Source organism: Diprion similis, chromosome 2 (genome assembly GCF_021155765.1).
Source record: "Diprion similis isolate iyDipSimi1 chromosome 2, iyDipSimi1.1, whole genome shotgun sequence".
Taxonomy (NCBI): Eukaryota; Metazoa; Arthropoda; class Insecta; order Hymenoptera; family Diprionidae; genus Diprion; species Diprion similis.
The window spans coordinates 2,205,695-2,349,873 of NC_060106.1; the positions used below are offsets into that span (position 1 = coordinate 2,205,695).

At 40.7% G+C, this 144,179-nt stretch overlaps 7 protein-coding genes across 7 annotated transcripts; 5 read left to right on the plus strand and 2 right to left on the minus strand.

The window, feature by feature from the left end:
* Positions 1-899: 899 nt before the first annotated feature.
* Positions 900-64,316, minus strand: LOC124415984 (sialin). The gene is made up of 9 exons (XM_046896776.1): positions 64,305-64,316; positions 55,713-55,792; positions 43,314-43,585; positions 42,673-42,933; positions 39,851-39,935; positions 6,467-6,572; positions 5,089-5,374; positions 2,985-3,359; positions 900-1,587 (listed from the first exon to the last, which is right to left on the minus strand). Exons 2-9 carry the CDS (start codon positions 55,741-55,743, stop codon positions 1,381-1,383), a joined length of 1,623 nt encoding a protein of 540 aa, XP_046752732.1. The 5' UTR covers positions 55,744-55,792; positions 64,305-64,316; the 3' UTR covers positions 900-1,380.
* Positions 64,317-106,110: 41,794 nt separating this feature from the next.
* LOC124416192 lies at positions 106,111-107,383 on the plus strand. Its single transcript, XM_046897117.1, has 2 exons — positions 106,111-106,989; positions 107,084-107,383. The coding sequence occupies exons 1-2, from the start codon at positions 106,111-106,113 to the stop codon at positions 107,381-107,383; spliced, it is 1,179 nt and encodes a 392-aa protein (XP_046753073.1).
* A 9,014-nt stretch (positions 107,384-116,397) lies between these two features.
* On the minus strand, positions 116,398-117,091 carry LOC124416193 (putative nuclease HARBI1). Its single transcript, XM_046897118.1, has 2 exons — positions 117,038-117,091; positions 116,398-116,937 (listed from the first exon to the last, which is right to left on the minus strand). The coding sequence occupies exons 1-2, from the start codon at positions 117,089-117,091 to the stop codon at positions 116,398-116,400; spliced, it is 594 nt and encodes a 197-aa protein (XP_046753074.1).
* Positions 117,092-126,213: 9,122 nt separating this feature from the next.
* On the plus strand, positions 126,214-127,730 carry LOC124416194. The gene is made up of 3 exons (XM_046897119.1): positions 126,214-126,364; positions 126,502-127,199; positions 127,320-127,730. Exons 1-3 carry the CDS (start codon positions 126,214-126,216, stop codon positions 127,728-127,730), a joined length of 1,260 nt encoding a protein of 419 aa, XP_046753075.1.
* A 650-nt stretch (positions 127,731-128,380) lies between these two features.
* Positions 128,381-129,202, plus strand: LOC124416195. Its single transcript, XM_046897120.1, has one exon. It carries the CDS (start codon positions 128,381-128,383, stop codon positions 129,200-129,202), a length of 822 nt encoding a protein of 273 aa, XP_046753076.1.
* Positions 129,203-130,314: 1,112 nt separating this feature from the next.
* On the plus strand, positions 130,315-130,791 carry LOC124416196. The gene has a single exon (XM_046897121.1). The coding sequence runs from the start codon at positions 130,315-130,317 to the stop codon at positions 130,789-130,791; it is 477 nt and encodes a 158-aa protein (XP_046753077.1).
* Positions 130,792-130,823: 32 nt separating this feature from the next.
* On the plus strand, positions 130,824-131,381 carry LOC124416197. The gene is made up of 2 exons (XM_046897122.1): positions 130,824-130,905; positions 130,957-131,381. The coding sequence occupies exons 1-2, from the start codon at positions 130,824-130,826 to the stop codon at positions 131,379-131,381; spliced, it is 507 nt and encodes a 168-aa protein (XP_046753078.1).
* The last annotated feature ends 12,798 nt before the right edge of the window (positions 131,382-144,179 follow it).

Genomic DNA, 144,179 nt, shown 5'->3' on the forward strand with positions numbered 1-144,179 from the left:
AAAAAATCGATACTAATTACATTCGTAATTCGTAATTGAAATTTTTCTGATTACAAATTAAAAATTTAATGAGTATTGTTTACTCTTCTAATTACAAATCAAAATTGTAATCAGTCATTTTCTTTCTTTTAATTACAAATTACATTTGTAATTAGTAATGAGGACATAATTTATTAAAAAAAATGCCCAACACTGCTCTGGTATAAGTGTTATGTTCTGGGAAGAACGTCCTGAGACATCTTTGATTCAATGCATGATTTTCGACTTAATCTCGATTTACAGACTTTGTGGTGTCCAGGTTCACGAACTTTGATGATCTGCTCGTATTAAATTCTTGTTCAGCGTGTCTCAATCAGGAATTATGTCATTCTGGGTCATCCTAACTATGAGTGATTGAAATAATTCTATTTACACAACATTTTAATTGAAATACACATTTATTAATAACAAGAAGTTCTTCATATCGATTTGTAAGGTTCAGTTTCACAATGTTTTTATACCCTTATATGAATCACTAATGGAATCACGTTAATTATATCTAAGTTTGAAGTTTCTGAATAAGAGCGCTTTATAATTTAGAGTGATCTGCACTGCTCGTAATTTCGATGTGTTCTTGGTCCTGAATTTAATTAAGTTTTGTTTCGTCTGGTGTCTGAATTGATTCTGTTCGTTGAATCAGTCTGATTTAAAAAGAAACTTCAATAGTGGGAGTTTCGGAAAGACTCCTAATTGGTCTTTGGCTATATCAGTGCAAGATAATTGGCCTTAAAGAGGCCACCAGCGTAGTTCTGACAAAATGCTTGATTATAAAAATGGTTATACAAGATATGAGAACGAAACTTTGCGAATTGATCATCCTTTATTTTCCCACGGTCCTTGCGTTTAATCAGCGAGGGGCTCGTTTTTACGAGCAACCTGAGCTTTACGAATTTCAGTTGCAGACCGTGCGATCTGTGTATGGGTTGAGACCAAAGATGTAAAGTTAAGTGTGAAAATGATGTATACTGCAGAGCATTACATACTGTAAAATCGCTTACATTATATCATAACGAATGGTATATTGTATGCAGATTGTTGGTGCAAGACCATTGCACACTGACACGGAGTCATGTTAACTCTACATAGATCGATATGGATCGGATGTTAGAACTACGGTATGAGCATGCGGAACTCTCTTATGGTAATTGCAGGTCTGTAAGTTACGATAGAGAGAGGGTACTACCATAATTATCGACTGGGACGTAACGTGAGAACCATCGAAAGTGAATTGAAAAAAGCAGGATGAACTGTTCATTTTGCTGAGTTCAGTTATCTCAATGTGTTCACTTCAACACGTAAATTTCATCCATTATCTATGAGTTATAAAGTGTTATTTTTCTTCTATGAAATCGCATTGGTGGTTTTTCCACATTCGACTTTATCTACGTCTGATCCGCGGAGTTTCTGCAGTTCCTCGCCCACTTCTTCATTACGTGTGTTGTTCCAAGGCTGTAATTCAGCAACCCCAAACAATATGTACAACGCACCAGTGGAAAACATTATTGCAACCGTGATGAGGAATACCAAGCGCCATTGATCAATCGTTTGCTGAAATAAATTCAAAACTATTAGGCTACAACTTGCGAGATAAGTGACTCAGAATAGTACTTTATGTGGCATTCCCGTAAAGTAAGAGGTTTTAGTACAAGAATAATGATTTCATCTGAATCTGAAATCATTATTCAAGCCAAAAACACTTTACGAGCGCTCCGCAGCAATATCTTTTCTGGCACAGTTTCTGAAATATCACTTTGTCGCTAGTTGAGATCCCCACCTTTAATCGCGCAACAGAAATCAGAACTGCCGTAAAAAGATTTTTCAAGGCAGTTCTGAGGTTAACGGTATCACGTGATCACTTTACGTATCAGGAACAGGTGGCAAAAGTGATTTTTTCATGCCTATGCCGAAGAAAGATTATTTTCACGGTTCGTTTCTATAAGGGTTCTTCCACGCCAACTAGACCAGTGTTAAGCCTCGACCATTTCAAAATCATTTCATATTTTTTTCTAACATTCTACTCGGTAAAAAACGCGCCCTGAATTTTTTTCAAATTTTCATATTAAAGTGTTTATTTTTTATAAATATTTGAAGTCGATTGCGAAAGCCCACTTTTCTTCTCAAAAATCCAGTGACTGACACAAAACACCCCTCGTTAAGGAAAACGTATGCCAATTTTTTTTTCTATTTTATTATCACCTATTTCATAATTTTCAAATTTATAAACCCAAAATTAACATAGGATCAAATCGTAAGCGTCAAATAAGGGTCAGTTTACTTCTAATGTTCGGTTTCACCAATTTGATGATGCGCTACTCTAGTTATTAAAAGATATCTACTTACATCGAGAGAGTGTAGCAAATTTATTAATCTCATGATAATGTTCGTTATTTGTTGGGTGCATGGACATACAGCTAGGCTGCGCTTATGTTCCTAATTTCCAAGAATATTAATCACGGTGCCATATTTAAACTGTCCCACTCCGATTCAACTAGACCAGAAATTCGCTGCACTCCTCGGTAGAATAGTAGATGTCTTTTACTAACTAGAATGGCGCATCATCGAATTGGTGAAACCAAACATTTACAAGTAAATTGACCCTTATTCGACGCTTACAATTTGGTCCTGTAGTAATTTTGAGTTTGAAAATTAAAAAATTCCTAATTAGGTGATAATAAAATGGAAAAAAATTCAGTCCACGTTTTCCTTAACGGGGGGTGTTTTGTGTCAGTCACTGGATTTCTGAAAGTTTTTTCTGATTTTTAAAAGTAAGCATTCTCAATCGACTTCAAACATTTATGTAAAATGAACGGTTAAATGAAAAAAATTGAAAAAAATTCAGGTCGCGTTTTTTACCGAGTAGAATGTTAGAAAAAAACATGAAAAGATTTTGAGATGGTCAGTGCTTAACACTGGTCGAGTTGGTGTGGAATACCCCATAAGCTTACATTATTATTAGTCAGAATTCCGACTATCATAGGAGAGATGAATCCAGAGCTTGTGGCAACGGTGTTTGTAATACCGAGAAGCACGCTTGCGTGATTTGGACTCAAGTCGACAGTGCATGCGAGTGTTCCAGCAGAATTAGCACCGGCGGCAGTCATCCCAGCAATCATAAATGCTGCTGCTAAGATCGGATGACAGCCACTAAAGGCCAGACCCAAGAGCATTATACTTTGAACGCCGTTACATACTAGAATTGCAAACTTCCTCAGTCTTGTTGTCGACATTCGTCTCGTTCGGAGCAGCCAGTCCGCAAAACTGGAAAACACGAAGGCGAACAACATGCGCATCATGTGGGGGGCAGCTGAAAGCAAGCCAGCCTGCAGAAAAATCCAAATTACAAACCAACGAGTTTTCGATAGAAGGAAGTGAAAAAACATGATGTGATTCCTTTTCACATTGAAGTATTTCGAGCCAAGTAAATTAATAGTCCGGTCAATTTAGACCAAAAAACAAGAGTAAGGTTACATAAATTCCCAACAAGCTGAAAGTTGGTATAATTGTTTAAAACATAATTATAAATAAAATTTGAAAGTTCCCCATCATTCCCGTACTTGCAAAAAATTTTATTCAAGGTCAAAGGTAAAAAAAATGAGTTTCGCGATTTTCAGCAAAACGGTAAGTTTTATCATAAAATTACCTCAGACAAAAATTCAATACTTTTTTTCCTAAGAGCCACCGTTTTTGAGATGAGACTCAAAAAGTTATAAAAGTTGTAAGCGTCATAATATGCATGAGTATGCCACGTATATACATCTCTGGAGCTGTAATATATGTAAAAATATTTTTCTATCGGTGATTGTAACTTACACTTAAAATATAAAATACACATAATAAGTATAACTATAAGAATATCAGGTAAAATGAAACCTAGTCCCTTATTTCACAATTTTTTTTAAATTTACATCGCTGTTATCATTTTCAAACTTTGTTAATATCGGTTATTTTGCAATAGTTTCAAATTAAACAGAATCACAACAGGACCGTGGAATAGGCCTACTGGGGAAACCACGTTAAAAAAACGTGCCAAGTACACTACCTCATAGGTGGCGTGGAAACGTGTGCATATTATGACGATTACAACTTTTACAACTTTTTGAATTGTTATATCTCGAAAACGGCGGTTCTTAGGAAAAAAAGTGCTGTTACATATTTTATAGATAATTTTATGATCTACAATTTTTGTCTAGGGTAATTTTATGACAAAACTCACCGTTTTGCTAAAAATCGCGAATAACTCATTTTTTTGACCTTTGACCTTGAATAAAAATTTTTTCAAATACGGGAATGATGGGGAACTTTCAAATTTTATTTATAATTATGTTTTAAACAATTATACCAACTTTCAGCTTGTTGGGAATTTATGTAACCTTGGGTGTCTAAATTGACCGGACTATAAGTTGAGTTGCTATGTTCATAAATTGAAGCATGTCGCTGAATACTGTGTATCGAATGACTCAGGAAATTTTCCTGATATATCTTCGATATGGGTGGCGACCCCATGACGCAGCGAATGTTGATGCCTAATGACTAAGTATTTTTGGATCAGTTTGAACTGTCGTTATAATGATTGCAATTATTTGCCTCCAGCAATTTTGTAAATAACATTCAATGTAAAAATATCAGGGCTACAGTTCTGAGACAAGACATAATAATATTTATTGTTAAATTTCAATATACGCCTCTGTTATTGAAATTTTCAAATATTCTAACTCAGGAAATAGGCATTGAGAAACTAGCACAGAAAACAATCGAAGGTTTAACAAGACCGTCATAAAGCAAGTGTAAATATTCATTTTCGGTGGCTTTGTATACTGGAGCTGCATTAAACTAAACTGAGGAATGACAAAATTTTAAAACACTTCCAGAAACCATATCAGTCATTTGTTTGTCAGATTTTAAGCCTAGTGATTTATCATAACCTCTTTAGTATCTGAACCTCATAGTTCTTTAGGTACTATGTTAAACATAACCATTCATATTTTCCACAGATCTACGTAATGTGCTATGCCTGCTGAGAAATATTACAGTAGATTTGTTGCATCTCACCGCGCTAATATTCCATCCATGGATATAGTTCAAGTAAGATGGTGCTTCTGAATTGAGTGTGAAAACACCCCAAGCATTGCCGCATTCGGCTATGGTTATTAGCCAGAGAGGCCGTGAGGTCAGAATGGCCTTCCATGGTACAGTTTGAGAATCGTCGTGGCTCACAGTCTCTCCTAGGCTCTCTAAGATGTAAGCTTTTTCGGCCTCTGATATCCGGGGATGGTCTTGTGGTCTATCATAGGCAAGATAATACCAGGCAACATACCTAGAAAAAGTGAAAACTTCGCTTTACATGAATGAAATAGCTATCGAACAGAATTCAATTGCTCCTTACGGTCACGTAGTACTCCTACCGTTATCGACGGTGTAATTGGATCCTTACTTTTCGGTTATTCAGTAAACCAATGAACAGAATCAGCTCAAATGTCGACAGTGTATAGCTTTGTCCGGCGCAATTCGGGTAAGTTATTTATAGCCACTGAACTCCACAATATACTGGAATGAGCGCTACGGCAATGGGGGCGGTTGAACGCGTCAAACAGAGATAGTGGTGGAAGCTGGTAGGCACTTGTCGCACATGATATTTACTGATTGAGCACAAACATCGGTCCGCTAAGATTTTGACAGTTGGTCCTAAGGGTAAGTTTATGCGTAGATACGCATAAATATTCTTCATGTTTTGTTTCTGTTTATTTGTTTTATTCAAACATAAATTGACCGATGTATAAAACAAAAATCCTGATTACGGTCAAAGTGTTTAAAATAGTGTGTAAAATATGTAAATATGAAACTGTAAATCATAAAATGAATTCTAATAAACATAAATGTACTATAATATGTAGAATAAATGGCGTAGGTAAAAATTCATTACATTTTTGTATAGATATAGATTGATCCTGTTTGATAAGAACTGATTCAGAAGCAGATTACATTCTTGTATAAATAGATTCTTTCCGCTTGATTTTGCTGTTGATTTTGGTGTTTTCATTCATCGATATATCAATATATCAGTTGGAGAGCACCACCACAAAATGATAGATGATTCCACAGTCAGGAGTATACTGCACAATTTGACTATTGTTGAATTGTACCATGAATTTTGCACACAAAAAACCGCGTTGTTCGCAGATCTGGCTTGGTGGTCAACGTTTGTATGCGAGATAGTCGCTGGAAGTCGTTATGAGTGTGACAAAAGCGTACCAGCTTCGAGCGCACCTATCTCTTACACCGCTTCTAGCTTAAGCATAGGCTGCGCTTGTTCCAGGATTATATATATAGAGTTCAGTCTTCACAGCCCGAGAATGACTTTCTGCGGTGAATTGATTAAGATCACGTTTTTTCGTGTGGTTTTAAGTAAGACAATAAAATACATGCACACCATATAACTCCGAGAGCAGATGTCACGTAGAAAACTGATTCCCACCGAAGCCAGTTGATAAGCATCGCACTGATTGGATACGTAATCGCTGCTCCGACAGAACTACCTACCATGGACAAAATATAATCAAAATTAATGGTTGAAAGAAAAATTCGTCTTAGATTTACTTATAGAAGATTCTTACTAGATGATTAGCAATTAGATCAGGTGAATTTTTGGTCACTGTTTCTGTCCGAACCTTGTAAAGTGATGTTGTGAGTAGGATGAAAGAAATGTAAATTTTATTTCACCAAGATGAAATCAATGATATTGATCAACTAACAAAACTGACCAAAGCTTCGACCGCCGTGTTGACACTGAGCAGTAGAAAAATTCAGTAATAAAATCGTGTATCGCAGATATAACTACAGAGAATTCAAAAAAAAGCCATGGCGAAAAAAATCGAAAATTCACGCCACGCGAGCTTCAAGTCTTGACGCTATGAAATCTCTGCTAGATATAATATTGTGTAGAAATACGGATTACCCAAGGAAGTTGATGATTCATATTCATTTATTTGATTGTGTATTCAATCGGGGCCAACTGTGAATTCACTCACTAGTGTCAATAATAGGACCACTCAAGTCTATAAGGTGATACATACAAACAGTAGAGAATCAATAAAAATCTCAAGCTACCCATCACGTCGACCACAGGGAAAAAATTAACGCAGCAGATCATAAATCAACACATGAAAAACTATGCAAACCACGTGCATATAATTCAATCTTATTTTGTTTGAAATGCCGGAAAAGAAGGGTGATAATGCAATGAAAAATTAGATGGATAAGATAAAATAAGGTACAATACTTTATTGCTTGTTGCAAATACATGCAGTGTCTTACAGAAAGAGGAGTTGAGTTGCTTCAGAAATATACAAATAAAACGTTCTAAATTTGTTAATAACAATTCATTCGTCAACAGAAAATGCTTTGAACTATTTCATGAACGATTTTTCAGTCATGGAATCCGGGAGTCACAAACTAAATCCGTCGATTAGAATCAAACAGCTTGTAAGCAACTCAAAGCAGCTATCGATCAGATGGTGAGAAATCAAGCCAAAAGCCTTCACTTTTATTACCGTTCTTCATCGATTGAAAGAAAATATTTGTCAAACAGCGCGTCTCATTGCCAAATTGTTCTTGACTTCCTGAATAAGTTTCGATTCGATTCTGAAAATCGTGACAACTCAGTGGTGTCATTATTTGGTTCAATTATTCCATTAAATCGAATGTCTGTATCAGTCTCAAAATGCGTCACTCAAGACTGTGGGCGTCGTCAAATGGACGAAATCGGTTTCTGTTCTTGAAGTAACCTCGAGCGGCTCCGATAGTACGAGCGTCTACTCCATTTTTTCTTCTGCCCGAACATCAAGAGAATTCGTATCTAAGAACGGAAGAACGCCATCGACTTGACTTGTTGCAATTAGCATTATCAATCGAGACAATTGGCAGGGTTTCCACAAGTTTTACAAAAGAATGATCAAACTGATACTTGTTTTTTTCTGAGAAACATGTCCGAGTTATATTCCCACACAGAATAGTCAATTTGGACAAATTTAACCAATTTTGATCATTCTGCGATTATACATTTTTTTACGTATCCTCTAGTTTTGCTTTGTTTGGATAGTCTTCTAAGAAATCCAATATTTTGCCAAGTTCTATCGCATCTCGGCTCTGTCTTTCGGTTAATTATTTTTTAGCCTCACAATCAGTACTGTGAGATTCAAATATTAACGCGCTAAACCTGACTTGGATTAAGGCAATGGCAAGGAGGGATAGTGATACAAGGAGCAATCCGTTCAACGGTGAATGGATGCTCTACTAGAAGGTGCCTACATAATCGGTCACAATCCCAGAGATTCCTCGTAGAATTGTGCTCAAATATTTCACCTTTTAATTTATCAATGTCGTACTGAACGTAGTATCACTGGCAACGTGGCAGATTGCGACATGAATTTCTAATATAATCAAACCGATCCAGTTATCAATCAATCGAATACTTATTTTCTATCAACGTAGACTGTCGCAGCTTCATTTTAATCTTTGAGAAAAATTATCAACGCTAGCTATTACCACCGATTTTTCAGAGACATTTTTTGTTTGCAGAACCTTGCAAAAAATCTTAGAAACATCAAAAACCTGCACTCTAAATATTACTCAAACGTCGACTCAAACGAATGCAATTAAAATTTTTTTTAAATCTCGAAAGGCTAAACTTCGAAGAGTTTAAATGTACTATTTAGTTCAGTTAATAGCCAGTCGACTGAATTGCTCAATTTGCTGTAATCACTTCGAGAATTTTAGAATTGTAGCGAGGCTCTTGTGTACTCATTGTCAGCCGCTGCAGCAGGCTCAATTGGCCTCGCCCACGGAGTTGTGGACGGAGCATTTCCTGGTGGGGCGTGCCAAAGAGAATGGGATAGAAACGCACCTAAGCATACAGTTATTTACGCAACGCCATCTGGAGAGTCAGCACAGAACTGTTCGACAGTGTTCCCAACCGTAACATAATGATGTACTATGTAACATAGTGCTTGTACTATGTAATGTGAATCTACTATAATTTCCTCAAGAACCGTTATGCGCTTGGAAAAAATTTGAAATTCGAAAAACAGCGCAAAACGCATGCTGCACGTCCGTCCCCTGTCACTTTGCGATTTGAGCGCTTTTACTCGCTCTAGTGAGCAACGATGTAAATATTTTGCCCAGTTGGTCGTTCACCGCACTCAGTCCCCACTCTATGTTTTTCTCGATACCCAGTCCGTCGTCCGTCGTGTTTCAAATGTTTTAGTTTGAGGACTTTTCTTCTACGTGTCTCCGTTTTTCCTCAGAGTTTATTTTAATTTACCTTCGATTGATACGCAGTTTCTTTCCGTATAGAACTGTAGAGGTATGTATATAGGGCAATTACAATTTGAAAACAGCAGGATTTTCATCATCAAACACAACCTGAACGATAAACTCCCAAGCGAAACATTGTTGTACTGGCGTGTTTTTTCTCTTAGGGCTTCTTTAACACAACAAAACAAACGTCAGTCGTTTCTCGTTTGAACTGTCATACAAACAGTCACGAACGAACTATTTCTCGATCGGGTATAGTCGGTATGGAGTCCAGCGATTCGGATGAAGAAAATGATCAGCAGAATACACCGCCGGAAAAAAAAATTCGTTTAAACACACGCCGACCGCAAAAGTTTCGGGCTGCGTGGTTGAACGAAGGCGATTTTAAAAACTGGTTATGTCGCGATAATGAAAACAATTGCAAAGCAAAATGACGCCTGTGTGAGATTTCAATTACCGCCGAAATAGCGGTAATTCGAAATCATTCGAAGTCCCGGGCTCATGTAACGAAAATTCGATCTATATCGCATCAACAGTCCCTAGAAAAATTCACCAAATCGAGCTCAACGAATAACGAAAATTCTGCTAACACGGTAGTGAAAAGAGCGGAAATAAAATTGACTGCATTCATGGTTGAGCACAATATTTCGTTTCGGTCGATGAACCATTTATCTACGTTGATGAAGGACTGTTTTCCGGATTCAAAAATTCTCGAAAACATACAGCTGAAATCCACGAAAACCTCTGCCATCGTGAAAAACGTCCTTGGCGAATCCCAAAAAGCTTATCTCAGTCGAAAGCTAAAAACGGTTAAATTCAGCATTTTCATGGACGAATCCACCGACGTTTCTGCAGTGAAATCGATGTGTATTGTAGTCTGGTGAATATATATATTGTAAATAAATTTTAACGTTACTCCTCGAAAATTTAGATGATAAATTTGAATGTTTTTTTGAGTATACGAGGGGCTCCGCCCCTGCGCGCTTCGCGCACCAACCCCGCTTGGCGCGTTACGCGCGCCTCTGATGCTCGGCGCTTCGCGGCTCGCGCTTTTGTGCGTTTCATTCGTTTATTGTTCAGGGAGTAAGAGATGTACTTTCTGGAGTTTCCCACACTAACCTTGTCACCCGATTGAATAGAGTGAATATAAAAGATGTCCTTATTCAATGTTTTATTATATTACTTTCATCTTTGGGCTGCAAAAGTCCCCTTCTGTGTTTCTAAAACATCGCACCTTATATCTTGATTACTGAATTCGTATTACCTTCGACCTGGACCACGAATGCTACAGAGCGGTGGTTCTGGGTGACGCAAAACATTGTCCCTGCGACATGTACCGATAAGTACCTAATCAAACAGTTCGTAGCGCTGCCCCTGGACGATGAGAAACATCGTCCTTCTGAATACGCTTGTTCCGTCAACCTCGACCACGAATACTACGAAGCGCTGCTCCTGGACGATGAAAAACATCGTCCTCATGCAACACCGTTCGGTTCGTCTACGGCTCACCTCCAATTCGTCTCACTGCTCGTGCAGGGCCTCGAATACGCTTGTTCCGACGACCTGGACGACGAAAAATATCGTCCCTCTGACCTGGACCACGAATACGCTGGTTCCTTCGACTTGGACAACGAATACTACGGAGCGCTGCTCCTGGACGGAGGAAAATGCATTCCCGGCGACCTGGACCACGAAAACTACGAAGCTCTGGTCATGGACGACTTTACCCATGTACCGCTTATAATCTATGGTAGATTCAACCGCTAATCTATGTGATTCGTCACCCATGATATAACCTTCGTAATCGCACCAGTTTTGAGTAACGCACGAATCGATATCTTCCCTTACCTTTAGGTGATTCTCTTGAGTATTATATATACACTGTGATATCGCGCTGAATAAACAATTCCCATCTGGCACCATATTTATAACTTTTACACTCATTTCACTGATTTAATCAATTTATTTCTCTTTTTTAAAATTGTTATTTTTGTTGCTACCATGACTACTTAAAACTAAACGCGATTATCTGACGTCACAGTCGTCAATACTGCAAGTATATTTCGGAATGTACCTTTCCTGGACGACCTCTCGTAACCTTGACTACGAAACTACTGAGCTCTGTCCCCGGACGACGGAAAACACCTCCCTGTCAACCCACCTTCATGCGTATTACAATTTCAATCTTGAAAACGTTAACTTCATTATTCTTAAAATCGTCAATCTTAAAAACGTTAACTTCAAGCGATTAAAACCTTTTTTTATATATAGATAGATAGATTTAAAAGAAGTGTGAATGCGATTTTCAGATTCTACGACGACGAGGAAGGACGAATCGTAAGTCGTTTTTGGAAATTGTGTCAGATTTTTGGAAAAGAAAACGATGTCGAGTCAGCCACTGCTGAACACTTGTTTCGACGTATTATGGATTCTTTTAAAAAATACGGGCTGTCATTCGATAATGTAATTGGATTCGGATCCGATGGATGCTCAACGATGATGGGTGCCAATAATTCGGTAGCGAGCCGATTTCGGAGTATCTGTCCAGGAATTTCAATTTTGAAATGCATATGTCATTCATTGCACTTGTGTGCAAGTGAGGCATGCAAGGCTTTACCTCGGAGCTGTGAAGACTTAGCAAGGAATGTATACAACTTCTTCAAAGCAAGTGCCAAGCGACAATTCGCTTTAGAAAAGTTTCAAACTTTTCTCGATTTAAAAGTACATAAAATGCTTCACCCATCGCAAACGCGCTGGCTTTCGTTGGAAGCAGTCGTTTTGCGATTACTTGAGCAATGGGACGCTTTAAAGTTGTATTTCATCGACAAAAGATATTCCGAAAGATTGCTCGCAGTTGAACACATTCTGAATTCGTTGAGTGATCCACTGATCAAACTTTTTTATTTGTTCCTCGAGTACATACTGCCGAAGTTTACTAGATTAAATGCCCATTTTCAATCGGACAAAACCGTTATTGCGACCATGTACGAGAACATCAGTTCCTCGTACGTAGAAATATTGAAAATCTACATGGATCGAGATTATGTTAATCACACTCCATTGCACCAAATCGAACCAGATAACGCTCAGAAAATATTACTTCCGCAACAAATGTGCTTGGGCGTGAAGGTGTCGAATTTTCTACAAAGATCCGAAATTTTGCGATAACGTGAACCTTCAAACGGATTTTTCAAAAGGATGCACCCAGTTTTTAATAATTGGTTGTAAGAAACTGAAAAAACGTTTTGATTTCGCTGACACGACTTTGAAAAAAATGGCGGTTTTCAAACCTTCGATTGCTATGTTGGAAAAAACGAGAAAAACGACGCCTTCTTTACTATCCCTGATGCAGCTGCTGCCTCGAATAATAGAGGAAAACGATTATCAAGCAGTTGACGACGAATGGCGTCAACTTTTCAGTTTCGAGTTGCCTGGACATGTCGAAATTTCTGACGAAACAGATTTGTTTTGGCACAAATTGTACTCGTTTGAAGAATAGGATCAAGTCGGGTACACGTTCAAAAATTTGTCCAAATTTGCGCTTAATGTCATTTCACTTCCGCTTTCTAATGCGGAGTGTGAGAGAATTTTTAGCGCAATAAATTTAGCTAAAACGAAAACGAGAAACAAGCTAGTCACTCCGACGTTGAACGGGATTCTTTTGGCGCGACAAGGTATTCGGAATGACTGCACGTCGTTTGAACCTCTGCCCGAGGAATACAGCATGATGACGAAAAGCTCATTGTACAAAACGGAAAGTGCAAAACTTAGTGAGGTTGAGGCAAATGATAAAAATTTGAATGTCCAACAAAAAGTACACTCCGAATCAGACGACGATGACATTGTCAAAATGCCAAACGTCTGATAGTGATAGAGCGTTAAGCAAAAAAATGTTCTTATTCTATTACAAATTTTATTACTGCGTTATATTTTATTAAACCTTCGGAAATTTGTAGTATTCATAAATGGAATAAAATTGGATTTCAACTATGAACTAGTATGAACATGAGCTGTTAAAATGATCTTTTTACCCTTTAAAACTGCAAAACGTAGGACACTATAATTTTTGTGCGTGCACTATAATTTTACGGCCCTGGTGCGATGATTCGATCAGGCTAGGTTGGGAACACTGCTGTTCGATGACAATTGATACTTAGGCATAATAATATTAGACTTTGCATTATCTGGGTAGACGCGGTGAGTGACGGTAACATCGATTCTTGTCGCCTCTACGTACCGACTGCTTTCCAACTTGAGTTGCGCGTGCAGGGTAGGACGCCGACGGTACCGCGTGATGATGAATTCATTTCGTCCATTTTCGATTACGAAAAACCCCATAGGGCTAGCAGTCTTTACATATCCTCAGTCAACGCAGCTTCAGTGGTTCTTCTGCCCAAGTCCGTGTCAACCTGGCGATGATAGCTCAACCTGCTCCAGTCCGTGAACCACAAATCAGCTAATAAAACAGAATATTTTGTATAGGCATAACCTATGACTTTTCTTTCCTATCAAAAGAGCAGTTTCTTTCATGGAACTTCTATTCTATTAATTTAATTTCATTAATTTGAATCGGTCTTATTAAGGACGAAGACAGCTTATATTAACGAGGTTCTACGATCCGGTGACTCTAGCAAAACCGCGAACAGTACAGCATACCTATACTAAACAACATTGTTTCATTGTCTCGTCAATCGTTGAATTGTATAACACATTCTGAAGCTTTGCGTACCAGTTGATATAATGCGACAGTTCCGAATCAACATGGTGCCGAATTGGCCGAGCCGTTTACGGTTCCTACCTCACTGCCTGTCGGTATGTTACCTCTGAGGTGTAAGAAATTACCTGTATTGGCGGTCGATTTTTACCGACAGTGAGTGTTACTATAGGTGGTGCCACCTTCATCGATCAATCATTGTTTATTTTCTCAGCGTCGATCGATCAGGTCTGCATTGCTTCCAATGTTCGCCGCAAAATAGCTACTTGTTTATTAGTTGATTGTGGTGGTGGTGGAGGAATATATCGTTTGAAAATAACGGTTGGATGCTTACATATTATTAATTGATTCTCTCATCCTAATATTGTCTATATGCTGTAACATGAATCGTCAAAATTTACTATAGCTATAAGCGAATTCGCAGCCCGGGCAAGTGGGTGCCGTATACCTCACTGAATTTTTATCGAATTATAACTACGTATAATCGTGTGGAGGTAGTGGTTAGGTGTGCTGAATGGGTCTGGTTGTACCGAAGGGTTGTTTGTTATTCGTTTAAAATGCAAATTTATTTATCGTCGTTACAGCACTCAACTCGGGCTTCGCGTCGCTCCAAGGAGTTGTTGTGCTTTTTGTAATTTGACCACTCTCGTTGCAGTAGGTGGAGAGTTTTCCTAAATCACGATTTCTTATTGGTTAAACTTACAACTAAAACTCTTCCTGACAAGGGGAACGCAACTCGAAACGATCGGTGGGTACGCGTGAACAAACCCGACCGAGGATGACCATTAGGTCCGCGTAGTCGTGCATGTCCAATTTGCATTCGATGACCAGATGTTTTATGGCCGAGTTGAGGGAAAATCTGAAGGGTTTTCGAACCTCAAAAAGCCTGGCGCGCAAATGCCAGGAGTCGCGCCGTAGCTTACCGGGTCGCTACATCACCCCCGTACCGGTGATAACACTAATTAAACCTATCGCTTATCCTAAAGTTATTTACAAACTTATGCTATGATATATTAGAAGCTCGATATGTACAGTATTTGCCTTATGGACTAGGATATCAGTGGATACTTAGAGTACATTGTCTGAATAGTTTGAATCACTGACACTACACTAGAGCACTATACCAGTCACACACACTACACAAAACCAGTTTTTAATCGATCGGGGAATCGTACGCGTCTTCCAGATCGTGTTCTGGAGCGTTGCTGTGGTTCCTCTGTCAGGTTGTCTCGTGTTGTTGGTGCTACTGCATTGTTGGTGCTGTCCAACTCGTTTATCATCCGAATTGTCGTTATTCATTCCTTCTGTATCGGAACACATCAATGTACATGCGCCGGTTTTAGACGGTCGATCAAGACACGAACGGTCTGTCCGCTTTTGCGCATGACGAAGTTCTTGTCAGATCTTTTGACAACTTGGAATTGTCCATCGTGAAGTGGCTGCAACGGTTCCCGAACGGGGTCATGTCGCAGAAACACGTACAGCAAGGTGGCGAGTTCCTTGAATACGAAGGTTCTCTTAGCACGGTGCCTCGTCGCTGGACGGAATTGATTGCGCCGATCCGCTGCCGTCGCTGCGTCATGAGGGTTGTTGTGTCGTTACTCCATCTCAGCTGACGTTGCTCTGAGATCGGCTTTGATTGCCGTGCCAATTCCGAGCAGGACTAAGGGTAGAACATCGAACATCGAATCAAGCTTCTGTCTCGTAACCTTTTATCGCAGCCTTCAGTTGATGATGGAATCTTTCGACCATTCCAGTGGACACTGAATGATACGGCGTTGTTCGTAGGTGCGTTGTACTACCTGTCAGATACACGAGTTCTTGGAAGAGATTTGACTTGAAGTGTCGTCCTTGGTTTGTCGTGATCTTTCTAGGTTCTCCGAATCTTGCAATCCAGTCTTCGAAGAGGGTCCTCGGGATGGTCTCGGCCGCGATGTCCGGACATCGATGTCCGGAATGAGTATTGATTCTGACCGCCTCGTGAAACTATACATGCAGGTGAGACAATACAGGAATCCCCGGGAGCTCGGCATGGTTTCAACGATGTCGATGTGCATATGCTCGAATCTCCCTCCGGTACCTTCGACACTGCCGATGGGAGCAGAGACGTGTCGTTTTCATTCTTTGACAAGGAATGCACGCGCGTGTTCATTTGTTGTAGTCTCTGTTTATTTACGGCCAGATAAATCTTGTCGAAATCAAGTTCCGCGTTGCTCGAACTCGACAGTTGAATAACTGACGTCTTTGAGCTGCCGGTATGTTGAACTTAGCTGCGCTATTCTTGAATTTTCTACAAATTCGAATTGTACTTAGTTGTGCTAAGCTTGTGCTGCGTTGTGCCGAAACGCGTGGGTAGATAACTCTAAAAACTTCGGAAAAATTGGAAAAACACATTTTTGGCGAGCTCCACCATTTTCAAATTCTATAAATTTGATTCTTGTGCCAAGTGGATCAAAGCGTACTGACTATTGTACCGCAAGGGTATTTCCTGTACATGCAAGGGTTTGTGATACAATCAAATTCGAAAAAAATTTCATCAGTTCCACCTTTTTAAATTTCTTCAAAATTTATTATTGTGCTTTCTTCGACTACGCTTATACGTTCTTGTGTCGCGAAACATAACTCGATAGCTCGAAATACCTCTACGAAATTCATGGACAAACGGTTTCGTGTAAGTCGGAAATCCAAAAATTTCGAAAATATCTAAAAGTCTAGTTTTTATGCATGTGCTGAGGTGTGCTAGCCGAAAGGAGGAACTTCCCGTTTTAACATTCTTTCTTACTACTATGTTGTCCTAGATCAAGTCAATCCGAAATCAAAAAATTTCGGACACATCGAAAAGTCTAGTCATCACGAATGTACTGAGTTGTGTTAGCCGTAAGGATCAACTTTCCCCCTTGAAAATTTCTCTCTCAGAACTATGCTGTCAAAGATTGTGTCGATTCAAAATCGATCGAAGTTGCCTAGGCTCAGATATTAGTCGGAATAAGTCATTTGGATATGCTGGTGCCATTGTGACCACTGCAGAGCCTTAATAATATATGATTATCTGAAAGCTAGACAAAAAAATATTGATTAAAAATATGTGGGTATTTTTCGTACACATTCTTAATGGATCTGGATTCATAACAAAATTTTACGCCAACAAAATGTAGGTTTTAAATTGAAACTTGTACTTTAAACTTGACTTGATGACCTCATTTCAAAATATCTCACCATATCTTATTGCGGGAATATTGAGATTTGAATATTAGGTGCGTGTTTTGGTAATTTTTGGATCGTTGGTGCGCGGCGTTGTGAGTCCTGTGGTTGAACATCGCATGTGGTGGGGATGCGGTTGTGTGGTGGGAACTCATTTATGTGACGAACCTAAGTCGTATGCGACCCGGGTCAAGCATTTAAGCAGGGAGTATCGTACAGCATAATGAATTATTATTACTATTGATAGAAATAATTCCTTCGTGAACACCGCCAAATGTGAGACGAGAAAGTGGAGAATTTGGATGCGTCTGAGATGCAAGTATGAGTATGTGTATGTGAAAGTCAGCTTGCATTTTGTTTTAACACCCCCTCTCAACGACGGCCTCGTAGTCCGCAGCTCTGACTAACTTTCATCATCTTTTCAGATCCTAACGGCGTTGTCATCGTATCAGCCATTATATCTTCTGTTGGACAAGGGAGAGCACCGTTTCGCCAAGTGCCGATGTGTAGAAGTTCCTTTTTACATATGGCGATCTCACAAATTCGTTTCTTTCGATTCGCTCCAAAGGGTACGTTTCTATAAGTTGTGATCCTGCAAGTTAATTTCCACAAGTGGCGCTCAAATAATTTAAATAAAATTGAATTAGATCAAATTCAATTAAGTCAAAATTAAATTAAATGTATGAGAAATGAATCTTTCAGAGCGCATCGGGAGAAACGAACTTGTAGGATCGCCACTTGTAGAAACGAACTTGTAGGCTTCGAGTGGTAAAAACGATACCCTCTCTCGGACAGTATTCTAATTGTACTTCTTTCGTGACCGTGTCTCAAGTGAAATGATACTTCGTCTCAATGTTCTTGAATTAGTTACTGACACGCCCCTTCTGTGCCAATTCTAAGCAGCTTTGATTGTTTTGTAGAAGGTTCATTGTGTTCTGTTCCCATATCTTACTGTGGTCCTTCCAACAATATGCATTCTTACTTCTGCCAGCGTTACGTATTCTGCCTCTGTTGATGATAAAGAAACGCATGTTTGCTTTTTGCAATCCCAACTGATTAAGGCGTTATTGAATTTAAAGAAGTACCCGGAATATGATTTTCTGTCTGAAGTATCTTGAACCCATTCCGCATAAGAATATCCAATGAGCATTGATTACACTTCTGATTCAGCTCCTGATATTCATTCCCTTTCATTTCTCGACATCGGGTAACTTGGAATTCTCGTCACTTCCGCTCAATCCATTTCGGTAGGATTCAAAATTTGTTGGCTCAAAATTGATCCTGCTGCAGATGTGTCTGGTCGAATATTCACTGAAACCTTGAGTAGTAGTGATCAATGAGTTCTCTGTAATTTATGTTATTTTCAAGTAGGCTTAATCCAGTTTGTTTTTATAATAACCTGGATCCATATGTGTTTTTAAATTTTTCGAATCTTATTTTCGTGCTGCGAGTAGTAATTTTTCCATGTAATTTTTTTGCTTCATACTGTAGAATCTGCTTGTCTTTGTGGACGTTGATTTCCAGGTAGTGTTTGATTACTCCGAGTTCGATTAGTTAAAAATATTCCTAAAGTCGTTTTGCCATAGCTTAAATGTGGCTGGGTGTTTTATTAGCAACAAGTGTGTTATCCGCATATAAGATAACATACATCCAAACCTTTCTCGTGAGCATGTTATATACGCACGGACCTCCAATGCTTCGTGTGAAACACAACGTTCAAACAATCCTCTAGGGTCGCAGACCGTGAATAGTTTTGTTCAATTTACAGACGATATTCTTCCTTGGGTTGATCTCATTGCCTAGTGGTTACCACACGTAGATGTCTTCCTGTAATATTCCGTTCCAAAATGCCGTTTTAGCATCAGGTTGATATATTACGAGTCTGTGTTTTCCTGCGAGTAGTATTCTTACAAGGATAAGTCCCAAGGTGTCCCTCCCCGATTTCATTCATTTCAGGGTATGTTGTTCTTCATCAAAATCTGAGTGACCTGTATTTTTTTTGCATGCTGAAAAACGGTTTACAGGGGTGAAATCAACCCCCAAAGTTGAGCATCCCCGTTGATAATTTCACAGTTCCGCATATTTCCGGTTGAGATCTTTCAATGAAATCAATAGTAAGATGATTCTCATGGCGAATATTGAAAAATGCATTTTGTTCGATTACGATAGGGTTAAATAGTAAAAAATTATAGGGGCTAAAAGTAATAAATTAGTTATTACTAACAAACTATTGCTCATATTTGAATGGAATCAACTGCCTTTGAAAGAACAGAAAAAAGTAAGCTATACATGTTTTTGCCTTTTTCAAAACAATCATAGGGGGGTCACATAGGGGGTGAAACCCCTATACACTTGCAACCAAGATCCCATTAAATCGGTACTATTTTGTTTCAGTTCGTCTCATTTAATATTACAAAACGCTTTCGAATCAACAATTGAGGAGCGCATTCATTTAGATAACATTCGGAAGCATTAATGGCAAAAAACAGCCTCCGATTGAGTATCCCTGGTAGACCGGGAGATAGTGACACAAAATATTAGGTCATTTGTACCAGTATGGCGGTTCGTCAGGGGTCTAATTACGTAAAGGCAAAAAGGAAAATGATGGTCATAGCGCTCGCACTGGCGGCCCAATCGCGTGGGCGTTAATCGAACGCGTCGGATAAATATCGAGTGTCGAACGATTTGTTCCACAAAAATGTTTTTATTTTCAGATAGTCGAAAAAAAAGAAGTAGGCGGTAGCGTAATGCCATACTTCTCGGATGTGACTTACAGCCCGCCATACCGACGCGAATACATTAATTTAAATAAAACAATTCAACCATTTGTACCAGGCTAATTTTTGCAAAGCTAATCATCGTCGAGTAGCCATTCACGAAAATCACCTTGCCATACTTTTCCGACAGTTCCCAATGGCCGCCATACCACTGCAAAGGAGTAATTTTTTTTTTTTTCGCCAAACGATTTGTACCAGTATTGCATTTGAATTTTTGGAAAGTATTTGACAAAATGTGACCGTTATTATTTATCCCATACTTCTAGTAGGGGGAAAAAGTGCTGCCATACTTGAAATACTTATTTATTTGACACGTTTTTAAAATACGACTGTAAAATACGTAAAATTATTTTTTACATCATGGCATCATTATATTCTCGTCATTTGGATGCAATTGTACCTAAAAAAAATTATTACAGATTGTAACCATCGGGCGGATGACTGTCGGACTTGAGCTAAAAGGTGAAAAAAAAAAAAAAATTGACGATTTGTACCAGTATGGCATTTCGATTTTTGGAAATTATACGATACAATGTGACCATTATTATATTTGCCATACTTGTAGTAGAGGGAAAAAGTGGCGCCATACTTGAAAAACCTGATTTTTCGACACGTTTTCAAGGTACAAGACATAAAATGATTTGTTACAGTATGGCATCATTGTATTTGGTTCATTTGGATAAAATTCAACCTAAAAAAAATTATCCCATACTATAACTATGGGGCGGAAGACTGTCACACTCAAGCAAGCCAAGACCTCTACAGTTGGAGAAATCTTTCGAGCGGTGGGAGCCGTAGAATATTATCCAACATAACATCTGCTTATAAGACAAGATTGCCGCCACCTAGGTGTTTGAAACTTTGTATTTATATTCGTTAAACCTCACACTTACAGGAAAAATGAGTGCCATACTGGTACAAATCGTTCGAATTACGAATAAAATCTTGGGATTTTGAAATAATATTGTTCACATTCGCCACCTCCCACAGGTATGGCATTATCAGACTTCTATTTATGATCATACAGGGAACTGTTAAAAAAAGTTTCAGGGTGGTACAAATCGTTTGGCGAAAAAAAAAAAAAATTACTCCTTTGCAGTGGTATGGCGGCCATTGGGAACTGTCGGAAAAGTATGGCAAGGTGATTTTCGTGAATGGCTACTCGACGATGATTAGCTTTGCAAAAATTAGCCTGGTACAAATGGTTGAATTGTTTTATTTAAATTAATGTATTCGCGTCGGTATGGCGGGCTGTAAGTCACATCCGAGAAGTATGGCATTACGCTACCGCCTACTTCTTTTTTTTTCGACTATCTGAAAATAAAAACATTTTTGTAGAACAAATCGTTCGACACTCGATATTTATCCGACGCGTTCGATTAACGCCCACGCGATTGGGCCGCCGGTGCGAGCGCTATGACCATCATTTTCCTTTTTGCCTTTACGTAATTAGACCCCTGACGAACCGCCATACTGGTACAAATGACCTAATATTTTGTGTCACTATCTCCCGGTCTATGGCTAGAAGGGGCCAGATGCCTCTGTCTCGGGAATTTCAAACCATTCATTGGAAATGTTTCTTCAATCAGAAATACATGTCCCCAGCGATTTATAACTTAGTAGCCCCTTCCACCCTCTCCGAGAGGTAAGAAATGACATTTTGTGCATTCGAGTTTTTATCTTGAGACTCGATTGACCGACCCTTATGCAAACAATTATGGGTATCTATTACCAAAATAGCTGTTATGTGAAATAATTTGGGAACGTGGGGCTACTCCCACGGTTTCGAAAATAATTCATAAAGGTGGAAAATCGGTATATTTCGAAAGCCAATCAACGTAATAAAAACTTTCTTTTCGTTATTCCATTTACTGAGGTGTGAATTAGCTCCATGAATTGATCTAGATTCTTGTGAGTGAGTCGCCAGGTCGAAAATGACAATTTTCGCGCTTTTACACCGTTCTTGCACTATTTTCGACAATGTCTTGAGACAAAGTTAATTGAATAGCTTTAGAATATCAAGATTTGCCTTTTAAAGATGACTATACCTAATATCTAGCCTTAACACCCTGTATATGAGATCTTTGAGTTGAGAAAATGTCTCATTACAGAGCTAAGAATAATAAATCACAACAACTTTTTATTTTTATTCTGTGAGTTCATCAACAAGTCAAAGTCAGATTATCTGAAACAATATAATACTGATGATTGAGTTATGAACCGCTCGGCAAATGTTTTTCTGACCTAAGAAACATTTCTGGACGGATAGTTTGACAATCCCGAGACCATTTAGCCTCTTTTAACCAAGAATACCCTTCGGGGTGGTGGTTTTTATCGTTGATTCAATCGAATGTTATCTAAACGAATTAGGTCCTCAATTGTTGCTTGAAAAGCACTTTCTAATATTAAATAAGACGAACCGAAACCAAAAATTACTAATTTAACGGAAACTTGGTGCATGTGTATAGGGGTAGTTCATTCCCTATGTGAAATCATTTCAAAAAACGCAGAAATACGTATCCCCTACTTTTTTTGCTCTTTCAAATTCAATTTATTCCATTGAAATATGAGCAATAGTTTTTCAGTTATAAATAATTATTAATTTCCAACCCCCATAATTTCTGACTATTCAACCCTATCAAAGTCGGACAAAGTGTATTTTTTATTATTTGCCACGAGAATAAAACATCCAATTGGTTTCTTTCAGTTATCTGAACTGGAAGTATGCAAAACTGTGAAACTAACACTGGAGATGCCCCAATTCGGGGGTTGATTTCACCCCTTTAGTCCCTTTTTTGCAAATAAAATTAAAATTACGTGTCGCTAAAATTTCAATGAAGAATAATACATCCTAAACGAACAAAATTCGGGCGGATGCCTGGCGATCTTTCCTTGTTGGTGTAGTTTGTTTAGCCACTGGTGTGAGAACTTGGTCGTAATCTACTTAAAATCTTCGCAAAAATCCTTGAACGACTCATCGAGCGTTATATTTTTGGATTTTATTGTCTTCGTTTAATTTGATTTTGTCAATCCATTTGCAATCCAAGATGTGTGCGTTTTTCGGGGCTTTTACCAATTTCCATGTTTTATTTTTGTTTAGATATTTTATTTCGTCATTCGTGGCTTGCTGCCACTCTTTCTTTTCTTTGTCTTCTAATGCCTCTTGATAAGTTGGTGGCTCTTCTGTTTCGTATTGAGCGAATTTGATTGTTTCACATCTCTCAGATAAAAATCCGCTTGTTTGCCGTGTCTTTCTTCAAATTCTTCAATAGTTTCGATGAACGATGGCTTCGATTCCGAGAATTTGTTTTCCTCAAAAGTGCATTAGGTGTCTTCTGGAGTTTCGTTCGTGGAATTGTATGACGATCGTTCATGAGTTGTGTCTAATAATTCGTTTTCTAACACATGCGTGGAAACGTCGATTTCGCTACCATTTTCGAAGTAGCAAAGTACTGTTTTGCCGACCGAAGAGCTGTTCTTCATGCTCTACTCCCAGTTTCCCCTTCTTTTTTCCTACCGAGTCACGGCCACAGACAACTTATAGGGTCACGGCTGGCCCTCTGGCAGTTTAGTCTATTCCCTACTTACCGACATGGTAGCGAAATCGGCGTTCCCATGCACGGGTGAAAATAAATATCGTGTGCGCCACGGGAGCAGCCTATTGAGAATTATGTTTTCGTACTCGCATTTTCATGTTTGTATTGCGCGCGCTCTAGCTCGCCTAGAGATTGGGCGGTGTGTCGCCCAATGACATTGTGGCGCTGTAGCGTCCATTTTCTTTTGGTGCGTCGACCGGATGTCGCGTCAGTCTTTTTGTACACGCTCAACAGTTAACACACGTGCTAATCTGTTTTTGAATAAATACGTTTTGCAAACCAAACGAAGACGTTAGCATTCTTACCCAATAAAATAAAACATCCCGTTCCACATCTAATTAATAGCTAACCATTAATTAACATTTATTCTGTGTAACAACACAACCCTTTTGCTCCCTCGGTGTAGTCTGCTGCCCTCGGGCAATAGCTACACGCTCGGGAGCGAAAACGGTCTTTGCTCTCTTGGTGCACAATATACTGTTTCTTCTATATCCTCTGTATTTGTTAATTCTTCTTTTTCTATTTCAATTTCGGTAATCGTTTTATCCTCTGTATTTGTTAATTCTTCTTTTTCTATTTCAATTTCGGTAATCGTTCCACATCTAATTAATAGCTAACCATTAATTAACATTTATTCTGTGTAACAACACAACCCTTTTGCTCCCTCGGTGTAGTCTGCTGCCCTCGGGCAATAGCTACACGCTCGGGAGCGAAAACGGTCTTTGCTCTCTTGGTGCACAATATACTGTTTCTTCTATATCCTCTGTATTTGTTAATTCTTCTTTTTCTATTTCAATTTCGGTAATCGTTTTCGCATTCTTTGGTGCATTTTTTTTAGCCGTTTCATTTTCATCTTTGAGGATTGACACAAACCAACCATCAAATATTCTTGCAGTCTTCCAATCGAGGAACTGCACATCCTGCCTTATGATTATTATATTTGCATATTTATCTAGCAGTCTGTATGCCTTGTGATCTTCGGAATATCCTACAAAGAACAGTTTTCTCGTTTTTTCGACCAACTTTTTTCTTAACTCTTTACGTATATGCGCGTAGGCTACGCCTCCGAATACCTTTAAATCTTGTACGTTTGGCCTTCGGGCATGCCGCAACTCAAATAGTGTTTTTTTCAATCGGCTCTGTCGATAACCTATTTTACAGGTAATTGACTGTAACAACCACCCCGCCCTCGGCCCTAGTGTTTATTGTTCATTTTTCCGTCGATTAGCATGCCGTGCAAAATTTTTTCGAGACTTCTATTCTTCCTTTCAGCAGCGCCATTCGAATGTGGAGGGCAAAGAGGATTAGGTAGAGTGGAAAGTTCGCGTAGCCGCCGCCGTGAGCGTCATCTAGCGAGTCGGGGGACACAACACCCGTAGTTGTTGGGTGAAGCGTGTCTATTCGACTAACGTGTGATGTGAACTTTGGTGATTACAGTGTGCTGCATAAAAACCGGTAAAAACGTGTTAACTCTACCAAAAATGGTACACGAATGTGGGATACAGGGCTGCAAGAAAAGCTCCCATATGCACCCACGTCACACATATTTTCGTATTCCGCGAGATCCGAAAATTTAAGTATTCAACGACGAATAACATAACCTAGTCCAGTTCACTTGAGCGCGCTTTGTTTTGCAATACAGCAGTATGTACTGTCTCAGTAATCTCTTTTGTGTTCATTACAGACGTGCAAAATGGCTATCATTTGCTGGTGTTGAAAAAGCTGGATCAGAGTTTCGTATTTGCATAGATCACTTTGATCCTAAGTGTATATGCAAACGGTATCTACGCTGTTTACTGACTCGAAGTAGCGTTCCCACTATTAAGCCCACCTTGATACCAATGGGCTCATTCACGCTGCAGAAAATATATTTAAAACCATACTTGCTTGGGAACACCATGACAAGGCAATTATACGAAGCATAATACACGCAAGTAACATCACCATGGTGGTGGAACGAATACTCATAGAGACGTGCACTCCTTTACATTTATGTAGCGCAGAAAGCAGTAGGGCTTTTATGCTACTTTTCATATGAGTCAGATGTCATTGGGAAGCTAGGTTCTTGCGGCGAGAATTGAAAGAAGAAAGTAAAATACAAACCGCAGCTCAGGCTCAGCAAAGAGATGAAAAAATTAGAAAATTTGGAACGAAAAAAAATAGGAATAAATAGAGGTTAATAAAAAGAAAAGATTAATACTGTAAATATTGTAAATACCAAAACTGTAAATAGTATAAATAGTGTAAATATTGAAACGGATTCACGTTTCGAAATAAAATGTGATTATTAATACACGCTTGACTATGATTTTACATTTGCATTTGTATTTTTTCACTCGTATAAATATCAAAGAATGCAATATTCGAATTTAAATCTACCGCTACGGCTAAATTGGAGAGTGGGGGGCCACTAACTCGTCCCCTGACTCACCAGAGCCGCTGCGAAACTGGCTACGAACTTATACATGGGCGCCTTATAGGACCTTCCGCTCTACCTAATCCTCTTTGGCTCTATTCAAATATATGTTCTCCGAAATTGATAAAGTTCAAAAATTATAACTGAGTAAATCTAAAATCCGTATGTAATTACCCATGGTCTGGCACCTTAATGCAAGAGCAACTTCTATGATATACCAAGTCATGTGATGATTACGTATTTGGATTCAACGAAAGCCTTAGCAAGATTGCACGGAAACAACAAATGGATCTTCTTGTGAAATATTGGCACGAAGAAAAAAACGAAGTGAACAAGAGGTACCTGACGTCTGTTTCCCTGAAACATACGACTGTTGATAAATAGATATGGTCTTGAAAAAATCCTACAGGTATCGATAAATGGTCCACATGTCAATTTCAAATTTTTGCGGCTTCTCAAAAAAGACATAAAATCTGTGAATATTGACCAAAACTTCTTGAGATCCGTTCATGTGCTATTCATACGTTGCATTGTGCATTCGAAGCTGGAATTTACCATACCGGTTAGGAGATCATCAATTTTTTGGAAGCCTTGTATAAACTTTTGAAAGATGTTTTTTCTCGATAAGGTGATTTTATAGAAATTACCAGTAGCGCTCAATTTCCAATGAAATTAGGCTCAGTTAGATGGCTGGAAAATGCAAAAGTCGCTGCACGTGCTCAAGCGATCTTGCTTGACATGAAAATATACTTGGAAGGTATCAAGAGCAAGAAGAAAGCGCAAAGTGTAGAAGCTTTGAAATCATCGACAGAATTGCAAACGATAAACTTCTACCAGTAAAATTAGCCTTCTTCCGTTCTATCGCTGAAGAAATTGAACTGTTCTTTCGTGAGTATCAAACCAATTCTCTGTTTAATTCCACAACATGAGAGTTGTGACGAACGAAAATTCGTCCACTACAAACAACCACAAACGATTTCGCGTCGATATACACCCTCAGGTCAAACGCACCTCAAAAAACGAAAGAGTTGGCATTTTGAAAAATCAATAAATCGCTGTAACTTTTTTTTGGTTCAACTACAAACGAAAATTTTTCCACTACAAACAACTAAAAACGATTTAGAATCCATAGAAATTTTGAAAATTGATGTTTGAAAATGTCGGGTGCCAGGTTCACATAGGTATTTCGCTCGGTAAAGTAAGGTATAACTCCGAAGATATTGGTATTAGAAGAAAAAGTTATAGGAAAAAGTTGTTCATAATTGAAGGATCTACAATTTTGATAATTAGTAAAATTTCATAAAATTGAACGGTTGGGGAGAAAATGGCGAAAAATGAAAAATAGGGAGAAAAAAAAGTCAAATTTTTACCTTTCGGAAGTAATAAATGGAAAAGTATTGATGATAAAAAAAAAAGTCTTAAATAAAAAAGTTAGTAAATTTAATTTAGAAGAGAAAAGGTCTATACAATTTTTTGCCTAACACTAACCGTTCTCGAGATATCGAATTAAATGCGTTTTCATCGAAATGACCTTGAGCTGACCTTCGGACAACCCCTCAAATTGGAATTTATGCTCAGAATATATCCCCTATCGATCCTTCATAATCCCCAAACTAGGGTATTTTATGTTTATTTATTTCGTAATTTGACTGGACTAACGAAAGAGCCATGAACTGACGAAATTTTGACCCTTTCCGTCGATTTGTTTATTTAATATAGCAAGAAGGGTGAGTTTGCTCGGTCAGTAAAAGTAGGAGTGCTAAATCCTCATAATAATGTTACTTTTGCTGACAGAGTATACTTTACATGGTAATTTAGTGAGGAATCCTATGCTTCCTTTGCACTTTTCGCTGGACGTACTATGCTTGACCAATGGTCTTCAATAAGTAACCCTTACTTCAACCAGTCTTCACTCCGAGTACTCGAGGTGTCTTTATTTATAACATCTCGGGTGCCTTCTTTTAGTAGTAGTAATTCAAATTTAAATTTCCAAACCTGGTAATTCTTATTATTCAATCTGCTGATCTGATAACGCGTTGCGTCGGACATCTTAACCTCACTTTCATTTTCCTAGTGTAGAATACAGTTTCCTTGAATCCGAGAAACTGGACCCATAACTTGTCAGTTATTTCAATGAAATTAAAATTTCTTGGAGGTCGTGTTTATGTGAACTTCTGTATTTATTCAAGATTAATGCATATAACAATACAGTACTAATGTCTGCACGTGCATGCCTTTCTTATGTTTTACAGGTTACGTAATGTAACGAAGAGTGTGCTAGTGAGGTACGTGTGTGATTCTGAAAATCAGCGTTGTATCTTTTTTTAACATGTACGCTGAAAACAAAATTTAATGAATAGTGGATATTGTAACGTGGCATTTTTAATGCGCGTTACAAACGGCCCGCGGAATCCAAAAGCGTGGATTACGCGATAATAATCGCCCATAATTTCAAAAACAACGCCAGGACAAGGGTTACGCATCCGAAACTCGAGGAGGGGACACGTTACAGGCTAACGAATACCGTAATTCAGTATTTTTGTTTATTTCTGTTTCGGGTATGTGCGTCACCAGGCAGGAAGTCGGCGGCGAATTTGACAGTGTCTTGTGATGACCGTATAAACGCGGACGTAGAGCTCTGCCGCGAGGGTAACCGAGGCGGACGAGATTCCAATTGTTAGCCAGCGAGCCGTAGCCTCCCCGAAGTACACCAGCATCGTAAGCCTTGCGGAGCCGTCACCACGTCACTGCCGAACGATGGAACACTGGTGAACCCGGTAGTCAATCAGCGTTCGCGACAGCGTAAAATCTACGTAGTGATAAGCTGGAATTGAAGAATTTCGTAATCTGAGAGCCAATCAGATCTGGAGAGTTTTCGCGACTGATAGCGCCTATGTTCGTATTTTGGCGTCAGAACAATAACGACACGATATTTCGTACGAAGAATATTGAGGGAAATATAAGTTTGCAGTCGCGAGTTTCGCTTGAGATTTTGTTTTCTTATTTTTTTGTGATTGTTGAGTTCTTTTCTACCTCGGTGTCGAGCTACGGAGTGTGTGATTTCTTAACCTGGCTGAGATTCGGTAAGCGCTATTAATTCAGTGCCGGATTAAACCAGCGTGGGGCCCGTAGTAAATTCTATCTAGAAGCCCTTAGTTTGCTTTAGGTTCGTAAGATTGGAGTGTTAAATAAAACAGAACTGTTACAAATGAACTTTTCTGGATTCAATGTACGCAAATTTAGAGATAACACTATTCATATCGAATTCTCTAAGCAAATCATATTCTATATTCATCGAGGTGAGATGATTTATATGTTCTTGACCCATCATGTTCCTCAAATCATTTTTACCATACGCTTTAATGTTGAAAAAGAATGTTCGTTTTTTAAAGTGTATGCCTATGGGGTAATCAGTAGTAAGAAAAGAATTAGAAAGGTAGTTAGCTTCTTGAGAAAAACACTACAGGTTTACGAAGGAAACGAAGGTTATTGTTGATTATTTACACTGACTGAAATTGTACAAAGCGTCGCAGTATGACATAAGCCTCCCTCTATGATCACTCACAACTTTGCAGGCATTTTAAACAAAAACTATGGGTGCTTTCCTGTTACGTCAATTTTTTGACAGAACACTACACTGCATGATGTCATTAGCCTATTCCATTGGATCAGATCAATGTAAGCAATTAAGTGTCGATTTGTGTCATAAAATTGATATAAAAGGAACGCACCCGATATGTTACGTTATTGAAATTATGTTATGTCAAGTTTTTCAATATGTTATTTGAATCTTTTCAAATAAATTTTATTGTTCTAAGATTGGTAGAAGAAACGAGATGGTTTCGAAAGGTCCGTTTTATAGAATATAATAGAGAGATATAGAAATAAGGTCAACCGATTCATCCTACATTCACTCAGCATCTACAGCGATACCGTCGCACTATGCTCCTTGAAAGAATGTGAACAACAGAACAGACACTCGGCGCCGCGTCGCTGGGGGACGCCAAAGAGTATAGGATAGAGTGGAAGGTACCCGTATCGCCCTATTACAGCGCCCCTAGCAGCTCTGAGGAAAAGTATAACGTGTATGTGTAGCGTCAGTGAACATGCGATGTAGTATTGTTTGTTGGTGTGATGACGCGGTCGCCATATTCTTTGAGTAAGAATCAATGGTAAGAATACATGGTAAGAATTGAGTAACAAACGAACTTTTTCCAAAGATGCCAATTTCTTGTGACATCAAATTATGTGACAATAACAAATATGTAAAAAATCAAAGCATAAATAACGGGAAACAAGTGACGTTTTTCTCGTTACCAAATAAACAGCAACTGTAAGTAAATATGAATATATAACCTCACTTTCGCGGGAATGTTGTGGCTCCTCACGTATCTTCATATATTGTGAAAATAAATGTAATGATTTTCGTGTATGGTTGTTTTGGTAGAAACTAATAAAAAATACAAGAGGTTTTTGAGTTAATTTAATATTTTATGTAACCATTCTTTATGATACAGTATTATGTACGGATATATATTTTTATTAAGATTTGACATTACTGTTTATGTTTTTTAAATATAAGTACTTTTTTGATGTTATATATTGAAGATTACCTATTTAAATATATAATTTCGATACAATGTGTTTGATATTTGTTGCCATTTATTTCATTAATTTTGTCTTATACTAAATTCACATCACATTCATAGAAGAAATGTGTATGTACGATGCTTACTTTATGTTCTGTATCCATGCAAACATATTTATAGGCTGCCAGATATGGAGAAAAATATGAGATCGTTCTGTAATAACAGCATTGACTGAAGAATTCATTGCAAAAAATTTATTATCAGAACCGTTGACTGAGGATATATATATACATCACTGTATTCCCCAGTTTAAAGAGAGCGCCAAAATCGTAGTGGGGGTACTTTATTTTTCCTCAGAGCCACCAGAGCGTGCTGAAAATCGAGGTACGCTTTTATACATTGGCTCTTATGGGACCTTCCACTCTATCCTATACTCTTTGGGGGACGCCACTCAAGCTGGCGGCCGACGTCGCTGCCGCTGGCGCACGGTCTTACATGCAGGTCTTGCAACGAAGGTAGTGGGGGTGGTTCATTTCACGGGCGCTTATTTATTTCATTTTGTGGCCGCCAGGTCGGCGTTGTGATCGTGGGATGGATAATCAACGCGTGCGCAATGTAGCGCCAACCTAATAATAATATTATTGTTGTTATTACAAGCAATGAATTGTTATGAATGAAAGTAGTTAATATAAATATTAGTATGATATAATTATTATGAATGATATATGCATGGAGACTAGAGGCAAAGAGTATCATCTCCGTTTCCTATTTCCCTATCCCACTACATACTGTATATGCTCTAAGCTACATCCCTAGATAGCAGCGCCGCGACATGGCTATTTAAACACTTAAAACACGGCCAACAAGAGAACCACGCCGCTCTGTAGAAAATTGGCTTCGTTGCAAGACCTGTATGTAAGACCGTGCGCTGGCGTGAGAAGTCACAGGGCTTATGGCGCTACTGCGACATTTGACGTAACACTTATAATGTACTGCGTCACAATTTTTTTTGTATGGATTGTGTTGTTATGTGGAAACCTACCTAGTGTTACCATGCGGTCGGTATAAGTTAACCGCCTCATTTCTGGGTCTAGGATCACCAGGTAAGCCTGAAGAATTTCGAGGGTTACCACGAAATAAGGTATTCAACTAGCCAGCTAGATTAATGGTTAGATAGTGTTTTGTTTGTTGCAAATAAAGTAATTATTAAAGAGTAAGCGTAAACGTAAGCGGTGGCATAACCGTTCGTTTAGGCTAGAGGATAAGGACTGCTTGATGAAGAATCACCCGTATGATGTGTAAGACAAAAGCAATTTATACGGACGACTCGCAGTCCGCTTTATTAGCGGTGGAGCGTCTCAGGTAACGATCCTGAGGAGCCTGGCCCGCTTTGAATGTTCGTCTGAAATTTTATATGACAGTGTGATATCCGAAGGAAATAATCGATTATCATCATTATACTGTAGAAGCAATAGCATTGAAGAATTTTGCACTTGCTAGAGATATTGAATAAATAACCTATTTTCATTACTTCATAATATGTGTGAACCACATAGTCGTTAACGGAACGCACTTCATCAACGAACACAAGTTGTCAGTATGCGTTTTATCTCACCCATTGCAATATATTGTACAGTGCACTATATTCGTGTCGAGCTCATTTTATTTGAACAATCTCACAACATACGGAAGGTTTTTGAATATCAACGAAGTATTTTATGGATAATAAAGAGGTTTGCACTTACAGTTCACATCCGAATAATATTTAAAAAAAAATTAATTGTTGTGATTAATTTACAATCGTCAATTATCACTGCTTGCAAACTTTCATGTTTCACCGTTATTGTAGCATGAAACGAAGACCGCTGTCAAACGTTTTAAGTAGTTCATGGCCAGTAAGCTGTAAGGGGCTGTCCATGAGCGACGTAGTTAATTTGCGGGAGGTGGGGGGGGGGGGGGGGGATGTTTGATGAAAGGCTGCACTAGACTATAAGAAGGGGAGGGGGGACTTAGTCCGCGAGACGTAATTTTATAATTGATGTACAGTGCAACCTCCGAATAAGACCAGGCTCGGGCGGTTAGGAGAATATAATTCCGAGAAATAAGTTACTCCCACCCGCAGTCTGAATTCGCCACAAAAAATTCTCGGCTCAACCTCCAAATAAGTCCGCTCGCCCACTCGACGAATTGACGACATTGACTTGACTTTATTATATTATTCTTATCAAATTCTGTTTGAACAGTAAGTCTGCATTATGCACAATGTATGCGCTATGGACTGCATTATGTATTATAAATTGGATTTCTCATTAATAATAAAATAACTACTCTCTATAAAAAAAAGAATTGCTCTCTACTTTAAAATTTCAAATGCTCAAGTACATACGAAGAATGACATTATTTGATATTAAAGAATGATATTATTTTTTGACAAGAATTGCTGAATATTTTTGTGTTACCTTTTTTAAGATAATTACATTTTTTTATTAATAAATTTAAATTTAAAAAAAAGTATAAATACTAATAGGTGTTAACAATAGATTAATTCATTACTATACTATTATTCAAAGCATAAATTGAGACCAAAACACAGTTTCCACGGGCGGACTTATTTAGAAGTTCGCCCCCGATTTTGAGATGTGCGACGATGCGTGACGATGCGTGATGTAGTGGGGGCAACTCTCGAGCAAAGATTAGGGGAAGCGGACTTATTTGGAGAGGGCTTATTCGGAGGTTGCACTGTATTCCAATTCGTTATTCCGCGCGTAATATTATGTCTTATGCAAACACAGGTTTCAATGACGTACTTTCATAATAGTTACACTTGAAACTCAGTTTGATTATCGCGAAAAAGTCAAGAATAATTCTATTCCTGATAATAATGATTTGCATGTATGGCTCCTCTCGTCATTTGTGCCTTCGGATATCGTAGAATAACAAAAATTAAAACTCAAACTACTTCTTTGTCAATTTTCTAATGCATACACTTTTTATTGTAAACCACATGCCTTCCTGGGGTAAGGGGGTCTTGGAAATTTCTACGACAGACGATATGGGGGGGGGGGGGAGGTTAAGAGTGTTGAACATAGAGCTGCGTAGTTTTTGAACAGCCCCTACAAGAGTCACGGTCAACACGAATTTTGAGTCTGGGTCATAGATATCAAATTTTTATTTTTTTCACATAAGTGATGAGAAAAAATAGTTTTATTCATTGTGAGCCGCGCTTATGGAGCCCTGGTTTGGGCGTAATGTCTACGTTAAATCTTATGGAGAAAATTTAGTTAAAGCGGTTGACACCGATAATAGTGGGCGTACATCCATAAGATTACAGTAGGACCCCAATTAATCGGGCTGCTCGGGACCGAAGAATCCACGGATAAGTGATATCACGGTTAACACAAATTGTAAATCATTTTTTTATGTCTAACAGTGTACATAATTCCTGAATATTACGTGACAATTATTATTCAATGACTAGGTATTATGTGCATATATTAGCATATAAACAAGCTAACTCCATACTTTGATATACAGTGTGTCAATTAAGTCCCGGAACAGCTGAATATCTTCTCGGAGACAGTGTTTCTGAAAAATGGACAATTCTATAGCAAAATTCGACTAAGAATTCAATGGTGACCTTAAAATTGATTTTGAACTTAACCTTCCAGGTCATTTCAAGGTCGCCTTTTTTTTAAATTTCAACTCTCTTTTTTGCCACTAGCAATCGATAGAACGTAAAATTTTACGTTCAGATATATATTCAAAACATAGAAAACGTGTGACCTCGCAGGTCATTTAAGGAGACATGTCAGTGAAACTCTAAATTTTTTCGATTTGCTTGAAGCTGGAACTCATAATAAAGCTCTATAAAACAATTGGTTTTCACTCGATTCCAATCAGTTACGTCCCACATCTGTCCAGAATAACGTCAAAAAGCGATGTTTTTCGTAAAGCTCCTTACGTTACAATTCTCATTGGAAAAAACTAAAAAAATGTGTAGAGTGTAAAGAACAAAAGTTACCATGCAAATTGCAATTTTCACTAAAATTCACAAAAATTGTCAATTGCCAATTATTGGAACAATTAGGTGGTAACTTGTCGCATTGCAATTTCCATGGTAACTTTTGTTCTCTACGCTCCTCTAATGGCTGCGGAATTTTGTCAAAGTTTTTCGATGCGAATCGTAACGCAATTTCCTTTTCGAAAAACATCACTTTTATGTGTATAATTTTTATGACGTTATTTTAAATAATAACTGGACACATGTAGAACGTAACTGATTGGAACCGAGTGAAAATCACTTAATTGCTTTATGGAGCTTTGTTATGAGTTCAAGTTTTGAGCAAACCGAAAAAGTTTGAAGTTTGTCTCGACGTGTACCCTCAAATGGCCTGCAAGGTCAAGCGGTTTCTATGTTTTGAATATATATCTGAACGTAAAATTTTTCGCTCTGTCGATTACCAGTGTCAAAAAAGAAAAATGCCATTTGAAAAAAAGTTGACCTTGAAATGACCTTGAATGTCAAGTTCAAGGTCAAATTTAAGGTCACCATCGCATTCTTCGTTGAATTTCACTGAAGAATTGTCCATAACCTTTTCCAGAAGTACTGTCCCCGAGAAGATATTCAGCCGTTCTGGGACTTAATTGACACCCTGTATATATGTAAATAATCAGTTAATTTTTTTTTTTTTTTGGCTTTTCCTTTGGTTTTCTTCTACCACATGTTTCATTTGTCAAAGATGCAAATAGTCGAGTAAATGGCTGGGAACTTGATGTACGAAATAGTTCAGTACGACTGTATCTGGTTGGTCACGCGAAGTGCGGAGGCGCTTAAGAGGACCACGGTTCAGGAGGGTGGCTACACACCTTGCGGGGCAGGCAGTAAGGGAGGGTAAAGCTATGCTTATACACAGGCTCCTCCGGTGGTTGCCAACCGCGAAAAATTAAAAATTTCTGTCATTCAAGTAAATAAAAATGGCGTATTGTGTACACAGCACTCAAGATCGACACGCAAAGGTGATACTGAGTATCGTTTCAAATATAGTTGATAATTGGTCTACATTTGCGGGTTTTATTACAGGTAATGAGTCAAACGGTGCCGTGATTAGGTCACCTGGTGATTACAAATCACACATGAATAAAAATGGAATTTACAGGGTAGAAGCAGAATTAGCTACAGCTGCGGAAATTTTGGATATATGTTTAATCGTGTATTGCGGAGAACAAATTCGTCCACACCAAATCGGATCCCAAGATGAAAGACAATTCTCGCTACACCTCACCGGCGACGGAGACAGTGGACACTTTGATGTCTTGCAGAACCAAAATAAAATTCAGATAGTGAGTAATAAGTATCAAAAGTAACAAGCAAATGATAGTAAATATATATATATATTAGGGTGATTCAAATGAATTTTTTTTTTTCGAAAAAAAGTGGTAGTGAAAAAACGATTTGAAATGACGAAAAAATAATGCCTGCACGCGGAAAAAATTCTTACTCAAGATTTAGAGGTCGCGCAAGTCGATTTTATGTATTTATTTAAGGTTTTTTTTCGTAAAATTTAGACAATATCATAATTGCCAGTGTAAATATATATTTTACGAAAAAACCACTTATCTTGTTCTTTGTTCTTGTTCTTGTTAAATTTGACATAATCCAGTATTTTATGAGATATTTCTCGGAAACGCATTTTTTTAAAAGAAATAAATTAAACTTACCGAATATATTTGTACCCTTCAAAAAAATCGAAAAATCGAAAAAAAAAGAAAATTGAATCTTAAAGTTTGTACTTTCTTCACAGTGTTTTTTAGACAACTTTAGACAAAATTAGGCAAATTTAGACAAAATTAGATCTCTTTACTTTTAAAAGTAGATCGAGACTTTCTTCACAGTGTTTTTTAGACAACTTTAGACAAAATTAGACAAATTTAGACAAAATTAGATCTCTTTACTTTTAAAAGTAGATCGAGATCTAATTTTGTCTAAATTTGTCTAATTTTGTCTAAAGTTGTCTAAAAAACACTGTGAAGAAAGTACAAACTTTAAGATTCAATTTTCTTTTGTTTTCGATTTTTCGATTTTTTTGAAGGGTACAAATATATTCGGTAAGTTTAATTTATTTCTTTTAAAAAAATGCGTTTCCGAGAAATATCTCATAAAATACTGGATTATGTCAAATTTAACAAGAACAAGAACAAAGAACAAGATAAGTGGTTTTTCCGTAAAATATATATTTACACTGGCAATTATGATATTATCTAAATTTTACGAAAAAAAACCTTAAATAAATACATAAAATCGACTTGCGCGACCTCTAAATCTTGAGTAAGAATTTTTTCCGCGTGCAGGCATTATTTTTTCGTCATTTCAAATCGTTTTTTCACTACCACTTTTTTTCGAAAAAAAAAAAATTCATTTGAATCACCCTAATATATATATATATCACCAAACAGTCAAAAGGACAACCAGGATTTACGTTGACAATGGAGAAAGGAGGAGTTTCAATCAGCAGACAAGGCGATGGAGACGATGGATGGTCAGACGTATCACAAAAGAAAAAGGAAAATAAAATTATAAGTGCGAATAACCAAATAAGTCATAGAATAATATTAACAAACATCGTATAACCAAGCAAGAGGACGACCAGTATCTATGTTGACCACAAGAGAAAGAGGTGTTTTGCGGAGTGAATAGCAACGCAAATATAGAGAAGAAATAATATAAAGAAGGTGATTTTGGAGAATAACAGGCAGAGTGGTAGCAAAAATAATTCAGCAATGGTGAGTGGTAGCCACAATAATTCAGCGAAGGGTGTAGAAGAATTAGAAGAATCGATTGTGATTATTGATTTGGAAAATAAATCAAGAGGACGACCAACCAATCATACTGGCAAGTATGTCAGCAAAGTAATGAAACAGAACTCGAGGAGAGTGAAGAAATATCAAGTCAAGGAGATAGATCGATATCAATGGAGAAGGAACACCAATTTTCAACCGACGAACAGAAGCTTAGATTCATGAAGAAAAGAAAAGTAATTGAATGTCATCAAATCAGCATAAATGAATTCACCTGTCTAATAGACAATGTATAAGGAAATAGTGAGGCGCGAAGCACGCAGGGGCTGAGCCCCTAGTTATTTATAATATTAACATCGAAATATATGATTATCGATGTCAAAATGTGGTAAGCGGGCAATTCAGTTTTCAATAGCTGCTATCCCTGACGCGTTCATACGAGACTCGAGACGTAAACAAACGTTGCGGTGTGTTAGTGCTGATGAGCATCTGCAGCGACATTGCCGGGTCGGTGGCGTGACACATAGCTATCAGTTGAAATAATCACAAAATGCTATTTTATTTTTTAAATATCTCAATAACTATACAGACGAAATGTTTCGGTGTGCAAAAAATTTCTTCCCGAACATGTATAGAATCTTTCCGTACTATTTTCATTAAATTCTTATGATTTTTATGGAAGTTATGGAGCATAGTTATGATACATTGCATGGTTTTTCTATAGTTGCCGTGTATAAGGGTCCAAATTCAACATTCAATTACAGGACACCTATGCATCCGATCGACTTAAAATTTTGCACAAAAATAGGTTTACTATTGACACATATACACAAAAAATTTCAATTAATTCTTATCAATTTGGCGAGTGGAGCCAACCTCCTCAATCCCCTTCCGCCTGAGTCAACCCCGCTGCATCGAAGTTCTACTGTACATGTAAAATTGCCAGAGCGCTTCGATCGTTTCGGCTATCCCCTCCAATCGGCGGCTCACAGCGAATAAGATAAAGTTTGCTTTTGTAGAAACCCGAACGATATTTCGGATTTTAAGAAAAATTATCTACTTTCTCAAACATTTTTTTAAATAACAATTAGATAAACTTCAGTTTCGTATTTGAATCTCTTTTATTCAAAAATTTAAATACGAAACTAAAGTTTGCTTAATTAAATTAAATCACTTTCATAGAAAAATTCAAATGCGAAACTGAAGTTTGTTCAATTGTTACTTACAATACCTGATTGAGAAAGTAGGTGATTTTTTTTAACATCCGAAACTTCGGTCGGATTTCTAAGAAAGAAAACTATTTCTAATAAAACTGTTTTTTGTTTTATTAGTTACGTGAAAGAAATCAAATTTTGACATGTAGGACCTAGACTCAAAATTTGTGTTGACTAGTGTTATTTATCAACGTAAAAAAGAGAAAAGAAAACTTTGCAAGTAATAAATTACGATTTTGGTTATTATTCAAGTATAGAATTAAAATTTACTCATTAAATAATATAAATATAAACTCAAAAAAAAAATAAAAAAAATAGATTTTGGTTGACCAGGATAATGAGTGAGATAGCTGAAGATCACAGTGCATAAAGCGTATTATTACTATCAATTTCAGTGAATTTCATGTACTCTAATCTTTTCATTATGAATCCTAGAATGCAAAAAAATAATCGGTTTGGTAAGACCATTTTGAATAAATTAATTATTTTCTTTTTAGTCTACATTTTGTAAAAAATTAATAGTATCGATGTAGTAGATTGACAAAAAAAAAAAAAAAATACTTAGAATGTTTGTACTAGGGTGTTTCAAAAGTGTGTACTCTACGCTTTAGTAATTGGAATATACGCACATATAGATACGGGTGAGAAAGTTAGAATACGAATCAGCATTCAGCACAGCAACCAGTAAGTAGAGTGCAAAGAATAGGTGATAGATGAGTTTACTCTAATTGGATTTGATTATTTATAAAATAAACTATATGTAACCTTTTGAAAAAGTAATTTTAAGAATGTAATATTGCAGTAAAAAACTTCATAAACCACCATTAAGCTCTTCACTGCTTTTGTTCGTATTTTTTAAGTGTACTTATAACACCCACGAATAATTTCCATGGCCTGGTGATAGGTAAGTCGTTACGTACCTACGTTTATATTTTGCTCACGTCCGTGACTTCAAACTCCAAATTGCCCCTTACTTACTGAAAATATTTTGGCCTTGTTTAGATTTTGATTAAAAAGGATTTCTCGAAATTTGGAGGCCCCCTAGGACCAGAGGCCCAGGGTAAGTCGCCCCCTTAGCCCCCCTTCAGTCGGCCACTTCATAAGGTCAAAATTGCGGTACGCTGGTGTGGGAGTGGGTATGTGATGATAAATTCCATGAGATGAAATGCGAGATATTCAAAAATTGAGTTCTCAACTTACCAAGGTAAGAGCTGACGAACTTGCTTCTCTCACCAAAGGGAATCCATTTAGCTGTCATATTGTGCATGGCGGGCCAAGCTGCACCCTGCGCGAAAAAATGGAGGATACAAAACTAATTCTTCCGAGTTATACTATTTCTATCGAATTGATTTCTGTTCTCCTTTGGTAGGTTATCAAGTACAAATACTGTATTTCCTTCGAATGGAGCCCCTCTGAATAGGGCCGCTTCTCGTAATCCTTACTCCAGCGCTTCCCCACTACTTTTTGTTTACAAGTGTTTGGACAATTACCTCTGTAGAAGAACGCTATTGGAAAACACTTCGCACCACTTATTGATGATATATCATATAATTTTTAACATATTTTGTAAAAGATTTTCCTATTCATACACTTGTATTCAGAATCGCATTGAATAACTTAAATTAATTCATTGATAAATAATTCTGAAGACTCTGACGTTGGAACTTGCACGCCAACGAATGCAAATAATTTTATATGTTTTTCATTTAAGACGAGTCATTTTTATTCTATGAATACACGAAAATGCAACTAACATAGAATTGTATTGATACTTTCGTGAGATCAATACAAAATAGATCGTCTTTCAATCGTATTCACTGGAGCTCTGACAATATATGGAAAGCGTCAAATAAATCTGTAGAATTCTTAGTTTCGTCCGATATACGCATTTCGTTCCTCTCAGCGCAGCGATATGCCTCTCAAAATCATTCAACTTTCATGTCGCTCTCGCTTGCGCGATGATTTTTTAATCGATATAAACTTTTCATTCAATATTTTTTATCTACCATCAATCAAGTGAAAAAGAACTGTCACCTCAAAAATAATATGCAATTTCGAGAAGACACGCGGCCCTACTCAGAGGTGAGGCCGGCGGCCGAATCGAGTTGTGCACGAGCTAAAGTTTATTCTCACTATACAGCACCGGCCATCACCTAACGACAACGGAACGTACCGGCATCGGTACGATAATTTCAAGGTTGATCCACACTGTACGGCACGGACCGTCACATAACGGCAACGGAACGTACCGGTACCGGTACGATAAAACTTTTTACCATGGGTTTCAATAGGACTGTTCACTAGGGTGGCCCAAAGAAAAAAAAAAATTTTCCGTTTGTTTAGTTATCGTGAAAATATCGTTCAAGATGATGAAAAACAAATTCTGTGAAAATTTGAGCTCTTAATATTAATATTATGAGGTGCTCCACCGCGATTTTCGATTTCCCAAATTTTTAAATAAGACGGGAAATTTTTTTTTTTTTATTTGGAATTTTATTGCGTTCTAACGAATAAGCGAGTCGTAGAAATCAATACATATTCTTGTAGGAATTTGAACGATCTACAAAAAAGGTCTGATGTGATTTTTCGCCAAGTCGACTGGTTTGAAAGTTATTCAAGGTTAAAGTTTAACCTCAAACGGTATACGAAATAATGGCTCAGAAACATAAAAAATCATATTTTTCGTGAAGTTCATCAAGTGTTCTTTGCCAAAACATCAAAGTTTTCACGAAATACTAATAATTTCGATGTCTTACCGAAGAACATTCGATGAACTTCACGAAAAATATGTTTTATGTTTTTGAGCCATTATTTCGTATACTCAAACTTTCACAGAATTTGTCTTTCATCATCATGAACGATATTTTCACGGTAACAAGTGAAAAAGAATTTTTTTTTGGTCTACTCTGCTGTACACACTAACCTCGAACGACCTGCACGTTCCGTCAACGGCACGGAACGGCTCCGGCCGACATTGCCGTAGAGAATGTTTTGACGGTCCGCTACCGTACGTCCTTGTACTTGTCCGCCAGTCTGAACACGAAAACAGAACAAGACGGACGACACAGAGCCAAAATGGATCAAGAAAAATGTATTGCAAAAGTAAAACCGTGCAAGGCATTGTACGTAACGAACCACTCGAGGTATCGCGATACTATATAACAGAAATAATTGTTATTTTTAACAAAAATTATTAAGAAATTGTGTCTTGCAATTCCATACGTTTTTTCGACTTCTTGTTTTCGTCTTTGTCTAGAATTAAGGCTATCAGAGCTGGTTCATCGGCACTCCACTATTGCTTCGTTACGACTGCTGAATGTTAACCGAAGGATAATTGCTGGTGAAATTTGAACATATGCGTAACATTATCGTTCTGATGTCGGTACGTTCCGTTGCCGATACGTGACGGTCCACGCCGTACAGTGTTGATCAACCTTTACATGTGTGTTCAGATTGCACCGGCAATTATCCGTCAGTTAACATTCAGTAGTCGTAATGAACCAATTATGGGGCGACAATGAACTGGCACTCACAGCCTTACTTCTAGACGACAACTAGTCACACAGTCGAAAAAACGTGTCGAATCGCAAGACGTAAGTTTGTAACAATTCTTGTTAGAAATATAATTCATCATACCTGGCTGGTTTATTTCTTTTGCAATTGCTCTCTAATCATTTTCCTCAACTTCAGTATCGCTATACCTCGAGTGGCTCATTACGTATAATGCCACGCACGATTTTAAGATTTCAATTCTTATTCTCTGATCCAATTTGGCTCCGTTCTGACTGTCTTGTGCCGTTTTCGTGTTCAGACTGGCGGACAAGCTCTGAAACGTACCGTAGCAAGCCGTCAAAACATTCTTTGTGGTAATTTTGGCGGAAGCCGTTCCGTTCCGTTGCCGTTACGTGAAGGTCCGTGCCATTTAGTGTGAATTAACTTTAATTGGCGAAAGTAATTTCCAATAATTATGTCCCCCTCACCGCCCTTCGAGCAGCCCTATTCAGAAAGAATACTGTACATACTGCAAGCGCTCCCTGTAGAACTCTTATAAACACGAAGGCGTACAGATGATATCGCGCGAAAAGTGGTATAAAGAAGCCCAATAATGCAGGAATGAAATTAGCTAAGCCAAAGACTAGCTTCGTTCCGTAACGACGCGCTAAGACGCCACCAGGAAGTTGCATAGCCCAGTGCATCCAATAATATCCTCCAAGAGCTAGGCCTTGTTCGTACTCGTTCCAGGAAAATCGATCAGGGTACTCAGTGTGATTTATTGATGAACCCTGAAACATTTTATCAACAATTTTCGTCGGAAGTGGCTACTACGAAGTTATTTTACTTTGTCTGCGTAAGATAGATAAAATAGGAATAGTTAAATAGCAATCGAATTTTCTTCGACATATGACACGGTGTTCAAAGCATATTCTTAGTTGTATTGGAAGAACAAAATAGAAATTGACATATGCAGACATGTCTTTCACGGACTAACGAAAAATCGAATTCAAATTGGTCTCAAATTTGTCATAAAGATAGAAAATAAGTCCAACGGGTGGATAGACTTTGAAAAATTTGATTAAAATGACCCACTTTCATATCATGAATATTTTCCGATTTTTTCTTTAACTGAGAATATATCACAAAATAAAAATGATAAATCACCTACGGTTTTCTGGCTCTCTGCAAGTCCCAACGATGGTATAACGGTATTCTCTTCAACATCCGTTGGGGATGATGTGTTGACCGACAGGTCAGAAAGATTTGGCCTTATTGTTGGCGGTATGTCTTGTGTGCATTGTGCAGTCACTACAAATTCGGGCCGGGGTGCGACCATGGCTACAATGGTCAGACTCAAGTTGATTCTCAATATGTAGTCAATGGCAAATCCACAGAAGCTAAGGTACCATAGTACATCTCGACAAGATAACCATTCGTTTCCTTGAAAAAGCAAAATCAGCGAAAATCAGTCAGTAATATATTCCCGGTAAACATTCTTGACGCATTCATATCACTGTGATAATGTGACACTGATCCAGAGTTGTGATTGTTCTGTAACATTGTGACAACACGCAACAAACACAAATCTACATGAATCTCATGTCACATGATGCTCTTTTTGTGCGTTTCACTAATTTGTTGTAGTTCCTACTTAACACAGACATCGCGGTGGAATTTACTCAGGAAAGCAAAAATTATATTGTATGAAATTGACATTATACATTACTATTTTTGTGATTTACACAAGTTTTATCTAACTATTGCATAACATAGAGATCGTAGTGTTATACAGGCAGAAAGGCACAATTTTCATATCATATTCACGTCACACATTATAGTCCAGTCAATAGAGACGAAAATCATTTCAAATAAAGCTGTAACCGTCGAACTACCGACGTACATTGACGCGGTCTTTCTTCGACATCGAGTTGCGCAGTTTGCGGATGCTCAAAAGTAAACCAGGATTCGTTATTGCAACTCGGGTTGGTGCGTTTGGTGGGATGTTTGTTTAAAATACAATCTCTGTTTCCTTTTATGAGAAATGCAGTACGCATCGTCAGTAATAGATTTACAAACCGGTGCCTTATATTCGGCAAATACCGAGATTATAGAAACAATGCGATCAGTATTACTTTTATAAATCGAACGGTGCTTTTCACTTAGGGTAAATAATGTAATAGGTTGGCATCACCTCACTCAACACGGACACTCCATAAGTATCACTCAGTGCATGTGCCTCACCATGGTCAGTGATGTGTATTTAATTCAAGACACCCAGGATGCATGGCTCAGTAGGCCTGCCCTAGGATGGTGAGTGGGGTGTGCACCTTAGCTTGGTCGCGCCTAGCATTACGGGTGGCGGTCGGCCGGCTGGCATATATAATGTGTGAGGTTTTCTTGAAGCGTTTGGCTTATGAGAAGATCCTTTTAGTATGAGTGTATTTGCCTTTTAACGGAAAACATGTCAAGAATAAAATAATTCAGGGACTTCCTCTTACAAGGGGAGGCTAGAACTCGCCCTCACAGATTTGATCGATATTCAAGATACGTGTAGTATATCAATCGCACTTCAACAGGTGCAAGCGATAGGACCCACTTTTCAACCGTTCTTAAGAATATCGATTCTGAATGTTGCGGACGGAGCACGTGGCGCAGCGAGCTTGCGCTCGGGTTTGTTCTTTTTATCACCTCTCATGCACGATAACGAGATTCTCATTGCAAACATTCTGTACTGTATTGTTGTTTATTCGGCTCATCTACAATCAAATATGTATATTTACAAACGCTATCATGCTGGATCTAACGAAGAGAAATGTTGGAACGGGAAAGACATTTTTTACGGAAGATTGTGAGAAAATTATACACGACAAATTTATTTAATGTATGTACTAATTCACCGCTTGTATTTTAGTTGGAATTAATTCAAACTCATCATCGTGAAGTACTGCATATATATATGCAGGAGAAAGTGAAGTCAAGTTAAGTAATTAACTTCACTTTCTCCTACGCTAAATACCACCCTGATTCATTCATGATATATATATATATATATATATATATATATATATATATATATATATATATATATATATATATATATATATACTGTAACGTGGCATTTTAGAATTGCTCGTTACAAGGCTAAAAATCTAAAGGAAACTACCGAAAACGCGTCCCTGGCGGGGTACTCTAAGCAAGCTCGATACGATATACGCGAAAAATACTAGTTACTAATATTTTCTGTATAAATTTTGTAATCCCGCGTTTCGGCGCAAGCTAAACAGGTACCGCAACCATGATCATCGAGGGATCAACACGTTTCTTTGATTCACCGAGGGATCGACAACTACCGATAACTGCAGTTCCAGCTACCGACGAATTCAACTACCGTTTCGTAATCATGAATCTCCAGTACAACTTTGAATGCCTACTTTTTCGGATGCCGTAAGTTCGACATCAAGGGCAGACCGCAGCCTGTCGTCCACCGACTTACCGGCCAGGAGCCGGACCGAACCCAAAACACTACGTCCCAAGTTGATAAAGCCCTCGTTCTGAGGATCGACGCAGCCTTCCTGTCAGTAAGGGCTACAATCAGTGTGAGTCATGGTCCACGGACGATGAGGTGCTGTAAGCCGCCGTGTGACTGCATGGTCTTCGTGATATATCGTGGGCAGTTGGCCACTGCCTAAACGACGGAGCCGGTGGAGGCAAACAATGTGGAGTTGCACTCCATCCGGTAACCTTCCGGAGGTAGCCTACGTACCTGCCTACGAGGAGGGAACCCCCAATGACAGGCAACCTGTACAGTACGACGCAGCAGCCGAAGAAAAATACGTGTGATGCCAACTACGCTCATCTAGCGGTAATCGTCGGCAACGCGTAGCCGATATTCGCCAAAGGGATGACCCAATTATGGTGGGGATTGAGTGACCACCGAAGGGGAAGAAGGACCACCTGACGATACCGGCGAGATCGCTAATCCGGACTCCGAACTCTGCCTATTCTACGCTCAACCCGCCAGGAGACAGCTTCGCTACCACCTCGCTCTCGTTCAGTTAGAAATCCTTCAACTTTCCTTATTCTTCCTCTATCTTCTATTCCTTTTATCGCTATCGCTATCGTCACCTTTTTCTCACCCACTATCGTTTTGATCTTTTAGCTTCACTCCTTCCTCTAGAGTCAATCCTTTCCTTCTCTCGCTTTAGTTTTCTTTGAGTTTACTTTAAAATAAAATCAGTGTTACCTATTATCGCCGCCGACTAAGGTAAGGCTTTCGCCTATGTATCGTACCGTTACGAAGTTGCTCTCTTTCCTATTTCTCGTATCGTATCTTAATTATCGTTTTGGTTGCATCGAATGATGCCAGTATCTTTGTGAATCATGGTCCACGGACATTGAGGTGCTGTAAGCCGCGTGCGACTGCATGATTTCGTTTTGTAATTAATTTCCGAAAACTTATCATGAGCGACCTCGTAACTACCGAATAACTATCTTTTGTATTTCTGAATTTCATTGCTTATCTTTTGTATCTCTGATTTTCTTTGCTTCTCGTAACTTTATGCTAGAATTGCTTGTGTAATTTCTACTGTCTATTGCTATCGTTATCTTTACTTTTATTACTAGTATTGCCTATCGCTTTGTATCGTATCGCTTGTTTTATATTATTTACTTTGTGCATGAAATTTCGTATCGTATATCGAGCTACTTGGAGTACAGCTGAGCGTAGATTAAGCCGCTAAATACTACCGCACCTTTGTTTTCTATCGCTTATTATTTGATTTACATTTCTTGTTGCCTTGTAATATTTTCTTGTTTCCCGAATATCGTATTTCTGTGTTATCTCAAGTTGCTTATTGTAAACAGGTGTATTTAGTGTATTACTTTTACTTTTCAATCCCTTCTCTAAATCTCTCAATCTCGTATAATTTTTGTATTCTCTCTCGTTACTATAATTTCGAATTTCCTTACTAAAATAATATCGTAAATTTGACTGTTGTAAATTATCGATTCACTTGCCGTGAATAATTCTCTCGTATCAGCTACCGATATATATGAATTGTATATGACTGTCGATCTTTCTTGCTAATTGCCGTTTATCGTAATTTCAATATTATTTTTTTGTCACTATCGTTCTAAGCTATCGTCAATTCCGTCAACTACCGATTTTCGCTGAAGTTTCACTCTTGCTTTAATTTAACAAATTAACAATTCTCGTAGTGCCGCTTTTGAAATTTGGGTAAAATCACGTCGCCCAGTGACGTCTAGTTTAAGTAGACTTTTTGTATTATATCGCTTCTCTCGACCTACGATTAATTTCTTTGGTTAACTATCATTTTTGTGCGAATTATCGGTTAGCTTCTTTAATCGAAAATCTTGTAAACTACTCTCGTTGACTAATTATCTTTGCTAACTTTCTGTAACCAATTTGACTAATCTACCGCTTGTGAACTGATCAATAATATATGACTGATTGACTGGTTAATTTACTTAATTCGAGCTTATTTCTTGATTTCTTTATTTCCTTATTTCCGTGACTGTTGTAACTGCCTTTGGATACCGCCACTCTACCAGTTCGTGTAAGTACCTGAGCCTAGCCAGCCATACAACGGGTTCTCTAGTTATTATTAACGTATCGTATCTTTTCCTTTTCTCTAAAAATTGACGCTGAAGCGTCTGGCGCCCAACGAGTAACTTTTCGTATCTTTAAATATCGTATCGAATAATTGGAGAATCGCGCCAAAGTCCTAACGGTAAGTCCTCGTCAGAGGGTAACAGAATTTAGCGTTACAATATATATATATATATATATATATATATATATATATATATATATATATATATATATATATATTGTAACGCTAAATTATATATATATATATAGAAATATATATATATATAGAAGTAGGGAATTTTTCTTGTCTAATATGTATGTATTTATATATTGTGACGTGGTATTTTATACCCCGTCACATGATTTGAATATCGCTCTCCTTATTTTTAGAATGTCGTAAAAAGTAACGAAAACACGTCTGGGGCCAATACTCCAAAAAGAACAACTAATTAATTTCTAAGTGAGACTTAATTATTAAGCTCATTCCTGTCTTTTTTTTATCTTTGTATCGCACTACGAGAACTATCTTCAACGACACCGCTTCGAGGGAACTGAATATCGCGAAGCCGAGGTCACGTACCGGGTCAACAGCCAACTATCGTCAATTGCAACAGATCGGATACCGCAAAGTCAACTTCAGATGGATGCCTACCTAGGTTGCGTACAGGGTCGTGCGTGAAGCACAACGAAGACCTCCGATCATTTAGACGTATCGGCCAGGAGCCGAACCATCGTTACAACGCCACTGCCGCCTGGATGCATCGTAGACGGCGTACAGGGCTGTGCGTCAAAAACACAATCAAGCCTCCCGTCGCGGTACTTATCAGCCTGGAGCTGAACCAGCATAATATCTACTGTCTCGCCTACTATACCGCAGAATCGTAGCTGTCTACAAACCTACGATTATCGAAGGACTGCATCGTGAGGACAAGCCCGAGAAACAGTGGTGGACCACGCCGGACTGATGGTCTTAAGGATGGGAACCCTGCGTGTAAATCATCACCATCAGGAAGGCTCGGAGTACTAGCACTGCATAAGTTGACGACGTACCAATCCCGAATTCTGCAAAGTATCGATACCGCAATAATGTGAGTAGGATCATTCTTCTCGTCGTCGTTCCTAGATCTTCTCGCACACATCGATACCGCAATACCGTGAGGGGTAGACCTTCCCCTCTCGCGAGTACCGCAAGCAGCTGACCATAGCCCTCCCACGTATTACTCGACGGATCGATAATTCTCTACATGACAACGTGGGAGGAGAAGACACCCAGGAATGGACTATCGCCCATCTACACCTGTTGACCCGTACCACGTGACCCTCTGGCCCAATTATCGATCACCGAACACCGGAAAAGGATCACGTGACGAAATCTCGCCGAAAATCGACAGGGATCGTCAGGATCGCCGCTCGTCTCTTCACACTCTACGTCCAGCTAGCGCTAATTACAGACGTGCTTTCGCTACACTCAGTGACACTTTACTATCGCTATTTTCTGCTTACGTATTCTAACGACTCAGTGCTTGCTACTTTCCGCTTTTCGACTACCTGCTTCTCCGCCTATCTCTGTTCTATCTTCGTAAGTGAGGTTTTTTTTCTATCTATTTTGTGAAGCTACGAATTTACTTGCTTTATATCTTTTTCTCTCTTTTCTTACCTATTATCGATTTTCTCTCTTTTATCTCGCAGTTTGCTCTGCGTGAGCCACGTGGGCTCGTATCGTATTCTCTTCTTATCTCTTATCTTATTCTCTCCCTTATTATCGAATATTGCAAGTAATTTCGCGACTGGTTAGTTTTCTATTATTTGTAGTGACTATTATCTATTTCCTTGATTTATCTTGTTTGAATGATTTTCCTGATATCGCTGAATAGCAGCGCCTTACTTATGCTTTCGTAGAATATCTCTGAATACCGTATCTTATTTGAATCTCTGATTTATTGTTCTCAGTAGTGATTGTTAAATCAATTAGCTTATAAAGTCTCTAATTTTGTCTCTTATTTCGTTTCTCGCTATCTAATATCTATTTTCTCTCTGTATCTCTTTTATAATTTCTCAAATATCGTTTCTTTGATTTCTTAATATTTTGCTGATTGGAATATGATCAAATATCTTTTGGATTTAATTATTATCGAATATCTTGGATAAATTATATCGTAAGCGTACCGCGTGCGCGATCTTATATCGCTGCGCGGTATAGCCGTTGTTCTCTTTTGACATTGGAGTATTGTGCCGTACCGAATAACACCTTTTTCACCGCTTTCTTTGCTAATACCGCTGTTACGTAGTTTGTCCGTAGATCTCTAGTTTGTAATATATCGCATTATACTACTCTTCTCTCTATAATACCTGTTCTTGACACGTCAAGATATCTATTTCTTGTTTATCGTAATTATAATATTTCGTCGTATCGCATATATCGCAAGCTAGAACCTACGTATTTCTCTCATTTCTCTTCTAATTTCTACCGTAATTTCTCTTGTAATTTCTATCATACCTGTTTTATATTATTTCGCTATACCTGATTATTTCTGACTTCGCTTCAAGTATCGAATTATCTAACTGACTTGTAATCCTTGCCTTTCTATTAATTGTTATATCTCTTGTTGTCGATTAATTGTAATTATTGGAAAATAAGTAACTTTGCCCGTCTTGAACAATTAGTAAGAATGCGCGTACATAATGTGCGGATATAACGCGAGTATAGACGAGCATGCACGAAGCATGTATGTGTGTGTATGCATGCGTGAGCGCCGAGAGCGCCAATATTCAAGTCGATCAGCAGAGTCATGCCGAGATGGTCATGTATCCAATAAACGTTCTTCAAGCACGATGTATATAGTTTATAACATTAGTCAATATACTTATCAATTAAAGATATACAACCCTCATTTATTTACCAACCCGTTCCTTTAATTCAACAGTAATATCTCTTGCTTCTCGATTAACTATAATATCTTTTGCTTTTCGACTAACTATAATACCTCTTGCCTTCTTTTGCTAATTGTATTTTCGTAGCTCCTATCTATTATCGTGCCTCATTATTGTTACACATTGCTGCGATTATTCTGTATTTCTATGTGATCATATTTTTCTCGCCATACTTTGCTATTTGATTTGAATTGTGACAATTAGTTTAAGAACCTTAGATTGTGCATTGCATGCTAGCCTATTTCTTATCTGCTTTGTAAACTTGCTGATTGTTACACCGAGTAATAGTATCGCGATCACCCGCTTCATACCGCTAAATTACTTGAATAATTGTATCGCTACCGTGCTATCTCTGGATTAACTTTATCTCTGGCTGTACCTGAATTTCTTTACTTGCCTTTTCAATACAATTGATACTATTACCATTTTCTTTAATATTGTGTTTTATCGAATTGGATACGACCCATTCCCTCTACCATTATCTTTACCTGCTGAGTGAGCTGTGCAAAACCGTCGTAGAATCTGATCTATTTCGTCATATCGTATTCTCTAATTATCGTATCACTGACGCTACTGCGTCTGGCGCCCAACAATTATCTCTTTTTCTAATTATCGTTTTATTCCGTGATCAGATCAGTACCTGCGCCGTAGGGTAGCGTGATTATCCCTCCCTCAAGAATTATCTCTATTTTCCTTTTTAAATAATAATCACGTTGCAATATATAGAAAAATGTATTTCGAATATTTTTTTTGGTTGACTTGAAAAATTAACGACAGAGCCAGGAATCGAACCTGGTATCCAGAGATGCTTTACCGGAGACTTACTCCACTAGACCACCTAGCCGCCCTGACCCCAGTGTCATTAATTTCTCGCATCAACCTGTGTATAGAGAATATACTCTCTTTAAATTCAGCGCGCTTAGCATGCTCCGCGCACTTCTATAACATCTGCTAGATGTCTCGTCGAATATGAAACGAGTCGCGATTGAGGAGAGCGATCGATAGTAAAATAGACAAGGATAGAGACAGACATAAAGATCATTAGAGAGAGCAAAATATCAAAGTCCCATAAAGAATTATTTTATAAATATATCGTATATTAAGTCGTATAAAAGACGACTTGCCTCGTCGCTTATAATCGGAGCTGATCTGACTAACGTCTAAAAGGTGCCTGTCCACATGAGAGTAAAACTCTCAAGAGTCGCTCTCGAGAGTAGTACTGGCCAGTGGACATGCTCCTGATTCGAGAGTTACTCGCAGGTAGTAAAGTCAAACTCGCCGATAGTAAACTCGCGAGAGCTTGCTCTCAAGTGGCCAAGTTCAAAAGCGCTATCTGACAGTTACTCGCAAAGGTTCGAACCTGGTTCGAATTGTGACAGTGCTCTCCAAAGTCTGATCATGGCACGTCGCACGTAGACCCAAAAATAGTCGGACCGACTAATTCTATCAATTCTTCTAATCGAGCTGCGGTCATTCGGATGGAATTTCGAAATTGACACGCGTCTTCTATTTTCAATTCACGCACGAGATTATTAGTGACACCAAGTCGCAGTCTTCGTGATATCAACGGTTTAATCCAACAACTCCTTTCATTTTTTTCAGTTTTTTTTCGACTTTCAAACGCAACTGTCATGGCTGCTGCAATTCGTTGCAGTTTATGAGAAGCCATCTCGAAAAGTAGTAACATCACATATCTCACGAGTTGCAGACGCTCTCTAGTGGACATAGTTCAGAGAGTAATTTGTGACACTAACTCTCAGGCTACTGTCTAAACTACTCGCGGAAGAATACTCTCACGTGGAAACAGTCACGAGAGTACTCTCGAGACCAACTCTCAGATTTTACTCTCACGTGGACAGGCACCTTAACCGCACGCCTCCGGCGCACCGCAACTTTCTCCCGCTGCCGCGCCGTTCGGTCTAGAAGGCTGCTCTTATTGGGCCTGACGCGCCGCTAGCTCCCTCGCTTTTCCGAAAGTTTTCTCTCTTGCTCGCACTTCCGCTCTCCCGCCTATCGGCCCCGGCTTGGCTTGCGGCCTCCTCGTGCCGTTTAGGGTGACCTGCATGCACTTCAGAAAAATGAATTTCCCGGGAGGTTTATAGCCCTTAAGGAAAAATCTCCTGAAGCTGAATTGGCGATACGTACTCGACGACACATATTATGTGCTCGAATACGTTCGCGGGCGAGCATCGAACCACGAGAGAGACGTTCAACTTCTGCGGTCGCTCAAATATTCCCGGTGTTATAAAAATTAACTCTACTGGCTTTTGAGCAATCAAAACATGCCACCTTCCATTTTAGCAATCGCTGTTATTTTAATTTTCGTAAATTAATTTACATGTCGGACGCAACATTTACATTTACATTTTCGCAATAAATATTCTATGCAATATTGTAATATTAAGGCTCGCTTACAAAAGAGTTGTTGTTTATAACATTTCGCATTTAATTTCGACGCATAAACTTAATATAACAATGTTGTGTGGTAACCAAACATACACTATTCAAACTGAACGACAAAGCGACTCGAGAACAGCTACACGTACTAATCCATAATGCGCTGAAGTTACTTTTACATGCTTACATCTAACTTCTAATTCAAATTAAAAAAAAAAAAAATTTTCATGTTGCCAACATTCGTAATCAGCGACCCCAAAAATTCCTAGGTAGCATTTTGTGTACAGATTTGATTAAATTTGAACTTTTCATCCGCCATATTGGATACGACATTTCGAATTTTGAAAATCCGATTTCAGATTCAGATTCAGCGACCTCAAAAACTTACTTTCGTTGGAAGCGAACTTTTTTTTAAATTCACGTCCGCCATATCGCATCCGCCATTTTGAATTTTCAAAATCTGAGTTTAGATTTGGATTCAGCGATGAAAGTTTTTTTCCAACACAAAAGTGAGACGCAGATCTCATTTTCGCCTGACATTCAAGGGGTTAATGCTTGCTCCCAGCTGATTCTGCGCTACATATTGATAGGAGTATTTCTTTAATGCCAAAGGTTACAGAGCAACTTGATTTCCGAATTCAGTTTTGAGGCTCTGGTCAGATGGCAATTTCCAATTGTTGAATACTTTCCTTAAAGATTCCGCTTCGGATCTTTGAGAAGGCCGTCGTACAAAACTTTTGTCCATCGCCCCGCCACTGCCAAGTGAATATCGCGACCGAGTTGAACGTATTTTGTCGGATCATCGCCGAGCAAACCCGGCATAGATTCATCGAGCTGCGTCTATGCTGGTTTACCATCTGCCGTTGGCTGTTTTACCGATGCCTCAAAACGCAATGGATTTCGCAGATTTCGCTCGCCGCCTTCTCCGCCTGACTCGTTGACAGAAAATGGTGTTTTTTGAATGCTCGAAACTGATCGTCTACGACGCGAATTGACGTTTCTTGGTGATAACGCTCCCCAATCATTTTGTCGGAACTTCGAGATGAGAACCGCTTTTTCGATTTTTCGCTGAGAGGTTCCGATTAGAACGTGACGTTCGTCTGTGATTAACAGCAATACGCTGGCCGTTCTCTTTATCAGACTTTCTGAAAAGTCACTCGACTTTGCGTTACGCCACCCGTCGATAGTACGCGATCGTCTGTAATTATATACCAGACCACGTAATTTATCGACAAACGGGTCCCCCATCGAAACCTCGCGTCTACGAGGCTTCCTTGATGTTTTCCCAGACGATGAACCCATTTTTATGCATTTAGCAAATGTTGAAATACTATAAAAAAATATTCTTCACCACAACCTATTTATTACAAAAAACACGTCTGTCACGGATCGCACAGGAAAACTTAATGGCCTTGTGGGAAATCGAACCTGCCCCTAGGGGTAGAGGCGCATCTATTGATCCAGAGGCCAAGACGATGCAGCATAAGTACTGACTTTTTGATTGAGAAGTATTTTCAGTACTTTACCAAATATGAAACGAGCTTTCTTCAGCTGCGTAAGCAAAACGGTGAGTGTTAGGCATTTCAGAATTCAGTGTATTTGCAAACGCATGGGTCAGCGCCTCCACCTTGATTATTCTTATTAATTGATCAACCGGAAAAAAGCAGCGAGCACCTATTTTCAAGCAAAAATTCCGAACTGAATATTTTTCATGATCATATTTACAAAAATTGTCGCATTCAGACTTGGGTAGCTACTCTGTCGTTCAAATATACCCAGTCAATTGGAGTAGATAAAAAAAAATGACAAGCTATCCATATAATTAGAATTTTTTAAGAAAATAGTCATTAGTTTTCTTTGATAAACTTTTACATTGCTTAGATATGAAAAAACAATGAGATATCAGACCAAGGCTGAAAAAAAGATTAAAAATGTTATGCAACAATTCATATAAAAATATCATTATTAGTATTTCAAAACTAGAAAATAATTTAGCCACAGATTTCTATAAAACCATTCTATATTTTTTTAAATGTTCGCTTTTAATTGGGGCCAAATGATTTCTAAATTAAATGAACTGTTATAACAGTGGTGGTCGTAGAAAAATCTAGAGCGATCTATTCCTCAAAAAGAAGTTTGTCAAGTAATATTCGCTTAAAATCCATAACGCATGGATTAGTGGAATAATTCTGTAAAAATGATTGCATCTTAGTCAGTTTTAATACTAATAAATTTCGCACTGGCAGGCGTTTGACAATTTACTGTGGCTGAATACTAAGTGATGTGATATTACATATAGACACTTTAATTTGTGAGGAAGCATTGCAGTTAAAAGAAACAAATCATTTTGATCATGTTCAAGTTGGTTCAGAGGAGTTTATAATGCATATTGTTAAAGATTATTTGGGATTGACAAATCACTAGAGGATTCTTGGCTTTTAAACTACGATGTATTCAGTATTTGTGATCTCCGTCATGGACAGCCAGTCACGATATTCTTTCTACACTAATCCCATTAACCCCCCTGCCTGCCAAATCTGAGATAGCTCTCAATCGAGCCATGTTCCAGACTCAATATTTTTCCAATACTTAATTTATTTAAATTTACATAAAATCAAATGTACTTACCACTGGCTGATTTTGTAGCGGCCACCGACATGATTATGTCACAAATTGCAAATCAATCAAGGCTTCTTTTTTCGGAGTAGCTGCAAAGAAAATATCGAACTGTTGTACGCTGTAATCAATAAGAGTGACCCGCAATAAACTTTAATAAATTCCGACGTTTTAAACGGATTGAATTTAAATCAATAGAGTTTCATATAATACAGTTTACGCCAAATATAAGTCCGCTACATTGCCAACATTTGTACTATAGTAGTTGCCAACAACTCGATCAATTGAAATTGGATTCCGTTATTTCCGACAATTCTCTGAGCAAATCGCAGTCCCGCTCCTAACTGCACAGAGTACAGCTGATAATCGTGAGCTGATTGTGTGAGTATTTCAGCTCTTTACATCATAATTGGTACTCATGAAACGCTCACCTGGTAAGATACACTGCCTGTGTGTGTATACACAAGTGTTTAGTTCTGTTTGGAAATGAAAAGTGTACAAACCGACGTTAAATTTGTCTACCTCTGAACAATGGCTGATTCCAGGTTTCATATTTTAGTGAAGACATGAAAAAATACGTCTAATATATCTAAAGGGTTTTTAGGTTGAGAATGTCAACAAGAAACGTTCATTCTTACTGTTTGTTTGCTCAAAATCTACGTAGTGGAGATTGAGAACTCGTTATCGGTGTACCCGCTGTCATTCACACTAGAGGGTATGGCTCCAAGATTTGTATATCGGCAAATATAAGCCTTGACACAGTTTCCACGTTTGTATTAAACCAAGGTCAACTGACGGTGGTATCAAACTCACTAATTATATGCCACTAGTTTTTCACAAGTGAAAACCATCACCATGTCGCAAAATATAGAGATAGTTTTATAACCGCCACATAATGCGTCTGACAGAGGTTTATGACTGTTTACCCTGATCACACTGCGGCACTGTGACGAATGGTATTGATAACGTAGAAATAAATAAGAAAATAACATGTATTCTCAAATATGTATTGTGTGACAAGAGACGGAAGTTGGTGATTGCTACGAGTGAGAACTTGCGCCTGAGCAAAGCGAAGGCGGCAATCACACGATTTGCGAATGCCAACTTTTGGCCTAAGTCACACACGATAGTTTTTGTAACAGGTGAATAAAAAGTGGTGGGGCTTTGCCTGGCAGTTTCGCGGGACGCGAGTTGCCAATTTCTTCGCCCTAAGGAGGAAAATGATTTTCCAAGGGTCAAAAGTAAAGCAATTGTGGACTGCGCGTGCACGAACCTACCTTTACAATACTGATTGTGAAATGAAATTGGCCACTTTCGTCTCGCTGAACTGCTACGCAAAGCCCCACTCTGCACGCACATGTGATGAAAAATATCTTGGAGCACACTGTACGCACTCTATGAATCAAGCACAGATGAACATATTTCACTAAACCTTGACAGCTTTTTGATTATAAAATGCATTAAGCTTGTTCCAGAAGTTGAGAAAAATGTATCTTCAGTGTGAATCTTTTACCCAAAGAAAGAATTTACTTTACTTTTCATGAAATAACATCAGTTGCTTTGGAGAAATTCTTATACGTGTTTATATTGTTAATGAAGCAATAAATAATGTCTGAATCAAGCAAGTTTTTATTAATTTTTCGAAATGATTTCACCTAATGGTACTTACCTGAAACTTGTCGTCGGCATCACTGACTGTGAATAGCAACATTTTGTGAAACTAATCATCAGAATGATTGAAGCAATTTTCCGCTGCATAATTGACAGATAATGAAAATTTTCTCATTACTTAAGTTAAGCTTTCAAAACTTACACCGCAGAGTATGTGAAATCGCCGAAAAAGTCGGGAAAAGTACACCAAGATTGTGATTATAGCAGTATAAGCAGTTCTCGCCGTTAATGAATGTAAGTAAGTTTTTTTGTTTCTTATTATTAGGCTTCGCTTGAATTTTTGTCATATTTAATTTTCTTTATATTATCATAATTTTGTAATGAATATTTCTAGTTTTTCTGAGAAAGCCCCCTCAGGGCCGGACGTTCAATTTGACTTCCCCCTTTTATTTTTGACCTTGGACAACGGGAGAGTTGATACAATCCCTGACTATCTACTACTAGAACTATCCACGTGACAGGTGATGACGTAGCAGTCCCTGGGCGCGAGGCTCCAAAAGGCGGGATCTGTGCTAGACTGAAACCTTATCTGATATCGTAACAGATATTTTTACTTTTATCACCTTTGGTGAGAGTATTGGTTTTGGTCGAGAATCACTTTGTCTAATTACAACGGATCTTTACGTTTTCGAACCTGTAGAATCGGCAAAACATGTTTTTTTAAGAAATGTTCTGTCTATAGGTCTGTCGGTCTATCCAAGCAACTCTCCCAATGATCTCGAAAACCACTCGATAAAAAAATCTGAATGTTATTGGATTTTATAACCAAGGGATAAGCATAGAAAATTGTCCTGTCTGCTATCATTTGAACTTCCTATTCTACCGGAGGTAAATGTATTTTCAACTGTTTATTGACAAACCTATACCTCTTCTTTATTACTTTTTCTAAATTAACGATTATGTTTTTCCGAGTTCATTTATTTATTCAAAAGATTTTGTACACATTTTTTGTATTTCATGAAATTTGAAATTTTTCTTGTTTATACTTTTTTTTCCTATTTCTACTGATAAACCTTTATACTTTTTCCTGTTTGATGAACAGTAAGTAGATAGGATATAAGAGTTCTAACCCACAGTAGTGGCATATCGACGGGGTCAGCACTGATTCCTGTCTTACGCACTGTCTAACCATACGATTATCTGATGTTTGCTTTCTGATAATAAGACGCTTATCGATGGGCAATTTGTTCAATCATTTATTTGTTTTTATTAAAAATTTTTAATTTTTAAAATGGAGAAAATATGAAGTTTGAAAATAACGGTTGTCTGTTTGAATATATGCAAACGGTTGATACGCGTGAATCTCACAGTGAGCAATCGAATCCCACAGAATTATGTATTCTAATCATTTCTTCCACGGCAATTCCCACAGGATATAACGAACTGTTATTCGGCAGACTTACAGGTTGAATCTCGTTATGTCGTACTCAAACACTTTACCTCTCAACCTCAACATTCGCTCAAGCTATTGATAAAGGCATGCAGATTTAAACATGTTTTCGAATAGTTTACGTTTTCTTTATTATTTTCCAACGATTACCATTCCAATGAAATGAAAATTATGGTACGGAATGATGGTGCTCGTAAAGAGAAAAATTTCCGAGAAGTGTCAGCTTTAAAGTATGTACTTAATGTATCGACGAAGAACTCGATAAGTACAATTTGCAATAAATCGGAGTTCCCTATGGAATGTGTGTTGAGTGTTGTTTGATGGGAAATCATGGCGAGAGGTGGATGGTATTTAAAACGTCGGATTATCCCAACAGTCATTCTGTTCTCATCACGACCTATTCTTACTTTTGTGAAAAAAGAAACTCTCGCCGAACACAATGATCTTAGAAAAATCAACCTCGTCAGATGTTTGGAAAGCCAGCCGACGAAGATGTCCGAACTGGATATTGGTGGAATATACAACGTTATGAATCTAAAACTTGGCAAAACAGAATTTGGGATACGTGTTCTGGCTACGATTGATGAAGAATACACGTCATCTTACCACCGAGAATTTCGAGGGTTCTGCAAGAAGATTTGAATCAGCTGACCAAAATATGTCAGTGGCAAAGAAAAATCTTTTGCAGTTAAAGTACTACGGGGAAGAATTTAATAAAGTTGAATTTTCGTGCAGTTATTCTCCATAAAATTGCTCAATGCAATCCGTCATCCGATCCACATCTTTAGAATTAATACCCACTACTTTTTTAAAATTAATTCCCACCACTTCTTTCAAATTCATCCATGAGGAAATTAAAACAGATGTGCAAGAGGCTGAAAGTCAGTCTTCTACCAAACTTCAGAAAAAAATCAACACACGATTGCAAAAACGCTCTACAATATTAGTACGAGAAATAGTGACTAGGGTTCTCGCTACATAGCAAAATAGTTAAAACCGTATAAAACTGATAGATTATATGACCGAAAATTCGAATTTCAAACATTTTGCGTGCAGCATCTGATCTGAGCGCATTTTCAAAAATGTCAACAAATCTGACTTAAGTGACATCTAGCAAAATGTCTGATTTTCGAAATGTAGTTAGATAATAGTTCTGAGATACCAAGAACGCCGTTTTCAGACACCAAAAGTGTAGCGTGGACCCAAGAGACCATCTTGAAAAAAACATGTGACCAAAAAAATGACTCACTGCAAAACGTCTGAAAATTATTTTTATAGGTTAGGGGCCATTCATTAATTACGTAAGGATGATTTTGACGATTTTTGACCCCCCCCTACCCCCATGTAAGGATACATAAGATTTCTCGAACCCCCTCTTCCTTTTCTTACGTAAGATTCAATCTCGTTTTTCTGAATAATAAAACGTTGTTAGAAAAAGATCAGTTACGGTAAAACTCACAGTTTTACGTGAATCAAAGATTTTCATTTTTTCGCAGATAATTTAGGTTATACTTTATCATTACTATCACATATAGATTATCTTTATATTATTAGATAACTATCTAGTCTTTGGAATATTATTATTATAATTAAAAGTAAGTTTTCAAATAATCCTTAAGTGAACAAACGTAAATCAGTTAAACAATCTTTAAACGAATAGTATCAGAATAATTTTTTATTTTCCAAATGATTAAAATAAAATCAATACGCGGGAAGAATTTACTATGATATAATTATTATTTATGACATTTAAAATGGATGAAAATGAACATATTTAATATTTTTAAATTTTAATAAACAATAAAAATTTGTAAGATAAGATGTAAATCGAAGTGCACATTATGGAATGAAAAAATCATTCAGCATCCCAAATAGAAATAGATTTTTAATAATAAATTTCGACTTATAAAATATTATGTAAGAATGGGTTTTACCCCCCCCCCCCCCCCCCCCCCCCCCCCCTCCCCCCAAGATAAAGGCATGCATAGATTTTCTTAACCCCCCCTCCCCCTGGGGACCCTTACGTAATTAATGAATGACCCCTTAAGAATGGTCATGTGATGTGGAAAAATCAATTTTCTGAAAAAAATCGACTCTCCTTACATTTTCAGAGCATTTCGAAAATCTCAACACATCTGACCTAAGTGATACATGGCAAAATGTCTGAAATTGGTCGGAAATGATTGAATACGTTGCTCAAATGTCTAAAAAAATGATATCAGACAAATTGAATGTAGCATGTAACTAATCGGATAAGTTTAGGTGACACTGAAAATGTCTGAAAACAGTATTTTTGTAATCTGGGGATCCACACCAATGATTTACGACACAAATTAACAGTGCTGCTATATGTCACTTGGGGGTCAGATTTGTTGACATTTTTGAAGATACACCCAGGTCAAACGCTATGCGCAAAATGTCTGAAAACGCAAATTTTAGTAATAAAATAACAAACTCTATGTACATTTTCAATGTCAGACACTTTGTGATATGACCTCCGCGAAGATGCTACACTTTTGACCGTTACTACCCACCTAGTCGGGTCTGGGGTCATATAATCTATCAATCTTACACGGTTTTAGCCATTTTGTTATAAGACATGGTTTTGGTCGCTATCTCTCGTACTGTATGAAGATAATCCTGGATGTGCAATGTTTCATCGTTCATGACAAGAAGCTTATGTCCAAGAAACTGGTAGTCTTCAACATAAGCAGATCGGATTTGGAGCACATCCTATTCAAGCCACCCAACATCATGATCATGATTTGACAACAAGTCAACAACATGATTTGGTGGGTTTACTGATCGAATACACATCTACTAACGCTTGGTTAAATAATAGGTACATGTCATGGGTTATTGGTTTACGATTGTCTTTTCCTGAATTCAAAAAATTGCCCACGTGACATTTTCTTGAAAAAAACTTCATTTTGCATTTAAAAAAACATGCTCGTTACTTTATTATTTACAAATGGTTCATCCAAGCAAAAACAGCTATAATAAACTCAAAACAACCAGTATTTCCAGTGTAATCGCGCAAGATCATGTCAATAATATTACCTTTACTCAAGGCATTAATCACGCTGTGTCAAGAAACGTACGTTTCAAATAATCGCGTTATCTTTGATACGTATCTTTTACAATCTTGTTAAATATTATCGTCTCGTCGCCAGTTAGTGGGAGCTATTCAGCTGTCCTTCGTCATTCAGATTATGTTCTATACCCAATCTTTGTAATCTGTGGACAGTTGCGGTCTCTTTTACGTGTTGCTATGTTCCCAGGCCTGATATATTGAGAAGCGAATCTTAACTTAACAAATCTTGCAACATCAGCAATTAGTGAATTTCCCGGCTCATATCAGTCTTGAGATATTCTTCAAAGTTCACATTGCAAGAATATTCAACGAGAAAAAAATTATTTGTTTTCTGTTGATTTCAAGACTAAGGTATCCTCTTAAAATTGTCATAAGGTAGTTCTACATTTGGTATTCATCAAATTGTTGTATACGTAAACTACGAAGCTCTTTTTAAAAATACGAGGATTCAAAATAATTATATTATAAACAAAACCTTTAATATCGATACTTCATATTTGAATCACTGAAAATTCACTGTTCCCAGTTATAAGTATAGCACTCGAAGAAACCAGTGCATATACACTATACACTGATCTTCTCCAGTGGTATATTTATAACTGATCCACATTGAGAGAGTAGTAAATTCATTCGATTTTACTTCAAGCTAATGTATATCCATCAGCAGGCCTTCGTTCGTAATTCTAGTATTTCTTATTGTTTCAATTTTAAAGAAATGATCACAACTACCAATATAATAATTTTAAAAATATTCAATGTAAAACTATCTTGTAATTAGTTTTTTATGCTTTCCAGTCCACATCGAGATTAAATTTGTAAACCTTCAGTATGTCCAATAATTCTGGAAACTGAACTGAAATACAACTGTCCACAGTTTAATCTTCAGATGAAAGTTTATCATGCATTGACCTTTGACTGATACTCAGTACCGTAAATGGAGTACCATCATCTGCATTTGCAGGTGCAACCACAATGAGAGACAATTTTGTGCTGGTTGATGTAAATAAGAGGGAATTTGGAAAAAAATATATTCCAGAGAGAATTTACCATAAGAAAAATCGCTGATTAAAAAAGATGGTGAAAATTTGATTTGTCTATTTAACGTGGAATACCCCATTTATACACACATACACACACGCACGCACAGAAAATCCATCCGAAATAATTCGCAATGATATGCAAGATCTTCAAAAGTAAAACAACAGTGATAGCTTGGAATTTTTTTTCCTGTGACGAATGCAATAACTTTCCGTTCTCTCGAAGCAGGAGTTTGAAGATATGAAACTGGTATTAATCAATTTTATAAATTCACAGCATTCTCACTGTGAGGAAGTGCTTGTTCTCATGTTGTTTTACAGGTAAATGGGCTAAATGCATCGAAACGTGGTTAGGGAGAACTGTTGTAGGTAACTATTGAAAAGAGAATACCTTGAAACCAGTCAAATCTATAATATATCTCGTGCTTTCCCTAGAATATAAATAGTTCGAATAGATTAGATACGAATCTATCAAGAATGATTTAACACAGAAATAATGGGGTATAGTGAATCCTGCCTTACGTAAGTAAAGTTTCGTATTTCAACATACACGAGAGTTGTATCTCATGAATTAGGGAATATTTGAAAAAAAAAACTCAAGTTCCCTTATTAAAGAATCATGTTACTTTAAGAAAGGAATGGTTGTGTGTTTTGACGTGAAAGAGTTTCCATAAACATTGCTACCACTGTCAAAATGTTCGAAATTTCTTATTTTATAAAAATTAATCGTAACAGTGTCCTCAGGTCGACAGTTTTCCTGGGATAGTTATGCTTTGTAATACTTGATAAAAGCTCAATTTTGTATTAATAACATTATTTACTGGAGTTATTACACTCAGAGCAACAAAATTGATTAATTTTAAATCTTTCACTCAATTGAGTATGCATAAATATCTTTTAAAAATGTACTCAAAATCAAAAATACCTGAACTCTGATAAATGGATGAAGAAATTTTCTAAATTCGAAAATGCTTACGATGACTCGCACTACGATGAAAAACAAATGATACGGGTAACTTTCGATAGTAAAAAAAAATTATCAGTGCAGTCTTTTCTTTATTGAAACGTTCTTTCCAAATTCCTAATTCATCGTGTAAGTTGCAGAACACTCCTATATGGCTACTGGAAACTAAGGGAATTACGAGCCGCTGCTGCGTCATTGAACTTGTTTCATATTTCAAGGTGATTTAAAAACAATGGCCTTGACTGGAAGTTTAATTCTAGGGTAAGAAAAAAGCTTTCTTATGACTACTGAAAAATAATTGTAATCCAACCTTATTTAATCAAGAGAATCGGTAGAAATGCAACATTATACATGTAATATGTCAGAGTGTATCACGGACAAGTTCAGAATCCAATTTAAAGTATAAAATAGTTTGCATTAATTGTACCAAATGAAAAATAATTATTACTTTACACTGAACTGAACTGATCCGTCACAATTGTTAAATTTTGTTATTATCAACAAAGTTGTAACTTTCTGACGTATTTGCGTATTACTTAACCTCTCACTAGTCAGTTATTCTTGAACATTCCGCAGCCTTCCGATTCAATATTCTTCAACTTTATTGGGACCTTGTTTTCGACCACCAAGACACGTTTTAAATTTCACAGACGCTGAAGCAAAGTGACACATCTACACACGCGGCTACTGTTCTCACAATTGATAAGCACATGGCAAGTCATCACCACCTACTACTATACACTTGCAACGACAAGATATCAAGATATGCGTTAAGTGGCACAATGTGTCTGTTTCCGACGGACAGACGCCAGTAGTTCTAGAATTAGAAGCTGATTAAATTCTTGCACTTGTGCGGCCTGTTACCAATATACTTTGCATATTTTTATTGTTCAATAATCTTAATTTTTATGATCAAATTTATTGCGCACGATTCACATCGTTTATTTAGTGCACATTTCCTACTTACAATTAGTATGTGGTACTTTCATGCGAAAAATATAATCACTTCAAAGAAAAAAAATTTCAGGTGCGCCAAAACAATTTCAAATTTCTCACATTTCAAACATTTCCCCGTTCCTGGAAATAAATTCGGTGTTAAATTCTTGTCGTTGGAACTTACTGTTTGCTATCAGGAGAGGCAGGTTTGCAATTAATTACATCAAATAGAAACAAACATCATATGAGTATAGAGCAAGGGGGTGACACTGGCACCTATTCCTGTACTAAAAATCGAACAAGCGTTTGTCCCCGCTTTGTAGTTCTTGAAATCTCCACTCCGTAGCGTTGGCTATTCTGTACAGCCTTTGGCTCTTGATGCTCCGATATATCCGTGCAAATTCGGTGCAACATACATATATATATATATATATATATATATATATATATATATATATATATATATATATGCCTGGCAAACAACTACCAGCGCCACAGTGCGGCGAGGACATTTGCCAAGTCGGATTTATCTGCCAGTGTCAGCCCTCTGGTATAGAGTATATACGATAGTTCTGGCTCAAAATGGCGGCGTTTCGGAAGGGGGGTTCGTCTTAAAATTCCTATCGGATGTTGTTTGGTGGCGGAAGGTTATCAGTAAATCGATTGGTAAACACGTTGGATCAATTAAAAAAAATCCAGGAAATGCGTCCTTTCAGGTGATGCCGACAATGAATACAGTGGGGTGGCTATGTAAGTAAATCAGTACAGAAAAATACTAATCCACCGACGTATAAAAGGTCTAACCGAGTTTGTATGGAAAATCTGCCCCGGCGACTTCTTTGATTGACACTTGGGGGATTAATTTGACATCACATTAAAATAATCCAGCTGAATTTTTAGCTCATTATCTCAAACAGTCTTGAAGATTTTCGAAAAAAAAACCTTTTTTCGATTTTTTTTCCAATAGTAAAATTCAAAATTAATGAATGGTGATTTTTTTCCCAATTCTTAGAAGTAAACGGGATAAAAAAAACACTTTCATTATGAATCTCAAGTGGAAAGCCGATTTTTCAGAACAGAAATAAAACTATAATAATTTTTCGTACCGTGTTATTTAAAAGTGTCCACCGCCAAACCTTGTCGGAAAATGTCTTCTGTACCCCTTTATGCTCAGGAATTTTTTCATTTTTTTTTTAAGTGCTGGAACATTATGGAAAAAAAATAATTTTTTGTTTAAAATCTTGCGTGAATCCTTTAAAGTAAATCGTGAAAATTCTCACGCGGGGATTTTTGGGGTCACTGATTATGAATCCGCTTTCAATTTGCGAAATTCAAAATGATGGATTCAAGTTATGTGTCATTTTCAGCAACAATCCACAATTTTCTAAATTTTTCGCCGCCAAATTGAATCCGCCATTATGAAAATCTGAGTTAGGATTCGTAATCAGCGACCTCAAAAACCCACTGTCGCTAAATTTCAAGTTATTACCTCGGATAGATTCTTCAAAGACGAATTTTTTCGAAAAAATCGTAATTTTTTTGTAGTTTGTTTATTTATAAATCTTATGTTATAAACAATTATGCTAATAAAGGTGCCTGTCCAAATGAGAGTAAAACTATTGAGAGTCGCTCTCGAGAGTAGTACTGGCCAGTGGACATGCTCCTGAGAGTTACTCGCAAGCAGTAAAGTCAAACTCGCCGATAGTAGACTCGCGAGAGCTTGCTCTCAAGTGAACAAGTTCAAAAGCGCTATCTGACAGTTACTCGCAAAGGTTCGAACCTGGTTCGAATTGTGACAGTGCTCTCCAAAGTCTGATCATGGCACGACGCACGTGGACCTACGACGTGGTATAGCTTGTCTCATCCATGTATGTTTCTTTGCAATAGTCAGACCGACTAATTTTATCAATTCTTCTCATCGAACTGCGGTCATTCGGATGAAATTTCAAAATTGACACGAACCCTCTATTTTCAATTTACGCACGAAATTATTAGTGACATCAAGTTGCAGTCTCTGTGATTTCCACGGTTTAACCCAGCAACTCCTTTTATTTTCACGTATTTTTTTCTCTCGAATTCCAAACGTCACTACCATGGCTGCTGCGACTCGTTGCAGTTTATGAGAAGCCATCTCGAAAAGTACTGACGTCGCCTAGCTTGCGAGTTGTAGACGCTCTCACGTGGACACGGTCCAGAGAGTAATTCGTGACAGTAACTCTTAGGCTACTGTCTAAACTACTCGCGAGAGTGAAACTCGCTGAAGAATACTCTCACGTGAAAACAGTCATGAGAGTACTCTCGAGAGCAACTCTCAGATTTTAATTTCATGTGGACAGGCACCTTGATCATGACACGACGCACGTGAACCTACTTGAATATCTTATCTTATCCGTGTATCTTTCTTTGCAATAGTCGGACCGACCAATTCTATCAATTCTTCTAATCGAACTGCGGCCATTCGGATGAAATTTCGACACGCGTCCTCTATTTTCAATTCACGCATGAGATTATTAGTGACACTAAGTTGCAGTCTCCGTGATATCCACGGTTTAACCCAGCAACTCCTTTTATTTTTTTTTAGCTTTTTTCGAATTTCAAACGGAACTGTTATGTCTGCTGCGACTCGTTGCAGTTTTTGACAAGCCATCTCGAAAGGTACTGACGTCGCGTCGCTCGTGAATTGCAGACGCTCTCTAGTAGACAACGTCCAGAAAGTAATTTGTGATAGTAACTCTCAGGCTACTGTCTGAGCTACTCGCGAGAGTGAAACTCGCGGAAGAATACTCTCACGTGGAAACAGTCATGAGAGTACTCTCGAGAGCAACTCTCAGATTTTACTCATATGTAGAGAGGCACCTTTAGACTGTATTTTTATGTTCGTTTATTACTAAAGTAACAAAAAAGTGCGAAAAACCGGATCTGAATACGTAAAAAAGTGAATAGATTTGTTTAGGAACCTAGCATTCGTATTATATCGCAATGTAACAGAATCAATAAATTCTCTTTATATGGACTTACACTAACAAACTCACTCCTACAGACAATGAATGAATGATCACGTTTGACTGAAAGTATAGCTCGGCAAGGGACAAGAGAAGTTATCTGTCACTACTTCTGTATCGGTGACGTCACCGAGCGAATGCTGCGCGCTCTATGATCCGACCAACCGCCGCTTATAAAAGCGCCACAACGGAGCGAGAGGCACTTCTCGTTGACCAGCGTCGAGGCCTTAGTCAAACTGCACCTAGTTCGTGCATATTCCCAAACGCACCTAGTTCGTGCACCCTATTTTCAAGGCACCTGGTTCGTGCACCCTATCCCAAGGCACCTAGTTCGTGCACATTTAATTCATGCATTGTACTTGCTTGCACCAAGTTCGTGCACCTGGTCCGGAGCGCCTAGTTCGCGCTATCTTCCCTAAACGACTTGATCATTAACTGTATTGAAAGCATTCTATACATACCTGCTTTATTCTGAATATGACATCTACTCACCTCCGAGAATATCATTTGTGACTGCATTACCAAACTACCTTCTTCAATCAACAACAAAATAATACTGTTTCGTTTCTTTTCAGATAGTTCCGTCCACCGGGCATTTGGTTGTGAAACCTTAGTTATTTCCTTTGCAATTTCCTTATTGACCCTTTTATTTACTATAATTATCATAGTAGTTTTTCAAATATATTTCATGTTATAAGACCGGGTCTTGTCCTTGGACTGTTCCTCTGAGCCTAATCTTAATTTAAACAAGATTAGAAAAATTCATGAAAATCGAGATGGGAACGTGGATTCCCACTATGCTTCAGAGGGTTGAAAGGACACATCGGTGAAACTCTAAAACTTTTTCGATTTGCTCGAAACTTGAACTCATAATACAGTTCCATGAAACAAGTGGTTTTCACTCGGTTCCAATCAGTGCCGTTCCACATGTGTCCAGTTATTATTCAAAATAACGTCAAAAAGTGGTGTTTTTCGAAAAGCTCCTTGCGTCACAGTTCTCATCATAAAAATCTGAAAAAATGCCACGGCCATAAGAAGTGCGTAGAGAACAAAAGTTACCATGGAAATTGCAATGTGGAATGTAACTGATTAGAACCGAGTCAAAACCACGAGTTTTTTTATAGAGCTTTATAATAAGTTCAAGTTTTAAGCGAATCGAAAAATTTAAAGTTTCACTGCCGTGTCCCCTTAACGCAAGATTTTGAAAAAAATTAGTTTTTTTTTCATAATGTTCCACCACTTTAAAAAAAAAATTAAAAAATTCTTGAGTGTAAAAGAGTATAGAAGACATTTTCTGACAAAGTTTGGCGGTGGACACTTTTAAATAACACGGTAAAAAACATTATTATAGTTTAATTTCTGTTCTTAAAAATCGGCTCTCCACTCGAGATTCATGATGAAAGTGTTTTTCATTTTGTTCACTCCTATGAATTGGGGAAAAAAACACCATTCATTAATTTTTACTTTTACTATTGAGAAAAAAAAAAAAAAAAATTTGTAGAGACTTGGGAGTCGTCTATTCACAAGCGGTAGGAATAGATGTCGGTTTGGTCCAACTTCGCTCCTACGCTTAACAGCAACCGGGAAGGTGAGCAATCAGGCTTAACGGATGCGTAGTACTGGTATAGGTTTTATATATTGTTACACTTTTTGGTGTAACGAATAAAACGAGGGTAAGAAGCTTAGTTAGGTGAGCAATTAAAAGGCGCTAAATGAGAAATATGCTTTGAGAAAAATGTATTTGGGGTAAAGAACGTGTTATCAGCTCAAAGTCTGAAACAGATCTGTTTTTACAATAATAGCGGTTGACGCAGCAACCTTATTCATTTGATGACATAAGAAGACTTAGTTTTCTTGCGTCACATGCCGACTACTAGATCATTAGAAAAGGGGGTAAAACGGGTGATTTTATCCTTTGTAACACTACTCCCCCCTGAGGAAAAGAGTCGTCCCGACTCGAACAAATTAAAACAATAACGATCTTGATCTAGCATACGACGCTTGAAGGTGAGTCGGAGCTGTGGCTCTAAAAATTCAAAGACTCCCTTTCTGCTATCTGGCATTTGCCCACAGTCTCAAGGTAAACCACAGAAAACCTTGAGCAGATAGTCGAGCATTGAACTGAATTTTCAAACTTTGATGTGCCGTGTTTTCACAAAAGTCAGTGTAAAAAGTGTGTAGTGTATAGCTTCGTGTAAAATCCGAAGGAACGGCCAGTTTCCAAATTCCGGAAATCAGGAAAATCCAAATTTGGTCAAAATGGTCCGGGAAAAGGACCACGGAAATAGGAGAGGTTCCAACAGAAGTCCAAATCGACGGTGGCCTTAGGAGGTTTTTAGGGCTTCTTCTCAACCTTCGGGAACGAGGGAGAGGAAAGGAGGCGAGCCGGTCCCGAATTCTTTCGGAAACTGCACACCCTAGATTGGGAGGACAAACGTGAGTGAAGGCAGACCAATCCGAATTCGCTAAGTGAATTTGAGAAAAGCACGGATCGTATAAATTTTATTATTTTTAAAAGAGAAAATAAACGATCTTATCTGGATTATCGTTGAGTGTTTCTTTAAAATCGGGGCCTTCAGTCATCCTCAAATTCCAGGAGAAGGTGAAGGAAAATCAGGTTATGTCATAAAACAACCTGAAAAAGTACTGACAAAAACTGACACATGGGTTAGAAAAATGTGAAAATCAAATAATCGCTTATCGACCATGAAAAATAACAATCGCGGCTCTGTTCAAACCACAAAGAAATCAGAGCCAATCTGATACAAAACTCGATTTATGAGAAGAATCTTCTAGAAGAAAACAAAAACCGACGCGAGAACAAAAGCTTCTTCAAAACAAAACTTGAATCCTCCAGTCTGCCGAAAAATGTCGAGACATAATTTCATTAACGCCGCTATTTTAGTAAAAAAATTTTCAATTTCCGATTTCAACGAAATTTCTGCTGAGATTATAGCAACCAAATTCACAGAAGAATGGGCTAAATTAAAATGTGGGCAACTAAATGCTTTTCATGTTCGGAGGGAATGCGGCATAAGGTGTCGACGCTGCTTATTAAGATTGTAAGTCTTGAAGACAAATTCTCAAAAGAATAAGGATTTTTCATCTTTCAATACTTCAAAAATTTTTCTTTTATAGTTTCCATTTCGAAGTTCCAATAGAGGAAATTAAAGAACTATGTATTCATATCACTTTTGGAGGAGATGGACCAAAATGTATGGATTGCGATGAGGAACTAATCACCTTGGAAAGAAATACTAATATGTGTGAATCTTGTGAGGAGGTTAAAGATTCGATAAAAAAAATCATGGAAATATCCCATATTTTAAAAGATCTTTGAATAAAATAAAATAAAATTTCATATGTTCTTTGTTATTGTGTTAATTAGTAGAGATTGGAGAGTAGTCTTTCTGTAAAATCTAAATAGATCTGTTCAGTTGTATTCTCTGCATCGATAACTATCACGGGGGCAGGTAAGGAAGAAAAAATGCCTCTAACTAACCAATCTTCATGAACTTCATGAATAGTTCTAAGCAATTGCAGAGGAATCTCTGTTTCTTCCTTGCGTGCACGAGAATTAACCCGAACAAAAGAGGTTTCTGGGGAAACTCGCAAATAAACTATTAAATCTACTCCGAGTTCGAACGCTTGAATGAGAAGAGCGGAATTTTTTCTGAGTAGATGAGCCTCGAAGTCTCGAAGATTTCCTAACCTGCGATGAGTTTCGATAAAACAATCGCCGCTAAACATCGACCTTTCCATAATTTTGACAGGCCGAGAGGTTAAAAGAAGATGTCTATCGTACATAACTTGTTGAACGTGATGCTGGAACTGGTAGCAATATCTAATTGGGTCTTCATACATCAATTGTAATAAGTTGACTCCGGCAACATCACGGTACTGATCGAGGGGTTCTAATAGGGTGCAAACCTGAGGGTCCGACAAGAATCTTTTAGTAAAGGTTGTCTTCCCGCATCCGATATTCCCTTCGATGATAATAGAAAGTGACTTCTTCTTATGGAGTGAAATTCCGAAGGGAAGGTTATATTCCCAATCAATCAAAGACTAGAAAACAAGAAGACTCGAAGTTTCTTTACTTTTCTCAGGGTTGATTCAAAGGTGGTCTAACCTGGGAGGATGTTCCAGGTCCGGGTGATTCCGTTCGAGTGTGTTCCTCGAACGAAGCTAGACGGTCCAGGTGTACGACCTTTTCTTTAGAGTGAGGCGTTTTTCGGATCCTGTAAACGACATCGTTGATCCGGTTAACTATTAAATATGGACCTTCCCAGTTTCGTTGGAGTTTTGGACATTTTCCTTTCTGTCTTCTAGGTTGGAAAAGCCAGACAGAATCTCCGGGATTAAATTTTAAATCTCTAGCTCGTATATCGTAGCGAGCTTTTAATTTATCTGAAACCATAGAAATTCTTTCTCTTGCAAAATTATGAATTTCTTCTAGGCGTTGTTGTAAATCAGAGGCATAATCTGTCTGAGGTTGAGTTTGCACGGGAACAGGGCCTTTCTCTAAATCTGACGGGAGTCGAAGATTTCTCCCCGTAAGCATACAAGCGGGCGTCTGTTTTGTCGTCTCGTGAATCGCAGATCTATAAGACAGGAGGAAAAAAGGAATCCAGGTGTCCCAATCTCTCTGATTCTGCTCTACGAAGGACGACAAATATTGGAGTAAAGTCCTATTCAGACGTTCTATCATGCCGTCAGACTGAGGATGGAGGGGAGTAGTACGAGTTTTTCTAACCCCTAAAATTTGAGTAACTTCTTTCATTAAGCTTGACTCAAAATTTCGGCCCTGATCAGTGTGTATTTCTAGAGGTACTCCGTGTCTACAGATAAATTCTTTTACGAACGCCTGAGCTACGGTAGAGGCTTCCTGACTGGCGAGTGGAATTACTTCGGGCCACTTGGTAAAATAATCAGCGATGACTAAGGCGTATTTATTCCCACTGTAGGTTATAGGAAGAGGACCAAGGATATCCATTGCTACCCTCTCGAAAGGAGCTCCCACGTTGTAAACTTGGAGAGAGCTTTGTCCTTTATCTCGAGGTCCTTTCTTCGACGTACAAACTTGACATCTCCGACACCAGTCTTCTACGTCGGCACGACATCGTGGCCAAAAATAACGATCGCGTATCTTGCCTAAAGTTTTATTCGAGGCAAAGTGTCCACCTGCAGGAGAATCGTGGTAAAGAGCAAGAATTTCTGGAACTCGATTTCTGGGAACCAAAAATTGCCACTTGATCTCTTTCAAGTCTGCGGATTCCCATTTGCGGTATAATATTCCGTCTATTAAAAGAATAGAGTCCCATTGAGCCCAGTAAATTTTGACGTCAGACTCAGCTGAGGATATTTCTTGCCAGTCTGGGCGAATTTGTGTTTCTTTCCAAGATTTAACCTGAGACAGAGTAGAATCTTCTTGTTGAGATCTTTTCCAATCTTCGAGGTTTTCTCCAAGAGAAATCTTCCGTATTGTAGGAGGAGGATCTCTGTATTTTTTAAGGCGAATACATTGCCTACAATCTGTCGTTTCTTCGCAGGGTCTTCGAGAAAGAGCGTCAGCGTTTCCATGTTGTAAACCTGCTCGATGACGAATTTCGAAATCGTACTGTCCGAGCCTCTCAATCCACCTAGCTACCTGACCTTCGGGGGATTTAAACGAAAGTAACCACCTTAAAGAAGCATGGTCTGTTCTAATCAAGAATTTCCTCCCGTACAAATAATGATGAAAGTGGACTACGGTTTTAACAACAGCTAAGAGTTCTCTACGAGTTACACAATAGTTCCTCTCGGTTTTACTAAGGACTCTGCTGTAATAGCTAATCGCTCTCTCCTGACCTTCCTGAATCTGTGACAAGACTCCACCTATCCCTGACAAAGAGGCGTCTGTATCTAAAATAAAAGGAAGTTCGACCTCTGGATAGGCTAAAATCGGGGAAGAAGTAAGATTTTCTTTCAATTTCTTGAAGGCTTCTTCGCATTCCGGAGTCCAATCGAATGGAATCTTGATTCCTGTGAGACGATGGAGGGGTTTGGCTATCGTGGCGAAACCTTTTACAAATCTTCTGTAGTAAGTGCAGAGACCCAAAAAGCTCTGAACTTGCTCTTTGTTCGTCGGTGTCGGCCAAGCAGAGACCTTTTCGATCTTGGAGGGATCGGTCTTCACTCCTTCAGCGGAGACTATGTGACCGAGGAAGCTGACTTCTTTCTGGAACAGATGGCATTTCTTTGGACTCATCTTTAGGCCTGCTTGTTTTAACCTGGAGAAGACTTGTTCGAGGTGGTACACTTCTTCTTCAAAGTCTTTCCCGAAAACGATTATGTCGTCCAAATAAACGAGGCAAATTTTTCCTGTGAGTCCTTGGAGAACAGTCTCCATCATCCGTTCAAAGGTAGCCGGGGCGTTACTTAAGCCAAAAGGCATTACCTTAAATTGCCATAATCCTCCTAGCCCTGTGACGAAAGCTGTCTTTTCCTTGTCCAGGGGATCCATCTCAACCTGCCAGTAGCCACTTTGAAGATCAATGGTACTGAACCAGGTCGCGCCAGCAATCAGATCGAGCGTTTCGTCGATTCTGGGGAGAGGATAGGAGTCCTTCTTGGTTATGTCGTTCAGCTTCCTGTAGTCTATGCAAAATCGCTTGGAGCCGTCCTTTTTGTTGACCAGGACGATCGGAGAAGCCCAGGGACTGGAAGAAGGCTCGATTACGTCGTTGGTCAGCATATCTTCAACGAGTTTCTTCACCTCTTCTCTGCCGTTGAGAGCGAGTCTCCGGGGAGCTTGTTTAATTGGAGGATTGTTTCCGACGTCGATTTTATGTTTTACCGACGTACATCTCCCCTTGTCTCCGCTGTTTACTGCAAAAGAATCTGCGTACTTAAATAAAACAGATTTAAAGGATTCCTTCTGTTGTAAATCCAGCGTGGTCGACGATTTTTCAAAAAGATTTTCTAGATGTGAAGGGAGCAGATTTTGATGATTGTCTTTGGAGAGTTCTACTTCTCGTATTCTTGGAGGAGTCCAGTACACTCTTCTTTTCTTCGAGCAGAGAGGGATTTCGCGGCTGTTAGACGTCAGAGAATTCCTCTTGGTGGAAATCACGCAATCGTGAGCTGTGAGGAAATCTAAACCCAAAATACCTTCATCCTCGATATCTGCGACAAAAACCTTGTGTGGAGAGTCGATACATCCGAAGAGGTTAATCTGCACGATAACCTCTCCCAAAACCGGGGTCGTCTCTCCAGTGGCTGTTCGCAAAGATAAAGAGGGAACAGTCTGGTCGTCAGATTTTAAAAGATCCGACCGAACAACGGTTACCTCTGCTCCGGTATCAATTACCCAGAGGCAGTCAACGCCATTGACAGTTCCGCGTGCGTAAAGACCAGACTGTCTTAAACTCCTTAGTAAAAACTGAGTCGCAAAAGGGCTTTCTACTCTAACAACCTGCGATGATTTTCGCCCTCCTAAATCATCTGAATCTAGTTTTTTGAGATAGCCATGGTCGAGGTGTCGGGATTAGAATTCTGATGACTATCTTCCCTGGCTACTTTACTATTTCGCCAATTATTAGCGTTTGAATTTGAGCTTTGCGTCTGTGTCTCTGCTTTGCGTTTTAACGCGAAGCAGTGATTGGCGTCATGGCCTTTTTGGTTGCAAAATAAGCAAGTGAGGGTAGTAAATCTATTGTCTACTCTGTCATTGACGTACTGAGGTCTTTTAATGTAGTTCTGAGAAGAACCGCGACTATTCTTATCTTTAAAATTTCTATTATTATGGTAATTTTTATTATTTTTCGGGTTATGAGACTCGGTCTCTTCCGAGCGACCACCTCTCTTTTCTATAGAGGTGTTATTATCCACCTGTACTTGGCGGAGTCTGCTCGCTCCAAAATATTGTTTTCGCATGGCCTCCACCTCAAGAGCTTTGGCCATTGCCTCTCGTAAGGAAGTTAAACCCGACGTTCCAACGGCCATTTTAACTTCCGGGTCGTTAATAGCGTTTAAAAAAGCTTGTGTCGCTAAAATATTACGTGACGGTTCGTGGTCTGGCAAAGCTATTCGCGACAGTCGCTCTATGTCTTGTCCGAGAGAGGCAAGGTCTTCGTCTCGTCCTTGTCTTCTAGTTTGTAATTGAGCAGTATATAATTTTGTCAAATGATCATTACCGTATCTTAATTTCAACGCGGAGCTGAGCTTTTCGAAGTCAGAAATTTCTTCTTCTGACAAAGCTGTCAATACATTCAAAGCTGGCGTTCTAAGACAAGAGGCAAGGCTATGAGCTTTCATGGCGGAGTCCCATTGATTATGTCTAGCAATTGTATTAAATTGTCTTTCATATTCTGCCCACGGAATTTTTCCGTCAAAAATAGGCGGTTTTAACGCACAGATAGGTTTTTCACATGTTTGAGAGGGGACTTGGAATACTCTCTGATTATCTATTTGATTTGATTGTGGGAAATGAGGTTGAGCATTTGATGGTGGCTCGGGAAAGTAGGTCTCGGTTATTATTCTAGGTCTCGAAATCGGAGAACAGTCAAGTTCTCTAATAAAAGGGACAGACCTTGAATCCTGGGGAGCCTGATCCGAAAAGATCTGGCGAGGAGAAGTCCGGGGTGTCGGGATAGGAACCATCCTGGGAGTGGGTACCGGGGAAACTCTGGGAGTAGCGACCGGTTCTCCAGACTCCTGAGCTTGATTTTTAGCTTGAAGAGCCGACACTGTGGACTGGAATAGCTCGATGATTTGTGTTTCTGAGCGTGTCTGGGCCTCGCGATCCAGTCGACGCTGTTCTTGTTGTTCCTGTAGAAGATCCATCAGATGCTGCTGATGACGTTCAGCTGTTTCTTGTTGAGCCTGAAGGACCTTCAGAAGGTCTAAAGCGGTGACGGTGGGCGTCGAAGGTGTTGTAACAGGGGTCACCGTCGGTGCAGCTTCTGGAGCCGCAAAAGTTGGCTCGGGAACTTGTAGGTCTCCTCTCAGTGAGGGGCTATCTCCACAACTTTCCCGGCGGCGTGAGCGGGTCGAACGACTGACACTCATCTTCAAATTCGCGCACTGAATTGACTCACGAAAGAAAAGCTTTAAATCCCGATTCTGACACCAGTGTTACACTTTTTGGTGTAACGAATAAAACGAGGGTAAGAAGCTTAGTTAGGTGAGCAATTAAAAGGCGCTAAATGAGAAATATGCTTTGAGAAAAATGTATTTGGGGTAAAGAACGTGTTATCAGCTCAAAGTCTGAAACAGATCTGTTTTTACAATAATAGCGGTTGACGCAGCAACCTTATTCATTTGATGACATAAGAAGACTTAGTTTTCTTGCGTCACATGCCGACTACTAGATCATTAGAAAAGGGGGTAAAACGGGTGATTTTATCCTTTGTAACAATATATTAACAGTGTTTGAGAGTCGAGGCGAAGTGATCAGTTAGGAAGGTAGATCAGAAGTGTGTAGATTAGCAGAGCGAAGCGGGAGAGAGTGCAGGATGACTGGTGCAGAAAGTATTACGCAAACTAGGAATCAGTTGTATGTGAAGTGATTAGGATTTGACAGTTCAAACCACAGTTGGGTAAATAGAACAGACATGTAACATAATTTGTATATATTTTCAGAATAATAATAAAATATTCATTATACAAAATATTTCAACATTCCCGCCCCTCGTACACATATGTATCATATCCATAACAATGATATTAATAATAATAATAATAATGATGATGATGACGATGACGATAACGATGATGATAATCCAGTGCCGGGTTGCTGGTCCCGTATCCGACGCCTCCCCAGTTGGCGGACAGGGGAAAATCCGTCAGATATGGCGCGTACCAGGAAAACAATGAAATCCAGGGCGGACCAAAACCAGCTAGGGGAAGGAATCCCGAATATAAACTAACTATGGCAGATGCGCGTGAAAACAATGTACCCCAAGTAAGTACCCCTAAGGGGGAAAATCTCACCACCGATTCCGATCAGGTAAAAGCCCCGGTGGTCGGTGCCAGCCTCGTGGATTTTGGGGGAGGCCAATTGCACGCTGGAAGGCCACCTACACGGACCCCGAAGGGATCAGGAAGCCTCGAGAAGAGCACGGCGGAATGCTGTAGAGAGGTGAAGGATCAACACGGAACAGCCGGGAATGTCATTAGTCCATTTGCAAGGAGCTCACAGATCCAAAGGACCCTGCTGTATACCGCGTACAAACCGGAGACTGGAGAAGGGCGCTGCGAACGACAAAGCCCCCAGGCCTCTGGGGCTAGAATAGGGCTCCTCAAAAGTTGCTGGCAATGAAACTCCGCATCAGAGTCGGGAAAGCGATGCATCCGGCACGGACTAGGGCACCGCAACCTCCTCACCAAAGCGCGAGTATAACACGCAGATGAGACTGAACGAAGAGAAAGCCTAGAGGACATGCCGGGAAATCATTAAAAAATTAAAGCTACAACTACAAGGCAGTGGAACATCTCACTAGATGTAAAGATAGACTGGTGGAGATAGAAGAAGCTATGAACGTCGTTGCTTTCTACAGGAAAAACTGGCTCAAGACGAAAAAGGATCACCCGAAATCCGTAGCCAGAGAGACGACACCAGCTTCCGCAAGCACCCTAAAAGAGCCCACATCCTACCCAGCCATGGGACAGAAGCGTGCCGCCTCCAGCCCAGCCCAGTCGACAAGAAGACCCGAGGCGAAGACCCCTCTATCGAAGAAGAGTGGACGACGGTAACGTCGTATAGCAAAAAACGACAAAAGATGAACGATCAAAGAAAGGAGCAGCCGCAGCAACAGAAGCCTGAAGGTGCAACCAAAAGCGGTACGAACCGGAAAGAGCAAAGAAAACCACCGCTCCAAGCTATTATGATTAAACCAGCGCAAGGGAAATCTTACGCCGACGTGCTTGGTGAAATTCGCAGAAAGGCTAACCCAGCTGATATAGGAGCCGAGGTCAAATCCATCCGCAGAACTTTCCATCCCAGAACAGAATCGCAGAACGGGGACGTTCTCGTCGAGCTAGGACCCAATACAAAGGTAGCCTTTGCTGAAACTATCAAAGGCATGCTAGGGTAAAGTGCCACGGTGCGCAGCCTAAGCCGCCGGAAGACGGTGGAAATCCGAGACCTCGACGAACTCGCCACCCCTGAAGAGGTAGCTGAGGCCATCAAGAGAGATCTAAATGTAGAGACCCAGAGAGAGAAAACCTGTGCTGGAGATGCGGGCAGAGTGGACAGAAGGCAAGGAACTTCGAGTGCAGCCCCTGGTGCGCCTCTGCGCCGAAGATGACGATCCAAGACGGTCGGATCACGTCAACGGATCAGGTTCATGCAAGATCTTCAGAGATGCCCTGGAGGCTGAAACGAAGAAAATGTCTCGAAGATGACGAAGATCTGGTTAGGGCAACCTCAACGGGAGCAAAGTCGCTGACGACCTGCTGACGCCACTCGCCCACGAAAAAGGAGCCCGCTTCGTTATCGTAAGCGAGCAATACCGCAACAGAACCCGTGCGAACTGGTACACTGACAAGCTGGGTGCTGCAGCAATATGGATCCCCAACCCACGAATGGAAGCACCACCTTTTTCAGCTGCTACTTATCCCCTAATGACACAGTGCCAGCATTCCGAGAAAAACTCGACGGGCTAGATGACGCTCTCCACGAAGTACCTGACGGCCTGGTGGTAGCGGGGGATTTTAACGCCAGAGCACTCGAGTTGGGAAATGCTGCGCCCTAACACCAGGGAAAAACCAGTCATGGAAATGGCAGCCCGGCTTGGCCTGTAGTCCTCAACACAGGAGTGACGCCCACTTACCGCAGACCCGGCTTCGGGGACTCTATACCGGACATAATGCTGGTTATAAATGATTTCCCGAGCCACAGAGTGGGGGGTAATAGATGACTATACCGGTATAGTAATTACAACTACATTACCTTCCAGCTACAAGAGGGTAACACGGCGCAACGCAGTCCGCCCCAACGCCTGCTCGGCTGGAATACATCCAAGATAGATCTGGAGAAGCTCGCCACGGCCCTACTCGAAGGTGCTAAAGACATCCCACTGGCCCGAACCAACGAAGAGGGCAGAAAATGCGTGAAGACCGTCGTTAGGTGCACCATGCAGGTAATCGAGAAGGTTGGTAACTCGTCGATGCCGAGAAAAAAGGAATGGAGCGGTAAGCGTTACGCGCACTGGTGGACCGAAGAGATCGCAGATCTAAGGACAACGTGCCTAAAGCTCAGGCGCAGGGCACAAAGCACCCAAATCAGGCCCGAGGTTGCTGAAAGATCAACGGAACACAAAGCTGCGAGGAAAAAACTACGGAACGCGATTCTGCGAAGCAAAGACCGCAGCTGGCGGACGCTGTGTGAGAAGATTGACCAGAACCCCTGGGGAAAGGGCTATAAGCTGGTGACTCAGAAGCTCGGCTCACTGAACACAAGTAGACGACTGGGCGCAGCTACAACGCGGGACATTGTGGACACTTTGTTCCCCACACACCCCATTAGAGAGGAGGCCCGCGGTCCAGAAACGGCGGAGATTCCGATCTTCAGCGAAGAGGAGCTGAAAAACAGGAAGGCGCCTGGACCGTACAGCAGACCTGTGGAGGCACTGAAAGCAGTCTCGGACCGTAGCCGACATCTCCGACTTAACATGTACAACACATGCCTGCGGGCAGGAGTCTTTGCTACGCGGTAGAAGGTTGCACGCCTGGTGCTGATAAACAAGAAAAAAGGGGACCGGGACTCTGCATCGTCCTACAGACCACTGTGCATGCTCGATACAGCAGGAAAACTGCTCGAAAAGCTGCTTGAACAACGGCTAGAAGTTACTGCCAAGGCCGACAGGGACCTGTCGTAGCAGCAGCACGGTTTCCGAAAAGGCCACTCCACCATCAGCGCCACAATAGAGGTGGTCGATGCTGTGGAGAAAACAAACGAGGCGTGCCATCAAGCTAGACCGATAGTCCTGCTCGTAACACTGGACGTCAGAAACGCTTTCAACTCGGCCAGATGTAGCGACGTGCTAGAGGCGGTAGAGCGAACCTCCGAGGTTCCAGGGTACCTCTCGAGGATCGTGAGAGACTACGTAAGTGGTCTCGGTAATCGGTGGCTTCAATACGAGATCGAAAAGGGGCGGGGAAGCAAGGAAATCACTGCTGGGGTAGCCCAAGGCTCGGTGCTAGGACCCGACCTCTGGAATATCTCGTACGACGTGTAGATATGCCGAAAGATGTAAGCCTGGTCCGCTACGCAGACGACATTGCGGCGGTCATCACCACCCGTAACGCTGAACTGGCAGAGTTAAAACTCAACCAAACCATGAGAAGTGTCGATCAGTGGATGGGAGAACACGGGCTCCAGCTTGCGATACCCAAGACAGAGATCGTCATGCTCACGAGAAAAAGGATTCCCACCATCATCACGATGAGTGTGAGATCCCCAAAAGTTCGAACAAAAAGCTCGGCTGAGCAACTCGGTGTGACGCTGGACAACAAGCTCACCTACTGGCAGCACATTCGCAAAGCGTTCGACAAGGGAGCGGCAGTGACATCAACGCTGAGCTAGCTAATGGCGAATGTGGGTGGCCCGAAACCGGGAAAGAGGAGACTACTGATGACAACAGCCCAATCGGTCATGCTCTACGGTACCGAGATATGGGCCGAGGCAATGACGGTACAAAAGTACAGAACGAGGATGACGGCCATCCAACGCCGAGGAGCGTTGAGGATCGCGTGCTCGTACAGAACGGTGCCAGAATCCGCGGTAATAGTGGTCGTAGGGGCATGCCGATAGACCTCCTGGCACAGGAATGAAAGTACATCTATGCTAGAAGTCGAGAGATAGACAGAGCAGGCATGGCAGCTGTGGCGCGATCCCGCTCCATGAAGCTCTGGCAACACTGGAATAACAGCGGATGGAAGATGGACTGCACGGCTTATCAAAGACCTAAGGGCATGGACCACGGATTTATTGACAGAACAATCCTTTGCGGGGGTGACCCAAAACACGGAAGGGGAATCCGATGGTCAACCATCTTGGCTGGCACTATCGATATAGACATAGTACCTGTACAAACTATTTGTTTACACCACACCACCAGTGCCTGATGTAGTGTTTCGTATTTCTAAAAGTGAGATTATTTCAGTTAGTGGCTTAGTAAGTATCAAAATCTATTGTGACCACGGTTTTGATATTTTTACGATAAATTCTTACTCAACTGGATTGTTTATTATTTTGGTGTTTAGGTTTGTACATAACACGAATAAATTCAGCGCAAAAAGCAAGGCTCAATTAGAGATTGAAAAACAAATTAGGAGAACATTCCAGCGGTAAGTCACGTGCAAAAGTTGAAGACGCGATGATCCTAGTAGATGTCTTTTATTATGTTTCATTTGCATATGCATTTTAGTTTTCCAAAGAAAATTGAGGAACGAAAGATATGGATCAATCAAATGAATTTGACGGAGGCATCTTTACCCGAATATCCACACTTATGTTCTTGTCACTTTTCAAGTGATTCATTTGACCGTACATCGGCATGCATAATCGAACTCTAACATTCTGTTGTTCCATCCGTAAGTTAAATATCTTTATGTATATGTGGTTCTCATGCAAACTGGTATTAAAGTAGATATATTAAATGTTTTTTAGCGTTGAGGGGAATGTGAATTATCTGTTTTTCTAAATTATTTTAGATACATAATATTCCAGATATTTCTAATACTGCTGTGGATGAAAATGATGTGGTTAATAATGTGACTGTCAAAAAAACAATGAATCCTGAGCACTCTAGAGGAAATGAAGTTCTTGCTGTCGGTGAGGTTGAAGAATCGACGAGTAAAAAACTGAAATTAAGACTGGAGAAGGAAACGTTTGAAGAAACCGAACGTAAGCACTCCAACGGAGATGAAACTTTTACAGTGCATCAGGTTGAAGTATCGACCAGAACAAATAGAAAATTGTTATCCGTAAATTATTATTTTCATTTACATGCCACCCAATTGTCCAGATGTATAGGATTTTTGTGATAACAGATTATGATCCCATAATTATAATCTTTTCAGCTCCATATGATTTATGTCAAATGAAAGATGCGTCTTCACAAACACAGCCACAACATACGACTGCTGATAACGCTACATGGGTATCAAAATCGTTCATCGCTAATTCTCCAACAAAAGTGCACTTACGTGGCATAACGAAAAATCAGAAGAACTTTATGAGGGACGGATAAGACTTTTAAACGAGCAACTCAGCGGAGAAAAAAGCGAATTGCTACATTGCAGAATGTGTTGTCTGGTTTGAAGAAACATCAACAACTCACCTATGCGGAGCCAGATGTGTTAACAAATATAGCTAGGTCAACCCAAGATTTATTTAAACGAGTAACGATAAAGTCCAGGCATGCTATAGTGTCTAAAAAGTTTTCACCTAAGCTACGATCGTTTGCTTTGATATTACACTACTACTCACCACGCGCCTAAAGTGATGTCCGTCAAAAATTTGACTCGTGCTTACTGCACTCTGAAACTTCATCTAACTGGTATCGATCAGTCAATCGAGAGCCCAGTTTTAATACTGAATCTCTTATCGCTATCAAGAAACGTACCAGTACAGTTGATCATTTATTACTGGGATCTCTAATTTTTGATAAGATGGCAATACGCCAGCACATCGATTACGATGGAACAAAGTTTACTGGGTATGGGGATATGGGGATATAACATAGCTAGTCATACACAAACTGTTACCAAAGAAACCTTGGTATTTTTGTTCGTATGTGTAAACGGTTCCTGGAAAATATCGATCGGGTTTTTCTGAACTGCCGGCATAAACGCGGAAATAAGTGACTCTTGGCAGTCAGTGTTCAACTATGCTGCAAGAATGTGGTGTAAAAGTGATATCGGTAATATTTGATGGAGCTTCTGCTAAGTTTCAATGGCAAAACAACGCGGCTGTAATTTCGATGGCCCTGGTACTCTGAAACCATCATTTTCGCATCCTATGACGGCAGAAAATGTATACGTTATACCAGATCCTTGTCACGTTATCAAGTCAGTACGGAACACACTGGGAGATATAAAATTTGTAATTATGAATGGAAACGGCGAATTAATTTTATGGGATTATATCAAAAAGATCCGTGACATACAGGAAGAAGAAGGCCTTCACTTGTGTAATAAGTTACGATCGCGCCACATTGATTTAAAAAAACAGAAAATGAAAATGAAGTTCACCACACAGGTGCTAAGCACATCCCTTGCAAACAGTATTGAATTCGGTGGAACGAACTTACAGCTAGAGTATTTCGAAAACTCTGCAACCACTGAAGAATTTCTCGAAAAATTCAATGATTTTTTTTGATATATTCAATTCAAAAAAATTGACACAGGCAGGCTTGAAAAAGCCAATCCATTCAGAGAATGAAGTTGAAATTATAACGAAGCTTGACGAATATAAGGATTATATATTGGGTTTGAAAGAAGGTGACACTGAACGCAGTATTTTGAATATACAGCGCAAAATGGGGTTCCTTGGATTTTTGATCTGAATTTAAAGCCTCAAAGGTATTTTGCACGAGCTTTGTGAAGCCAAAAAATTACTGACGCACATACCAACCTACAAATTGAGTCAGGACCATTTGGAGTTGTTTTCCGACTGTATTCGCTCACACGGATGTCAAAATAATAACCCGACAGTCTGCTAGTTTAAAGCAATTTCAAGAAACTCCTCATAGGGGGGGTTATGGTTTTAGTCGGTAGACCACGCGCACTGATATATACACTAACTGGATGGCGGATAGGGCTTCGGCCCTATTGGTGCCGAATTGAACCGACAAGCGACGCCCTTAAGCAAGCCCAAAAGCGCAGGAATTCAACTGGCGTTGTCAGCCGCGAGTCCTTTATTTCAAATTTTGGAGCATTTCTACAAACAATCTTTGCTCACCAACAATAGTGCTATCGTAACTGACAATGGGAGTTTGCGTAATTTGCCTAACTCGAACCGGTAAAAGCAATCTTTTCCGGATTAAAACAACAGCTGGTGAGGGTTATCCTATCACCTACTAATAACATTATCAATCATTAGGCATGTTACGACCTGCTAGTCGGTTATTCCCGAGCGGTAAGGAATAACAAGGGTTCGGCTCCGCTTTTGCGTCCTAGGACAACCGTAGGTTAGGATAAAGGTTGAATAACTTCGTATATTTAGGATATCGTTTTATGTTTGTTGCCAGGTAATTGACGGAACAGTTTATACGAGGTGCGTAGTTCAGAGTGTAGATCAGAAGTGGGATTCGAATAGCAGAACGAAGCGAAAATCAGTGCAGAAAAGCAGGGTGCATGGTCAGGGTTCTGGGAACGAGAAGAGATAGTCAGGTGTGGACAGGATGTATGGGAGATGGTGTAGTCTGGTGAAACGGAGAGGTTTATAGATAAGAGGGACGAAGAATGAGCGGTGAGTGTGAAGAGGGGCTGAGCTCGTAACAGGCATCTTCTTACTTATTTCGTTCCTATTTTTAAGATAAATATTCAGTTTCAGAAATTGGAGCGTATAAACAAAAGTCAATGTCGCATGAAGACCGTAATAAAACGAATCCAAAAAAGCACTGTGCAAATAAATCTGTGGTAATTTCAAATCCTTCTACTTCATCTGACATCCCTGATTCGGCAGAACTGGAGGTTTTCAGCACACTGGGTAATTATTTCTGAAACATATGTGATTAATGTCTATTAATATAATATTTACAGAAACGATTAACCATAGGACTGATTGAATAAGCAAATTCTAGATAAATGACTTGTGACAGCTACAATAGCTCCGTATTGTAGGCAAGGCGTGGAGACATGAGCCTGTGTGTAGGAGTCTTGTATCGTGTATGAGTAGGTATGGGTGAGTCCAAAGCATAATCGAAAGCACTCTACGAGAAGACGCCATAGAAGCAAAACCTGAATTATATACCTCGTAGTTGGCATGTTGAATTTCATCAAATATATTGATCTTTTCTCCAGAGATTTTTCGAGAAGTATTAGTATAAAGCCTAGTGCCAGGTTTTATTTAAATGTGATAAATGAAAAATAAACATTTCATCTCCTTAAGATAAATTAAAGTGATAATGAATCTACATCAAAGAAAAAATTTACAAACTACACGATATGACGATTTGGCGACATGCGTCATTGAAGATTACATGATTAATTAAATAAATTCCGGAGTCTGATGGACAACTGCAGCGGATAGTAAAAGTCAAGGAAAAGTTATCATTAATGGAAAAGAACGACAGACAAACTGATGTACAAATTAAAGGTAGAAAAGATTATTATATGTATGCCAAAGGCGTATTTTATCTCTATGTGAATGAATGAATATACTAATGAATGACGAATCATTCAAATACACTATTTTATCTAAACAAGTTTATACAATTGATCTCAGTCATCGAACATACAAGAAAACGGAAGAAAACAAATCGTAATCGACTTTGATGATATGAATTAATTAAAACTTTCAAATAAATCTATAACTTCGAAGGGTTATAGATCTCTATACATACATATATGTGTTTATATTATTTTTATTCACAGGTTATCCTAATCTATCTCAATATAAGTTAGTTCTTTTATAAATTTTCTATTAAAAATATAAAAATATTCATAAGAATCGTTACAGACTATATATAAAAAAATAAGTAGATGAGTAAATAAATATATAAATAAATCTAATGAATGAAAATTCTTCCTATTTTTAAGAGTTCTGAATTTTATTTTAGCCGAAGTCCCGCAAGCAGAAGAGATTACTGAATCTAACGTGACACCAAAAACTTTAGGACGTATTCTTCAATCCGATGTCACACCCAGAACATCTACTCCGGTAGTTAAATGCTGTACTGGTCACCGACGCACGTTACTTTTCCACAACCTCAATTATGAAGATACCCCAAAAACCTGTCGAAGTAGAAACATGAGAATAAAGAAGAATTTGCATAAGGTCCGGGTGATAATGACAGCGGCGGAAAATCAAGAATTCAAAAAAGCGGGTCAAATCCTTACAAGAACTGGTAGGTACTCTACGAAAGGAACGTCGTGTTTGTACAGTTGGACTGGATTGCTTTGATAGTTTTTCAGAAGCTCCACGGGAGCTATCCTTGCGCATGATAAAAAATAACAGTACTAGAAAACTAACTCGTGAAAAACACCCACCAGAATTGAGGTGCTTTGCACTCTTACTCACCCAAGGCCTATGATTATGTTCGCCAAAAATTTGACCTGGCCCTTTCTCATCCAACTGTCCTTCGAACATGGTACTCATCTGTGGGTGCTGACCCAGATTTCATAAACGAATCCTTTGATGGCCTATGGAATCGAGTACATGAAGACGCAAAAAATAACAAACGTACGATTTACCCACTTATGCTTAATGAAATGGGAATTAAGAAGGGTACTCAAAGAGGTCGGGATGGCAAACAGCGGGGGCATGTAGATATGGGAACTGGTGTGATTCCTGGTGAATACCTTCCTGAAGCAAAGGATGCTTTAGTCTTCATGGAGGTGGGTGTGGATTCGTCATGGCAATTGCCTACAGGTTACTTCCTCGTCAACGGATTTGATGCGGAAACTCAGGCAAATCTGGTTATCGAAAGTCTGATTTGCCTGAAAAAGCTTGGTATACAAGTGACATCTTTGATTTTAGATGGCCCGCCTAGTCATTTATCCATGATCGATAATTTGGGAGCACGTATACATTGACCAGATCCTAAACCACACTTCCCTAATCCAAGTGACCCCTCCGAAAAAGTTTATATCTTATTACATGCGTGCCACATGCTAATATTAGCACGGAACTCTTTTGTGATTATCAAGTATTAGTAGAAGATAGACTTAGTGGCGAAGATAGACGATTTGAGTGGAGGCTTATCCTTGAATTAGCCAAACTCCAAGATTATGAAGGTCTTAAAGCTGAGAATAACTTGAGAAATTCACATGTGGACTACAAAAAAATATTATGACGGCAAATCTTGCAGCTCAAACACTAAGCACCAGTGTTGCAAACGCAATTGAATTATGCTGCGTCGCCTTGTCCTCTAGATCAATAGGTAGTAACGTCAGTTGCTGCTCGATCCGCCACAGATTTTCAAATATTTAAAAAACAATTGCACCTCCATCCCTAGGGGCAGGGTCGATCCTCATAACGCCATTACGTTTTTCTGTGCGATGTGTGACGGTTGTATTTTTCGTGTTCATAAGTTGTGGTGAAAAATATTCTTTCAGAGTGTTTTTAGCACCTGCTAATTACACTAATATGGATTCATCATCTAGAGAATCATCAAGGAGTCCCCAGAGACGTGAGTTTCCAACGAGGGACCTGTTTATGAACAAATTACGTCGTCTGGAAGATGAGTACAGACGATCGCGTCCCATCGACGACCATTTGCATTCCGATCGTTGGAGATCGCCGCACAACAGGAGAAGATCACGTCCACGGTCAAGTGACTTTGAAGGAATTTCTGATAAAGAGAACGGTGAGCGTCATCTGCGAAAAACGTCACGTTCTAATCAGAACCGCTCTGTTGCGAAAAATCATCAAAGGGATTTTGCAAATCGAATTACCGACGAAACGAGCGGTGAGCGTTATCTGCGAGAAACGTCACGTTCGCGTCGTAGAAGGTCCAGTTTCACGTGTTCGAAGAACACCGTTTTCTGTAAGAGAGTCAGTCAGAGGGGGCGGTGAGCGTTATCTGCGAGAAACGTCACGCTCTAGACGGCCATTCTCAAGTGTTCAAAGAACACCTTTTTCTGTTAGAGAGTCAGACGGAGTGGACGGTGAGCGGAATCTGCGAGATCCGTCACGTTCTGAGTCATCGGTAAAACAACCTACGACTATTGATAAACCAACACCGACGGAGCTCGATGAATCGACTTTGGGTTTGCTCGGCGATGATCCGGCAATATAATATCAACTCGGTCCCGATATTCATTTGGCAGTGGCAGAGCGATGGACAAAAATTCTGCAAGATGGCCTTCAAAAAGATACGAAGTGGGATTTACAAGACAAATATCCGACAATTGGAAATTGCCGTCTTACCAAAGCCCCAAAACTGAATCCGGAAATAAAGTCTGCCCTGTCACCTTTGGCGGTTAAGAAAGATGCCTACCAATATGTAGCACAAAATCAGCTGGGAGCGGGCATTAATGCTGTTGGAGCGGCGTTAACAGAGATATTCAAAGGAGAAAATAATGTAAGTCAAGAATTTAACACTTCAATATTTATAGAACTTCTAGCAGATGCAGGAAGGATCCTTTCTGACTTACATCACGATATGTCAAAATCCAGAAAATCGTTCATCATACCGGGGCTAAATAGGATCGTAAAAAATATTGTTATTCGGCGAGAATTTCGCAGAAAATCTGAAGAGGGCAAAATCAATGGAAAAATCTTCAAAAGATATAACAAATTTAAGCGGCTACCGTAAAAATTTTGGAACAAAAGCTCAAGTCCAGTCATCTCGTTCGAGACAAAGTGGATACCCGAATTTTTAGCAGGCTGGGAAGTTAAATTACCGTCGTCCCTCCGGAGCGAATTACCGAGGCACTCAGCGGAAGGGACAGAAATCGAGAGACTTCGGGCTCAAGAACAACCGGCGGCAGAAGGATTAGACTCGGTGAAAGTAACCGAAAGGGTACGTTTTTTCTTACCAGCATGGGAAAAATTGACCAATGATCCATTTATTCTACAATGTGTAAAGGGCTATATTATTCCGTGTGTGAGTCCACCTCAATCGAAGTTTAAGATTGGGGAATCTAGATTATCGCCAAAAGAAATGACTGCTTGTGTTTCGGAAGTTCAAAAACTGCTCGTAAAGAGTGCAATTTCGGAATGTGAAGAGTGTCGAAATCAGTTCATCTCACCTTACTTCTTAATACCCAAGCCGAACGGTGAAATGCGTTTTATTCTTAACTTGAAAGAATTGAATAAATTTATCGTTGCTCCACATTTTAAAATGGAAGATAAAAAGACCGCTATGCGATTAATGCGTCAAGATTCACACATGGCGTCAATAGATTTGAAAGACGCGTACTTTTTAATTCATGTAAAGCATTCTTCCAGAAAAATTTTTAAGGTTCTCTTTCAAAGATGTGCTGTATGAATTCAATTGCATCCCATTCGGTCTGTGTACAGCACCGTTTGTATTTACTAAGTTACTGAAACCGATAGCTCAGTTTTAGAGATCAAAAAATTTACTTTCAGTTTTTTATTTAGACGATATTATTTTGTTTGGAAGTACAGTACAAGAGTGTAGAAAAAATGTTAGAGAAACTAGAAAATTGCTCGAGTCTGTAGGATTGATATTAAATTTAGACAAGTGCAAGCTTGACCCTACAAGGGAAATTAAATTTCTAGGATTTATTTTCGACTCAAAACATTTTTGTATCAAGTTAACAATAGAAAAAAGGAAGCAGATTTACGATCTTGTTACAAAATTCAGAAATATTCGTTATTGTCAAATCAGAAAATTGGCTGAGTTTATCGGCGTACTAGTAGCTGTGTGTCCGGCGACGAGATATGGAACTGTATTAGTGTATACACCAAAAATTTAGAGAGAGAAAAATTTTTAGCACTCAAAAAATCTGATCAAAATTACAATAAAAAAATGTTAATTTCGGAAAAAGTTCACCCGGATTTAGATTGGTGGACACATAACGTAATGACATGTGTCAACCCAATACGAGAAGATCATTTTGAGATGGAAATATTTAGTAACGCATCTTTATCTGGCTGGGGAATAGCTTGTAACGGGATTCGTTCACATGGTTTTTGGAGTACCCAAGAACGCGATGAACATATCAATTTTCTAGAGTTGAAAGCTGTATTTTATGGGCTAAAATGTTTGGCTAAAAATAAACACTCATGTGAAATATTACTTCGCATTGACTATACTACTGCAGTATCTTATGTAAACCGTATGGGTAGTATTCAATTCCCGTAGCTATCGACACTATCAAAAGAAATTTGGCAGTGGTGCGAAGCCTGCAATTTGTGGATTTTCGCATCGTGCATTTGTGACGAGGCAATCGGCAGTCGGGCCGAACACCTGTTCACCCGTTAACCGATTCCTGAAATCGACCTGCTGCCGCCACCTCGTCATTAGGCCCCGAACCCTTCGGGCCGCGCGCAACCCCTAAGGGCCCTAAGTGTCAGCCAGGCACGTGCGGTGCTCGCATCAAAGGTGCCGCGAGCCAACCCTTATGGAGGACCGTTTGGCCCATTGTAAAACCAGTCTCTGCTATTCCAAGTTCAGACTCATCCAGTTAATAGGTGCGACTATTAACTCGTAGTTGAGGGTGTAAATAGGTTATGCTTGCAACATACATCTAGATTACACCATAGAATCACCTGTCCGGCCTTCCGCCAAAATATATACACCGATCCGTCATATGTATATATATATATACCGTTCCGATTTATATACATATCGTTACCGGCGTTCGCCGTTTATTAAATATTAGTATACCATAATCTATAGTGTACCTTTTTACTTTGTTTATATATACATATACATATAAATATATATAAACATATACATATATCCATTGTACCGGCACCGCCGATTTATTACCCGTCATACTCTGTCTAGTACATGAGGATATTTCTTTGACCTGTTGTACAAATATATATGTTAGTTATAATTATTTATTAAAAACCAAGTGGATTGCAGCATACGCTTTTGTATTTCTGTTTCTCCTAGCGATCCGAGCGACGCTTTGAATAAACTACAATTATTATTTTAATAACGTGTCCAATTATTTCAATTACCCTACTCCTTCCTAAAACTGACCCTGGTCGACTCTGAGCATCCGGTTGGAGGGGGGTGCAACCACCACCGAAGGGTAATCTGACCGACCAGGACCGGTAACACCGTTACACATTAGTTCTCGCGATAATAAGGAAGCTGACGAAGAATCAAGAGTCAGACAAAAGGAAACCGAGTGGGTGTTGGCCAATTGAGCATATGAGAAAGTAGAAATGTAGCAAATTTGTATCCTGGCATAAAGACCCGGAGGCTTGGACGGTAGACGCGTTTACTGTTTCGTGGACCAACTTCTATTTCTACGCATTTCCACCATTTGCCATGATTTTGAGAACGATTCGTAAAATAATTTGACAAGGCAGAAAGTGTTTTAATCGTACCTTTCTCGCCTACACAGTCATGGTATCCCTTATTTAGAAATTCACTCGTAATCGAACCAATTCACTTCTTACCCGGAAATGATTTGTTAATTGACAATTATAGACAACGTCATCCACTGTGGGAGTCGCTTTCCCTGGTTGCCGGGAAATTATCGGGAAAGCGTTTGAGTTGAAGGGCGTTCCTCAAGAATCTATCCCGGTAATGATGGCGTCAATGTCGGAGGGAACGATTAGACAGTATCAAAAACCGTTGGATTTATGGTGGCGATTTTGTAGGGAAAAGAAAATCTGTCTGTTTGAAGCTTCTATTGCAAGTGTTCTTGAGTTTTTAACTAATTGCTTACGATATGTAAATACGTACGGAACATTGAACTCATACCGATCAGCTCTAGCACTAATTACTACACAAGATATTGGGCAACATCCCATCATAAAGAAATTTTTTCGTGGTGTGTCTCATTTACATCCCCAATCATCAAAATACTAAGAGATCTGGGACCCTGAACCAGTATTGGATTATCTAAAAATACTGTGGCCTCATGAATCGTTGTCATTCGAATTACTAGGGAAAAAACTAGTCATGTTATTAGCGCTAGTCACAGCTCAAAGAGTTCAAACTCTGTCCAAGATACGAATAAGTAATATTAAGAAAACTGAAACAGAAATCAGAATTAAGATAGTAGATCGTATCAAAACTTCAGGACCGGGAAGAAATCTGCCCTTATTAGAACTGCCGTTCTTTAATGAACGAGCAAGATTGTGTGTCGCAACCGTTTTGGATCATTATATCAAACGTTCAGAACCATTACGGCCTCAGAATGAAGATTTTTTATTGTTAACCTTTAAAAAACCACATCGAGTCGCATCGACACAAACTATTAGTAGATGGTTGAAAAATGTTATGACCAAAAGTGGCGTTGACGTTACCATTTTCGGTTCTCATAGTACAAGACATGCTGCTACTTCAGCAGCATATCGTAGAGGTGTAGATATAGAGATGATTCGTAAAACTGCAGGTTGGACGTCAAAATCGAGTGTGTTTACTTGTTTCTATAACCGAGCTGTGATTGAAAATGCTAGTGTAGCTAAATCTATTATCAATTTAGTTAATTAAGTGTTGTCAAAAGACAAAATATGTATAAAATGTTTACTAAAACAGGTATCAAAGTTTTGTTTAAATTCTAACAGTTAAACATGTACTAAATACAAATTGCATTCAACTTTGAACAACTACCTATTGATCTAGAGGACAAGACGACGCAGCATAATTATACGATCAAACGAACTTACCTTAAGTGAAGTTCGATCGTGATTATGCTAGTCGTCTTGTCCGAATAGATCAAACCCAACCCTTCCATTCCCATCCCTCTTTGATCTATTGACCATGCAATTTGTCGGCTTCAAATTGTAATGGCGTTATGAGAATCGACCCTGCCCCTAGGGATGGAGGTGCAATTGTTTTTTAAATATTTGAAAATCTGTGGCGGATCGAGCAGCAACTGACGTTACTACCTATTGATTTAGAGGACAAGACGACTATCATAATCACGATCGAACTTCACTTAAGGTAAGTTCGTTTGATCGTATAATTTTGTGACAAAGAGCTCCACCTACCACAGTTTGTAAATAGTGCAGGTACCGTGCAATTTCTGCGCTGCATTGATTGTATTTTCAACCTCCTCAATGTGAGAAATCCGTTCGGGAGGGGTTTCAAGACTCCATTACGAGCATCAAATGAAGAAATTTGGCGTCCCAGAATGGAGGAAGAATTAAAGTACATTGCACAACGAACAACTCTGGACTCCAAGCCGATCTACAAATCCAGACGAGCTACCGGATTCATAGGTTTGTATTCTGGAGTGCGAGCGGTGTTTGGGATGTTTGATGATCTTATGAAGTACGCAGATTCCTCATTAAACTATCTTCTCCCCTACAAGATGAGCCAAGATCATCCGGAGCTCTTTTTTTGTGCTGTGAGACAGCGAAGTCGTTCGTGCCCAAATTCAACCGTATCACAGTTTATTTCGTCGTTCAAACGACTGTTGATACGTCATGAAGTTCCGTCATCGAATGGAAACGTTGCAGAACTTGATAACACCAAAATCCTGCACGTGTCTTCTGGAAAACAAAAAGCGGCAAAATTAGATGGATATGATACCAGCATTTATATAGAATTAGAAAACACCAGATTATACCGCAGGTATGATTTGAGGGTTGAAAAGGATAATGCTGTTGATGACCTCAGAGAATTTGTAGATTTTGCGTGGTCTTTGCCAGAAAATACCAGCGAGTTCTGCGAACACGTTGTCGGATACATAGCCGGTGTCATCGTGAAAAAGCTCAAGGAACATATAAAATGTGTTACGTGTGCTGCTCCTTGCATTGGTGAGGTGGGTAGTCAAACGGAAAATCGTCTAAACCGCACCTCACTCACTATTTTGAAGTCTCGAGGTGGATTAATTATTCCAAGCATGAGCGCGACTAAAATATTTCTCGCCACAGAAAAACTCTTCTGCCACGCATGCTACATGAATATGGGACGTCCACCAATCCAGAAGAATTTCCCAGCAGTACTTTCAAACACGGTGTTTAATAAAGTCACACAAGATAAAGGCCGTTTTGCAGATCTAGATGACCATAGTTTCGACAGGGCACCTGAAGAATTCTCAAATCACGTGCATATTCTCATAAAAGGTGTTATCAAAGCTTATACGGAATTACGGATGTATTCACAAATCTATATATATTTCAATAATAAAACCATTCCTTGGCTACAACGGGTACTCATATTAGACATTTCCTCACTAGACAACTTGTATAGGCAGATCAATAATAGATTTATGAATGCAATGATAAGTTTTTTTTATGGTTTGATGGATGTATACCTCACAGTTGTTGATGTTTTGGTGATATACTTCGGACGTTTTTATTATATTTTTTATAATATATATTGTTATGACTTCCTTATGTTATGTACATATACCTATTTCAAGACTTACCCCTGTATTCTCCCAAATATTTATATTTTATGGCTGTTTCTTGTCATGGCTTTCTTATGTACATAGGTATACCTATTTCAAGATTGATACCTGTATTTCCCTAAATATTTATATTTTATGTCTGTTTCGTTTCTATTTTTCTATTGCATATACCTGCATCTTGTCCTAATATGGCACATGTCGTTTTTTGTAATGTTGAAGGTATTGTTACCTAATCCAATGGTAGCTATTGGTTTTGATGCTGTGTGCTTTACCTGACTTTTTTTGTACGTATAATAGTTTACAATGCTGTATCTCGTAAATACATAAAAAATGCATAAATAGATATTTCACCATTTTACCGGTCAGTATGACCATGTGCCCTTACCAAAAATTATTACCTTCCACCTCTTAATCATTTCTTTTTTTTCAGTTATATTCACTCACTCAGCCAGAAATTGGACATCAAATCGTAAAAACTGATTCCAGTAAAATGTTTCATCAAAAGTAAATTGCATGAATGCTATTTGGTAAAAAGATATGATTTTCTCTGACATACTTGGCGCAAGACTCTACAGTCTCTTGATCACGTGTCAAGGGGGAAATAAGTTCCTAAATTGCTGTGTCAACAGGCTTATGGATTAACCCTCACACTTTCACATGGTTTTCAACATGAGTTGTCTGTCACATAAGACTAAGGCCTCCTCGTCCACCTGTATCCCCCCGGGGTCCCGCCGTCAGTTTATATCACCGGTGAGCTGGTCCCCATGGAGATCTCCTCGTCGGGCTTTTTTCCTAGATCTAATTTTTTTTTCATTTCCAACATCCATAAGATGTCCCAGGAGTGTTCAGGAAGGGATGGTCCACCCCAGAGAGCCTGCTATATATAATAATATTAATAATAATCCAATTTTTTTCATGCGGTTAATACTTATTTCATTTTCAGTAAACTGTTTTTCATTGTAGTCAACTTTTTAAATTTTCAGTCAACTTTTTTCCAACAAATAATAAATAAATAGTTTTCATATATATTAATAAATAAAATAAATAAATGGTTGTATACCTGTACTGCTAATCCTATAATTAGTTTATTAAGGGTCAGCTGCAAACCCCGAGGTACTGTATCAGTCTGTCCGGGTATTAATTGCCGTTTGTCATCTTGCCAACTCATCGTAAGGAAACTTGCGCTGAATTGCAACTTCGAAAAGTTGGTTGACTCACTAAAAGATCAGTCCCTGTATGGGATCAAGACATTAAAATCAGATTATTTGAAGAAAAAGATATAACGCTGTCGAAGGAGCTAGATATTGCAACAACGCGGGAAATAGCCGTGAAAAGCGCGACAACAACAAGCAATGCCCTAGATAAGAAGAACTCAAAAGCTGAAGTATACGCAATACAAAGCGGATCATAGCAGTATCAACGAGGCATGTTGTTATAGTCCTGTACAGGTCTGTGAGATTTTTTTAATGGTTGAGGCTAATTTATAATAATGAAAGATTCGATAGCTGATGGTTCAAAATAAATGTTTCAAAAATGATTTAATCGGTAAAAGATAAGATATATTCTTCAATCGATTTGGTTATAAAAAATGAACGATGACAATAAATGATATAACAGTCGAAAAGAAACAATTAAATCAATGAAAGTGTTTAAATTTATACAAAGGCTTCGTCGACGAGAGAATTTGGTTTCAAATACAGAGAAGCTGTAGAATTAGTCAAATTCAATCATTTACGTTCTTCAGGAAATGTGTACGTTGTATTAATATAAAACGGTAAAATTAATCGATACCAAGAAGATATATGCTGATTGCTGAACGATTATTATCTCTCGTGGTCGTTCATAATTAACTTGTATCTCTCTTTTTAGATTTATAAACGTCTTATGTTAAAATGCAAATTATAACTATATGTAATTCGTCTGCAGAAGCACACACTATTCGGGATATGAATTTGTGAATTAACATGGACGTACTTCCGCCGGTCAAGACATATGTTTGTACTATTTGTGACAAAATCTTGTGATTGAAGTTCTCAGAAAACAATATGTTTCGTTTTGGCAGTGGCTAAAGCGATTGAAGTTCTCAGAAAACAATATGTTTCGTTTTGACAGTAGCTAAAGAAGCTTGCCACCAGTTCTATGTTTGCTAATTGAGCAACGAGTATTAAAATTCGCCACCAATTCTTGTGTTACTCTGAGTTGATATAGTAGAGAAAGGTAAAGTTTATCAAATGGTGAAAACGAGGATTTGCTGAATGTTGGAGAATACTGCTTGAATTGGACTTATCTTTGGATGCACTCGTATGGGAGGACGAGATTGAAGGCCGTCGCATCGTGTCGGTCTAAGTCGATGGTATTCTGGAGCAGAGTCTCACCTCCGATTCATACAGGTAGTTGAATGGAATTCGTAACGATAATGTTCAGCCACGCAGTCTTGATGAATTTAGAATTTAGATGGTTTAATGCCGAAATAGTTATTGTTTGAAAATGTTCAAGAGTTCACTCGATGGTTTAATTGAATTGATGAATTATATAAATGAAAAGATTGTTTAATTAAAAATATAGCGTGATTATTATCAGTATTATTATTTTCGATGAACACTTAATATTACCTGATTCTCTTTGAATCATGGCAGGACCTGATTTGATTCAAGGAAAATGGAATATCATGAAAATGTCTATTCGCGAAAATATTAGAATTAGTAACTAACAGAAGCGAGTTGAAATTAGTTGATAGTGAGTCTTTTGCATTTCAAGAAGTAAACTGAATAGTCGAGATTATCGAATCAGCACGAGACTTTAGTCTGGTTTCCATTAACATTTCACTACTATTGCTGAGAAGGGCTAATACGGGTTCACGTCCACACACCTCGTGACTTGACAGACGAAAGACATATGGCTTCTTGGGCCTGACGGTCCAAGAGCCCAAGGCTGCAACCTTTTGTATTAACGCGCGCGTTAATTAGCCAATGAGGTGTAAGATTGACCTTGAGCTGGACCTATGAGTCAGCTGTTTTTGCCGGAGCACGACCTGGGTAATCCAATGGTTCTTAGTCTTGTCATTTACATAATTAAAATATCGATAAAAGATATCTTGGTGTAATTTTCAGACATACATCTATACTGTATACCAATTACTTTATTTTAAGGGGACTATGCAGCGAAAATAGGCTGAAAGTGGGAAAAAATTCAAATAGCACTTGTGAAAAACTGAAACAACATAGATACATTTTTTTTTTTTTTGCAACTTTTGATCGGAGTTCTGGCGTCAAAATTCAGTGATTGGGGTTTGAATAATATGAATATTTAAGGAAGATATGGGCGGATGTAGAGAACCCCGCGTCTCACGTGTAGCTCTCTTATTGCCATGATTTTGAGTGAACGGTTTCAGTTTTTGGCAATTTCCAAGCGGCATTCTCTGTGTTGGATGTTCCTTCACAGATTGAACCGATATTTTCTGGAAAAACATGAAAATTGAAAAAACCGCGTGAAAATTTGAAAAAATGTTAAAAAATGGATGACATTTATTGTAAAAACAACAATAGTGATTTTTCTTACATAGACGTTGGTTTAATGTTCAGAGAAAGTTGATATCTTCATTTAAAAAAAATTGAAAAGATATCTTCAATGGTTCTCGAATTATCGTGGCAAAACTATTACAAAATACTACGGTAGAAACATTGCAACTCACGTACGTTAAAAATCGCCGGCGCTGTAGAAGGACGTCTCGATCTCTGCTGCTTGTGTTGCAGCAATCGCGTAGCAAATCGATGTAGCGTGACTCCCGATGTTGATAAACAACTTTTATCTAAAATGCCAATCCAGTATGACATACCGAGCATTGCATACTGCATTCCTTTCTTGCACACTTTACACAGCACAAGTTCACTCAGCGCACAGAAAACGGTGACAAAGTTTATAATTTCAAACGCGATATCAGGATTAGCCGCGCGATCTCGTCGAGACGAGCTCATCTTTCTCCACCTTTTCCTTCTCATTATTATTAGTATTATTTTTATTATTATTCAACTCAATCAATCTAATCACGGATCCGGGAGTCCGTCACTCCGTGCATAATGCATTTCCCTTGCCATAAAAAAAAAATTAATAAATAAATTCATATTATGAATAATATAATATAAAATAAAATGATATAATAAAAATATAATAAAATAATAACATTAATTATTATTTATAATAGTAGTATTAATAATTTCTGAATATCTTATGCCGTTTTATCCGATATGAAATGTTTTCCGCTCGTAGTACGGTACGTAGTACAGCTTTACTAAAATATACAGGAGCATGATTCAATATGCAGCATTATTATAATCTCATGGACATTCTGCGTCCACTCGGCCTTTACAGCGTCATAGCTCTTAAACTTTACATTTCAGGGAAAACAATTTCAGATAAAATTTATAGGAAATTTTATGTTCTACAAATTTGGTTATTACCATTTTTCATGTATCATCAACCGTTAACTATATATTTAGCAATAAACAAATTGAAAAAAGTTTGGAGCGCTATAAATAAAAATCTATGCATCGTACAGAAAGAAGTTATCGATAAAAGTTGTAGAGAATGTTATTATCTACGAAAATGATTCGTACTATTTTTGTCGTACGATGCACAGTTCACGAGATATTTGATAAAACGTGTTTTCCAAGATGGCGGCTAACGCCCCCCCCCCCCCCCCCGTGACACCAACTTGCATTTATATTCAGTGGACACCCCTGAACATGATCCAACAGTAAAATTTGGTGTGTAGAAGATTGCAGAGAAAAAATACGCGGCTCTTAGCCTAAAGAGGACGTCCTTCAATTATGGATCGGAAAAACTTTAGGGTGGAAAACATAGCAAGTAGTTAACGATTATATGTGCTATATTTCCGTTGATCGAGAGGAAGTTTTTTGGAGTAAAATCCCAACGGTTCTCATTTTTGTTAGGTTGGCAACATTGCCGGCCCGCCTCACCGACTCTCCTCTTATCCCCCACCCTACCTACTATGCCGCGCGGCATTCACCCTCTCGCACTGTGACTTTACATGAGAGGCTTGAAGGTCCACGCCGCACGTATTATTAGAGACTGACTTGTGATATTAAGTAACTGTGATATAAGAGGAAGTAACATAAGAAGACTAGAGACCAAATATAAATAATAAAATAACTATATAGAGTGTTTATCAGAGGTAAGTCTTTTATTCAATCCCCGGCCTCGTTCCTTGGAATCCCATAATCCAACAGGTTATGGGCCCAGGGCACACGGTACATTGCGCTTACTGTTAGAGAAAGGTTTTTTTGTGACGTGTGTTCCGGAATAAGGATTGATGTGTCTTGCCTAGAGAGAAGAGAAAAACAAAGCACTGAGAGGAAAGAGCGCCCGCAGAATGTTGAAAAACTTTCTAGAGGCAAAGAAAAAATTAGAGGTAAGCAAAAAAATTACTAAGAAAATTCGTAGCGTGGTGGCATAAGATGTGCACAGAGTAATACTTATTAAGAGGATAGAGTTGTACTTATTAAGAGGATAGAGTTGTACTTATTAAGAGGATAGAGTTGTACTTATTAAGAGGATAGAGAATAGAGATTGTGGAGGTAAAAAGCTAATGGGGAAAGGTGCAGCGTACACGTGCGATTAGAAGAAAAACGTGGTCGGGACGCCGGTTCGGTCGGCCATCTTGGCTTGGCGCGAAGCCAGCGTCTTGAAAAAGGCGGCAAGCCGCACAACGCACGACGCTAGAGAATCCGTCCGCCACGAAGCGCGGAACTATTTTTCGCGCGCGCACGAACACAAGAGCTGCCACGTGCGTCCAGGCGCACGCGGTCAACCTTCCTCAGGCTCTCCGAAAGTACGCTGAGCAACAACAGGTGCATGCACAAAGAAAAATCCATGTAAAATGCTTAGCTAATTGTTTGGGGGTCGTGATCAGAGGGGAGCGTGCTGTGCTGTGGAGCTCTGACTGCGACTAGAGAAATCGAGGGATCTCGTCTGTGTCCCGTGTAAGCACAAGGCCTACCTAACTCCAAGAGATTTCATTGCCGTGCGTGGAATCCAACCTCGGTAACTGGGTGCAAGCACGTGTCTGGCGCAGCCGCGAGAACCGATTTTTCGTTTCGAATTGAAAGAGATTGTGTTCGTCACTCTCGATTCAGAAGCATAAAAATGACTCAAAAATTAGAAGTGACCTGTTTTAGAATACTGCAAGAATAACAAACATAGAGTCTAGAGTTCTTGTAGTGTACTAGAGTCCGGAAAACTAGAGTTATTGTGAAATTTGTTAGAGATTTGGAATACATGGTAAACTGAGAAAGTAACTAGAATATTTCACAATATTTCAGAATACAGGCTTAGAATATTTGCAAGTTAATCAAGATTAGAAGTAGACGTAGAAAAATTTGCGAATTTTAGAGCAACGTAGATCCAAAACACAAGAGTATATTACTGGAATAAAGAGGTTGTTTAGAGAATTCTAGAGTGAGATCTACTGGTAGACTTGAGAGTCATAACAAAAATTAAGTCATTTTGCACAATCCCCTAACAGATAAAGAAGTCAAGAGATGAAGAGCGGCTTGACAGCGACGACGAAGAGGCTCCTGTGATGGAGATAGGAGAAGAGTCTGAAAACTCGCTGCTGGCGCCCTCCCCCACTGGCAGTGGAACCTCCGGAGGAGGTGCAAAGAGTAAGAGGCCGCTGATAGAGGAAATATCGACACCTCCAAAAACAGTGCCTCCAAGTCAAGCGGAACGAGCTCCCGCACCGCAGAAACCGAGGGTGAGATGCGTGGAGGAGATGCCACAAAGAGGAGACATTCCGGAGCTGCTGACAGTGATACAGGAGCTAAACAACAACGTAGTAATACAGACGGTCAATATAAATGAATTGACAAAAACGCAAGGAAACCTATCGGAGGCAATGAGGGAAATTGTCCAAAAACTATTAGAGGCATCGGACAAAAACTGAGAGGCAGAGAGGATGCGATTGAGACGATTAGAGGTAAAGAGAAAAAATAAAGAAAACAATATGGAGGTAGACTCAAATCACATAAGTACCGATAACTTGAGCATTTTAGAGGTTAAGAGGGTAGTCGCGGAAGAAAAAAACTTGCAAAAGATAAATATTAAGACGGATTACAAACTGACACAGAAATCGAACATAGACATTTGGCTAGACTACTTGAAGTCCGAATTAATGAGTAACGATTTGAGTGACGTGATAGATGATAGCTTCAGAGGTCCGACTAATCTGTCAGAGGAGTCGGAAAACAAGAGAAAAAGTTTAGTAAGAGACATAATTATAAATCATATAGATGAGTGCTATCATAAGAGGATCCTTAATGCTAGAGAGCCAAAAGAGATTCTAGAGAAATTAATGACATTTAAGACGACAGAGCTAAACGTCACACAGACTTCTGTTAGAGCAAAACTGCACCAAATTGAAATGAAAAGAGGAGAAAAAGTAGACGATTTCTGTGAACGTTTCGAATCTATTATTAGAGAATACGGAATGTGTAAAGATGCGAACCCCCTCTCCGAACAAGAGAAAAGGGCAGCGTTTTATCGGGCCGTGGTACAAGCAGTACCGAAGTGAGAAACGCTGATCTTATAAGAAGGCAAACAACAAAGGAAATGAGTTTAGAGGAAATAAGATCGTTCCTTTTTCAGTTAGAGGCAGAAAAGAAAGAGGAAAATGCTGCTAGAGGAGGAGGAGGTGGGCTGCAAGCAAACAGAGTATACACAAATTCATCAACAAATCAAGAGGAAAAATGCTACCGCTGCAGCAGGCCGGGACACTGGGCAAAAGAGTGCCCCCTAAAGGCTAAGAACTTATGGTTCTGCTATTATTGCCAAGCAGTAAAGAACCATAAGGGGTCAGACTGCACAACACAAAACGGTTACAACAAAGCCATAAACAAAAATACATTTAGAGGTAAAACTGCTCAAGAGTCGGGAAATAAGAGGGACGAGTCTAATAGAGTAAATAATAGAGGGAAAATAACGAAATTTAAGAAGGACAATAGAAGGTTGAGGAGAGCGGCCACCCAGATGACAAAAGAGAATAACCAAAACGAAAACAAACAAGGTAAGGGTATAGCATATATAGATTTCATTGCTGATTCAGGTGCGACAGATCACATTGTGAACAAGACAATGATTCTAACCGATTTCAAAACATGCAAAAATAATGTTATTAAGAGCGCAAATAAAAACGAATTTGCAGACATTTCAATAGATGGAAAGGGAAGTCTAATATTAGAGTCGAATAGTGCAGAGAACAGTAGTTTTAAACTAACAGAGGTTTATGCAGCTAGAGATATATCAGAGAATTTACTCTCGCTAAGAAGGCTAGCTGATGCTGGATTCGGTATCTATTTGGACGATGAGACATTTAGAGTATACGAAAAGAGTACAAATAAAACTATTATGGAGGGAGACTACGAGAGACCGAACTGGGTGATTAGATTCACAGATCAACAAGCTAGAACAAACAAAACTCAGTGAATCTATGTTGTGGCACATAAGATTAGGTCACGCCTCACTGGGATATCTGAGGAAACTCCAAAAATTAGAGATAGAATTAGAGAACGTAAACTTTGACGAAACTATACTGGATTGCGAGGTCTGCATAATGGCAAAAATGAACAAGTTGCCGTTCAAAGAGGTTAGAGCAAAGACACAAAGGCTTTTCCAAATAATACACACAGATATTATGGGTCCAATTAAGCCGACTTCGTATCCGGGTAATAAGAGGTTCATAGTAGTATTCGTAGACGAATATTCTAGATGAGCAAAAGCATACCCACTAAAATCAAAAGAGGAAGCAGGAGACGCGCCAGAGAGTTTCTTAATATCTGGAGGGAATTTGCTAGGGAAAGACAAAAAGGTGTGCTATATAAAATCAGACCAAGGTACAGAGTACACGGGCGGAAAATTCTTAGAGATACTTAAGAGGGAGAAAATAGAGTCAGAGTTTTCGCACCCGTATACACCAGAGCACAATGGACTGGCGGAACGATTTAATGACATTTTGCAGAGAAAAATTAGATCGGTAATGTTCGACTCGGGCTTACCTAAGAGTATGTGGGAACTAGCGGTGGATGCAGCAGTGCATGCCTACAATAGATCTCCACACAGTGGGATTGATTATCAAACACCACTGAGGAAATTCTCCTTAGAAGCGAAATATCATTTTGGTCAAATCAAGAGGTTCGGTTGCATTGCTTATGTAAAGCTACCGAAGCCAGCCACAAAGTTTGATGTTAGAGCGATTAGAGCTGTGCTGGTGGGATACAAACCGACAAGTTACGTGCTTTGGCATCCAAATTCCAGAAAATTTATAGAGTCTCGGCATGTTAGATTTAATGAGAAAATAGTCTATAAATACGTCTATAGAGAAAATCAGAAACAGGCAAAGAAAAATGACTGGAACTGGTTAACTCAATTAGAAGAAGACAAAGAAGAGCTAGAGGAAAACACAAACAAAGAGGAAAATCAGAGCGAAACGAAGAAAAGAGGCAGACCGCCGAAACAGAAGCTACAAGAAAAGTCTGAAAGCATACAACCAGCAACCGAAACTCCAAAAGAGAACAACGGAGTAACAACTAGAAGTGGATCTAAGAGGAAACAAGGAACTCAAAATAAAACAGCAAGCGCAAAACCTGCTAGACGCGTAGAGGATACAAGCTTTGCAAGATACGTTAGTATAGAAAATCAAAACGACTTGAATATAGAGGGTGAATTGGGAAATATACTCCTTGCATCTGTAAATAGAGACCCAGTGACGTATGAAGAGGCAATGACCAGTCTAGAGAGTAGAAACTGGAAAGAGGCAATTAGAGAAGAGTTAGAGTCAATGAAAACAAATAATGTCTGGGAAATAGTTAAGAGACCAGAAATGGGACCTGACAAAAAAAACGCAACATTGTCGACTCAAAATGGGTGTTCAAGAGGAAAACAGAGAGTGACGGCTCAACTAGATTTAAAGCGAGATTAGTAATTAGAGGCTTTAAAGATAGAAATGTGTACGAGCTAAAAGAGACGCATTCTCCGGTGTCGAGACTAGCAACAGTTAAAGCAGTATTGGCAATAGTAAACAAGTACGATCTAGAGGTGATTTAAATGGACGTGAAAACGGCCTTTTTGAATGGGGAGATCGAAGAGGAGATATACATGGTTATTCCAGATGGGTTAGAGGTAGATGAAACAATAAAAATAAACAAGGTCTGCAAACTTAAGAGGGCTATCTATGGGCTAAAGATAAGTCCGAAGAAGTGGAATAAGAGGTTTACTAAAGAGATGGTAAAACTCGGTTTAGAGAACGACCTTCACGAACCATGTTTGTTTACGTGGAGAAAAGAAAGGAAAAATGGTTGTCGTTGCACTTTGCGTTGACGATCTGCTGATAGCGGGAAACAATCAAGAGAGACTAGACGAGGTAATAAAGAGCTTATGCGGAGCCTTCGAAATGAAAAACCTGGGAGTACCAAAAGTATTTCTGGGTATGAACATAGAGAGAAATAGAGAAAGCGGAATTTTGAAAATTCATCAGAACACATACACAGAAAACATTCTAGAGAGATTCAACATGAGTGAGTGTAAACCCCAAAACACTCCAATGGTGACAAGGCAAGTAAACAACAGGTACAAAAGGTGCAAAGTAGAAGAAAAGGAGCCTGAGAGTCCAGGGCCTGGATGGATCCATGTCCGGTGGGGAACTGGCTCGCATCCTCGCTGAGCATGGTGGTTGCAAACCGGAGGAGGTCCGCGTGGGTGTTCCTAGGGGGACACCCAACGGGCTATTCAGCGTGGGGGTGCAGTGCCCGCTGAGGGCAGCTACGACTATTGCATCGAAGGGCAAGGTGAGGATTGGTTGGGTCACAGCCAGGGTGGTGCTGCTGGATGCGCGTCCCAGGCAGTGCTATAAGTGCTGGGGGTTTGGCCATATAGGCAATACGTGTAAAGAGCCGATGGAACGCCGGGCAGCGTGCTATAGGTGCGGTACCGAAGGCCACCAGGCGCGTGACTGTACGACCAAACCTAAATGTGCGGTGTGCCAGGAGAGCGGTAAAGACAGCGCCCACAGGATGGGTTCCGGACGCTGCGCGTCCGTAGGCGAACGGGGTCGGAGGCCCGCAACTAATCCCAGCGAAAATGGCCAAGTGTGTCCAGAGTAATCTGAACCATAGTAGGGGGGCTCAGGATCTACTGAGGCAGTTCGTGCTCGAGGAAGGGATCGACATATGCCTAGTATCCGAGCCATACGTTGTCCCGGATATACCCACTTGGCTCAGCAGCGACGACGGCTTAGCGGCCATACACTGGAGGGCAGGGGGTAACGCCGGCGAAGGCTCGCTCCTTGGGAAGGGTAGAGGGTATGTGGCCGCTAAGATTGGGGACATTGCCGTCATATTGGTGTATATATCCCCGAACATACGACTGGCGGAGTTCATTGCCCACCTGGAGGACTTGGCTCGGGTGATCCAGCTGGCGGGGGACAGCGGACGGGGGGTACTTGTAGGGGGGGATTTCAACGCCCGCTCACATACCTGGGACCCTTCTTGGTCCAACCGTAGGGGAGAGCTGCTCGAGGAGTGGGTGGCATCGTGTGGCATGCGTCTCCGCAATGCTGGCAAGACGGCGACATGTGTGAGGCCACAGGGGTCGTCCGTCGTGGACCTGACATGGTCGTCGGTAAATCTGGGGCCGGTGATCTATGGGTGGCAGGTGTTGAAGGACCAGGAAACGCTGTCCGACCACCGGTACATCTTGTACAGCGTTGGCGTTCCCAGACGCGAAGAGCGTAGGAGTGGAACGAGCCATGTGCGGTGGAGTTGGTCGAAGTTCAACCCCGAGAATTTTGCAGACGCTCTGTCCCTCACCCTCTCGTGGGGACCAGCCGGCGAGGACCACACAACACCGACGGGCCTTGCAGGGTGGATCGAACGTAGTATGACGCAGGCTTGTGAAAGCGACGCACTAGTGGAGCGAGGAGCTGGCGGATATACGCAGATCCTGCGTAGCAGCGAGAGGGCACCTCTTTAGGGGGAGAAGGACGACAGACGACCGCCAAGAAATAGAGGCCGAGTATCGAGCCGCCAAAAGAAGGCTCCGGGATGCAATCAAGGCGAGCAAGGCCAAGGCGTGGAGAGACCTCGTGGGTTCCGTGGAAGCGGACCCATGGGGTCTGCCTTATAAGTTGGTGATTGGCAAACTGCGAACCTCCCAAAAAGGGTTGACGGAGACGCTGGAGGAGGACACTCTCAGAAGTCTCCTTAATTCCCTCTTTCCAAGGGGAGACGGACGTGCACCGACAGCCCAGAGCGGCTCGCGATGGGATGAGGGATGGGCGGTCACGACGGAGGAGGTCAGAGCCGCATTAAAGAAAGGGTGCGCGCAAAGCGTCGCCCCAGGGCCGGTGGCGTAAAAGGAATTACGTGGGCCAAAGTTCCAGAGGGAATGATTAAGCTTCTAGCGAGAAACTTTACCCTCTGCCTCCAAGAAAGAACGGTCCCACGGCCATGGAGAAAGGCCCGGCTTGTGCTCATCCCTAAGGGGGGAGTACCCAGCGGGCCTCTCCCTAAGGTAAGGCCGATATGCCTACTTAGTGAGCTGGGGAAGACTTTCGAAAGAATCGTGGTGGCCCGTTTGAGGAAGTGGATTGAGGAGGACCCCCAAGCGCGCTTGTCAGCGGACCAGTACGGTTTCCGGGAAGGGCGATCCACAAACAACGCCCTGATAAGGGTGCGGCGGTTTGTGGAAAACGCCACAGAGAAAGGGGGCTACGCGGTGGCGGTGTCCTTGGACATCGCAAACGCTTTCAATAGCCTGCCATGGCCAACTATCAGCGGGGCACTCGAGGACAAAGGGGTCCCAGAGTATCTGCGGTGGGTCCTGGACTCCTACCTGTGGGACAGGCACGTGGAGTACGTGGGCAAAGACGGGGAGTTTAGGAGCCTAGCAGTGACGGCCGGGGTTCCACAGGACTCAGTCCTAGGGCCCCTTCTATGGAACCTGACGTTCGACGAGGTTTTGCGGGTGGGGGCGATTCCGGACTGCGCTGTTGTCTGCTATGCAGATGACACGCTAGTCCTGGGATCCGCAGGGGATCCATCCACGGCGGTAGCACTGGCAAACACGCTGGTAGCCAGGGTAGTCCGGCGAATATCGGGTCTCGGCCTCACAATCTCGGCCAGCAAGACCGAGGCCGTCCTGTTTGGGCGCGTGAAGAAGGGGGGAGCAGCGAACATCCCGGATGTGAGAGTTGGTGCGGAGAGGATGCCGCTGTCGGGGTCCATGAAGTACCTGGGGATACGGCTAGACTCCGGCCTGACGTTCCGGGCACACTTTACCTCTATGAAGGCTAGGCTTGGGGGTGTCACGAGGGCGCTGGGCAGGCTGATGCCAAACCTGAGGGGTCCATCCGAGGTCAGGCGTAGACTATATGCTGGAACCCTATTCGCGGTGATCCTATACGGCGCTCCAGTGTGGGGGGATGTGGCGGGGTCCTCGAAGCACATACAACGGGCCATTACGAGATACCAGAGGGAGATCTGCGCAAGAGTTGTTGCTGCGTATCGCACGGCCTCCTTTGTATCCGTCTCCTTACTGGCCAGGATCCCGCCGCTATATCTAGTGGCCAACGCGTACGTGCGTACGTTTGGTAGGATACAGGAACTGCGGTCAACCGGAATGTGGTCTCCGGGCATGGGTAAGGCAGTTAGGGATGAGGAATTGCGCGTCGTCCTCGAACGATGGAAGACGTACCTCGGCAGCGCAGGGCTTCCCAGCGAGGGGTTGAGGTTGGCAATTCTAGCCAACTGGTCGGGATGGTTCGAGCGGGCGCACGGAAGCGCGACATTCCGTGTGACCCAAGTCCTAACAGGCCACGGCTACTTCGCAGATTTCCTCCGCAGAATAGGGAAGGCGGAGTGGCCGACCTGCTGGTACTGCGGGCTGGAGGAGGATACCACGCGCCACACAGCAGAGGTCTGCCCCGCGTGGGAAGTCGAGAGGGACGCACTACGGCGTGCCGTTGGGGAAGACCTTACCCCACCTGGCCTAATAAGGGCTATGGTGAAGTCCGGGGAGGGATGGGCGGCGGTAGCCAGATTTGCGGAGCGAGTCATGATGGCTAAGGAAAAGCGGGAGCGGGAACACCAGCGGGCACAGCACCGCTCGCACCGGACGATAAGGGCAGAGAGCGAGTAGGCACGCGCATAAGGCAGATGAAGACCTCAACGGGCAGGGGACCAGACGGGCTGGCAGGACGGGGCACCGGCCGGCCTCCACCCTGTCCCTCGGGGGCGAGGCCCTGAGGCGGGTGAGGGGAGGGGGGAAGCGCGGGGCGACATAGATGGTGCCAGGATAGGGAGTGTCACGTTGTGAGTTGATAGGTTTAGGATAGGGTCGCCCCGGCCATGCTTCCTCTTCTTCTTCCTCTTCCTCTCCTTCTTCTTCGGCCTCCGACGCCTTGGGACGGTGGATGGAACGGCCGCGTCGGACCCATTATTACCTCGTGTTCGCGTGGGTAGGGTGCTCGGTTAAGGCAACACGAGCACTGAGTGGGGGTCACCATACGCTGGGCGGCTCCGCCGGGCGGAGCTCGGGCTACAGCGCTGAATGGAGACCATCCACCATCGGGCAGGAATGCATTTACCGATGTTTTTTATCGGTGGAATAGGGAAGGCGAAAAGATATAAGGGAATGGAATGCATATATATGCGTATGTGTTTGTATGTATATGTATGTACGTGTGTGTATGCATATGTATGTACGTGTGTGTCTGTATATGTATGTGTGTATGTATATAGTGGGGTGGGACGGGAGGCGCAACTCCCAATTAGGCGTCAGGGGTAGGTCCGCACGAATGCTGAAAGGTGCCGGGGGGCTCCCTGAGGTTATGCCTCGTGCGGTTCCGGGGAGTCCCCTACCCGTACCAGGGTGGCCGCTGGTTTTTTAGTGGGTGCGAGTCCCACACTACCCTGGAGTTTCTTGCGCGAAACTTCAGGGTGTGCATAAGGCATTTTTACCAGCGATATCAAAAAAAAAAAAAAAAAAACTGAGGATGATTGGCTAGAGGTAAAGAGAATCTCCAGATATCTAAGAGGAACGGCGAATGTAGGCATAATTTTTAGAGGAAAATCTGATACATTAGAAGCGCTGACTGATGCCAGCTTTAGACTGTCAGGACCCGACTTCCACTGGAAGATGTGTAATTAACTTGTTCGGCGATCCGATCGCATGGATAAGTCACAAGCAATCCTACGTCACTCTGTCAACGTGTCAAGCCGAATACCTGGCTATTAGCGATGCTTGTCAAGAGTTGATTTCCCTGGAAAAATCCATAAGGTACATATTGGGGAAAACCCTGATGCCTGTCACTGTCTGGTGTGACAATATGTCAGCAGTGAAATGTACCATGATGGATGGCTGTCACAAACTGAAAACATTTGACGACAGTATAGAGGACATAAAGAGAAAACTACAAGAAAGAGAAAAGACGGGGACTAGAGTACATATGTCTGTGACGCATGGAGACTTTATTAGGCAATGCGTCAACCAAGGCAAAATAAGAGTGGACTGGATACCCACAAAGGAAAATTTAGCAGACATAATGACCAAACCATTGCCTCTGGAGGCACATAGTTCGCTTAGAGATAAGATAATAAACAAGAAGGAAATTAGAGTCAACTTAGAGGCCTGTAGAATTTTTAGAGAATATATGTACAAAAATAGAACATATGCATTGACTTTGTTTTTGTTCACAGATGTAAAAATCTAGAGGAACCGGGCGGCAATGGGAGGGAGTGTTAGGTTGGCAACATTGCCGGCCCGCCTCACTGACTCTCCTCTTATCCCCCACCCTACCTACTACGCCGCGCGGCATTCACCCTCTCGCACTGTGACTTCACATGAGGGGCTTGCCGGTCCACGCCGCACGTATTATTAGAGACTGACTTGTGATATTAAGTAACTGTGATATAAGAGGAAGTGAAATAAGAAGACTAGAGACCAAATATAAATAATAAAATAACTATATAGAGTGTTTATCAGAGGTAAGTCTTTTATTCAATCCCCGGCCTCGTTCCTTGGAATTCCATAATCCAACAATTTTCCATTACTATACTGCTCGAGAACGGCACCCATTGACGAGTCAGACGCGTCCGTCTGTAGAGCCAGTGAAGCATTCTCGAGGGGATAAGCAAGAGAGATGCGTTTGCGAGCTGAGTTTCACAATCCAGGAAATCTTTCTCTGCTTCCGGAGTCCAGATGATGGGACGTTTATCCTTCTTTCTTGCACCAATAAGGTAAGCGTTAAGCGAAGCTTGAGGACGAGCGGAATTACCAATAACTCGGCGATAGAAATTCAGGATACCAATAAACCGATGTAGTTGTGAAATGTTTTCAGGTTTTTTATAATCGAGAATTGCCACGACCCGATCGGGGAGAGGACAAGTTCCGGGCTCGTCGATTTCGTACCCAAGGTAACGAACCGATTTATTTCCGAACACGCACTTCGCGAGATTAATTGAGAGCCCGTGTTTTTCGAGACGTTGAAAAAGAATACGCAAGTGTTGCTGGTGCTCTTCGAAATCCCTCGATGCGACTAGGATGTCGTCAATATAACAAAAAACAAAATCTAAACCACGAATCACAGTATCCATAAGTCTTTGAAACGATTGAGCAGCATTGCACAGTCCAAAAGTCATAACACGAAATTCAAATAATCCAAATGGAGTTATAACAGCTGTTTTTGGCCGGTCTTCAGGTGCAACAGGTACTTGCTGTTATGCACGAGTAAGGTCAATTGTTGAAAATACTGCACAGCCACGAAGTCTATACGAGAAATCATGTAGGTGCGGGATAGGATACTTATCAGGTACGGTTAGGGAGTTGAGATGTCGATAATCTCCACATGCTCTCCATTCGCCAGACTTTTTCGGGACGAGATGAAGAGGGCTGGCCCACTGGCTGTTCGATCAGTAGCAGATTCCTCGCGACATCATATCTTTATATCCCAGCTTCATGGCTTTTAGCTTTTCGCCAGTCAAGCGTCGAGCACGTTCAGCGATAGGGGGTCCTTTAGTGATTATATGGTGCTGTACATCATGCACCGGGACTTCAGTGAATTGGAAAGGCCTTGTGATAGCTGGAAATTCACTGAAAAGCTCACGAAAAGGTGTATCATCTGAAACAGTTGAAATAGAAGAATATGCCTCATAAGTGATGGTACCGATAGAAAACAAGTTTGTCTTAGTATCGATGAGCCGTTTTCCTTTAAGATCTACTAGTAGTTTGTAATGAGAAGGAAAGTCTGCACTAAGAATTGCATGGGAGACGTCTGCCACTGTGAATTTCCACATGAAATTACGACGACGTTTCAAATTTAACGATAAAAGTTTTTGTCCGTAAGTATTTATCACAGAATTGTTCGCAGCGTACAGTTTAAAAGAAAAAGACGATGGGTTAGGACTACGGTCTTACATACAGGTTTTGCAACGAAAGTAGTGGGGGTGGCTCATTTCACGGGCGCTTATTTATCTCACTTTGTGGCCGCCAAGTCGGCGTTGTGATCGAGGGATGGATAATCAACGCGTGCGCAATGCAGCGCCAACCTAATAATAATACATTTTCATCCCTACCCTACGTACATCCCTAGATAGCAGCGCCGCGACATGGCTATTTCAAACACTTAAAACACGGACAACAAGAGAACCACGCCGCTCTGTAGAAAATTGGCTTCGTTGCAAGACCTGTATGTAAGACCGTGGTTAGGACTAACATCGTTAGCATTGACACGCGGTATCACGGAAATGTCCGCCCCCGTATCGACGAGAAAAGATTCTCCGGATTCTCCGTCATATATTAACAGGCGGTATTGTTTAGAAACGTCGTTGCTTACCGCCGCAATGTGCAACGACGTTGCTAGTTTTCCGAATTAATTTCATGGGAAGACCATGCACAAGAAGGATGCCATTTAAGAGCTTTTGAACCAAATCGTTTGTGATAGAAGCACATTTTTTTACTGGTGTTACCGTTATCACTATTGTTTTTATTATGATTGTTGTTGTTACGCCACGGTGATCTCGTTCGCGATCTGCTTTTACCATTTCTTTGGGATTGTTTGTTGCCATATTTAACAAACTGATCAAAATGAGTAGCCAACGCTTCAACACGTTTTATGAGTTCACTATGGAGGCTATCCGTAGTGGAATTGCTGACGGTATTGATGTGAGCGGGACGTTGTAAATCCAAAATCTTATCTGCCAAAAGAGCTAATTTACTCAAATCCTCTTCCGTGGATGCCGAGAGAATTGCGCTCACTTGTTGCGGGAGCTGCTCCAAAAAAATAAATATCTGAGAAGCGCGTCGTTACATTGACTAGCGGCAAGGTTTCGCATGTGCTGCAGAAAATGTGATGGTTCTTGATCACGCAAAAGCTGTCCTTTTAGCAACCGGCGAATTTTACTCTGCTTTGATTCTGCGAACGAATTCAAAATACGAGTCTTAATCGCATCGTATTTGTTGTCACTCGGTGGATTTTGAATAATATCAGTGACAAAAGGTAACACCGTGGGGTCAAGATTAGCGAATGAATATTGATATTTGGTTTCGTCCGTTTAAACTCGAGCGATGCCGAAAGCTGCCTTGACTTGAAAAAACCAAACTGCCGGTTCGTGTTTCCAAAATGGCAGTAGTTTTGCGATGCGAGACATGTGAAGCTCAGGAGACGGACTTATCATGATTGCGGAATGAAAACCAAATAAGTCGTGGAAATACCGAGCGAAAGGTAGTCGAAAAAATCTTCGTAAAATTCGAATGTAAGAAAAAGCGATGATAACACTCGGAGTAACGAGACACTACGGAACGACACACAAACGAGTTTTTTTTTTTTTTATTTGCGCCTCGTGTTCGGTGTCGATACCTGACAAAGCACAAAGTTAAAAATTCAGCCGTAAAATTATTCTTTTTAATTTCGAACACTGACTTTAAAAAAAAACGCTGTCCGTATAAAGACAGTAATAATTAATCGTTCGAAGAAAATGCACGAGTTGCTAAATACACGAAAAAGGAGTATGAGGTGTAGTCGACACTTAATGGTCACACACTTTTCGTCCAACCAGAAAACGTTGTTCTTTCTTCCGGTTGCTTCAACGCATTTAAAAATCACGTCTGGGTCACCAAATATTATTGTAGGGAATGCAACAGGAGAATAAGCTGGCTGAATAACTGAGTCACATGACACGCAATTTTTTGATTAGGTAGTTTGAAAAAAGTTGATTTATAAAGCGATATGATTCAGTCTTTGCGATAGCGTGGTTCATCGAGGACTCTCTTTGATTTTTCTTAAGGTACGCTAAAAACAAGTTTTACAAAGACGCCACAACTGACGTAGCGAAAAGCGCTGCCAACGGCCAACAATATTTAGTTCAAACTTGACCTACCTAAAACTAATAGCGTTTTCCACTGGCTACACTGAGTGCGCACTGGCCCGACAGGGTGCATTCGTTTCGTGCACGTGTCGCCCAGTGTCGGGGCAATCCTCCTCAGTGGAACATGCTCGGCGCCAATGCAAATCAGCTACTAGTGTCAACATTCATTGTAATATAGAAATGGCTGGAACCTTGGACCATGATACTGAAATGTTGGAATTAAAATTCCGTGTTAATTCGAAAATTATTATTATAAATATTTTACACTCAGATCGTGAAATGTGTCGAAAATTATCAAGTAAGTGATAAGACTATGTTGTTTAGGTTATGTAAAAAAAAATTCATAACAATACCAATTTTATTATAAAATCGGTAGAAGAAAGAGAAAAAGAGAGAGAGAGTAAACTTGGTATTTGGTAGTAGATCAAGTTAATGTATAGTGTTTGTAATTTTTTTGCGGATGATCTGTACACATTCCAGTATTTACACATGCTTCATGAACAAAAATTCATTACTCTCGGTGCACCAGTCCGCGACGTCAAGAGGGTTATTGGAAATGAGTCAGTTTTATAGTTCTTAAGTCTTGCTACATTTACTTAAGTATGGCAATGCCTACATTCAAGTATCCTGTGCTATTATTTCCTGATATATAAATGCTGATCATGTTTTAGAGAGATACCAGTATCAACAGAGATCAAAGACGACCGTAATTTGATGAGGCCCTCATCCGACATGCTTTGTGGTGACAAAAATATTTCCCCACCTAATACAATCAGCAACTTGGATACAAATAATATATCTGAAAACAGATCACAAAAAGATTCAGAATCCACTAATCCTTCAAAACGAGTCGGCCGTCCCAAACTCGGTAAATTATTGCTATTCTAATATTGCCCAGCGTGATTTATAATAGGAAATCATTTACATATTTATTGACTCTTCATAGAACTCTGGGATGATAAGGAGACCAAATATATCTTGGACAAATACGAAGCATACGTTTCCCAAGTTGGCCCGATGAAAAAATTTAAAACGAAAAAACTTATGTGGAAAAAGATTTCTTCTGACCTTGAAAATGAGCTTAAATCGATAAGAGATTTCGTCCAAGTCGGAAATAGATGTAAAACGTGCCTGAAGAGAAAGAAAACTGCGGTAGAACACAATGCCAAATCCGGAAATGCATGAGAAGAGGTTCCATTCGAAGATGAGCTCTCTAAAATCTCTGCAAACTATGACAGTATTGAACCTGAGGTATTGTGTAGCGTAAAAAAAACACGATACCTCAAGGTACCACCGCAAAAAACGCAATCTGCAAATCGAAAGACTATGCAAGATATAATAGTAGAAATGCATAAAAAAAAAGAAGATGCCAAAGAGCTCAGACACCTTGAAAAGATGGACTTAATTGCCAGTCTTTTGAAAAAAATGATGAGCCATAGGAAACTGGTTTTACAAAGATGGCTATTTATTGTGCAATAGTACCTATGGTTTTTTGCAAATAGTGATGTAATTAAAGATATACTACGTTGAGGTAGTATGTGTGATTGAAAAAAAAAAGATTTATTTTATTTTATTTGGTGGCAGCTTGTAATACCGGCAGCAATTCTTTTTCGTTGGCATTCATAGAATGAGCAAAGGAACATTTTTATTTTACTTATACAACGGCCATCACTTTAAAAATTTTTTTAGACAAGTTTATCTCGATAACTCGTAATTTAAGTCGATAGATCGAAATTAATGTCGATGAACCTTAATTTATCTGGAATGTGTTTTTTTTAACCAATATCTCATTTCTACTAGTCATACATGCTTGATCGGTATTAAGCTTCACTTCAAACAAGAAAAAGACTGTAAGGCGTGCGTGCGAGAAAAAAGTACATTATGTACTCATATATCGCGCACAGCAAATAAGTACAATTTATATATAACAATAGTCCTTAAGCAAGTAGTTAAAAATGAATAAGTTCATTTTAATAGGTATAAAAAATGTTATGTAATATGTCAATTAGTTATTCTCGTCTTCATTAAAGAGAAAGCTATCTTTAATTGCGTTTCTTCTTTCTTCGCCTAATCTTTTCAATTCTTCCTCGTTTATTTCTACGACTTCTGCAAGTTCTACGTCGTTCATCTCCTCATATGCTTCATCATATATGTAGATATCCTCGTTGTCGATACATAAATTATGAAGCACGCAGCCGCTAATGATGAATTTGGAGATTTTTTCTACTTTGTGCATGTCGATTTCTAGCAGTTGTCTCCATCGTCTTTTCAGCAGACCGAATGTGTTTTCAATTAAAACTCGTGTTGCACAAAATCGGTTATTATATTCTCGTTCGGCAGCTGTCAAAGTACCGTAATTCTTGAAAGGAATCAACAACCACTCTCGGATAGAGTAGGCGCCATCGCCGAGTAAATGGTATGATCTTCCTAACAGTTCCGGCAATTCTTGACCTATGTCGGATAGCTTTAATACCCTCGAATCGTGAATTTTTCCTGGAACTCCTGTGAAAACGTCGATGAATCGTTTCTTACTATCACATATACCCTGCATGGTGATAGAAGGGACGTCATGACGATTTGTATATGTAGATTTCACTTTGTGGACTACACAAAGTGGTGTGGGGTGCGAATCTTAACGGACGTACCATCAACACATCCCACAACGTTGGGCAAATCTGAAATCTAAGACGTATCGGCATCTATTAGTGACATACTTACCAACATTAGACTGAAACTAAAAATAATACAGCCGACGAAATATGAGATTACGGGCTGCCATCGATCATATTCTGTTGAATCACTTAGGTATGCACTAGAGCTGACATACACGCCCATTGATGCAACTGCATATACACTTAATTCAACAGAATATCACCGTTAGAAATCCATAACCGCATATTTTGTTGGCTTTTTTCTCAGTGTACTCAACCGAGAACTCATGTACTTCTGCAAAGTTCTGAGCCTCATCCAGCTTATTTTGCGGAAATTTAATAATCTCGGGGGCGATGTGCATTAAAAATGATATGACTCTTGTAAGTAGCCTAGAGCTTGTGGATGGTCCAACACCAAATTTTTGTGCCACTGTTCGTAGAGGAACCTTGTTCGCAGCAAACCTGTCATGAGAAAACTTTTATATAGCAGCTCCGATATTCCAACTGGCAATAGTTTTCTAAGTATTCACCATATAAATGATAGGACATGAATGTCTGCTGAAATAGGATTAGATCTGCCGTGACCCCTATCAGAAGGAAAGTATTCGGAAGCCTCAAATTGTTGAATAAGCATTTCTGCTGTGCGCCTTTCAAAGCGAAAATGCGTCTTGAACTAAAAAATAATTAATGAAGCTTTCATATACCGCTCGGTCATGTGTTTAAAGACTAATTGACACCAGATTATTTATTCGATGTTTATTAATATTTCTGGGCGAGATACACTATATAAAAATGTCAAAAAAATTAGGTATCCAACATGCCCCCTAAGTAAATTTAGATATATCATAGGTTCTAAAGAGATTCCTTGAAAATGTACAAAAGCAGACTAGATCATAATTTTTCCTACATCGCAAATAATGTGACGTTACTTGACCAACTGCGACTGTCAGTTTTTCAAGCAAGTGATAAATAAGCCAATCAATTGAACGCAAAGGTAATTTTCATGTTTGTAAATGAATGTCACAAATATTGTATGTTAATAATGTCACCAGCATGCCCAAGGGCAAGAAAATTCGCATTGCCGCTGAAAAGATAAAAATTCATATGCAGCAAGTCAAGTTGTCCCTATCTCTTGTAATATACCTACTAGCAATAATCTCTAATAAGCTGAAAAAATGTGTACATCCATACTTCGATATCCGACATACGGTGGATTACGCCAATGAAATTTATTATTTTCTGAATCTCTTGTTTATTTTTCGACCCCAGTAAGTCATCAGCACTGCTAGACGAAGATTCAATGATGTCTAATAAAATTGTTGCAGTCACAAGGTTTATTCTGACTCCACGAGCGGCAGCCATAATTGCACTGCTTTGACATCGACTCCCGATTTCAGTGCAATATTTTATGCACTCAGTGCTAAATTCATGCACCGGAAGTGCCAGTGGAACACGCGTGAAAAACGAGTCTACCCTAGTGCGCACTCACCAGTGCAGCCAGTGGAAAACGCTATAACTACAGTATTGGCGCTGCAGGCACCACACGTGCGTCGTCCTGTGGCGTCATCTCGTCGCTGCTCCTCGCTATCCGAGGATTGGCTCGTGTCGGATGCGCTCGACTGGTTTCGGGAGCACAGGCGATTCCCTTGCGCGGGTAAAGCTTGCAGCTTTGCGTTTAACCAGAGCAACTCCCGATCTATGCGCTGTTCCCTCCGAGCGTTTTGCTCTTCCATATTAATTATTTTCAGCGTTAGCTTCGTGATCGCCTCCAGGATGTCTTCATCACGCTAAGCAGTTTCCTCCAAGGGAGCGGCCGAGGGTCGTCGCGGCTTCCTTCCAACCTTCTTGCGCGCGCCTTGAGAAATTTCCTCATCCTGCGAGACGGTTGTTTTGTAATCCCTTTCCAGACTTCGCAATCTGTACCAACGTCGCGGCGGTGGTAGCATTCGTGCATTATCTGCCCGTGCGTTCTCAGCTGGATTGTTTCGGTCGCCAGGTTGACCTAACGTTGTTGACGGCGTAAGCGTCGGGTCGCCTGTTCGCGCTGTCGAAGATGCGGCGCCGCGCTGATCCACCGGCGCGTTAATACGTGGATCGTCTCCTGCCGGCTCCTTCCCTCGGCCGGTGCGTCGATGTTCCCCTCGCGTCGCGTCTTCGGCGACATCTTTCTTCTCAGCGCGTCGTCGGTGTTTTGATTTCTATTAAGCGGACGAGAGCGTGATTAATTTTCGTTATTTACGCAACTAACAAGAAATAAATAAGCCTACTTTCTGTTTTGCTTTGCGAATTTATCTTAAATTTTCCTACGCAACCTTAGTTTTTTTTTTTTTTTTTTTGGTTTATTGTTTTATCCACGTCCGCCGTCTTGTTTGTTTTGGTTTTCGTGAGAGCGTCGCAGGCTCGATGAATCGCGGATCGAAATTCGTTTAGTACTTTGTACATTACTAGTTTCCACGAAGCTCGGTCGACGCGGAAATTTTTTGCGTAATTTCCATAAACGGTTTTATTCCGTTTCGGCGAATTAATTCGGTTTGCCGCGCTTTCGGCGTCTTTTCCGGTGTTTCGCCAAGGTTTGCGGTAACCATGTGATGGCGAACGGAGGGTTGGCTTTACTTTTCATTCAGTACTGGCTCCGGTAACAGTTTATGTTTTGTACGCGGACGTTCTGTGGATGTTTGAAGTAATCTTAACCCGTTCGGCTAGAGCACGGTTTTGTTTTCAAACCTTGCGCCTTGTCGTTTCTCCAGGTTGTTTATTTATCTCTTGGGGAAAGGTGTTGGTATCCCCGCTCGACGCGTATGCTCGTAGGTAGAGTCAGATGCCTGCGAGTACGTGAGTCATGGTCTAGGTGTGTTTAGGAGTGTGTGTGGATGGTTCTGTAATATAGCGGTAGATCAAGGACTAATTTGATTGATATAATCGACCAGAATCTATTTCGTTTCGTACTTCCAATAATACTCACCCTTGTTAGAGAATTTATTTCTGTTTCTCTGAGCCTCCTTCTTCATATTCTGACATCCTGATGAATTAATGAATTTCCTCGGGAATTGCACTTTCAAATATCACCTCGTGTCACTGAGAATATCAGTTCCTATACAAAGTCAGATAAAGATAAAGTGTACGGACTTATCCGGATTTATCACTCGGATTATCTAGATGCGGAACATAGATAAAAAATTACTCTAGCAACCCTCCCTCCATGTAGGTTGTCAGCGTGAATAGTTGCTAGGTTGGCAGCTTGCGTTTTAGAAAAGGGATGCCACGCACGGAGAAAGCAGGCCGCCAGTCGATACGGACCATTGGCAACTAACACTATGGTAACCTTGTCTTAAAAATTAAACAAAATGAAGCAATATCCGTACAAACTATTGTGTTATGAATGATCCACAAGAAAGACAGCAAACAGTCCCTGCTCTTAACATCGATTTCGTATACTAGTAACTACTAACTTCTTACTTCTATGGGTACCCGTATGGGCCTCAGATATGGCGCCACTTTTGCTTTCGGAAATTTCATACAATGCCATTTTACGACTACGTTTCAAGCATTTCACACCAATCACTAAGTATTTCACAACTATTCCACGTTATTTCACGATCATTTCACAAGTATTTCACGCCATCTCAAGAGCCCTTCACACTATTTCGTACCATTTCAAAATCGACTGTCCTAACTATTTCACAAGTGGTTACCCCCTCGCTGTCGACGTTTTGCATGTATGTAGAATCTGAGTTGAAAGATATGGACTCAAAAACATCAAGGAATTTTCTGAAGGACATACTAAAACGCATTTTAACCATCAAAGAGAAAGAGTAGAATTGTCATCGTGCATGTTCGTGAATGTTCAATGTATGAAGTTTCGATCCGTATTATGACACATTATGATAAAAAAGAATTAAAAGAAAATGAAAATGAAAAAAAATAATGAAATCGTTTTTCGTAGAAATGTCTTATGTTTAATTAACGACTTCTGAATTACGTACAGAATGTTGCGTTGCCTATACGTATATAGTTTAACGCATACGATTTCGTATAGCTATTGCCGCGCTGGAACTTTACACTATGCGAAACACTATGCGTCAATGGTAGGCAATCAGATATTCCCCGGCGGTTTTTTTTAAACAACCTGAATATACCAATATATATTGTAACGTTGAATTCTGTTACCCTCTGACAAGGACTTACCGTTGACACTTTGGCGCGATTCTCTAACTTTTCGATACGATATTAAACGATAAGGAAAGGTACTCGTTGGGCGCCAGACGCTTCAGCGAAAAGATACGATACGGTAGTGATAGTTAGAGAATCCGTTGTATGGCTGGCTAGGCTCAGGTACTCACACGAACTGGTAGAGTGGCGATATCCAAGGCAGTTACAATAGTTGAGGAATAAGGGAAGTAAAGAAATAAAGAAGTAAACCCGAGTCAAGGAAATTAACAAGTCTATCAGTCATGTATTGTCAATTAATTCACAAGCGTTAGATCATTCAAATTTGTTACAGAAAGATAGTGAAAGATAAATAATCAACGAGAGTAGTTTAAAAGATTTTCGATGGAGGAAGTTAAACGATAACTCGAACAAAAATGATAGTTAACAAAAGAAATTAGTCGTAGGTCGGGAGAAGTGATATAATACAAAAAGATTACTCCAAACTTCACGCCACTGGGCGACGTGATATTACTCAAGTTTTCGAAAAAACGACACTACGAGAATTGGTAATTTGTTAAGTTACAACAAGAGTGAAACTTTAGCGAAAATCAATAGTTGACGGAATTAACGATAGCTCGGAACGGTAGTGACAATAAATTGAATAGAAATTACGATAAACGGTAATTAGCAAGAGTGATTTACAGTGATCGACAATTTACAAGTATCGGTAGCTTATACGAGAGAATAATTCACAGCAAGTGAATCGGTAATTTACAACGGTCAAAATTACGAGATTAAAGTAACAAGGGAGCATCCATTAATTACGTAAGGTGTCCAGGAGGGGGGGGGGGGGGGTCGACCCGAATCATACCAAATCTCACTTGGGGGAGAGGGGGGGGCTTGGCAAAGTTATGGAACACAGCAAAACAGAATTTTCCGAAGAAAGGAAATTTGGCTTAGCACGTTCAACATGAGATCAACGAGCTTCTGAGAGAAGCGGCGGAGAGAAAGGCTCCAAATACTTTAGCGTTCCTTTATAAGATAGGTTGAATACCTTTTTTCTTTCTCCCATTTTTGTTTTGACATAGTTCAATATTTAAAAATTTTCTGTTATTTTAAAAATCGTACAGTAACTTAATGTGAATGATAAGTACATTATGTGTTCAAAATGAAAAAAATCATTATCCTATTTTAAACGTATCTAATTTATCAGTCTTGAGTTTTCATAGCGATATTTTGATTCCAGGGAAACACTAAGACCTCTGATAGTTTTTCAATTCAAGGTGAAACGAGCGTTCAGAGCGTTTCAAGTGTAGAATGTGCAAGTCGGACTGAGATGAGCGTTCAGAATATTCATAATGAAGAATCTGCGATTCAGAGTAATGAGATCACTCATACTGATCAACAGCTCAGGGACCAACCTCAGCCGGCAGGTTAGTATTCACCCTTCTTTGTATGTGCGACGTTTTCTTTATTTTTTCCTTACATTACAGGTGAAATAAAACGGGAAACTCAGCCTCTTGTTATCAGTGACGATAAGGATGAAATTACGTCAACTTCTACACTATCCACTGTACGTCCTACCTCAGCACAAGATGCTATTAAAAAAGAAATTGCTAGAAGACGCGTAAAGCTAGATTTGACGGAAAGACGCAAGGGATCTCTTGTTACTGACGGCACCGAACACGACAAGGTACGTAAGTTGCGGCAAGAAATTGATGATTATGAGAAAAAACTCAAACATAAGGAGATACAGAGAGTGTACTCGATAAAGCACAGAAAAAATAAAAAACAAAAAATGATTGAATTCTGTTCTAAAAATCCTGATGAAGCGAAATCGCTGATACCTCAAGCTAGCTCTCGACGTCCACGCTTAAAGGAAGAGCAGCCTGAATTGCTTAAAACAATTAGTGATTTAGCTATGTTTGGTGCGTTTGCTGAGGAACGGCGTCGCTGTGAAATTGTTCGCACTGTCCATAGTCTTTCAGAGCTTACCGAAAAACTAATCGTGCTGGGATTCAATATTTCACGAAGCGCTGCTTATATTCGACTGTTGCCTAGGCGAGCAGATACGCGAGAGGCTAAGCGCCACTTAGTGACTGTACCAGTGAAGCTAACAATAAGTCGTCCTGAAGCAGACCATCATAAAGCTCACCAAGACCAATACTTTTCTGTGGCATCCATTAGGTCACTAGAAACTATAGCCTCAATACTTGGCTCTGATTCTGTGTCATTTTTATCTCAAGATGACAAAGCCTGAGTTCCCATAGGACTAACAGCGGTAAACAAACAAGCGCCTTCACTAATGCATGTTGAATATAAAGTGTCGCTACCAGATCACGACTTTATAATTGCTGCAAGGCATAAATTGATTCCGAGTGTCTATGCTTTGTGTGACGTGAATCCCAATGAGATGGGGCGGGTAGAAGTCGTCTCATAGAGTGGACCAACATACATAGCTATCCGAAGTGGTAAGCACTCGTCTTCTACTGCAACTAGTCACGCTCAAGACTTAGACACTCTCCTAACTCTAGAGCCTTTTCTTAAATTCATGAAGAACGGAGATGGTAAAGTCAAGCCTGTCCTTATTATTTCGAGCGACGGCGGTCCCGACGAGAACCCGCGATATCGAAAAGTAATCGCACATGCCATAGAGCATTTCAAAAAATATGATCTGGACGCAAAATTCATAGTGACTAATGCCCCTGGCAGAAGCGCTTTCAACAGAGTAGAAAGACGCATGGCTCCACTCAGCCGAGAACTAACAGGTGTTTGTCTTCCCCATGACTCTTTTGGGACACATTTTGACTCCAGCGGCAAAACAGTTGATGATGACTTAGAAAAAAATAATTTCAACAGAGCAGGAGAAAGTTTAGCTGAAATATGGTCTACAGTGTGCATTGATGGACACGAAGTAGTCAGTAACTACATTGACCCAAACAACGACATTTCAAACGTCCCAGATTTTCCAGCTGAAGAATGGTACACCGAGCATGTTAGAGAGAGTCAATATTTACTTCAGGTATTTTTTTAGCATTTTTCTGGAAAATTGAAACAAGCATTTGTGCCAACAAATGCATTTTTGTCGAGAATTGAAAATAATTATTGTTTTAGGTTGTGAAATGCGATGACCGGCAGTGCTACAGCCCACGTCGGAGTTCTTTGCATTTGGTTATACACGATCGTTTTTTGCCAGCCCCATATCCTATCACTCAAGTTAATGGACATCCGACGATTCCAAATCCTGGAGATCATGACGGAAAATCATTTGCTTCATTCTTAATTCGCCACTGCCTACCGATGCAACCGTTGCACGCCTTCATGAGCATGCCTAATGACCTGTATTGCCCAAGCTTACGTGATGATATAAAAAACAGATGCTGCAGTACATGTGGTATCTACTTTGCATCGATCACAAAAGTCGCAGAGCATCGACGTGCGGCCCATCATGCACGAGCTGTACAAACTCGTAAATTGCGACCCTCGCGGATTGTCACAAGACAAGCTAATGAGCTTCTGTGTGCAAGCGACAACGGTTTAGAGTGGCTGAATCAGAGCGAAGTTGAAGGAGCACACGATTTCATTGAAAATCACTTGGATATGTTGGTTCCAATAGTCACTCTTGAGACTGTGCACGAGTCTCCATGGACTGAATTAGAATAAATATTTTCTTATTTTCGTTTAATTATTTAATATCTAATTTTATCACTGTGATTTAAGATTACAGAAATATTCTCAAATACTAGTCTTTGCTAGTCTTAAATAAAAATAATTAAGCAAATTGTTTTTTTTTTTTTTATAAATTCAACGCTTAAATACCCAAAATACAAATTTTGAAAAATCTCACGTGAGATTAGGAAAGGGGGGAGGGAGTCGAGAAAAATCTTATACTGTATCTTACCAAGGGAGGAGGGGGGGTCAAAAAATTCTCAAAAATACCTCACGTAATTAATGGACGCCCCCTAAGTAAATTCGAATTAGGTAATATATGAGTTCTGGAACACAATAGCGGCGTTCCGAGGGGGGGTCCCCCCCGATTCCCACGGGCCGTCCAGGGCGGCTGCAGTGGCACTGGGGGAGGGGGGGGGGGGGGGGGGTCCGCGGGAAAGAGGGATGTGGGGGGGGGGGGAGGCAACATTCCTGTCGGGTCTTGTTCGACGGCGGGAAACTCTAAGTTAGATAACGCAAGACCACTTGAAAAAATTACTGGAAATGCGGCCTTTCTGGTCAATGCCGATAAAGAACGCAGTGACTTGTAATGTGAATAAATCTGCACATAAAAAATTTTATCGTGAATGCCGGATGCAGCTGTTAGAATAAATCTGTCACCCATACGAGATTCTTGAAAAAATTATTACAAAATGCCAGATATCGGTTACGGGACGATGGAGAGCGGGGGCGATGCATGAAAAAATTTTCCCCACAAAATGAAGGTTGAGTTTTGTTTGATGGGGGAATTGTGGTGGGGATGGATGGTACGTAAAATGCCGACTCATTTCGAAAGTCACTCTGTTCTCATCGTCTCCTCGTCATGAACTGTTCGCACCTGTGAAAAAAGGGACTCTCACCGAAAACGCTATGGATTTGGGAAAAATCAACCACGTCAGCCGCCTGGAGAATCTGCCGACTAAGAAGATGTCGGAACTCGAAATTGGAGAGGTGTATGGCGTCACCGGACTACGACTGGTCAAAACGAAATTCGGGGTACGTGTTCTGGCCGAGATTGTGGGGGAATACAGCGTCTTCTTACCACCAAGAATCGCGAGAATTTTGCAAGAAGATTTGAATTAGCTGACTGAAATGAGTAATATGGCTGGGGAAATCGGCTACAGTTGAAATACTAAGGGGGAGTTCAATAAGTTTGAATTTTCGTGCAGTTAGGTGCCATAAATAATTCACATCATCCCCTCCACTTTCACCAAATTCGAGGGGATAAAAGCTGGTGTGCGGAGGGAACAAACAGTCAGTCTTCTACAGATATTTAAGAATAATCGAGCTCAGCATCCCTCTGCAACGTGGAGATGATCCTGGACGTGCAATGTTTTATCGGTCATGGCAACCAGCGTGTACGCAAAAAAGTCGCAGCTATCTACGAGGTAACCATACACGAGGAAGGCAGTCATCATCGTCTTCACTGCAACCAGATACCACAGATCTTCGGCGCACACCAAGGTAGGTTCGTTAACTCCGAATCGTCAATTCTTCAATCCCTAGACTTACCTCCTTTTACATTTATACAATGGCCGAAATCGCAACCCTACGCCGCAGACGTGGATCTATCAAGGCATCTATTACAAATCTAAACAAAGTGCTAGACGGTTGGGTGCGTCTAGGAGTAGCTCAACGCGATGCTGAGTACTTACAAGCATATCTAGAAGAAGTGCAAGAGGCTTTCTCCGGGTTTTCCGAAATTCAAAACGAAATCGAAAAGCTAGACGAAACCGAAACAGAAAAACGAGGCGAAATGAAAGCAAGGTTCTATACCGTGGTCGGAAGAACAAAAAAACTCTTACGCGAGCATCACGGCACGTCGTCGGACGTCTCTTCTAGGGCATCTACCCCAGCAGAGAGCTCTACACCGATCCCAGTCGCGTTACCAAAGATCGAACTGCCCAAATTCGACGGATCATCGGAGGGATGGGCTGCGTTCTATGATTTATTAAGCTGCCTGATCGACAAAAACGAAAATCTACCCGCGGTCCAGAAACTACAATATTTGAGATTCTCATTGACAGGCAGGGTAGCTAGTGCAATACAATCACTAGAAACTACAGAGGCAAATTACGCGGCTGCACTTCAAGCCCTGAGAAAGAAGTTCGAATGTGAACGTCGGGTCCTTCGACGTCATTGGGAGATTCTATATGAATATCCACGCTTACCGAGAGACACGTCAAGCGCGCTTACCAATCTCGTCGATACCTTTAACCAGCATACGCAAGCACTCATAAATCTAAAGGCAACCGTGGATCTATGGAACATTCCTCTCGTGAACCTAATTTCATCCACGGTCAGTCAGAATACAGCCTGGCAGTGAGAACTAACCTTAACAGACAATAAGATGCCGGCCTACACAACGCTCTTGGAATTTTTCGAGAAACGAGCCAACTGCTCTGATTTCACATAACAGACCGGAACCACGAACGCAACCAAGAACAGCTCGCAGCGCGATCACAAGAAAAACCGAAAGGGGAAACCATCCCATGAACAGCCGCGAGCGCAAACTTTCGCTACAACGAATTCCGTAGCGTGTCCAATCTGCAATGAGGAACATCGCATATACACGTGCGATCGTTTTCGCGCCTTGTCAGTCGACGACAAGTGGAAAGCAGGCAGTGATGCTTCACTTTGCACTAATTGCCTTGAAAAGGGTCATTCGAATAAACAATGCAAGACAGAACGTACTTGCCACACTTGTCGTAAGCGGCATCACACCTTCCTGCATAAAAATAAACCGGCAGGTAACCAACAAGCGGCTGGCCAGCCAAATCCTTCAACTAGTCAACCGCTGTCCGAAGACTCAACGGTAGCGAAAGCATGACTAGATAGCCCCGCCGATCCAACCAACAGACCAAACCCTAACGCAATCACCCTCGTAGTCAACTCGGCCACCAGTGATATCATGGTCACTGCAATCGTAAACGTTTTAAACGACAAAAATCAAGCTATTCGATGTCGAAGCCTATTCGATACCTGTTCCACCACGAATTTTATGACAGAAGATTCAGCAAAGACTCTGGGTCTCAGGAAAATCACCTGCTCAATACCGATTGGTGCGGTCAACTCACTCATGACAGGTTCAAAAAGCATCGTCACAGCAACTATTCAGTCACCGATCAAGGGCTATGAACGAATATTAACTTTTCTTATTGTTCCACACATCTCTCAAACAGTACCTGATCAACCCATTGACCGCACCTTAATTAAAATCCCATCGAACATCAAATTAGCTGACCCACACTTTCATCTACCTGCACCGGTTGACTTATTACTGGGGGCAGGTACCACCCTTTCACTGTTGTGCGTCGGTCAGCTCAATTTATCCACACCTGACGGTCCTGATCTATACTTGCAAAAGACAGGACTAGGTTGGGTCATCGGGGGAGCGCTCCGTCCACCCGACCATCGAAACGAGAATCATGCCACGTAACCACCAGCGATCTTCAATTCAACATGACACGATTCTAGGAAATGGAGGAGGGACCTCCTATTAAATCGTTCACAGAAGAAGAACGGAAGTGCGAGGCACATTACAATAGGCACACTATTCGAAACGAAGAAAACCGTTACGTGGTAGCTCTGCCGTTCAAGCATAAAATAGCAGAGTTAGGCGAATCCAAAAACATGGGCAAAAAACGATTACTGGCCACCGAACGAAAGCTATATGGTGATCCAGAGCTCGAACGACAGTATCACGCTGTTTTAAACGAATACCTAACCCTCGGTCACATGACCCCAATCGCAGCAGCTCAATCAAGCAACGAAGGATACTACCTACCTCATCACGCTGTTATCAAACAAAGCAGTCTCACCACGAAGGTACGAGTTGTATTCGACGGATCTGCGAAAACTACCTCTGGAATTTCACTTAACGATACACTACTTGTCGGCCCTACTATACAGCCAGACATCTTCACCCTGCTGATCCGTTTCCGCAAGCACGCCTTCGTATTAACAGGTGATATTGAGAAAATGTACCCACAAGTGCTTGTACGACAAGAAGATCGAAAATATCAACGAATCCTGTGGAGAACTCCGTGTGGACAATTGCAAACATACGAGCTCAACACCGTCACCTTTGGCTTGTCTTCTGCTCCGTATCTGGCTATAAGAACACTACATCAACTCGCGGAAGATGAGAAAAATCTATTTCCTAGGGCCGCCAAGGTCCTCAAGGAAGACTTCTACGTCGACGAAGTCCTCACCGGAGCCGCTACAAGAAAGGAAGCAATCTCTCTTAGAAAAGAGCTGACGGCAGTGTTGAAATCTACTGGGTTTACCATATGCCAATAGGCATCGAACGATCAGGCAATCATGGAAAAGATTCTCTCGGCAAGCATCAATAAGCACCTTATCCTTGGAGAGCCAACAGCACTGAAAACTCTGGGGATATTCTAGAACTCTAATACAGATACTATTGTATATACGGTCAATCCCTTTTCGAACAAGTCTAGAGTTACCAAACGAACAATTCTGTCGGAGACAACGAAAATCTTCGACCCATTAGGACTCGTCACTCCGGTAATTATCACTGCTGAAATCCTCATGCAACGGTTATGGAGTCTAAAACTTGATTGGGACGAATCTTTACCTGCCGCCATTCACACTGACAATGAATGGACGAATATCATCAACAGCTGGCAAGCGCTGAACAATTGGGCATTCAAGCGGGCAGCAGTTTCAACCAATGTTCAAGAAATTCAACTCGACGGCTTCTGTGATGCCAGCAAAAGGGCGTACGGAGCTTGTATCTACTTGAGAACGATGAATCAAGCTGGTCAAATCTAAACCGAACTGCTATGCACTAAATCACGCGTAGCACCGCTGAAAACCGTCACAATTCCCAGACTTGAATTGTGCGGAGCTGTACTTTTAACCACACCAGCAGTGAGAGTGCAAAACAAACTACAGCTGGAAATTGTTAAAATTTTCCTCTGGACCAATTCAACAATCGTGTTACATTGGATTAACACTCCTCCGCATCAGCTAAAGACCTTCGCCGCAAACAGGGTCTCAGAAATACAACAAAAAACGAAAATTAACAATTGGTATCATGTGCGCACGCGTGACAACCCTGCAGACTTGGCTTTTCGTCGTCAAACACCAGAAGATTTCCTCCAGCCATCGATCTGGCAGAATGGTCCACCGTGGTAGAGCCAAGAAGAAGAGAACTGGCCCACCACTCAGATACCACATCTACAGGAACTGCCTTAGCAACGACAAGCTACTTGCCTGACGATAACAAGCCCAACAGAATTTGAGGTACGCGGTACTCATCCATCTCTAAACTACAGAGAGTAATTGCGTACTGTGTACGCTTTTTAAGGAATGAAAGGATCAATGGCCCTCTTACCTTGTCCGAATTACGCGCTGCTCACCTAGCTATCATAAGGGTAACTCAACAGATGGCCTTCGCCGAAGAATTAAAAGACCTCACAGCGGGAAGTCCACTGAGGCCCAATAGCAAACTTTCGCGGCTAAATCCATTCATCGACAAAGAAGGAGTGCTCCGAGTCGGAGGACGACTACAACACTCATCATTGCCATTTTCCGCCAGATACCCCATAATTTTGCCTAAAAATAATCACGTAACCGCACTGATAATCGACAATGAGCATCGCACTCATTATCATGCTGGAGCTCAAGCAACACTCTATGCGGTTCGACGGCGCTACTGGCCATTGGATGGTCGCAGCCAGGTATGGAAAGTCATAAAACCATGTATCACTTGCACCAGAATGAATCCTCCGTTCATAAATTGCATCATGGGGAATCTACCCAAACATCGTGTAACCGAAGCCCGACATTTTGCACATGTCGGCGTGGACTATTGCGGTCCATTCTATCTCAAGGAAAAAAGCACCGGAACCGTAACCGAATAAAGGCATATGTCGCAGTATTTGTCTGTCTATCGATGAAGGCCGTACACTCCGAAGTTGTCAGCGATCTAACCAGCGAGGGATTCATCGCCGCCCTTCGACGTTTCATCGGACGGCGTGGATTTTGATCGGACATCTACTCTGACAATGGAACAAATTTCATTGGAGCCAACAATGAATTAAACGAGGTTGCCAAATTGCTACGGAAAACTAACGAGCAAGAAAAAATTCAGACCATTCTAGCCGCTAAAAGCATCAACTGGCACTTCATACCGCCACTATCACCCAATTTCGGTGGATTATGGGCAGCCGCCGTAAAATCGTTTAAGCTACACCTCAGATGCACTACAGGTGTAGAGCTCCTCTTCACTTTCGAAGAGTTTAATACATTAACAATAGACATCGAGGCTATCCTTAACTCACGCCCTTTAACTCCAATATGCTCAGATCCCAATGATTTTCTCGTCCTCACTCACGGACATTACCTCATTAGCGATTCATTAACGAGCCTGCGCGAGCGGGATTTCAGAGAAGTACCGACAAACCGTTTGTCTACGTGGCAACACATTCAAAAGGTTAAGAGGGACTTCTGATCACGTTGGAAGCGTGACTATCTCAACGAGTTGAAGGTTCGCAGTAAGTGGACCCACGGGCAGACTAACATCGCAGAAGGATAACGTAGGTGGTGGGCGGGCCTCAAAACCCTCTCACTCGAGGAATAACGACCCTGTGTACACCTAGTAAGTCGAAGGGGACTGAAGTCGGCACAGGTCCGATGGATGGCCCCGGAGGCGACCTCAGGGGCCGTGTGACGTTCCGGCACGGTACGGGGACTCGCACCCCCGAGAGACCCGAGCATTACGGAACACCCATGGAGAAGCACGAACAACACAAGGTTTTATCTCAGGTGGTAGCCCCAGCGCAAGGGAAATCCACCCCTGGTTCCGATCGGGTGAAAGCCCCGGTGGCCAGTTGCAGCGGCATGGATTCTGAGGGCCGCAGAACGTGCAAGGGACAGGCGACGAAGACGACGACGACAACAACGGACAAGACTGACGGAAATGCCGACAAGACTGTACAACGGCTACCGAGACGGGACAGGACGGACAGTGTGTCGAGCGTGGGCAGTGGGACTAGTCAAGCCTCCGCTGCATCTACAATCGGCACTTGGACTCTGATAACGGACGTGACGGATCTGAAGGACCTACTTCAGATCATACAGAAGACGGCGACAAAAATGGCTGAGGCAGCAGCCATACAAAAAAACATCAACGTGACGGTCAAGAACGGTATCAAGACGATCATCGAGGCTGCCGAAGATGCACTGCATAAGTGCGCTAAGACGACCCCGATCGTTCGACATATCGACTTGACAGAGACGGACGGAACGACGAACGCACGAAACGACGAAACGCCACGGACGAAGCAGAAGCGGGAAGCGACTGGGACTACACCGGAGTCCTCTGTAAGGAGGCCGACGGTAGTGGAACCGGCCGCTGCCTGGCAAACCGTGACGACAAAGAAAAAGAAACGAAAGACGCAGACAGACGAAACAGACGCGACAACGAACACCAAGACCCGGACTGAGAGTCGCGGAGCGGCTCCCAAACACTGGGGGACGGCTGTGCTCGTCAAACCCGGGAAGGACAGTTCTTATACGGACATCTTCAAAAGATTACGGACGACGGTCGACCCAGAGAAGAGCCACGTGCAGGTGACAACTCTCAGGAAGACCAGAAACGGACTGTGTCTCTTGCAGTTCAGGACAGATACGGACGGACGAGACGAGTTTCGATGCGTGCTGGAGGACGCGGTTGGGGAAGCGGGCAGCGTCAGGGCTGGGACCCCCAGGGTACAACTGGAGATTCTTGACCTGTACTGTGTTGCGACCAGAGCCGACGTTGTGCAAGCACTGAGACGGGAAACGGGACGAGATGCGGACTTCGGGGTCCACATCTTTGGTCCGAACCGAGCCGAGCAGAACATGGCTGTCTGCGACCTTGAATCGCACGAAGCCAAGGCGCTGCTTGGCAGAGGAAGGATCGGGATTGGATGGGTGGGTTGCCGCGTCTGACAACAACTGAACGTGACAAGATGCCACAAGTGCCTTGGCTACGGCCACACGAGGGCAAATTGCACGAACAAGGACCGGACCAAGTGCTGCAGAAAGTGCGGCCAGACGGGACATTTTGCGACGGACTGTAAGAACAGACCGAACTGCCCACTGTGCTCCAAGGCGGGACACGAGGATGTGGCGCACTTTCCGGACTCCGGAAGGTGTGCTGTGTACAGAGTTGCGCTGGAGGAGTGCAGCAACCAGGCCGGACGACGGACAGGATAGTTCAGGGCAACCTGAACCGAAGTAGGACGGCAGACATGCTACTACCACAGATAGCGGACGAACATGACGCTGACATCCTGATCTTGTGCGAACCGTACAGGAGAAGGTCGACGCAGACATGGATAACGAACGCGACCGAGACAGCAGTGTTGTATCTCTACTTTGTTGTAGGGATAGGAGAGTGCGGGTAGTTCCCAGAGGGGAGAAAGATGAATTTTTCTCATTTAGATACGAATTGGTGAAACAAAGTATAAAAGGTGTTTGTTCGATCAATTACAACGTTCCTGGCACTTGCCGTAGTTCAGGGCTCGGCCCCGGTCTGAACAGTCAACAACGTTCCTGGCACTTGCCGTAGTTCAGGGCTTGGCCCCGTTCTGAACTGTGTTTGGTCTTCGTTATTCCGTTAATTTATTAATTCTATAATGCTGAGTCAGGCGCTTTGTCGATGCATTGGTTCAGAGGTTCGACACATTCCAAGTCATGCATCGTTCAGCCGTCTTGACTGCAACAATCTAACCTATAACGCAATTTGACGAATCGTACTACTTTTGGGTTACAACAGTAGCTACCTGGGTGAGAGGCGCAGCCCGATCTCGGATGACCAGCTGTGGCGTCGGGGACGATTTCGTCTGGGCTGGGGTGGGCGCTGTTATTTACCTCAGCGTCTATCTGACCCCAAACTGCGCGGCGGAGTTCGAGAGATAGGTGGCGCTCCTTGAGGACAGAGGACAGTACTGGTGGACCGACGGAATAGCCGAGCTGCGAAAGAGTTGCCTCACCAAACGAAGACGGGTTACGAGGGCTGGCGGACGACCCGAGAGGGAAATCCTTCAAGCCGAGTACAAGACGGAACAAAAACGACTGACAGTTGCTATTAGAGACAGCAAGGCGCGTTGCTGGAAGAAGCTCTGCGAGGAGGTGGACCGGGATCCCTGGGGTACGGGTTACAAGATCGTAACTGGTAGACTGGGGGCTCGGACCCCGCCGGAACTCAAAGACGCGGAAACCACACACCGGATTGTGGACGGACTGTTTCCGACACACCCGATACGGACGGACGTAATGAACGACGACGAGACGGCGACGGCCACACCTTTCACCGCAAAGGAGCTTGTCAGAGCAGCCAACGCGATTAGAGTGGGTAAGGCGCCAGGGCCCGATGGGGTACCGGCGGAGGTCCTTCGGCTGATGGTTAACCTGAGGCCGGAGATACTTCTCGACCTGTACAACACGTACCTGACAACAGGGACCTTCAGCGACCGATGGAAGGTGACGAAACTGGTCCTTATCCCGAAAGGTAAGGGTGACCCCAGTGAGCCGTCGGCATACCGGCCGCTGAGCCTACTGGACACGACGGGTAAGCTCTACGAACAGCTACTGCGACCCCGACTCACGGACGCGATACAGACCGGGGGAGGCCAATCTGACCGGTAATACGGCTTTCGGAAGGGTCGATCAAACGATTGGGGCGATCCAAGAGAGGTGGTAGACTCCTTCCGAGCAACGGACAGACATTGCCACGTAGCCCGACCCATCGTGCTGCTGGCGACACTTGACGTAAAGGACGCCTTCAACTCGGCCAGGTGGGTGGATATCTTGGAGTCGCTGAAAGGCGATTTGGGGGTTCCGCCTTACCTACTTCGGGTTGTCGAAGACTATCTGCGTAGTAGACGATTGACGTACGAGACAGTCGAAGGTCAAGTGACGCGACAGAACACCTCGGGGGTCGCCCAAGGTTCCATACTGGGACCCGACTTCTGGAACGGGATCTACGACAGCCTGCTCAGGATGGAGCTCCCGCTCGGCGTTCGCCGAGTCGCTTACGCTGACGACGTGGCGGCGGTGATAACCGAGCGGAGTCCGGATCTGGCACAGTATCAACTCAACCAAACGATGCGACGAGTCGGAAGATGGATGACTGATTTCGGACTTCAACTCGCGACGGAAAAGACGGAGCTGGTGCTTCTCACCAGGAAACGCATACCGACAAGACTACTTATGACGGTCGGAACGGACGAGATCGAGACCGGAGGGGAAGTCAAGTACCTAGGGGTGACCCTGGATACGAAGCTGACCTTCTGGCCTCACATACAGAAGACAGCCCGGAAGGCAGCCAAAGGGATAGCATCCCTAAGCCACCTGATGGCAAACACGAACGAACCGAGACCGGGGAAACGGAGACTTTTGATGTCGACGACGAACTCGATCTTGCTCTACGGTGTAGAGATCTGGGCAGACTCCCTGAAGACTAAGAAATACTGCCACGCCATGACGACGGTACGGAGACGGAGCGCGTTGAGGATCTCCTGCTCCTACCGGACGGTCTCGTCAGAGGCTGTTCTGGTGGTGGCGGGCGTGATTCCCATAGATCTCCTTGCTTTCGAACGCAAGAGAGTCTGTGGAAAGTACGCGGACGTGACCCGATGGGACGCGGTAACCGCGGAGTGACACGAGATGCTACATATGTGGCAACAGCGATGGACAGTAGAATCGACAGGTAACTGGACGAGACGACTGATACCGGGTATGGAACCGTGGATCCAACGGGGGTTCGGGGACGTAAATTTCTACGTTACCCAGCTCCTGACGGGCCACGGTTACTTCAGACGATACCTGCACCGTATGGGCAGAGTACTGACGCTGGACTGCAAATATTGCGGACACGAACGAGACGACGCGGAGCACACGTTCTGTAAATGCGACCGCTGAAAAGAACTGAGACGGAGACTTGAGATGGTCGTCGGAAGTGTCACGCCTGACAACATCGTCGGGGCGATGCTCCGCAACTCGGAAAAGTGGCAACTCGTTGCCACCTACACCGAGACTATCTTACGACGGAAAAACGCGGACGGCTGCCTGACGTAACTTGACTGACGGACGGCCCACACTGAACGGACGGACAGTTTCGGATTCTATTCCGTATACATTGATTTGTAAATTATTCAATTTCTCAAACTTTTCCACATCATGCAGTATAGCGGGAAATTTGACACCTGTGCAGTCGAACTCTAAAATATGCCGACGATAATGATACACCCTGTGAGCGTTGTCGTTGACCAGAGAAGACATCTTTCGTCTTCGTTTTTCACGTTGACCACCGCCTTCTTGCGCTGAATGTCCTCCGGTAGCGTAACGAATGTTAAAGTCCCCGCGGCGAGAGGCTGGTACCGGTTGACGTTTACAGCAATATTGAGAATCTCAATCATACTCCAGCCCGAATCACGTTGGTTGTATTGAATCTTTTGACTTCCGCGGCGATCCCATTGTGCTTCACGTTTTCAAATTTACATGTCAGTATAATGTCGACCTTCACATTTCCCTCATCACGCTGTACCAGCTTCAATTTTTCGACGATAATCCCCTGCGTGTAACTCAGAAAGGCTTCCAAATTCTTATAGCCAAGATTGGTGACAATGCCGGTATGAATCCGGTTAGCAAAAGCGCTATCAACATTATCCCACTGTACACCGGCTGGACTGCTCATATTGCCACCTATCACCAGGCCGTGCTGCCGCTGTTGCTGCTGGATCTTTGCCACCCAGGATTATATGAGGGAGATCTTATGTTGGATTTGCTGTTTCGCCCCCACACTAATTCTCGGCTGTTGAAGAATATCCCGCAAAACTTGTATATTCGCTACACCAATACCGAGTCAATGATCGAAAACATCGTGCTTTCCTTCTGCGGGAGTTTGCTCGCGCAGCAAATTGTACGCCTCCCCCATCTGCTCGACGAGTCCCATGTATGCTTCGGCGGCCATGACTTTGACGTCGGTGACGATGATATCCAGAACTTTTATCTTTCACGTGTTGTGTAAGACTGACGAGTCTGCATGAATGTGCTGTCCTTATGCTGAAGGATCGTAAGGGGGGGGGGGGGGGGGGGGGCGTTCTGCAGCAGCAGCTTCCAAGATAAAAATAGTGGTCAACCACGTCTGTGCCTGCACACGCGCATCCCTCCCCTATCAGTGAAACAAAAACGTTGAAAACACCCAGTGGGGAAAATCCGCTGGCGAAAAGCGGCTTCAAGCGGCATGGAGATGAATTCTGATCCCTAAACTCTTGAACGGGTGATTTATGTTTATGGGACTTGACTAAAAAGGCTGTTTGGAGAGAAAAGTCACATGTGCAACCTATCTAGTAGGGAAAAATCACTTCAGGAAAGGCGGGCAGTGTAGATTCTGACAGGAAAATAAAACTCTTCCTCGACGTCAAAATCGAATTGACTCCTCGAGAACTCGATCAACCCCGAACCCTAATAATCGACACTAACCCTGTTGGTAGAAAATTAGTAAAAAAACATAATCGTCATCTGTATTGTCAACCTATAGATTAGACCAAATATCACGCTCTACGAGGAAAGACTCACATTGTATTCAACCGCGAAATAAGCACTTCTGCCTGTACACGTTGTCGCAGATCGGCAACAAAGCGAAGACGCTAGATCGGCGCAAACTTGCTACGCATAATACACACGCTTACTTGTGAGTACTCCTCGAGGAGTCTCTACCACGTTAGGTTGATTTAGTCAAATTTAATATTATATAATCGTCAGTGTAACTGTTCTTCGACCGTCTGTCGTCGATTAACAAGGATATATAACTTCATCCAGTATTCGACAAATAGTAAATAAATAAATTTATATACCTCCGCCTATACGCTTTTCTATTGTCTTGCAATTGCTTTTGATCCTCCACGTATCCTCCCTGTGTAGTCTCTTCTATTTTAATAATCGAGCTAGTCGAGTTCTTTATTTAATTATTTATTCATTGATGTCCAAATTATAAAAAGGAAATTTAGGTATTAGTTCCTCGAACTAATTGGCGGCCAACGAATTTATAGAGTCAGTTAACTGATTAGCCGAGAGCCTGGTCAGCCGACGGGTCACGGCCGCGGCAGGTGGTGTGTATTTTCTTTAATATTCGTCAAATTGACTTTGTCAAAAATTACACCGTCTCAAGATCCATGTTACGAAGTTTTACGATGTTTGACGGGAAACCTCCTGAGAAAAGTCTTTCGGGCAAAGTGTCTTGAGACATGTTTTTCTGCATATTCCTATGCTGCATTTTCGGCCACACATCTCGTGATAATGATGATGATTTTAGAGAAGTAAAACCATGTATTACACAAAATTACACAATTATTCATCATATATTTTCCCACAAATGAAATTCGTGATATTTACATTTATTTCACAAGAACGGATGAAAGTTATGAAGATATATGTATAATTGTAATGAATTCCATAATAATCTTATTACGTATAACATTTTAAGTCTATGTATGCGCTAGGATGTAATTGCAATAAATTCTATTTTTTCTAGATATGTAAATAATTTTATTGAATACTGCATTTTAATTCTATGTATCAACGGAGATGTAATTGTTGTAAATTTTATTGGTATTTTCAAACATATGGCCTACATTTTTTAGGCAGACGATTGCATTCCAAACAGTCTTTAACTAGAGGGTTGGGATCATCCACTATATCGCCATCGGGTCCGGGTATATAATTCAGGGTACATCTGCGGCAACTGTTGATGCTGGCGTCCATTTTCATATTCTCAGGTAGTTTATCCCACACATCATTGATGGAATTTGATGCGAACGTGTAGATGAATTCTTCCGGCAAAAAAGCGATATCCTCAGACCTCATTGCTCTTAAACCAGCCAATTCCTTGTACAGGCGGAGTGATTTCTCGAGAGAGGCGGTACACTCCTTCAAATACCAACTTCTCAGCCGCTGCACGTTCTCAAAGCCGCAGTTGTATCCCGGGATGTATTCAGGGTTGACATCATACCAAATCGATCCTTCCCCCGCGTGTTTCCAAATATTGTCCGATGGGAAGTATCCGTGGTTTAAGTCGTGCCAGGGTGCTGCTTCCATATATTGCAATTTTTCCAGTATAGGAGGTGCGATGTGCAAATCTTCCATATTAATAACCGGCGTTGTACCACCGAGGATCTCCGTCAATCGTGCTTTCTTCTCTGCTGCTTTAACATATACGTAACACGCATTTCTCACCATTTTTCTCAGAATCTTCGGTACTTCACCGTGAGATTTGTTGCCGGCATTCCATGGTATCCCGTGATAATTGCGCGTTAATCAGGCGTTAGTAGCTCTATATTTGATTGGTAGGCAGGTCAAATCACCGGGTGGTTGATTGAGGATGTGCTCCAAACCCGAACCGTTTATGTAGATGGCTGCGACTTCTTTGGGTACAAGTTGGTTGCCTTGACCGATGAAACATTGCACGTCCAGGATCATCTGCATGTTGCAGAGGGATGCTGAGCTCAATTTTTCTCAAATATCTGTAGAAGACTGACTATTCGTCGTCGTAATCTTCTACTCTCTCTCTCTTTTCTTTTTCTTTCCTGCTTTCTCTATCGCCCCATGTACCAAGTGCTCGATGTTAGGTGTAGGCTTCTCTAGTTAATTTAGTTTTTAGTTTTAAGTACTGCTGTCTTTGTACTACCTATTTTTTCAGTTACAGAGTAATTATTATTTCATTTTTTTTGTAATACTCTGTGACTATATTGTCTAATATTGTTATAGACATAAATATACTATGTATCTATCTATGTATACGTTCCCCCGCACACCAGCTTTTATCTCCCCGAATTTGATGGAAGTGGAGGGGATGATGTAAATTATTTATGGTCCGTAACTGCACGAAAATTTAAACTTGTTAAACTCTCCCCCGTGGTATTTTAACTGTAGACGATTTGCCCCAGCCATATTACTCATTTCAGTGAGCTGATTCGAATCTTCTTGCAGAATTCTCGCGATTCTTGGTGGTAAGAAGACGTTGTATTCCCTCTCAATCTCGGCCAGAACACGTACCCCGAATTTCGTTGTGACCAATCGTAGTCCGGTGACGTCATACACCTCTCCGATTTCGAGTTCCGACATCTTCTTGGTCGGCAGATTCTCCAGGTGGCTGACGTGGTTGATTTTTCCCAAATCCATAGCGTTTTCGGTGAGAGTTTCTTTTTTCACAAGTGCGAACAGTTCATGACGAGAAGACGATGAGAACAGAGTGACTATCGAAATGCATCGGTATTTTATATACCATCCATCCCCACCACGATTCTCTGATCAAACAAGACTCGACCTGCATTTCGTGGGAAAAATTTTTATGCACCGCACCCGCTCTCCATCATCCCGTAACCGACATCTGGCATTTTGTAATAATTTTTTTAAGAATCCCGTATGCGTGACAGATTTATTTCAACAGCTGTATCTGACATTTATGATATTTCGTATGGGCAGATTTATTTACATTACCACCCACTGCATTTATTATCGGCATGACCTGAAAGGCCGCATTTTCAGGAATTTTGCCAAGCGATCTAGCGTTATCTAACTTAAGGCTTCCTGCCGTCGAACAAAACCCGACAGGATCCCCCTGCCCCCTGCTGCAGCCGCCCCAGCCAGGCCGTGGAAATCGGGAGAGGGGGGGGGCGAACGGAACGCCGCCACTGTGTCCCAGAACTCTTATACCGGGACCATCTCTAGAAACTAAACAGGAACTGCGCATGCGCCAAATGATTTAATTTCATTGGTCAGCGAAATTACCCCGCGGAGTAATTTTCGTCAGCTAACCAAGGCGACCAACGTACACGAAATGTGACAAGGCTCTGAATATCTCGCGCGTAAAGTAGCGTATTGAGGTTATGTTGATATTTATTCCTACTTATCGTGAATTTTCTAAGAAAAGTGTCATTCAGCAATACCGTAGTTGATATTAGCAGATATTTAATCGACACAATAAAGGCGTCAATGGAGAAACAAATATCAAAAGCTGCAGAAATTGGATCAGTTATTTATTGAAAGAAGAAAACTGAAATTAAATGTGGAACGTCATCAACGAGTGGGAGTCTAGACAAACTGAGGCAGGTAAGTAAAAATATTGTTTATTTCAAACAGATTCTTTATTTACATAAAATTAAAAATAAATGGATTGTTGAAACCCAGTAGAAGGTTGCTCCAGAGTAGATTTGTTACAGTGCAGTGCTCCGGAAGCCAGTAATCAGTGCCAATGAACATGAAATATTAAAATAAAATCAGTAACAAGGATTAAAAGAAATAGTGTATCTTGAAACACAAAGCTTAGGAGTACAAAAAGTAGCAATTCGTTTTTCTGTCGCAATTTATTGAAAATTAGTGGTATTCAAAACAATTAGAAGCGCTTGTCTGATGATAATATCTTTTAATATTTTCAGGTGGGAAACAAACATCATCGAAGCGAGACTAAAGTTGTCAGGCGTTGAAGCGTGTAAGTAAATTTCTGATACTATGATATTTGCATATTACAATATTTTCACATGTATTCAATGATAAAATTCGTTTGTTCTGACAGACTTGAAGTTTCAAGTTTGGATAATAGGATGAAAATCATACCTTACCTGATGGTCAAAACGTTTTGGTGGGTAGGACCCTAATTTCTCGATTGGTGCCACCGTTCCAACCATCGAACCTGGTTGTTCCGTTGTTCCATTAGACAACAGGTATCCGAAGGAATTTCTTCTGGTCATCGCCACCTTCTGAACATCAGTCGTGGCAAAATTGAAGAGCACGACACACTACACATCATGGTGTTTGAATATTCCATCATTTTAGATCTATCGAGCCAATAGTAATAAGTTTGTTATTCAACAATTGCTGCTAACTAATTTTACAGAGCAATCATTCCGTGCACCATTGTAATCCAAGCAGTATTATTGGCCCGCATTATTTTTCAAATTTTATTTTCGGCAGTTTTGATATTTTATTTTTCACTCTCTTGGTATTCAATTCAGATGAATAGTGTTTCAAGTGTTAAATCAGATTCCAAGGACTTCAGTTGAAAATGTCTTTAAAGTCAATATTAATCGACAGTATCATCTGACTAGCTAGTTGCAGCTATCATCCGTGCTTGAGCCTCGTTCAACCCCAGCAAGGTCTAAGGAATGCATTCACTTACTAGTACACATTACAAATGATCACTTTGTCTACAATAGGACTTACTTGCTGGCTAACTTTTTTATGATGAATCTTTATCAGGGAGTCATCCGGTAACTTATTGAAAGCTTGAAACCAGATTCAATTTTATACTCTTACAATGGTCCTTCATTGAAACTGAGAGTTTGTGAATCTCCATTTATTACAATTAATTCTGCATCCCATGTTAACACTGTTCGAAACAAAAAATCTCATCCTAAGATTGGAAATGGAATCTGCAATGCAAAAGTTATCTAGTGGCACAAGTTAAAAACAAAGAACCTTATAACGGTTTCTGCGACAGAGGGATTCCTTCCGGATATTTATGTTACTGGATGATGTTCGGAGCACTATGAACAAGATATTGTATTGGATTTAGGTTTAAGTAAATATTTTCATGGACTTCAGTGAAAATTAGATATTCATTTGTTTCAAAGGAACAAGGGGTACAATGTTGAATCCGATAAGTCAATATTTTCATATGAATGTTCTGAACATTACTCTAAAACATGATTATCCTTAAAGTTAATTACTGAGGCACATTTTGAAAATGTTGATTTTTAACTTGTGTCACAGAATGTTTCTGAGTTTTACTCTTCGGATTAGATTTCTTTAGATTAGATTTGAAATTGAAAGAAACCGTAAGATCTACAACTTCCTTTTCCAACCAACAAAAGTGGCCGATGATCTCTGCATGTGTCACGAATTGAATGGGAAGAGAAGACATCAGCTAACAGCAGAGATGCTATTATTTTAGCTGTATTTTCTGTTGAAAGAAAAAAATTTCATTGTTATTCTTAATGTATGAAGTAATGAAAATGATTGAATAAATTGTCCCCACCTACCTGCTTCGTTTCTTCCAAGCACCCAACATTTGAACAGATTTCTTGTTTCAATCGAATAGGACGAATTTTCAAAGAGCATCAGCATTAAATTCCGACCGTTCTTTGAACAATCTATTTTCAATAACAAATGCTTCCCAAGTCTTTCCGAGTGACTATCTCAATGACTTGAGATTCTAACCTCAAAAATGCATGTGAACTACATCCCCGACAGAAACAGAGTTTGACAGCAGGGTCTCGGGGTGGCCAGACTGCACGGACGGCGGATTTAAATTCGCGCAGGCGCAGTTCCTGTTTAGTTTCTAGAGATGGTCCCGGTATATTACCTACTATTCGAAATTGCAATAACGAGAGAGAATACAAAAATTATGCAAGAGTGAAAGGTTCGCAAGATAAAAGTCATACACTTAATACACCTGGTTACAATGAGCGACGTAAGTTAACAAAGAAGTGCGATATCCGAGAAACAAGAAAATATTAACAGGTAATAAGCAATACAAAATCGATAATAAGTGATAGAAAAGGTGCGGTAGTATTTAGCGGTTTAACCTACGCTCGGCTGTACTCCAAGTAGCTCGATTCCGATACAAAAACTCATGCACAAAGCAAATAAAATAAAATACGCGATACGATACAAAAGCGGTAGGCAATACTAATACAGAAAATAAATATTGCGATAGTAAATGATGGTAGAAATTACAAAAGCAATTCTAGCATAAAATCGCAAGAATCAGAGGAAATCAAAAATACAAAAGACAGTTATTCGGTAGTTACGAGGTCGCTGAACGACAAGTTTTCGGGAATTAATTATTTAACGAAATCATGCAGTTACATGACGGCTTACAGCACCTCAGTGTTCATGGACCATGATTCACAACGATACTGGCATCATTCGATGCAACCAAAACGATAATTAAGATACAATAGAAGAAATAGAAATTAGAGCAACTTCGTAACTATACGATACAAAGGCAAAAGCCTTAACTTAGTCGGCGACGGTAATAAGAGACACTGATTTTATTTTTAGAGAAACTTGACGATAGTAAAAGCGAAAAAAGGAAAGGAGCTAAACGGTAGTCAAAACGATAAAGGGCGAAAAAGATTGAACGGTAGCGATAGAGTAAGCGATAACACGATAGAAGGCAAAGGAAGAAAGAAGGTTAATGAAAATCTAGACACGAAAGCGAGGTAGTAACGACGTGTTTCCCGGCGGGTTGAGCGTAGAA

Coding starts and splice junctions, on each gene's coding strand:
- LOC124415984 (XM_046896776.1), bottom strand. CDS start 55,743: ATGTCGGTGGCCGCTACAAAATCAGCCAGTG. Junction 42,934..43,313: donor TTGCAGAGAGCCAGAAAACC/GTAGGTGATTTA, acceptor AAAATGTTTCAG/GGTTCATCAATAAATCACAC. Junction 3,360..5,088: donor ATGGATGGAATATTAGCGCG/GTGAGATGCAAC, acceptor ATTTTTCTGCAG/GCTGGCTTGCTTTCAGCTGC.
- LOC124416192 (XM_046897117.1), top strand. CDS start 106,111: ATGGCCAAGTGTGTCCAGAGTAATCTGAACCATAGTAGGGGGGCTCAG. Junction 106,990..107,083: donor TCCTGCGTAGCAGCGAGAGG/GCACCTCTTTAG, acceptor GATGCAATCAAG/GCGAGCAAGGCCAAGGCGTG.
- LOC124416193 (XM_046897118.1), bottom strand. CDS start 117,091: ATGCCGATACGTCTTAGATTTCAGATTTGCCCAACGTTGTGGGATGTG. Junction 116,938..117,037: donor CGTTGTGGGATGTGTTGATG/GTACGTCCGTTA, acceptor ATCACCATGCAG/GGTATATGTGATAGTAAGAA.
- LOC124416194 (XM_046897119.1), top strand. CDS start 126,214: ATGATCCTGGACGTGCAATGTTTTATCGGTCATGGCAACCAGCGTGTA. Junction 126,365..126,501: donor GATCTTCGGCGCACACCAAG/GTAGGTTCGTTA, acceptor ATCTAAACAAAG/TGCTAGACGGTTGGGTGCGT. Junction 127,200..127,319: donor TGAACCTAATTTCATCCACG/GTCAGTCAGAAT, acceptor TTCACATAACAG/ACCGGAACCACGAACGCAAC.
- LOC124416195 (XM_046897120.1), top strand. CDS start 128,381: ATGGAGGAGGGACCTCCTATTAAATCGTTCACAGAAGAAGAACGGAAG.
- LOC124416196 (XM_046897121.1), top strand. CDS start 130,315: ATGGCCTTCGCCGAAGAATTAAAAGACCTCACAGCGGGAAGTCCACTG.
- LOC124416197 (XM_046897122.1), top strand. CDS start 130,824: ATGAAGGCCGTACACTCCGAAGTTGTCAGCGATCTAACCAGCGAGGGA. Junction 130,906..130,956: donor TCGACGTTTCATCGGACGGC/GTGGATTTTGAT, acceptor ATTTCATTGGAG/CCAACAATGAATTAAACGAG.